Raw genomic sequence first — 144,179 nt, forward strand, 5'->3', positions numbered from 1 at the left:
AACGTGCATATATTTGATAACATGAATATTAAAGCTGTTGTCAACAGATTCCAGCTTGATTGATACTTTTATAAAAAAAAAAAAAAAAAAAAAACCACGCAAGGCATATTGGTTGCTCTGCCATGGCGTTTTATTTTAAACAACATTCACAGATAACATGTCACTCGCATACTCATAACTGCGCTGATTTCCTTTTGGCAGCACAGCGTGTACAAATATTCAACAAACCATGTCCGAGCTGGGGGACCTGGAGACAACAGTATCCTTCAGCAAATGATTATCTGTCAAAATGCGCGAATTGGATTTCGCACATGAAACCGCCAACCAACAACTGAAAAATAAACATATCAAATCCTTCGTAGGTCACGTGATTCCATTAACCAATTAGATTTCACTAAATGCATCTTGAGAGTCTTAAGAAATACTTTACCCATGGGTGGTTAGTCCTCAAGTGGTGGGCATCTGATCCCTCGATCATAACTAAATTGATTTGATAGAATTGCAATTAAACTTCATCTAACAATAACGTGGCGACCATTGAGTCGGAAATGAGCCAATTTGACCACTCATAGGGAAGCCCACAAAAGCTGGCCAAGGACAGGCAGAAATGGCGAACCTTTGTTGTGGCCCCACTTGCCATTTGGTGTAATGGACAGTAAGTAAGTTCATCTAACAAGTTGTATCCGTTTAATTAAAGAATTCGATCAAATGAAACGTACTGAGGAATCATAGCATTTGCCTATGAAGCTATGATTTCATTAAAATACCAACTACAGAAAACCATGTATCTAAATCGCCATATCAAGTTAATATACACTACAGTTGTATTTAAAATTCTATGACTAAATATCAAAACGTATGAAAAGTATTATCATTGTTCCATCCAACTTTTTGCATAATTATGTCTATATAGTGCCAGTCACCTGCTCGGTTTGACGCACTAGAAGCCGCAGCCCTGGTTAAATGTGGAGAAAATTTTGCCACATCAATTCCCGAAAGCATCATTGTCGCTTTTATTCATCGACTGATAGTGTCTCTTCAAACACCTGTATGCGGTTTTATGATGCTTACAGAACATGTCATCCAGTTCTTAGGTACTGCTGACATGCTTTCCTGGTTCTGATGCCTTCAATAATGAACTATTTTTTAATTTCTACTACATCTAAATATATACAACATTACATACAGTTAACATAATTATGCACTGTTTGATCCCACTGCCCAGTCTTGTCAATAAAGCAAGAAACACCAATGATTTAAGTCGAGTCTGTCAAAGCCAAAAAAAAAAAAAAAAAAAAAAAAAATACCTACAATTTTCTTACGCCTGAAATTATGAGTATCGAGTAGTTTTCTGTAAAAAGAAAACATCAATCAATCAAGCAAAAATGCGTTCTGACCTTACCGGTATTCTTAACAACTAACATTTTCAAATGAATCAAAGTATGGGTAGATAACTTTCTTCAATCTAATTTTGACAAGTGTTGTGTTGTTTGTTTGTTGTTTTTTTCCATTTAAGTGCATTTTCACCGAGTTTCAGACCCAGGTTCACAACCTTGTTAATATCGTATGGATAACTTACATGTATATACACTTTATTAAGCCTTTCATGCAATTATATGTACTTTAGTTCTAAATAATTATTTAATAAAAATCAATATTGGTCAAAATAGACTTATCTTATAGCTAGTTCTTTTGTTAACGAAATTGTGTCATTAACCCCACCTCACCTAACCCCCGGCAGTGAACCATCAATGACAGTTCAAATCCATTAGGTTTGAAGTTGTGTTTAGTGATTTCTAAAAAATGCAAAATATGTATTATTTTTGTGTAAAATCAACTCTGACGCAATTAATTCCAAATTGTTTCCTTTTAGTGTATGTAGATGGGACTATCAAAAGTGCCTGTGGGTATTATCACATAAACCCCTCCCCCTTGTTTACAAAAAACTTAATCATAGAATATATATAACCTTTTCATTTACTTATTCGTTTTACTATACGCTTGCATCAATAAACGTAAAAAAAATGTCATTATTTTGTACCTTTGCAGGGGAGGATACAGGAATTGCGGTTACGGGGGGGGGGGGGGGGGCGCCACATTATGAGGCAGGGGGTCAATGGGTTCAGGGCGAAGCCCGGGGGGGGGGGGGGCAGGGGGCGAAGCCCCTGGAAGCTCCTGGATTTTACAGATTTTTTAGGGCTTGAAATGTCTCCTATTTATGTAATTTATACTATTTTCTATCATTTTTAATAAGGTGAAATTAGTAAATTTTAAGGGTTTTTGGAAAATTTAAGTGATCCCAATGAAGTAATTCCGAGAAATCAAAAGATTTTGACATTTATTTCTCCGGGAGTGGAAGAAATTATTGCTTAATTTATTGTTTAGTACATTTATCTAAACAAGATACCAAAATTTACCTAAATTTGAAAATTTTAGGGGAGGGGGGGGGGGGGGGGGGGGGGGCGCCGGCTGCGCCCCCTCCCTTAAATCCGCCACTGCTTTTATATATCCCCCAAATCGATATAGTACAAAAATATAGGCCTATATAATATTTATATATCAAAGGTGCACCATTGTGCCGTATAGTAAAACGAGTAATCAATATTTAATGGTCATATTTATTCTATAAATAAGTTTTTAAGAAGAAAAGGGGCCTATATATGATCATGTCCACGGACACCTGTGAGAGCGACAATACTTCCGTTAACTCAAGTGTTTAGCCGACATTGAATACTGTAGTAATCTGCACGTGTGTTCTGTTATGTCACACGTGTAATTTGCTGTTCTGAAGGACAGGAGGTTTTTTTTATGACTTGAGCTAAGGCGGGAGCTGATAGGGGGGTAGAGAACGAAGAGATGTGTAAGTATACGGAAATCGTCCATTACTTAAGGCGTGGCATTGGTTTTGTGGAAATTTGGAGTGAAAATGATGTAAACGGTAATAATTTTAGATACACCCTGTATGATATGTAATGTTGCTTTGCCACATTTTCACAGTCGGTTTTATTTATATACACCATTTCATGCAATGTTCATTGTACATGGTATTTGAAAAGAAAATATTTCGAAAGAATTTCAACCAATATTCGTTTTGTAATAACTTCTAAATTGCACCAAGGAAATAAAATATCATTATGGGTCAAACATACCGATATAGACACTGATAAAAAACACAGAAAGAAGAAATGAGAATAATAATAAATAAAAACCAACATCAGGCACGTAGGCTGACATGTTTTACACCGACATGTACCTTATTACCTCAATTCTAGTACATTTGTAATTGTTGAAACATCTGGTATAATCTCTGAAACCGGATTTAGTACAAGTACTCAAGTTTTTGCATGGGTGACATAGCATTAAAAGAACAACACTTGTAATAAGGGGGGGGGGGGGGGTGCGCCGCTGACCCTCCAATTTTTTGACAACGTAAAAATTACTATTTCATTCATTATATTACATTTTTAACATTCATTACTACCACCAAAAGAGTGGGATGGGGGCCAATCTGTCAATTAATCTTATTTCACATGTGGAAATAACTTAGTTTGCATATGAAAATAACAGAAAATGAAAGCTGTAAAAAAAGTGGAGGGTCAGCCCCATGGTTCTACGTGCCTGATACGTTTGTATATTAAGTACACATAAAGATTTGCTCGTGCGCGAATCTTTCGACATTTGATATCCTGAATATTTATATAACTCTGTAAATTAACAGCACAATCGAAAAACAACAATGTTCTTAGTTGTATATCACATACAAATTACTAAGTATACAGGGATTTCACCCCTTTCATTTTGAAAAAGAGAGAAAGAGAGGAGTTGGATAACTGGCGTCCGCCATATAAATTAAGTGGCGACCGCCAGTTCATGTAGGTGGCGGCCGCAACTTATTTTATATGGCGGCCGCCACATAAATTAACTAAATTAACTGGTGACCGCCAGATAATAAGTGGCGACCGCCAGATGCAGCCACATTAATTAAATTAACTGGCGACCGCCAGATAATAAGTGGCGATCGCCAGTTGAATTAAGTTGCAGCCGCCACATAGATTAAGTGGCGACCGCCAGTTAAATGAATATTAAATCTATACTCTGGCACTTATCGGCTTCCGTATTAATGTAACTGATACATAAATGTACATATATAGCTTTAGTAGAATTAAACGTTTTATTTGAGTAATACCTGCTTCAGTTGTAGAAGTGGTATCAATGTAAACAAAGATTACGACTCTCGAAAACTGTTTAGATTTTGCTACTGGAGAAAAATATGCACGTAAATATTTTAGAAGCGATCGTTAAATGAATATGAAAACATAAGGTGTCCATGTTCTTGGTTTGTTTTTTTTCAGCAGCAGCTTTGATTCCGGTAACTCCATGTATGGTTTCTTTGCGGTCGACTATGATATGTGAACTGCGGGCAACGCCATTTTTCTCGACTTGACGGAAAACGCTGCATCATTTGTATGATGACCCCTTTTGGTCAATGATGAAATACTAAATATATCATTGCAATTTAATGTAAGCAAAATGGTATTTTACTATGCTTAGCGCTCTTTTGCAATCATAACTAACCAGCTATTTCCGGTTGCGGAAATAGCCGTGTAGTTACGATAGCTCTGTTTTTGGTAAACTGTTGGATTTCTTTTTAGTATTTAAGGATAACCGCCACCGATGAGCTGACTACTTGAAAATAAGTCTGCTGATAAAATATCAGGTAAGAGACGAGTGTAACTAGCTACAGAACTGTAGCTCTCTGAAAAAATATTGTGACGGAACAGAGAGCTACAGATCCACTCCTTATAAAAACCTTCGATTTACGGTGCACAAAAAGCTGCGAACGGTTGAGGCCTGATATCGTTGTATTCTTGTGTTGCTGTCTCATAAATTCAATATCAACAAATTCTTAACATATGTTCCTACTATGCTTGTGTCCAAACATACCTTCAAATATTCATTAAAGCCCCATACGACCCGAAAACTCACTGCTTGTTGACGTAGCCATGTTAGGTAGCCGGTCAATTCGAACCCTGTTGCTATTGGTATCTATTCATAAAATTGGTTGTAAGTTATGTATTCGCTCTTCATTTATTATCAACACGAATAATTAACAGAAATTAAAAAAGATAGTTTTTCTAAGGGTAAAATAAGCTCTTGATTAATGAAAATGTTACAAAGGCCCATTATGGTCCTTAATACCTCAGTGGCAGGGATGGAGACCGAATCAGATTAATGAAAGCCGCATTGCCGTGAGTTTACCTATTTGAATAATTATCATTTAACGGAACTGGGATTATATATTACTCAAAATTTGAAAAGGATCATAGATATTTTTCTGTTTAAAAAATTAATAACTGCATAACTGGCAATATTGTGTCCAAGTGAAATCAAAAACGTCTTCAACAAACTTGCAAGTGCATTTCATGCCATGGGAAATGCGTTTCTCATCACAGTTTATGCTTTTGCTACCATTGCACGATTTTCACTCAGGCATCGGTGTCTGATTATTTCTAAAATTTCAAACTCACTTGAGTGTTTACACTACGTTTATCAACACAAAGCCCCTTTAGGGGCCAGGGTGGTGGGGCAGTACCTTCAGCAGGACACAATTGTCCGTATGGACTTGGCCAGCGCGCTCGCCGGACTTGAACCCGATTGAACATGTATGGAACATGCTGCAGGTTGCCCTTTCACGCCGTAGAGCACAACCCACGACTTTGGCAGAGCTCGGAAACGCCCTCGTGGAAGAGTGGAACAACCTTCCCATTGGAAACATCCGGGTGCTTATTGACAGCATGGCTCGACGTTGTCAAGCCGTCATTGATGCAAGGGGAGGCCATACCCGGTATTGACACTTCATCGACAAAGTGTAATGATGGACTATCCCCAAACACTGTGTAATTCTTTCTCTGGTTTGCTGTTAACTTTTTGTAATGAAATGCCTTTTGGTGTTGTTATCAGATTTCAAGCATTTCGTATTGATAAAAGTTCATGCCGTTCATGAATTTTCATTCATAACCTGAGTAAACACGTTTCTGAGTCAAATTTATGTCTTTTGTTATGTTAGTGGTAAATTACACACATATAACCTAGTGATCCTTATCAAATTTTGAGTAGTATATATTATTTTAAACGTTAAGCTAAAATATTTGTGGGGATATTAGTTCACATCTAGACGTTATTATGCAAGTATGGAAATGAACCGGGATTCGAATTGACTGGCTACCTAACATGGCTACGTCAACAAACGAAATCATTTGAAGCTGAGAGTTTTCGGGTCGTATGGGGCTTTAATGAATATTTGAAGGTATGTTTGGACACAAGTATAGTAGGAAAATATGTTAAGAATTTGTTGATATTGAATTTATGAGACAACAACACAAGAATATAGCGATATCAGGCCTCAAACCGTGCGCATCTTTTTGTGCGCCATAAGTCGAAGGTTTTTATAAGGGGTGGATCTGTAGCTCACTGTCCGTCACAATATTTTTTCAGAGAGCTACAGTTCTGCAGCTAGAGTGTAACCGTTGACCGTCTAGGTGGCTTTACATAGAACCGACCGGACCCAAAGTTAGAGAAGGCAGAATCAAAGAAAATCCCATGTTCGCATAACCGTGCATGATCTACTATTTTCCCTTCTGCACTTTCAAAAATCTATACTTATTAATCAATAAATCTTGCCAATAAACTCCGAAATGCATGTTCCCGAGTTAGTGTCAGCACCTTTAATATTGTTTCATTTGTGAGGTGAAGTCATAATAGAATCTTACTTGATCAGTAAATATCGTGACATTATTTAAAAACCTACTTTCGTTTTCGATAAACTACCCTGAAATAGCAAAATGCGAGTAAATTGATGGACACACTTTTAAAGGATATAATATGTTATGACACAAGTCCGTTATTTATCGAAGAAATAAGTTTTGATAATTGTTAAATAAATACAATATGTCTGTTCGTTTCTTCAATCGGTGATTTTAGTCTTGAAGCAATTCATGAATTACTGGTATGCCGGCGTAAAGCGTTCGCAGTTCATACCCCATGTACTAGTATGTTCAAAAATGAAATTTATTTCTTATATTTATATTTTTACTTGCATTTCTATCGAAATTCCCATCCATTAAGATAGATGTGTGTTCTGTATTCATACGCGCCTTGTTTACAACTGCAGCGCGTTCATGAGGAAATACCAATGCAAAGATATCAAACACAAAATCATTGAAATTGTAGATATTGAGGATAAACATTTAGATTAGTTTACTGTACATGCATGATGGTGATATGTCTAAATTGCTTTCTTCTTCTAGAAGCTCTGCTGTTGGTTTGATTACTCCCAAAATAGAGACTGAAATCTCACGATGCTGAAGACGGTTGTTCTTCTAGCCGCCTTTATGGTCAATTTTCTTGGAGGAAGTTTGGGGTATTCTGCTGGAATTATACATCTTGGATTATTGAAGAAATTTCCCGAGTTTTCTTCTGAAGTGGCGTGGGCAGGATCCCTTTTCACTAGTGTTTTTTGTTTGGCTGGTAAGTACACTAAAGACTTCAACAAAACAAAATACTCTCTTATGAGGGGATGTTGATTTACTTAAACAAAATACGTTAACCTCTTATGAGGGGGTGTTCCAAAGTAATCAAATGGCATCGTCAGTGTCTCGACATTCACTTTAGAACCCACCGAGAAGGAATTGATAACGCAGAAAACCAAAATTAGGTTGTATTTAATGCATTAATACCTAGTCACAATGATATTGATGCCCTTTTGAAAGTAGACATACAGTGTCAAATTTTTCATTTGCCAGGTTCCTTCAGAATCATTTGGAATAAATAACCATATATATCAGGTAATTTTTGTCGTCGAAAATATTTGTCAGACTTTCTCAAACAAATAGTAAGAAATCTTGTGTTTGAAATCTTTTTGTTTTGGCTAAATTTCATTAACACATGTATTACTTATATTAATGATTTTTTTCCGCTTTCATTTTCGTTGAATTTTCCTATTCCGCTCAAAACCCAATTTTCACTAAAATTTCGCGATATACGATATTCTTTAGAAATGAAATAATCTTCATCTGTATTTTGGATATTGAGCAATATCTATGAATTATTATATACTTTCAATTTCATCTCTTCTTTTTTCTTTCAGAGTTTTTCGTACATATATCACATGATACATGCCCGGAAACATTCCGACCCGCAAACATATTACATCACAATCAATCCAGAAGCCGGAACTAGCCGTTAATTTTCAAAGTTTTCGTGTTTTTCATCTTTTACACAGTTAAACCAATAAAGAAATTGTTAAAAATAAAATTATTGTTAGTTTCTAAATGAAATTGAAAGTACATGTATATAATGAAAAGGTTATTGACTTTGTATGGGAAAATATGACGACATCTACGCGCCAAAAAACTCTTTCGTCATATTTTCCCATACAAAGTCTATAACCTATAACTATTGTATGTTTGTAATATATATTTTATGTGTTTCAGGGCCCATCTCCAGTGCGGTGATAAATACCTTGTCCTGCAGATCTGCTCTCTTTATTGGGTCATTGCTTAGCTTTGCTGGGTTCCTGATATCAAGTTTCGCACCCAGAATTGAAATCATTCTGCTTTGTTATGGAATTGTTGCAGGTATTTGATATAGATGTTTTCTTACAGAAACTGATCAAACTGGTAGATATGAACAGTTTTTGAAATATACATATATAGTATTTAATTTCATGATCAACATTGGTAGACACACACTTCGATTGATCATCCTTTGTATTGTTATAGTCCACAATACCTACCGTTCGCGGTAGCCCAGGGGTTAAGGTGCTCGCTTCCCAACTGGGAGGTCGTGGGTGCGATTCTTGATCCCGCGTTAAACCTGAAATGTTTAACACATGTATAGGTTACAGCGACAAACTTTCAAAAACTTATGTAGCTGTAAGGAGAATTGTTATAAACAATCCCAGATTGATATATGTACAAGTGAATGTGACAATGGAAACATGTGGCATAGGATAAAGAAACTGACCAGAGCGTTATCGCGCTGTGGCACAATACACATTACATAATATGGAACAGCCCTCGTATATGAAATATATATAAATATACGAGGGATGTTCGAAATGTAATGTGTATTGTATCACTTTTGTATGTAATTGACCCCATCCCTAGTGTATAACATATTTTAGTGTATACATTGCTGAAAAAGGGTGTCAGCTCAAAGATTTTACTGATTTTAAAATCTATGGAATCACAACTGACTTCATGTGTTAAAAACACAAATCGGATCTCTGACTTTCTTCAATGTTCCGGTAATTTAGGTATGAGACAGGGCCGTATGCTAATTCCTCTTATTCATCATGAAAGGTGAAAATAACGAACAGTCATGTTTATTTGCGAACTTACAGAACTACTAGAGTCAATGTAATGTTGATGAAGCTCTCCCAAACTTTAAGAAGCTACTATTTGCAGATGATGTGGTGAAATTTGCAGACATTATTATAAACCTACGAAACCAAATTAAAGTGGTAGAAAAATTTTGAAGCAAGTATGGCATGAAAATAAATCTACAAAAATTAAAAAAAAAACTCATGGAATTTAGACAAGGCGGGGCTAACACAAAATATGGAGAAATGGGTTTTCGATGGTAGAGAAATAGACAGTGTGCCATTCTATAAATATTTAGGACTATATTTTACAAGTACAATGTCATGGAAATCTCTCTCTCTCTCTCTCTCTCTCTCTCTCTCTCTCTCTCTCTCTGCCAAAAACCCCCCCACACTGTTTATCGTATATAGATTTATGAAGTTTTATAATGTGTCATTTAAACAAATATTTTGTATTTTTATTGGAACGATTGCAACCATAATGACTTCTATGGCAGAGATATATGGGGGTTGAAAATATCTAAAAGTATTGAATCTTTGCATATTAAACTTTGTAGAAGGGTATTAAAACTTAGAAATAATACCCCTGAACCTGATCAAGACATAGGGCTCACGGCGGGTGTGACCGGTCGACAGACGGTGCTTACTCCTAGGAACCTGATCCCACTTCTGGTATATCCAGAGGTCCATGTTTGCCCAACTCTTTATTTTGTATTCCTTATAGGAGTTGTGAGATTGATCACCGTTCGTTTTCTTCACCTTTCATGCACGTGTCACAATTTGCAACCTGTCATCTACAGCTGATGATGTTCCTATATGAGTGAAAATTCCCCACTGGGACTTAAAACAAAGAAACAACCCTTTAAATGTGTATATATATTTGTTTCAGGTATTGGTCAGTCCATGGTATACTCAGCCAGTGTTGTTGTCGTAGGCTACTACTTTCACGAGAATCCCAGTGTAGCGACAGGGGTGGTGGTATCAGGAACTGGTGTCGGAGTGACTGTGTTTCCAATATTTACAGAATTCCTCTTGACAACGTACGGAATCGATGGCGCTTTTCTTCTTCTGTCCGCAGTGAGTCTACAGTCTTGTGTATTCATTATGTGCATCAGGACTCATCATTTAGAGAGAAGAGGAGGAGAAAGATCACATACTTTATCATGGCGGATAAAGATGATAGCGGAGGATGTTTATGGAATTTTCTTAAATCGGGCGTTTTGTTTTCTCTGTATCAGTATTTTATGTTGGAGTACAAGTCTTAATACGTCAGTACTGTTTCTGCCCCAATATTATATCAGTACAGGTTCTTCTCAGTGGCAGGCAGCTTTTCTCATGTCCTTGTATGGAATAATGAACTGTTTGTCCAGAACTATAACTGGTCTAGCCGCGTCTGATCCGAATGTAGATGGGAAAATCCTATATATGGGGTCCTACTTTATCCTTGGTCTGTGTACATCATTTCTTCCACTGACTGGGGCTTCATTTGCTGGAAAGATTTTCTATTCCATAATTCTTGGATTGTATTCTAGCGGAGTTTGGTCGCTTTTAACCACTATTAGTGTTGAAATCGTTGGCCTCAAGCATATGTCCACAGCTTTTGGTATTGAAATGCTCACCAGTGGTGTAGGATTTCTATTTGGGCCAATTATCGGAGGTAAGAGTATTTCTAATCGGATTTCAATGAGTTTGTCGTATTATATTTGTAGTTTGTTATTCATAGTATCAACACATACCTCATTGTTGCAGATAGCGTTAAAACACAAAGTCGAGGTTATACACACGTTTTCGTGATCTCTGGTAAGTTAGACATTCTTTGTTTTAAGTATATGTAAGTTAACAGTAGGCGGATCCAGGATACAGGCGGGGTCCATTATAAATTTTGTAGAGTCATATGATTATGCCCCTTTAAAATATTAGTTTGTACCTGTCGGTCGGTAGAGCAAGTGTTGACCACTCGGAATCTTCAGAATAGACATCAAGCTTGTTATGCTGGGTTTCCCTAACATTAGAATACTTCTATTGATTTTGAGGTCACAGGGTTAAAGGTGAAGGGTCAATTTACTCTAGATCTGGACATTTGAAGATATTGTCCGCTCAATATCTTGAGACACTCTGCTTAAAAGTCATGGGATTCGGTACACTGGTTCTACCTAACGAATATATGTCCCGTGTTGATTTTGATTGTTTGATTGTATATTGTTTTTATTGTTTAACGGTCCCTCTCGAGAATATTTCACTGATATGGAAACATCACCATTGCCGGTGAAGGGCTGCAAAATTTAGGCCTATGCTCGGTGCTTACAGCCTATGGGCAGAGAGGGATCTTTACTGTGCCACACCTGCTGTGACATGGGACCACGGTTTATGCGGTCTTACCCGAAGGACCGTCCCATTTAGTCGCCTCTTACATGTACGACAAACAAGGTGTATTGAGGACCTATCTTACCCAGATCCACACGGGCTGTTAAAGGTCAAAGGTCAAACTGGACATAGTGAGGTATTGTCCACTGAATATCTTGAGAACTAAGCTACACTAGTACATGTTTATCATAAGTAGGATATGACCCTTTTTGACTTTAAGGTCACAATGTCAATCTGCTCTAAACGTATGAAGATATTTCTCAATATCTTAAAAACTCTTTGTTTGACAGACATCATATTTTACGTTTTAAGGGATAGATAACCTCCATTGATTTTGAAGTGACACACTCAAAAGTTACAAGTCGAACTACTCTGGACCTAGAATATTCTTTGCTCAATATGCAATACATGTATCTTGTAAACCCTTTGCACGACAATCATTAAACTCAGTACACTGGTAGTAGGAGTAGATGACCCCATTGGTTTTCTTGTCACAAGATGAAAGGTCATGACTCAAATGGCTGGTTGGTTTTGAAATGTTTGCTCAATATTTTGAGAACTCTTATCTTGTAATTTTGGCAACACGGGGGCATATATGTTTGTAAAACGTATTATGGTATAGATGTCTAAGTGTTTTGGTATTTTTACGATAGTCTGGATCCCCTGCTTATTCCTTTCACTCACTGTGAAAATCATGTAATTGTTTTGTTCTTCCCCCGAATTTCAACTTTCTAGAATATTACGTGTATTTTATTTACAAAGATATACTGACATAAAAAGGAAACGCAACCTCAATTAAACGTAATTGTTTTTCATCAATAATTGTTAGCAATTTTGAACTGCATGGTGCCATATAGGGCTCACGGCGGGTGTGACCGGTCGACAGGGGATGCTTACTCCTAGGCACCTGATCCCACCTCTGGTGTGTCCAGGGGTCCGTGTTTGCCCAACTATGTATTTTTGTATTGGTTATAGGAGTTGTGAGATTGGTCGCTGTTCGTTATCTTCACCTTTCATCAAGCAATTTATCGTTGATTGAACCCCATCATGTGTACACTACGCGTTCTCGTGCCTGCGGGACACCAATACATGTACCTACATTAGCACGTGCATGGATACACGCGACAACATTTCATGCATCTCAGACCTGTTGTCGTCCTTCTAGTATTTGGTAAGTATAGTGCAATATTGAAATTCGTTTCTCATATTGCGTATATATAAATGTATGTACTCCAGGTATCTGGTAAGAATACTTGTAGTCCGATATTGAAATTGGGTTCTCATGTTGCGTAAAGGTTGTCAAGGCAACCTAACGATGCATGAAATAGGTCTGTGCAGTTACTCCACAAAAGCACAAGCACCTTAGTCTCTACAACTATCTTAGACTGACTGAAAATAACCTGTAGACTGGCTGGAAATATCCTGGCCGATCGAACATTACAACGCTTCGTCAGGAACGTTTCATGGGGTAGCTTATTAAACTGGTTTAGAACTTAAAAAACTTGCAAATGAGATACAAAGTGGGACACAAAATCCAGGAATAAGTCGAAATACTGTGCTGAGACGTCTCCGCTACAATGTTAATCATTAAGCCGCGTCACATGCAGTGGGGATGCCCCTTCATCGTCATCGACTCAGGCTCCAATGGTTGCGACGACACCGCTTTACCGCTCTTTTGCTAATACAGCGTGTGTGGGCATGTTAGATTGGCATATTCGTGCGCGTCCGAGTCCACCAGGAACTCTACATGCTTTGACTTAGAAGTTATAGAACATCACTATGACGTAAATAAACCGTGTAATGAACTCTATACATCGCAGAATTTGAGCAGCAACAAATGCTAATGGGAGCATATTCGTTTTTGCAGTAGGAAAATTTCATTGGCAACCACCTCATCAGCCCTGACAACTTTCACTGTGTTATCCAATATAATAGATGCGTATCTTCTCTTGTAAAAATTAAAAGATATGATATTTCAGTGAAGTAAACCAAACTATTACTGAAGATGGAAGGTTGCGTTTCTTTTGCGTGTCAGTATATGATTACCTGAATCATGTAGATTTCTTTTCATAGGTGTCTTTTATGCGATGGCGGCAGTGTTTGAGGGTTTGATGATACTGACAATGAGCAAGGCTGATGTTCATCACAGCCAACAAATGGCGATGAGGAGCATTGAAACCGATGTCATGATAGGCAATTCTGAAAGAGAAGCGATAAACAATGATAATGAGTTGGATGACGACCATAGAAAAAATATAGAAATAGATCGTGAAAGATGAAAACGAAATAGAAGATAATGAAATCAATGCGTGAAAGAGAAACTTAAACCTTGTTGTCAATTGCATGAACTTAATGCCAAAAAATATTCAATAATAAAAGTTTCATTGTGGAGTCAGTGCCCTTTCTTTGGGTCCGTGTTTGTCCTACTCTTAATGTTGTACTCTTTATAGGATTTGTGAGATTGATCACTGTTCGTTATCATCACCGATTTATTCTTCGACAAATGACTGTTTCTAAAAAGTAATGTATAAAAATCAATTAGATATTTTTGTGGCTGTATCCAATAACTAAGTTTTAAGACCACTTCTGTTTTGAGATAATTCATAAACGATGTTACTGTAAATATGCAATCAATCTTTATACAACATCTGAGATATTGAATACAAGTTAAATCATGATTTATGTATGTTATAATTATGGTTCTGAATTCAATCCATCTGAAAGAGAAAGGTTATTTATCGTGTACAGAAATACTTTTCTGTACCACCTAAATTGTTTTCATGGGCGACAGATTGGACTGTTCCAGTTCATCGACACCGGGATTTGTTATTGTACCATAACATCAACTAGTCTGGATACATGTATATAGACGGAATTGTAAACAGTGGCTCTAGAAATCAGATTTTGATAAACCTTAAGTTTAAAATTGATAGGAAAACTCATTCAAAACTCTACACAGAACACTACATTTATTAGACCTCCGCTTAAATATCGAATATTCTTGGATTGTTTGTGATGGCTGCTCTACTGACGATGCTGATTAACATGTATCTGCAGCTAGATTTGTTACTGTTGTTTCTATTTTTGTGTCGAAACTGAGTTGGTTTTACATCCCGTCGAGAATTTTTAATTCATATTGAGACGTCACCAGATGTAGATGAAGTACCACAAATTTAGACCTATGCTTAGCGTTCAGGGCCGTAACAGTGAGGGTTATTTAACGTGCCAACGCCTGCCGCAATATGGGACCTCCATTTTTAAGATCATAATCGAAAGACCCGTGATTCTCACTTCCAAATACGTTTAGCGAAGAAGCAATCGCTACCTATGTTTTCGTCTAAAACGACCAGGACCACTAGAGGCTCGAGCTCACGAGCCCCTGGTTACGAAGCGAGCGCTCTACCATTGAGCTACAAAGAAACTGGGTGAGAAACTTTGAGAATATGACGTTACACTGCAAAGATGACGACACTGGCGCGTTCCAAAATATTGAAATGTTATAATGCAAGGTGAAGATAACGAACAGTGATCAATCTCATAACTCCTACAAGCAATACAAAATAGATAGTTGGGCAAACACGGACCCCTGGACACACCAGAGGTGGGATCAGGTGCCTAGGAGGAGTAAGCATCCCCTGTTGACCGGTCACACCCGCTGTGAGCCCCATATCCTGATCAGGTAAACGGAGTTATCCGCAGTCAAAATCAGTGTGCCAAGAACGGCCTAACAATCGGTATGAAACACGTCAGACAGCATTTGACTCAATGCGAGGTTGTATTGACGAACTAGATCGTTATAACGACCATAGAATTTGCGAAATGCTGACTTCAATCGAGATATTAAATAAGCATGAAAATGTTTCTAAATACAATGCCCGAAATAAAGACCAGTTTATTGTTTAAAGATAGAGATTAAAATTATTTTTGAAAACCATTCGTACAGAATGCTGTAAAACATTGAAATTTATTAATTGTAGAAGCGAGAAAAGCCATGTCAGTCAATTCATTCCGCAAAAGCATAATTACAAAAGTTTTAAATCCGCCACCATACTTTTCATTTGGTAGCTATACCAACGTATAACATAATTAATACTAAGCCGAGACACCCCTGATAACTTTGACCTACATAAACGTAATACAGTAATACACGGCAACAGCTAACGCGCGTAATGAAAGCACGCTTACAGCGAAGTTATTTTCATTTCCTGTAGTCATAAAACATATAACATATTATAACATGCATATAAAATATTGAACAATTTTTATTCATTATTATATCATACGAAATCACAATTGTTCGTCCCCAGCACTTCTCCATATGAGCGTGTTTTTCTGTAGTCCTTGTTTTGTTCATGTGGAAAATACGAAGATATGTATAATCTTTTAAATTGCTTGTACAAATTACACCAGCGCTAGAAAATATCTACATGTATTCACCGGTCTTTATCATATCGGACAGATACAAAACCGTTATCATGGGGCGATGTTGCATTACCTTTACAGACTGATGTAAGTAATTGTGCTGCTGTCCACAAAATAGAATGAATTTAGGTAGTTATTGTGCACCAATTGATTTTCTTCACTTTCATTACTTGTAAGACCCAAATTTGTATGACTTGCATGTACTATTTAAGAAGGGATTAGAAAGTTGTTAGAACTTTTTTTTTTATCCTTTTTATTCGCTTCACATTCGCAGGACATGTCATTACTGGTGATGTTGATGTAATTGGAAATGAGGACCTGAAATCGCTTTTTTTAAAAGGTCCTAAATTTAAAGAGCCTCGGTCTTCCAATCGGCAACAGAACTTCGTTTCTATTATGAATTCTGTCGAGGATTATGGCAGACGATGGGCTAAATATGAAGAAAAAAAACCCACCTTGATAACTTGTCAGAATAGATTAAAAGTATAAGAGGAATATTGAAATCCCGTATTAGACGCATAAAAACGAAAGTACGTACCATCTATCCTTCTGTGTTTAGTAAACCCGAAGTGATCAAATAATTAGATAGGCTACATGAGGAATATGTTTTGGTTCCAGCTGACAAAACTTGATCTTTGTAAGGCTTATTACAGTATTACAGCTATATTTTAAGCGAACTTGGCATTGATTCCACATTTGGTAATCGTACTTATACTCCACGTTCTCTTTCAAACGATGAAATTCTTCAAAATCATGATTCAGGTTTTGACGCTTTAATATTCCAGTCAATGGGATGGATGAATGTGAGTTACCGTACCTATGCTAGATTCTTAAACTTGACAACAATTCTTTCAAAGATACAATGCTGGATCCCAGTAAAAGTTCTACCAAGCCCCTATCTTTGCTCCTCACGAATATATTAGCAGCTGTGAAGAAGAAACTCCAAACATACTGTACCACAACAGAAGTGGTGTAAATCAAATGTGGATACTAAACAATTCTAAAGTACTTAAAATTAACAAAACGTTTCTCAAATCAATATCAAAGCTGACTTCAACACTATACACGACCATTCCTCGCGATAAATTAAAGACTAGACTTGTTGACATCATAGAAAGTTGTTTCTTCAACAGCAATGGAAAACGGAAATATCCATATCTAGTGTTCGGTCAATCAAAATATTACTTTGTTAAACACCACTGTGTGTTCCACGCACAAGTACTCTGAAGTGGAAGTAAAAAAATATGCTGGTGTTCCTCTTGACAATATATTCGTGGTCTTTGTTTATCAGGCCTTCCTGATCTGTCTGTTGGAAATCTCATGGATATTTGCTAGCTGATCTTTTTTATGTTCTTATGAGGCAGAGTTTATTTAAAAGCTTCTATATGAGAAGAAAAAAATATCTTGTGGTGGCCTTCAAGTCGACATTTAGGTATATCGATGACGTGTTTGCCCAACTCTCTATTTTGTATTGCATATAGGAGTTCTGAGATTGATCACTGTTCGTTATCTTTACCTTTCTATTAACAAAAATCATTTTCATTTATATGTCGATTCGATATATCCCATTAACTCGAAATAAAAGACACCACAGAGTCCTCCACACCAGCTTCGTACTCAAATGTTTTATTGAAAATGAATATTAGCGGCAAACTAACAATTCAACATTATGACAAACGGGATGATTTCAGCTTCTCCATCGTCAACTGCCCATATTTATGTAGCAATATTTCAATATCACCTGCATATGGTGTGTGTATATCTCAACTGATTCGACACGCAAGAGCTTGTACTGCGTATGATTAGCTTTTAAATCGAGAAAAGCTACTGACAAACAAGTTGATGCCACAGGGGTTTCAACAGTCTCTTTTAAAGCCAGTATTTCGCAAATAATATGGTCGTTATAATGATCTAGTTTGCTATAACAAATTTTCATTCGGTCAAATGCTGTCTGACGTGTTTCATACTTATTGTTTTGCCGTTCTTGGCACACTGATTTTGACCACGGATAACTCCGTTTACATGATCCAGATATAGGGCTCGCGGCGGGTATGACTGGTCGACAGGGGATACTTACTCCTTCTAGGCACCTGATCCCACCTCTGTTATATCCAGGGGTCCGTGTTTGTCCAACTCTATTTTGTATTGCTTATAGGAGTTATGAGATTGTTCACTGTTCGTTATCTTCACCTTTCATATAAAGAACGATCTAATAGCATTCGACATAATGACAGGTTGTATTTTCAAACGAGTATAATTGTGGGGTTTTTTTCTCTTCAAAATGCTGACTTTGAGCAAGATTTTTGAAATCCTGAAATATCAACTTATTTGTCAGAAGCCTGCCTTGTTTCAGACATTGATTCTCTCGTTTATGGAATGGGATATATAAACAACATATGCAGATGATAATGGAATAGTGACTATGAACAAGTGGACGTCATCCCGTTTGTTAGTTTTCAGTTAACGTCTATGTTAAATAAAAACAATGATACATATTTTAAAGTTTGTCATATTTACAATGTAATCATATTTTTTTGTTTGTAGAATAGCAATTTCTCTAAACATTTATGAAAAAAATATTTAGCAAGTAACCATGTTTGCACATGTTCGTACACGTGTATTCTACGTTTCACTGTGATATTAGCAATAACGAACAGTGATCAATCTCATAACTCCTGTAAGCAATACAAAAAACGAGAGTTGGGCAAACACGGACCCCTGGATATACCAGAGATGGGATCAGGTGCCTAGGAGGAGTAAACATCCCCTGTCGACTGGTCACACCCGCTGTGAGCTCTATATCTTGATCAGGTAAACAGAGTTATCCGTAGTCAAAATCAGTGTACCAAGAACGGTCTAACAATTGGTATAAAACTCGTCAGAAAGCATTTGACCCATTGATAGATTGTATTGGCAAATTAAATCATTATAACGACCATAGAATTAGAAATATCAAGTAAGAATCATAAAGCTTCCGGTTATAAGAACAATACAAGTATTCGCTATCTTTGTTTAAGATTAAATTGCAAGTAGTGTTATAGCTGTTCCTCAAAACTTTCCTGTCACATGACAGGGATCACGAACTCAATCCGAATGAGAAAGATTTCGTTGATACAATTTTTCAGCGTTTTGAAATTCGAACTCGGAAGAAACAAAAATGTCTACAACGTCATCTCCACCATACGTCACGTTTTCTTCTGTAATATAGTATAATTGAAACTGCCTACTTTGTAAATAAATCCCGATGGAACGTATCTTGCGAGTTTAGTTGTGTTGGATCTGCTTGCGTCATGTTGACATGCATACACAACAAAACTAACCCTTGTTGCTTCTACACATCTGAGAGAGCATGTCCGTTCTCTGTGATCCGTGTTCTTAGCAATATGGTTTATCACTTTTAAAGGCATTTGCTTTCGTGAAACCATGCAAGCAGTAAAAGCAATAAAAATATTGATAGCGATCATTCTAGTCTACTGAAGCCTTTAGTTCATCAGAAATGTGATCGCTGACCGTTTGAAAACACTAGGTTTACCATTTGACACAGATTATTTGATTAATTGTATCTTGCCTAAAGGGACATGGACACGGTTTGAAATGAAAATTTTCAAATTTTATTTTTCCATTTTAAATGTTTAGAATTTTTCAATAGGGTATTACTAGTGGACTTTTGCGAGAAGGGCTTACTTTTACAGTCAACGGCTGATTTTGACACAAGCATAATATACGGAAACCTTTTCGTGACATATCTGTACATACAAGAATAAGTGATGAATCGATGCATTGTACAGAAATGTTAGTTGTCCAAAGAGTACCGAGTTGTCCCGGTTCATTTCCATACTCGTACTGTTTCTGGAACAGTAAAGTCTATGTGACCTAATATCGCCATATATTCCTCCTGCACCCCCGCTACCATGGGGATCCGGATTATAATAGGTCCTCAGTACCCCTTGCTTGTCGTAGAAGGCGACTAAATAGGACGGTCCTTCGGATGATACCGAAAAAACAGCAGGTGTGGCACGATAAAGATCCCTCCTGCTGAAAGCCCATAGGCGCCGAGCATAGGCCAAAATTTTGCAGCCCTTCACCTGCAGTGGTGACGTCTCCATATGAGTGAAACATTCTCGAGAGGGACGTTCAACAATATTCAATCAATCCTGCACCCCCGGAGCCTTAAGGATGGAGCAAAAATTGATCAAAGTTAAACTATCTTCCCTATAACCTCACAGGGCTCACGGCGGGTGTGACCGGTCGACAGGGGATACTTACTCCTCCTTGACACCTGATCCCACCTCTAGTGTGTCAAAGGGTCCGTGTTTGCCCAACTATCTATTTTGTATTGCTTATAGGAGTTATGAGATTGATTGCTGTTCGTTATCTTCACCTTTCATCTGTAAGAAAAAACTAAATACATAGATCTAGGCCTCTACCGAAATTATAAATTTTATGATCTCCGGGGTAGACGTACTGACTCCAAGGCGGGGACAAACTTGGTATATGTATTGTAATTTTTTAATTATTGTTGATAGCATATATCTTCTTTAATACTTTGCCGTGGGCCTCTTGTTAGTTAGATATTTTAGATGAAATAATTCCAGTTCCATCCCAGGTAAGTTCTGTTTTTATATGTCAGTATTGAAAAGATTAATCGGGGACGTGGACCAGAGTGATGACTTTCATAACGCACTAGGATTACTTTTCAATATTTACGTCCAATATTTGTGTTTATTATAAATGAAGACCGAATACGTACTTTATATTGGATAGAATAAATAGATATAAAAATCAACGGGGTTCGAATTGACTGCTACGTAACATGGCTATCTTTAAAAACGAAATCTTTACAGTTGTGAGTTTTCGGTTCACATGGGGATTTGATAAATGTTTGAACAAAAATATACTGGGGAAATATGCTAGGATGTTTTTGATATGATGCAAGAATACAGCGACCTGCGCCGTAAATCGAAGATTCTTATAAGGGGTGGATCTGTAGCTCTCTGGTAGGACGAAATATTTTCCAAGAGAGCTACAGATCTGCATTAGTGCAGATACACATGTAATTCCGAATTGTCGGTAAGCTTAGCATGCACTGTGTTGTGATTAAATAAACCTGTATAACGACTTCATACATTTTTATGATAAAAGAAAACGCAAAGCTCTTGCATAATAAACTTACATGTAGATTCGATTTAACATGTTGCGATGACTTTTTGTAAAGTTTGAACATGAATCAATTTATCTGTGCGAGTTAGGATTTTATACTTGCAATGTATGTATGTATGCAAAATTGAAATGAACTGTTTTTATTTTTTGATAATTGTCAGATAAATGAAAGACGTTCAGGCGCTTTAAAACCTAACAGGCGTACTATAATAATATTGTAACGTACAGTTATCTGAACACGCTCACCGTTGGTTAAAGAAATACTACCATATCACTAGAAACGCTACATGTGGCTTTCTAGCGAAGTAGTAGAAATTCATTACAAACTGTTCGCTACACTTCCTACTCTAAGGAAAGCCTCGTTCCGAAGCTTAGCATGAATCTTCTCCGATTGTTTGGCACCTGTTCGGCAAAGGCATCCGCCCTTCACGACGACAACCACCGTTATCCCCGGACGAAACCCCGTCCGTACATGGACACAAAGTCCCAGAAATACTCTGAAGCAGGTCTCCCACCAAACATCAGTCACTACCCTGCCATGATTTTGTAACGTGCAGTGGTTTGAACACGCTCGCCTTTGCTTTTGCGTGATCAAGAGAAATCACCAAAAAAAAAAAAAAAAAAAGCTAGCTGAAGAGCGAGGCAGTAGAAGTTCCCTAAATAAATGCCAACAAGTCGATATTACATATATTTAACGATATTGTGCTTCCACACCATACGCAGGTTTAAATGTCCAAGTCAGTCGTTGATTGTGGAAGTCAGCCCTTCTCGCAAAAGTCCAATGGTCAGCAAAAATGTGAATGTCAGTTGTCGAGGTACATTGGAGATACAGAGCTCACAATTCTTTGTTATGTAAACAAGGCTCGTGACATGTGTTTGTTTACATAGGTTAGATAGTTTTAGCAACACCCGTTAATGACATTTCTGCCTGCAGAACGCCGTATGCTGTGTTAAAAATTGAACACATTAGGGATTTCTTTTTTCACCGAGTTTTTGTTGTACAACATCCATGGGACCTGCACATTCATTTGCAGTGCGTCGTTATACTGCTTGATATGCACCTTGATTGTAAATGATTTGGTGAAGAAAAATGCACACGGATGCTATCAAGACGGTATGTTGTATTACCTGTAAAAAACGAGGAATTCCCGGCAATACCGCGAAATTTCTGACACACCAATTGTTAGGCCGTTCTTGGCACACTGATTTTGACTACGGATAACGCCGTTTACCTGATCAGGAAATAGGGTTCACGGCAGGTGTGACCGGTCGACAGGGGATGCTTACTCCTCCTAGGCACCTGATCCAACCTCTGGTATGTCCAGGGGTCCGTGTTTGCCCAACTCTCTATTTTGTATTGCTTGTAGGAGTTATGAGATTGATCACTGTTCGTTATCTTCACCTTTCATATACTAGAAAAAGTTTCGTTTAAAGCAGATTTTTCAAATTACAAGTTAATTCTGAACACAATTAAACAGTTTCTAATGTTTGATACATCTTATTTTATTTTAAACATATTTTCTATTGAGCAATCTAAATGTAGCACGAGCCTTGTTTACATAACTAGGAATTATGAGTGTCGTATCTCACTTGTAACTCGACAACTGATATTCATATTTTGGTTAATGATTAGAATACTTTAGTTAATCATTGTAAATGATAAAAATGGAAAAATAAAATTTTAACATTTTTAGCTCAAATCGTGTCCATGCCCCTTTAACGTCTTTCTCGAGAGAATTTTTCACTCACATGGAGACGTCACCAAGACCGGTGAAGGGCTTCAAATTTAGGCCTTTTCACGGCGCTTACGGCCATTGAGAAGTGAGGTTTCTGTAGCGTACCACACCTACTGTGACACGGGACATCCATTTTTAAAGTAATTCCACCCTCCTGTGATGTCATAAGATTTTGCAAAATCAATTATTTATTAAGATTTAATCATCTCCGAAGACCGATGACGTTCACACCTGATGCCGAGCGTTTGGCGATGGAACTGTCACTACCTCTTTTCACGACTTAGGTTTGTCACGACCGGGATTCGAACCCCGGCCTTCCGCATGCGGGGCGAACGCTCTAGATAACCTCTCGGACACTGCGGCGGTAATTGACATAGAAGACGATACTTTGTCAGGTGAATTGGAGAAACATTGCCTTTTCCATGGCTAATCACATTGACTGATACGTAATTCTGACTTTCAAACTTCTAAATATTCCTAAAATGCACCGGAATTCAATACCACTGATTGTATATTGTAAATGTCCCACTTGAGAATTTTTCACTCATATGGAGATGTCACCATTGCCGGTGAAGGGCTACAAAATTTAGGTCTTTGCTCGGCGCTTACGGCCTTTGAGTAGGGAGTGATCTTTATCGTTCCACACCTGCTGTGACACGGGGCCTCAATTTTGCGGTCTCCTCCGAAGGACCGCTCCATTTAGTCGCCTCTTACGACAAGCAAACAGGTACTGAGGACCTATTCTAACCCGGATCTCCGCAGGACTATACCACTGAAATTCATTTTTCAACATATGAAGTATACTTCGAAACTCAATGGATCTTTCATGGTTTGGTGTTGTGCTGACAAATAACCCCAGTGAAAGCATTTGTATGCCTGTTATGGACGTGGACAACAGTTTTTTGGCTCTCAATTAAAAAAGAATGAAGATTGATCCCTTTAAAGGCTTGTACATACCGATCGCATGTCCAGGTGCTTCATTCTCTCTGATATTCTAAGAATGAAGTCATAATTTTGTTATTGTTTTCTTGCAACTTTCTTTTTAAACGAACTTTCATCTTTAAGTACCATTTGATTCTTCGTCTATATAGTAACGCTAACTTCAAAGTTTTTTAAACAACATAATGTTTAGATCTAAGAAATTGAAATGTATCAAATATTGTCTAATCTTGCGCCGGAAAGTGGTACACGTTAAGCCCTGTTAACTGGTTCTTCTGTTTTGCATTTGTCAGTTTCGTTGTTCTCAATTTCACATCCATTTAACTTATTTTCTATGTTTCTTTCTCGGATGTCATTTGTAGAATTGAATTTATCTCATTTGTAGAATTGAATTTATCATCTTCATATGTAGAATTTGGAAGTTGTTTTCTTTCAGATGTTGGAAGTAATTATTCTTTCAGTTAAAAAGCATATTGCTGGTATTGCAATGTTGTTTTGAAACGTTGTATGCAGTCCTTAAGTGGTGGATGATGTGGTCCGTATCCATTGCAGATAACTGCATTATGTCACTTGTTGAGATGTGTGGTTAAGTATCCTAACTGAACTTGCATTGACCAAAGAAAACACAAGAAGATTAACATTTAAGGATGTTCTCTCCTGTTTTGATTTTTTTTCAGAAGTATCAAACTTTTTGGATAAACCATTTTAACTGATGAAAGGTACAGATAATGAAATGATGTATCTTTATCAGAAAGACATTTGAAACATACAAAGAGTATGTTAGTGCGGACATGTAAGAATTACAGCCCCTCAAAGTTGCCCTTTGCAGGATTTATTTCATGAAAATCACCAATTTTCACCAAAAAAAACAACAAAAAACACACTGTAAAACAAATATTAAGGACAGAATAATCTTGACTTTCTTTTATCTTATGATATTTAATCATAATTGATGATTTCCATAACTTTGACATAAGATATATCACGAATTCTACAATAATAAAAAATTATTCAAAATAATTGGATAAAATATGACACAATTTGTAAGACCTTTTTCGTCAAAAAAAAATTCAAATTAGGGAAAATATCTGTATCAAACATTTTCTGAAATTACTAATGTAGATTTGAATCATATTTTTGCTTAATTTCAATGAAAAGAATATGTGGGGTTGTGTACATTGGAACAAAGATTTAAACCATTTCGTGTCCTCACCCCTTTTTACATTGATACATATTCTAAACAATAACAATATATATACAGATATATAACTGCCCTATTACTACCCGACTGATTGTAGACATTTCTTTAATTTGATTGGATAATATATGATAATTATAATATTGTATTAACCGAATATCTGCGATAGATTTGACAAACCATGCTTGAGATAACACGGCTTTTAAACCTGGGTTTCGCTTCGATACCCCGAGATCACATAACGTATGGTGTATTATATACAAATCAATGCTTTCGGTGTGGTAACGTAAAAGTATTTTTTATTCGACATTGATCAAATCATGCGAAATTGATCACTGTTGGTTATCTTCATTCGGGAATGTAGTAATTAAATGCAGGATAAGGAATTTCATTATAATGGGTATGTAGATTTGTTTTCAAAAAGATTAAATTCTGTGTATGCTGAACTATGCATTTTCTTGTTTATTTTCTAGCTACCGAACGTGTAGCGGTATTATGTGTTTCTCCTTTATGGTTTAATACGAAAATGATAGATATTTTTTTCTTTATTTTTTATATTATGTTTGGAGTTTGAATGAGTATAAATGGTGGTGCGTAACTGATGTTTTTTCACCGATGTTTGTGATCCTGGCCTTCTTTTTCTTTAGTATAGTTTCAACTCAATGTTCAGTAATCTGTCGAGACACGATTCAACATTCATCTGTAATTCGCTTTGCAAGATGAACTAGAGCTCAAGGTCTATATACCATATTGCATTAGGGTAAACTAAATTAACAAAGATAAAAATAGATAATTATAAGCATGCATTTATGAAAATAATTTACGAAGATAGCTAATCATTTATTGATATGACTAATGAAAAAAATTCTATGGTCGTTATAATGATCTAGTTTGCCCAGAGAACATATCGTGTGGTCAAATGCTGTTTGGCGTGTTAGATAGTTAAACCATTCTTGGCACACTGATTTTGACTACGGATTACTCCGTTTACTTGATCAAGAGATAGGGCTCACGGCGGGTGTCTCCTGTCGACAGTGGATGCATACTCCTAGGCACCTGACCCCACCTCTGGTGTGTCCAGGGGTCCGTGTTTGCCCAACTCTTTATTTTGTATTCCATGTGGGAGTTATAAGATTGATCACTGTTCGTTATCTTTACCTCTCATTTAACATTACGCCTTGGGAGGCTACTGAACGACTGTCCTATATAAACTCTATAGAAGGCTACTGCTACAGAACACTAGTTTTCCTGATTGGCTGATCAGACAGATGCGCTAAATCACGACTCCGATACATTCATGTATTTTACCTTAACATCATACACACACATCAAATATATACGGTATAATGTATACGTAATTTATAGATAAAAAAATACAATCAACCATAACACCGAAATATTTAATTAAGAAACAAATAACACGTGCAAGAATGTTAAGCAAGTCAGCAAGAAAAAATAACCCTGCAATGAAATAAAAACATTAAAATTCCTTTTCAGGTAAGTGATGATATGGTTGAATAAATGTTACGACTAGAGGCAAAGTGGTGAGCCAGAGAGGTATAGTTCATGTACTACGGAATAATCCATTTGAGTTAGATTATGGTACATGCATGATGGTAATATGTCTAAGTTGTTTTGTTCTTTTAGAATATCTGCTGTTGGCTTGATTACTCTCTAAATAGAGACTGAAATCGCACGATGCAGAAGACTATTCTTCTAGCCGCCTTTATGGTCAATTTTCTTGGATCAAGTTTAGGGTATTCTGCTGGAATTATACATCTTGGATTATTGAAGAAATTTCCTGAGTTTTCTTCTGAAGTCACCTGGGCAGGATCCCTTTTCACTAGTGTTTTTTGTTTGGCTGGTAAGTACACTACAGACTTACTTTAACAAAATACATTGATCTCTTACGAGGGGGTGTTGCAATGCAATCTAGATAATGACAATGTAATTTCAATTTAGATCCCATAAGGTACCAGGTAAAGTTCCACAAAGGAAAATCATGGTTGTATTTATTAATACCAAGTCACAATGATACTGATATACACGTAACAGTGTCTAATTTTTTATTTATTAGACTCTCTCTCTCTCTCTCTCTCTCTCTCTCTCTCTCTCTCTATAGGTTGAATGGAATCTTGAAGCTTGAAATTATGTGTTTCCAATCTTTGTGTTGCCCGAATTTCATTTTACATGTGTACTTTGGCGTTGTTGTATTCGTCGAATTTTCCTCATCCTCCAAAATTCTTATTTTACCCGCAATTCAAGCTTTCCCGATAGATAAAATGTATAGTATCCTTTAGAAATAATAAAAGAAACTTAAAACTTAATTTTATGTATCGAGCAATATTTATGAATTTCAGTGCATCGTATGGTTAAAACAATGTTTGATGTGTTTCAGGACCAATCTCAGCTATGGTGATAAATACCTCGTCCTGTAGATCTGCCATGTTTATTGGGTCGGTCCTTAACGTCGTTGGATTTATGATATCAAGTTTTTCGCCCAGAATTGAAATCATTCTGTTTTTTTATGGAATTGTTGCAGGTACATGTATTTTAATGTAGATGTTTACATAGAAAAACTGATCGAAATGGTAGATATGCACAGGTTTTAGAACATACAGTGTATGATTTCATGATCAATATTCGCAGACACACACACTTTGAATTACTACCCTTTGTATGATCTTTTAAATAGTTTTTCACTCATGCCTACCGTTCGTGGTAGCCCAGTGGTTAGGGTGCTGGTTTTACAACAGGGAGGGCCTGGGTTTGATTCACGTAGATATTGTTTGGCACGCTGTTTTTGGCTATATTTAGATCTAAAACTTCATAGTTATTTCGGATTTCAAACATTTCGGTTGAGCATCACTGAAGAGACATTATTTGTCGAAATGCGCATCTAGTGCATCAAAATTGGTACCGTATAAGTTTTACATAGTGACTGTTCCTACGACATTAGAAGGAAAATGTGAACAGGCGAAGAACTCCTTCAAGGAATACAAAATAAAGAGTTGGGAAAACACGGACTCCTGGATATACCAGAGGTGGAATCAGGTGACTAGGAGGAGTAAACATAACTTGTCGACCGGTCACACCCGCCATGAGCCCTATATCTTGATCAGGTAAACGGAGTAATCCGTAGTCAACATCAGTGGGTGAAGAACGGTCTAACAATTTAGATGAAAAACATCAGGCACCGTTTGACCAAAAGAATGTATTTTCCCCCAACAAACTAGATCGTTATAATGACCATAGAATTTGCGAAATGGCAGCTTTAAATGAAACCATTGAAACTCCTGTAGCATCTTCTTGATTATCAATAGCCTGTCTCGATTTTAAAAGACAACTCTTGTGTATAGATTCAGTTGAGAGATGTAAACACCATATGCAGGTGATAATGAATATTGCTACATGAAAGGTGAAGATAACAAACAGTGATCAATGTCATAACTCCTATAAGCAATACAAAATAGATAGTTGGGGAAACAAGGACCCCTGAACACACCAGAGGTGGGATCAGGTGTCTAGGAAGAGTAAACATCCCCTGTCGACCGGTCACATCCGCCGTGAGCTCTATATCCTGATCAGGTACACGGAGTTATCCGTAGTCAAAATCAGTGTGCCAAGAATGGCCTAACAATCGGTATGAAGCACGTCAGACAGCATTTGGCCCAATGATAGGTTGTATTACCAAACTAGATCGTTATAACAACCATAGAATTTGCGAAATGCTGACTTTAATCAAGACTGTTGAAACTCCTGTACAATCAACTGGTTTGTCACTAGCTTGCCTCGATTTAAAAACTGACCATACCCAGAACATGCTCTTGCGTATCGAATCAGTTGAGAGATACGATCTCGTACAAACACCATATGCATGTGATAATGGAGTTGAGGATGGAGAAGCTGAAATGACCCCATTTCTCATAAAGTTGAGTTGTTAGTTTGCCGTCAACATCTAATATTATGTTCAAAAAGATGTCTACGGACGAAGCAGATGTGGACGAATTTGTGGTGTCTTTCATTGTAAGCTCATTTGGATATATCGATTTGACATATGAATGAAAATTGTTATTGTTAATAGAAAGAACGTCGTCGACATATCTAAATGTCGAGTTGAAAGTCACATGAAGAGGTTTTTTCTTCTCATGTAAAGGCTTTGGAATAAACTCTGCTTCATAGGAGTATAAAAACAGGTCAGTTATAAAGGAGCACAACTCATGTCCTTGGGAATTCCAACAGACTTTCAAAGGTTTTAAGGATAGGAATTGATCATATAGAACATATAGGTGTTCGCACGTTATAGAACCCTCAATAATACAGCCTTAAAGATGCATGTGTCACAATGATTTGCACTTCCTTTACAGCTTAGTTTCCTATTTCCTTAAACAATTGAAATGCTTTAACAATTCTTTCCATGCTTATGTATACATGTATTTGTTTCAGGTATTGGTCAGTCCATGGTATACTCAGCCAGTGTTGTTGTCGTAGGCTACTACTTTCACGAGAATCCTAGTGTAGCGACAGGGGTGGTGGTATCAGGAACTGGTGTCGGAGTGACTGTGTTTCCAATATTTACGGAATTCCTCTTGACAACGTACGGAATCGATGGCGCTTTTCTTCTTCTGTCCGCAGTGAGTCTACAGACTTGTGTATTCATTATGTGCATCAGGATTCATCATCTAGAGAGAAGAGGAGGAAAAAGATCACAAACTTTATCATGGCGGATGAAGAAGATAGTGAATGGCATTCGTGGAATTTTCTTAAATCGGGCGTTTTGTTTTCTTTGTATCAGTATTTTATGTTGGAGTACAAGTCTTAACACGTCAGTACTGTTTCTGCCCCAATATTATATCAGTACAGGTTCTTCTCAGTGGCAGGCAGCTTTTCTCATGTCCTTGTTTGGAATAATTAACTGTTTGTCCAGAACTATAACTGGTCTAGCCGCGTCTGATCCGAATGTAGATGGAAAAATCCTATACATGGGATCCTACGTCATTCTTGGTCTGTGTACATCATTTCTTCCATTGACTGGGGCTTCTTTTGCTGGAAAAATTTTCTATTCCATAATTCTTGGATTGTATTCTAGCGGCGTTTGGTCGCTTTTAACCACTATTAGTGTTGAAATCGTTGGCCTCAAGCAAATGTCAACAGCTTTTGGTATTGAAATGCTCACCAGTGGTGTAGGATTTCTAGTTGGGCCAATTATTGGAGGTAAAATATTTCTAAGAATATATTGCTGATCAAATTGTAATGCGTTTGTTGTAATATATACTAACGGAAAAAAGAAACTGTGCATTATAAAATTATGATTTTTCTATATTTATTGTTTATATTATTTTATAAAATCTAAACAATCGATAAAGGTGATGGTTTTTTTTAACAATATCGGATAGTACCCGACTCAGATGCACGGACTTTTCCATGGTTAGTAGACACATGTTTTTTATTGAAGTGTTCGTACGCACGAGTTTTACTGGCCAATACATTTTGGAGTAAGAAGTGTAAAAAGTTTGTTTGGACACTATTCGTTAAGGAAAGCACTTTAGTTTTGACAAAATTTACCCCTTCTGTCATGCCACGACTCGGCAAAAAATAACGTAATCGTGCTGTTGGGATGCTTCAAGCTGGAATGGCACAAAATATCGTAGTAAGAGACTTTGGAGTTCATCAGAACACCATCCAGTCATTATGTAGACGTTTCCAACAATCTGGTAACACTCGGGATCGACCACGTTCTGGGCGTCCTCGTGTGACGTTGCATCGACAGGACAACCACATTAGACTTGTGCACCTGAGAAATCGTTTCCAGAGAGCAAGTTTGACTGCTGGTAGCATTCCTGGACTTCGACCAATCAGTCCAAGAACTGTGCGTAATCATCTACGCGAGCAAAACATCAGACTAAGACGTCCATCGGTGCGCCCAATACTGCTTCAACGTCATCGTATCGCTAGACTAGCATGGTTCAGACGACATCTGCGATTCAGAATACAGGACGGGGCCAATATTCTGTTCACTGATGAATCCAGATTTCATTTGGATTGCAGTGACGGCCGTTGTAGAGTGTATCGTCGCGTTGGGGAGCGGTACTAGGACGCTTGTGTTGTGCAAGGTCGACAATTCGGTGGAGGCATCGTTATGGTGTGGGGTGGAATAACAGCACGTGGAAGGACCCCTCTACAAATTGTCAATGGAAATCTCACTGGTGTACGCTATAGAGACGAAATTATTCAGCGCCACGTGATACCCTTCATACAGAGACAGCAAAATCACATCACTCTGCAGCAAGACAACGCAAGGCCACATGTTGCACGTGTAGTCAGGGACTTTTTTGTTCAACAGAATGTCGATGTCTTGCCTTGGCCAGCTGTTTTCCCCGATTTATCGCCGATCGAGCACTTTTGGGATGAAATGGAACGACGTCTATGCCGTTTACCAAATCAGTCAATGACATTGGCTGATTTAGGCCAGGCTTTAACCAACATCTGGAACAACATCTCTCAAGCATTTCTGAACACTTTAGTGGAATCAATGAGGCGCCGTTGTCAATCATGCGTGAATGGAAATGGTGGTCACACGTGTTATTAACTTTGTTAATTCAAGTTCGAATACCAGTGTCTTTCGAGTGTGCTGAAATTGACATTATTCGACGTTAACATTAATTGATTATGAAATGTTGTAACGAATACATTTGTTAACAGTAATACAAAAAATAGAATTTGTTCATTGTTATTTTTTATTATTTTTTCATATATTAGATAATGCACAGTTTCTTTTTTCCGCTAGTATATATGGAAAAGTGATTCTCGATAACTGAGAGGGTCTTGATAAAATATCAAGGGTTTGAGAGATAGAGGGTTGAATTAAATCCGTAAATCAAATGTCCGACCGTCATGATTTAGATTTTATAGTATCCGGAAGTGTAAATTCAAAACATCCTGGGATTTTGACCAGTTTTCCTACGTATTTTTTTCATGTACATGACTCTAAATTATCCTTTTTATATTACTGCCTTATTGTCAAGTGAAAACGAACTTTTCAAAATTAAAGCTATCCGTTTGTTGTAAAAATTGTATAATTGAACAATTAATTATTTACCTCCAAAACGAAACACACATGTAAGGTTAAATCTGTCGTATCAAATAATTAATTATCTATCCCCAAAAATGAGCACGGGTGTTTGTAAATATCTCATTAATGCGGCCACGATAGGCCCAGACATTCACTGTTATCCAGGTAAGGTCCAGTTGGAAATGATTACACGCTTGAGTGATAGTGGGTATACCCTACCAACACTCTGAGATACCAAGAGTGAAAAACCATGTTTTACTAGACCCAAATTTCACTTTGAGAGATCAAGAACCTCCATAGATCAAGAAGGAGTAAATTTACTTAGTTATACATGTATAAAGAAAAAATGGGACTGTGATTGAGAGATCAAGAACTTCAAGATATGGAAGTTCGGTTATCGAGAGTCACCTGCAGGATGTTCTTATTCATAAACATAACATATTTCTCATTATTGCAGATATTGCTAAAACACAAACTGGAGGCTACACTACCGTTTTCGTGATCTCTGGTGAGTAAGATTGTTTTATTTGTTTTAAATGTATGTTTGCCCAACTATCTATTTTGTATTGCTTGTAGTAGTTATGAGATTGATCACTGTTCGTTATCTTCACCTTGCATGTAAGTTAACAGTAGGCTGATCCAGGATGATTTGGGATGAGCAGGGTCCATTACTGATTTTGTATGATTCTTGTTTCCATGATGGAATTTTCACGGATTCTGGACACCCCCTCACTGCGTACAAAAAGACGTAAACCTTCACATTTCCATCAATGTGAAAATCATGTATATTATTTTCTTCTTTACAGACACGCAAAATAAACACAACCCTAATTAAACGTCGATATTTTAAAAATATTAATGATTTATTGTGAGCAGTTTTGAATCGCAATATATATATATACATATACATTCCCAAGCAATTCACGGTTGATTGAACTCAACCACACTTCCCGTGTCCACGAAACGTCATGCCTTGGTTAGGATGTGCACGAATACACGCGACAAAATTTCTCGGACATGTTTGATATCCTTTAGATATTTGTAAGAATACTTGTAGTCCAATATTGAAATTGGTTTCTCATATGGCGTATAGGATGCGTAGGCTACCCAACGATGTACGCAACAAGACGATGGGTTGGAACGCCCCAAACCCTGTAGCTAGACCTAAATATCCATAAAGTACAATGTGTCGTCCCTACGAACATCTTACACTGATTTGTACAACTGCTGGCCGCCCTTTGACTGGTCGACCGAAGGTTTAGACGCGGCGTCAAAATGGTTTCATGAGGTTGCACTTACTCAACCGATTTAGAACTGCACCAAAAACTGGAAATGACACACTATAGGCACATAATCCAAGAATATGCCGAGATGCTGTAGTGAGGTGTTTCCACTGCTATGGAATCAAACTCTCTTTTAAAATCACCATTGACATGATGCTGATTCCTATGTGTGCACAGATACCATCCATATGAAAGGTGAAGATAACGAACAGTGATCAATCTCATAACTCCTATAAGCAATACAAAATAGACAGTCGGGCAAACACGGACCCTGGACACAGCAGAGGTGGGATCAGGTGCCTAGGAGGAGTAAGCATCCCCTGTCGACTGTGTTACCTATTCAATGACGCCGTGTACTCTTCTCTGATGAATCAAATCCACACGTTGCCACTCTCTCGCCGAAAGAGTAATGTGTGAGATGGACGTATTTGTACGAGCACTAATCTACCCGAGACTCCTTCTGCTTTGTATTAGACGCGTCTGAATGAAATGCAGATGACCCCTATGGCACAAGTCAACCGTGAAACGAACTCTATACACTCTACATATCGTTCGAGCAGCAAGAAATGCTAACAGGGGCATATTTTTTGTTGCACTATGAAACCGCCTCTTCAGTCTCGGCATTGTTCGCGAAAGTAATGATGGCTAACTTTAAATTCGATGTACCACCCAATAAAATGGATGTGCATATTCTAGTAGATGTGAAAATGAAACGATTTTTTAATATTTAAATGAAATAAAGGAAATATTACCACAATTGGAGGTTGGATGTCTTTTGCATGTCAGTTTAACACTGTGATTCATATAGTCTTGTTTTCATAGGTATTTTTTATGCGATGGCGGCAGTGTTTGGGGTTATGATGATACTGACAATGAGCAAGACTGATTTCCATCGAAGCAAACAAAGGATGATGAGAAATAATGAAACCGAAGTCATGATAAACAATTCTGAAAAGGAGGAGGTAAACAATGATAATGAAAAAGATGACGACCATATCAAAAATATAGAAATAGAAGATCGTGAAAAATGAGAAAGAAGTAGAAGATCGTGAAAAATGAAAGTCACATCTGAAATATATCCATTACTACTCTGCCAATATTACTTTTGATTATTCATCAATATATTTAACCATATGATTCCCACTCCAAGAGTGAAAGACTAATTTTAAAGACGATTGTTGTAAGTGATGATTTTAATGCCAAAGGCGCAACAATAAAATTTTATTGTGCAGTATGTGTCTTTTGTTTTATTCCTCGACAATTACGGTTTCCAGAAGTGATTTATAAGGATATTTTTATCATCAAAACGATTTATTTTTACAGGTGCACCCTAGGTTTCTGATTTAGGACCACTTCCCTTCTTGATATGTATAAACGATCTTGCACTAGAGATGTTATCAACATGTAGACTATTTGCTGGTGACAATTTAGTTCAACAATCATTATACAATATTTTAGATATTGAATGGAAGTTAAATCATGATTTACAAATATTGGAATTGTTGTGAAATAAGTGGCTTCTTAAGTTTATCCCATCCAAAACAAATAATGTTTATTTTGCAAAGAAAAACATCTCTATAGCACCCAAATTGTTTTTCAAAGATGACAGACTGGCATGGAGTATGTTCCAGTTCTTGGTAACCCGAGTCTGTTCTTGTCACATCACCTCAGCTAGTACGAATATAGAGATGATCTTAAAACCATAGTTGTTATTAAAAAAAATGAAATTTTGAAGAAACTTTGAAATTGGTAGGAAAACTCTTTCAAAACTGTACTCTTTAAATTACATTTAGTAAGCATGCGTTTGTATAATAAATAGTTTTTAATTCCTATAGTTACATTTACGATGCTGATAAACTCAAAACGTAGAGCCATCCACAGGTAGAATTGGTACTGATCTATCTCTTTCTGTTCCAAGAGAATCACTTTACTTCGAAATTGGCTGGGGAACTTTGAAAACCAAGTCTTATATAGCGAAAATGACTCGTACATGTTCATATTCACACTGGGAGCGTTCCAGAATGTTTATATCATTATACTCACATTACTTAATCAATCACAAAAGTTACAAATCCGCCACCAACCTTTTTATTTGGCAAACTCTATTAATTACCAACAGAAGTCATATTAAGCTGAAATCAGGTAAACGGAGTAATCTGTAGTCAAAATCAGTGTGCCAAGAACAGCCTATCAATCGGTATAAAACACGTCATACAGCATTTGACCCAATCATAGGTTATACAGGTATTGGCAAACTAGATCGTTATAACGACCAAAGAATTTGCGAAATTCTGACTTTAAACGAGACTGCTGGAACCCCTACAACATACTGGTCGTCCAATGAAAACTCGTGTTTCCAGTTATACTTTCGACTAAGTATTGGACCATAGTTGTAAACAAAGATGGCCGACAAAGTTTGTGGATTCTAGCAGGGACTCAAATATACAGACCTTGAAACGTACTACTACACCAGTGGTACGGTGAACGAATGCTTAACGTTTGGAACGAACACTGAACGGTTTGAACGGAATGGTTCTCAGCGAGAATGTAACGGTTCTTATCGGGAATGGAACGCTTTGAGATAGGGAACGTTCCGTTCTCATTGTTTTGGACCAAATGGGAACGAACGGTCAAATTCTGCATTTCGGACACCCTCAGTACTTTTTATTCATCCACATACGTAGACATTGAGGGAAAGAGAGAAATCCCTTGCCTAAATAAAGTTTAATTTAATCAGAATTATGAATATTCAAGTTTAAAATGGAAGAATGGGGATGAGAGTAAAAATAAAATCCCATTAGGTCAGTTCAGGTCCGATTTTATATAACATTGTCACCCTTAAGTAAAAAATGTTATGAAAATTTTCGATTATTTAATACAGATGTTTTTGTTTAGAGGAATTCAGTTTGCGCATGCATGTATTTTTTGTAAACTTAAATCAATGGTTCATAAATATACATATGTACATTAATGTGGTGTAGCCTATATATACCGCGTCAGATGCAGACTGTATTTAGATCATTTTAAATGTGTTAATATATGTACATGCGATTTAACAATAATTAAGAATTTTAATTTGAAAATCGTTAATAATAATTATTTTCATATAAAATGGTTTATTTTGCGTTTAAATTCGAATTATAAAGGAATGCCCGCATTTTCCAAATGGTCATGGCGACTTACCATGCTGATTGATGGTACACATTCGGTATACGTGAATTAAAAGACTTTGAAGACACCTGCCAAAATGTATGTAGAGATGGATATCAAGGAAGAGAGGGATGTCAAGGAAGCCAATTATCACTTAAGGCGGGGACCGGTAGGGTGGACACCACAGCAGTTGAAATACCAACACGGAAGTAATTAAATTCGATCATTTTAATTTTCCAACACTTTCATCAAAATATGTCAAATTCATATTAGTCAAGTCTAATAGGTACATTTTTTTTGTACATGTACACTACTTAAAATAGATCTTATAATTGACATTTTGTTTGTTTCAAAATTTCATATCAACAAATAAGAAAAAGAAGAGTGGGGGGGGGGGGGGGGGGGGGACACTAAACAAACTTCTTTTCGGGGGGGGGGGGGGGGGGGCACTAAACAAACTTCTTTTCATTAACATTATCGTTATTTTTTTTTTTCATTTCAAAGTTGAAAAATCAATTTTCTCATATTTTTTTAAGCTGATTTCACTTAACAATCTTCTTTGGTGATATTAAACTCCAAAATAAAAATATGCCCCGTGTCGCAGGGAATTGGGAATTTGTCTGGAAACGTTTACGAATTTGTACTATGTAAAGCCCAGTATTGTGCAACTTGAAAATATTGTGTCGAATCAAAAGCATTTATTAATTTATCATAGTCTTCTTCTTCCACTTCGACCAACGCCATGTTGACCTACAATAGTTGACTGGTCAACGCACGAATCCAAATGACCGTCACGGTTAATATTAAGCAGATAAATTGTCAAGTGTTTCTGTGACACAAGAAGCATTGAGAAACACGGATATTGTTCAGCTGTACTACATGTTTATAGGTAGATATGCATTGTAATGGGAAATAAAAACTACAATAAGTTGCTTGCCCTACAATATCCCGATATTTCGTAATCTAGTTCTTATTTTTATTTTCATTTGGATTTACACTGGTGCATGTAATAATGAGATGTTTACAGAGGTATCTGTGACAGAGGAACAACTCTGTGTAGAGAATGTAATGTAGGGTGCAACACACCTTTCAAAGATGCATTAACTGACGGATTTTGATGATTCTAGGCCAAATAATTATCCAGTTATGAGCCCAACAAGAGTTTTGCCACATCATCGTAAAAGTCACAGTGATTGAAGTTTTAAGTGCGACACATTGTCTACCCAAGTTGTGTCAGCTGACAAAAGTTTGATGATTCTGGACCTCAATAGTATGAGCAGGACATGAAAAAGCTAAAAGACAGACATAAATGCCATACCATAATACATCTCATTGTGGATGGGCATTTATATATAAGAACTGGTAATCAGGAAACAACTTTATAAGGATTCCAATCAGGAAATTGAGAAGGATCGACAAAATTCCATCGGAATTGGGAAAGTTGGCATGTACATATATCATGCATGATTTATTGCACACGACATCAGTAAAGCGTTCACATGCTAAATATATTAAAATTTAACACGGATTTCACAATTCTTTATTACACATCAAATGAAGTTTGACAAATAAGCAAAATTTTGACAATGCTATTTAAAAAAAATCTTGGTACATGAAATGTCCACATGCATGGTAACAAAGAACCTGCTCTGTTTGCATACAAATGGGCTACTATTTATCAAGGTGTATGCAAGATGCATTTTTGTTCATTGTACTAGAATGGTCCCTGTGTAAGGTTAAGATAGGACCAAAATACTATGTAAAGTTTCACATACAAATAAGTCTCCAAGGGCAAGGCTACAATTTGACGAATTCAATATTTGATGTGTTAAAATGTATTTTTTAAAAATTTGCTTGGTAGGTATACATATATTCACAAAGAACCCGCTTTGTAATGTTTACCTACCTTTGATGAAAACTGGTATGTATCAAGAAAAATATATAAAAGAATGAACATTTCAATGAACTTTGTTTACAAGGTTCTGTTAAGGATTAGGCCAAGTAAAATTAATTAGTAGATTATCATTCCCACCCGCCCCTCGAAAATCACCCCGCCCCGATTTTTTTTATTTTTCAAAATTACGATTTCCGGATATTTTTATGTCCGGTCCGGTATCGTAAACGTACTTTGTTTCACTTTGCCTTTTAGAAACCCAAATACACATGTAATTATGATTTATAAAGCCTTTTCTCAATGAGAGAAGACATTTTCGAGGTCAAGAATACCATGGCGAAAAATCAAAAATAAAATCCTCCCACCCGCACCATTTTTTTGTGAAGTTTGAATGATAATCTACTAATTAATTTTACTTGGCCTTACATAGAAGCAGTCGTGTAGAATCATGGTGTATTTAATTAAACGATGCACCTTTCTAATTACAATGCACACCAATAACACTTCTTTTGAAAAATGACATTTTAAAATATTCCTCAGATCTGATGCCTCATAGCAGCAAGCAAACTGGATATTGCAGTACATGTGTATATACCAAAATTTACGAGAACACAAAGGCAGTTCTTACTTGAGCAAAAACTAAAAATTTCACATGAACAATGAAATCATAACGCATTTGTAACTCACTATAAACACTCAACATTCATACAGGACTTTACAAACCGTCTAAAACTAATGTATAAAAAGTATATGTACACGTAAACTCCTGTTTATGAATATGTGTATGATATGCACAATTAACACATCTCGTAATCTACATGTTCACTTTAATAATCATGAGCATGCTTCATTTCTTAGTTACCCTGCATACACTTGGTAAATACTGTAAATGAAAGAAAAAATAGATTTCTGAACAGATATTACAATCACAAGATGAGAAATCATGAAATATTTCATGTCTAGTTCTTAGTTTGTTTCACACAGCAGTTTTAAAACACATCACAAACACAAGAAAAATTATACTAACAAATATAATCTTTGATTCCCCAGCAAACTTTCTAAAATATTCTATATAAAACTGGGTTGTTTTTTTTTTTTACAACAGACATATAGCAAGTCTATTAATGCCATGATGAAGTAAATTTCAATACCTGGCCAATGAAAATTAATGTAAATCTCAACAATTTCAATAAGTTTTCTTGTGAAAAAAAAAATCCATATCATAATGATCGTGTAAAGTTTACAACAAAGTATTAATGGTCACAAAAAAACTCCAGAAAACAACATTCTGATCCCAAGATAAATTTATTTTCACCAGAGCAACATTTCTAGCAAACCAAAATTGAATTTCTTTAAAATAGTATATTAGTATCTCTATGAGTTACAAATTTGCTGAAAATGTATAGCAAATTATATGTACAGCAATTGTTGTATGGCAACAAGATAGATGCTTTAATGCTGTTTTACTGTAGATGCATGACATAATTGCAAGTCAAATAACACATTTTTTTTCATCAGAGGTTTTATTTCATGGACTCATACATGTATACGATTTTCAACAAAAATTGACTTTGAAGTACTTTGGATCAATTACAATTAAAACTATCCCACACCGAGATAACCTTTCAGAAACTTTTTTTTTATATAAAAGACCAACTTGATCTGACACTAGACAATAATAAATAATAAATACATGTTATCACAATACAGCTAAGTGTACATTTACCACAAACATTCTAAGTAGATCTTAATTATTGATTAATCATTTTTTTACAACACAAATATTTTCATTTTGGGAAACCTTTGCATCCAATGAAGATGAGGAATCTGAAATATTATTGTTGTTTGATAAGATTTCAGAATTAGATGCAGTTGCTTTTCTTGGATTCCTGCACCCTCGACACTTGCAGTTGATGCATGGTAGTTTCTTTATATAACATGGACATCTTTGGCCTAGACAAGTCAATCGACTGTTTGTTCCACCTCTGCCACATTTGCAAATTTTAATGTCACTGGGATTACTAGAATGTTTTGATTTTTTAACAGACATTTCAACAATGGGAGTTGAAGAGATTCTTAAGTTACCCCCCTTTGGTCCAATGCAGTTAACTGCAAGTAGTCTGTGTTCTAACAGCTTTGTATTTTGAAAAGCCTCAAAAGACAAAACTGGCTCCCTCTTCCTTTTTAAAAGATTGTCTTGTTCATTCGGGCTCGGCAACTTACATACATCAATAAGTTCTTCTGATGTTGTTGGGGACAATTCATGTGTTTCAACATCAACATTAACTTCAAGTTCTTTGTCGAATTCTCGAGATTTCTCTAATACGGGTGGTGAAAGATTGTCTTCCTGTTCACTTTTTGTTTCTGAAGTTGAAGCTAAAGGCTCAACAAGTTCTACCTTTGGTACCTCTAATGACTTCTTCACTTCGGGTGGTTGACTAGGAAACAATACTGGCGGTAATGGAATCGGTGAGCACATTTTGAAATTGTCTTGAAATTCTAAGCCCTCTTCAATTATTTGAATAAGATTATCGTTTTCCCCATTTGAATTATTTTCCCTTAAGGCTGTCATGATTGGGGAACTATGAATAACATGGCATATTCTTTTGAACCCAACAATTACAATGCGCAGCTGGGTATTTTCTACGAATCCTTCGTATTTTTTGCACCAACTGCATTGTGGCTTCAGTTTCATCCTACCACCAATACAGTGTTTGCACACAAAGTGTTGACAGTTCTTATGAGATGGTGAATGGGGATTAACAGCCAAGTTTCTGCATACATAACATCCAAGTGACCGTCGAAGATACGGGAGGTATCGGTAAAGATCCACCCAAGTGTCGCGATCGGCAAAACGTGCGGACATGACATACCGACATGTTGCTACATAAATATTTAAAGGGTTCATTCCTTCCTAAATTCAGCTAGTACTTGAATTATGGTAAGTATTTCACGTAAATTTTGTAAAAAGGTTGACAAAATTTCACTTCCAAGTGCGCCATATTTTTCAGTGACGTCATCAAAATATGCGTTCACAAGGGAAACAACTCTTTCAAAGACAATATTATTATATTTTTCTATGTTAATAATATACTTGAAATATTGGAACTGAAATTCAGAATATAAGGAAAAAAAGGAAAACAAAAATATTCTTTTTAATTTATTATTAGTAGATGCTAATTTTTATTTTGGTAGTATGAAATAATTTGGAATGAACTATCTGAAGTTATCGCAAAAGTGAAAGTAGAAATTACTTTCGAACTGTAATCAGAAAACAGTTCGACAGTGAAACAGTCATAATTCATAGTCCTCTAACTCTAAGGAATAGGTAATTTTAGTTATGTTTTTTCTGTTTGTATGTATTTGTTAATATATACAAATGTTCAGTGTTTAAACAGTGTTGCATACAAGAGACTGGTAATAGTAAAAAAACAAAAACCCACCCAATCCGAGATTCCTCTGACTCTTAATTTTTACCTCGTTTTTATATATTTTAACATGGGAAGAATCAGTCTGTAGCTATATTGCAGCGACACCAGCTGGTGTAGCTACTTTGCCTACTTTCTACAACTTTATTTTGATTATCTAGCTTCCAAGATGTGACAATTCAGTAATTGGATGATTGTTCTTCAAGTTAATCACAGGGGCTTCTTATCCATTTTGTTCTCAATCTATATATAGATATCTAACAAGGGATGACACGAAAATAGGATACCGCTTGTAAACAAAGCTCAAAATCACCTTAGTTCCAAGAAACAGATCGAATGTTCATGTTCTTATACAAAGGGTGTTAAACAGGTTGGGAACACTTCCCCTATAGCGAGATATTCTCGCTAAAACGCGATTATCCCTCTTTTTTGGCTATACGTTGGATCACATATTGAGCATTGTGAGGCCTAGGACCATCAAACTTAGTCAGTTGATTCATCTTTGAGGAAGGTGTGTCTCATGACCCAAAAGTAGGTTACTGTGACCTTATTTTGAAATGTTATGGCTATACATTACGTCTAAATCATATTTTGCACAGACAGGCATATCATGTATCCAAGTGATGGCCTTTATTTTGAATAATCATGATAATTATCCAAGTTCTCTTGATAAACGTTTTTACGTTCATTCCATGTTACATTCTTTTACAGAGCACAATGGACCTCAGATGTGAAAGAGAATGACCTTAAGTAGGAAGGGATGAATGTGATGCACAATGTGTCTCGTGTGGTTCATGACAAAGGTAAATGTTCCAATGTTATTTAAGGAGGCTGGAATTGCAGTTCCATGTAAAGATAAGGCAGGAAGAGCAGGGTTGGGCGGTTAAAACCGCCCCCGGTTTTAACCAGTGGTTTTAACCGTCCCGGTCAATACTCCCTAAGTGGTCAATACTGGTCAATATTGGTCAATTGAGATTTAAACTGTCCATTTTCCTATTTTTGTATATTTTTTGCAAAGATAAATTAAGCCTTTTCATTATGATATATGGATCAATTGGTTATCAATAATTTTCATTATATAATTAGATGTAATTTCATAAGTTTAATATATTTGGTTTGCTGAAACTGTGACCATAATATCTTCAGAACTATAAAAGAGGGTCACATATAGCATAACTAGACAATAGGATCTTCTTATACATGTACCTGGACAGATTAAGAATAACAGGACATTAAATAAACACAGTGATTTAATATGAATTGGGTGACTGATGCTGTAGATAAACAATGTGTTGCAATGTACAGAGCAGGAGATGTACCTGAGCACAGGAAACAGAGTTGACAGTTGTTAATTAGCATACTCTGGGACCAGAGAGGACCAGTGTACATGTTATTGTTATGAAAACATCACCAGCACACCCCCTAAAATGTTTATTTAACAGTTAAATGAAGATTTGAAACAATAGGTAGTTCTTGATAAACTAAAGAATTTGAACAGAAATAGAAAACACTTCCCCCATCATACTATCTATGGCTTCAACAAAACATTTTGGAATTTCTATGATATTGTTGAGGACAACAACAAGACCACAGCAAGATGTAAAGACTGCAATGCTGTTGTCAGTGCCAAAGTAATACGGCCACGAAACAGTTTTTAATTTTTACAATAAACTTTTATATCTTCCCCTATTTAATTGAGTCATATACATTATTTATTTAATATTATGACTTGCAAGTATATTATAAACTGATAGTGCATGTTATGAATTACAGTATTTACCATAATGGCCACTGAAACATTTAAAATAACCAACAACACAGACTATAATGACCAAACAATTTTCAATCAACCAGTATTGACCACTATTGACCAGTATTGACCACCGGCCCAGTCAATACTCATATTGACCACTTTTTTGCCAACCCTGACTGGAAGAGACACACAGAAAAGATTTAGCAGAACTTTTCATTGCCAATTTTTTTTTTATTGATATGGAATTGTACTTGACAATATCTGATGATGTACCAGTCTTTAGGATTTGTGAATGCATATCTCATTTTATAGAAGATTATATTATATTACCCCCCCCTCCCCCTAGATTGTCTTGCCTCTTTCTGTCCACCATTTTGTTATTTCATCTTAGTAATAGTTTTCCAAACTTTATTTTGCTATTCTTGCAGATATTGAGCTTTTAAAATTTGATGAGTTACAAATTGAATTTAAAGTTTCTCTCTGATCAAGGTACTGGACATTTTTCACTATGGTTGCATATATCAGCGATTTTTTCCCTTATATAACTGGTACCGATAAACGGTACCATTCCCAATGCCAAAAACCATTGATTTTTCCCAATTTTGAGACTAAAAATTCTCAATTTATTTGCCGAAAAATAGACTACTGACATCGTAATTTCCTTAGTCTGAAATGTTGTACAATTAATTAAAATGTTCACTTCCAGTATTAAATCGAAAGGACAGATCATGGCAGTGGGCGTGTTTTGTAGAGTTACGATGATTCTAAACAAGCCTACGACGATCCCTTGTGGCTCACAACAGCAAATATTACCGTAAAAAACTTTGTAAAGAGATGACTACTTCTTGTTTTGTTCTCTTTATTCTTTTCTTTTAGTTGAAATCATTTGCTGATACATTGGTAGAAAATTCCCAATTTGTTAGATTTTGACGCTATTTTTCCCAATTGAATGGGTACTGGTACCAGTACCAGTGGGTAGAAAAAAATCGCTGTATATTAACCTGAGAATTTTGATGAGATCAGACTTAAGCTTAATTTCAGTTGACCTCAAGTACTTTGAGCAGATTCATGGTTCATGGAGTTTGAAATTTTACCAATTAACTGGTTATAGCTTTAGGTTTTCTGGGTGTTTCTCAGCTATGACTGCAGAGTTTTAGCCTCTGTTTGGTATGGAGTTGTATATTGAAGAGCTACAGATCAAGTGTAAAGTTTTGTTCCAATTAAGTTACTCTCATAAATGGATTTTAAAATTTTCTGAACCTTATCTCTTCTGTACCTTTTCTCTTATGCTGTGTATATACATGTATATATAGTTTGTTATGAGAAAGGGACAAAAATTCCGAAAAATTTGACAATCAATTGTTCTGATTTTTTTGGTCATTTTAGTGCTTTTTATACTTTATATTCACATACCTAACTAATGGTAGGAGCGTTCATGTTGTATCAACACATCTAGTTTCATTTGTTTTACATGTGCAGTGAAAATATTCATATATATGCATGTGAGAGAAACTCTTTTCATTTTCCAGTATAGAATCCTATAGATGAGGATAATTAAGATGGTACATTTGTATGAAGAGGATGTGTACCGCGTAATATCTTTAATTTCTGGATAAAATGAGCCTGTGTAGGTATACACGTTCTAAAATAAATTCATTTTTTGTTTTTCTTGAGGACACTTACTACAAAAGATATGAATTATGTATGGCAGTTAATATTCCATATTGATAGTAAATATTACCTTGATTATTTTAAAATTTCATTTTATTAAAAAATACAATTGATAATTAGATGAGAGGAGAGTTGAAATAGATTAAATAACACAGCTGTGATTAAATATGCTGTTTCAATTCAAAAGGAACCACAACATATCCATAGTTCAGTCATTTTTCTTCATAGTAAGTGGCCTTTATTGAGCATTTTACACTTTACCTTTGTATGTGCAGGATTTTGCAGCTTGATTTTGTTGTTGGATAAGTGGAAAAGAAGTGCTAATAAGATATATGCATAATTCTGTATTTAAGTATATAGAGCAGCAGATCATAATATTATAAATAAAATGGTGTCATCATATCATTAGCAACATATGGATCTGGTTTGAAAACAGCAATTTTATGAATATGGATGGATTGAAATAAATGAAAGTTACCTAGAACACGGATTATTCAGAAAATCTATTCCAACAGCAGATTCCAATGTGCTGGATTTAACACCTGATCATTCCTAGTAGTATTTATCATGTTTATCAGGATTCAAAATTAACTTTTTCAAGCACTAGTCTGTACGGACTAGTCACTATTGATGTTTACTAGTCCGCAAAGCATTTCACTAGTCCGTCCAATATATCATATAAAATGAGCCTATAAATTAATTTTATTCGATGGTATTTTATCAAACCTAATAATTTCAGAGACTCGGACAAATTGCTAAAATCTTAACCAATTCAAGATTGATATCCTGATTTTCACAAGTCCATACGGACTGGTGCCATAGAGAGTTTATTAGTCTGACATGATATTTACTAATCTCGGACATGAGGTAATTTCGAACCCTGTTTATATTAGTTGATTTTTGTGTGTCAGTGCTGTTGATTTCAGAGACTGTTGTCCGACTTTCCGGATACTGTGGTTTTCAGAATCCATATCGCCATTGTCTGAAATTGACAATCTTGCAATATATCAGTGCATGTTCCTGTGCAAATTAACAATTGATCATGTCTGAGACAAGATTGCATACACAGAACTAATTTCATTTTATTGTTTACTAATCAATAATTTTAAAAATTTGTTAACATTTAATCTTGTATTTAGATATATATGATGAATTTATCTTTCCTACAGTAACTGGATTTGAAGAGTTGATGTCTCGTTCACAGGTGCAGAATGTCTGACCAGACTTGTTTGATCTGATGATCTGTTCCTGTCATATTGACGTGACCCAATGCTTTAAATCATGCTTCTGTAGTACCGTAATTGAATTTAAACAATAACTTATTAATGTATCAAAGATAAATGTACTGAACAGCAGGTGTTGCCTATGTTGCTGTAGTAAAGATATTTATATTTGCAGTTTCTCCAAACCCATTGCAAACAATTCGTGTGAACTGTGAGGGAGCCATTAATGCTCTTGACACAAGCAAGGATAACTCTCAAGTTGTGGTAGCTGGTAGAAATGGTAAGTTTTAATGTTTCCCAGATACAGTTGAACTTTGGGTAACTTTGGTAACTTGAATACAGATATATCGAATACCATGGATATATCGAAGTGATTCAGAAGTTCTAACCACTTATTCTTTGAATTATTTTACCCTCAATATTTTGAATCCTCAGATATTTTAAAGTTTGTTCTCAGTCCCTTCGAGTTCGAGATAGCGAGGTTAGGCTGTATATTGAAGGATATCTCTGACGTTGTGGTGGCTGGTAGAAATGGAAAGTTTACAGTTTCTCTGATATATTCATAAAAAATAAATAAATCGTGCATTAAACTTGATGTATTATTTCTGTAATGTATATTTTCTTCCTTTATTGTTTAAGTGTCGGAGTAGATAGTCATAATATGCCAGTTTTGAGATAAGAGCTCTTCTGTGTAGGAGGTGCATTTAGTGGAACTTTGAATGCCTAAGTCCTACAGTCAGTGAGGAAGATGATAAAATGTATTAAAATCGGCTTCTCTTTGAATATGTAAATGTACGAAATATAGCATAATTCAAAAGAAATGTTTTGCTAAAGTGGAAACATAAAAGCAATGTCATATTTGCAAGTAATATCCTGGATATAATAAATATGTACGAGCAACGAAATGTGATATAGTAAGAATTTCATGTATCTAATTATACCCAAATACATATCACTTAGTTTGTGTTTTAGTCGAATTTGGATGATAAAACAGTGTATGAGAAACTTACTTAGCACATTCACTTATGCAGTGACGAATATTTGTCCCACTCCCGCATGTAAACATATTGTTTCGCGCCTTACAATGTACTGGAGTTCTACAAAAGATGTATCTTGAAACCTGTGTATTGTACTGCTGAAAAATTACGTGTCCATTTATTGGTACTTTAGTTCAAAATTCAAAATTCTGTAAATCCACCAATAAGTATTCATTGAAAATCTTCCTGGAATACGAATAATTTATAATCACTTCATTTTCAGTATTCAAGATCTATAACATTGAAGAAGAAAAGTTTGAAGAAAAGTTGAACCTCAGAGTGGGAAAAAATCTCAATTTGAATTACAGCTCTACAGATGTAGCATGGAATCACATAGAAGGTACAGACGATTCACTGCTGTGTGTTCTTGTGTGACAGTAAACAGATGAATTTTCTGTAGAAAAATGTTCAAGAAACAATTTATGAATGCGAAAGTAAGGATTGATGCACATTTTTTTTTCAGATCACTACCTAGCATCTGCAGCCACCAATGGATCTGTGGTACTTTGGGATTTAAATCGGCACTCCCACTCAAAACAAGGTACATGTGCACTTATAATTCTAGCTGCATACATGTACATAGTTACATGAGGCAGGGGGGTTGGAGTAAAACCTAAGGTTTTAGTTGAAGCAAGAATTTTTCATTTCATTCTTTTCTCATTTTGTAGAGTTTGTCTTTTCTGGTCAGCACACTAGAACAGTCAATCGCGTGCGTTTCCATGAGAATGATGCTCATCTGTTGCTCAGTGGATCTCAAGATGGAAGCATGCATATATTTGTAAGTTTTATTATGGATTGTGCACAAAATGCATTTCTTTCTTTTTTTAAAAACACATATATAATGCTCAATGCTATGTAGTTATTCCAAAATTTCTTGGGTTATACTAATTTTATCTTTGGAACAGGATCTTCGCAAACATGCCTCTAGCACAGTATTTAAATCAGGGAACAGTATCAGGGATGTGCAGTGGTGTCCTCCACGTTTCAATGACTTCTTCTTTGCAGCGGCTGATGAGAGTGGCAATGTGCACGTAAGTTTTAAAAGCAATGCTAAGATCTGTATTCTTAGATCTGTATGTTAAGATCTGTATTCTTAGATCTGTATGCTAAGATCTGTATTCTTAGATCTGTATGCTAACATCTGTATGCTAACATCTGTATGCTAAGATCTGTATTCTTAGATCTGTATGCTAAGATATATATGCTAAGATCTATATGCTAAGATCTGGCTTTGAGGTCTTAAAACTGTGATAAGTTCACTTTTGATTTAGTTTAGAATAACACCAAGGTTCATCAGGAATATTTAAAACTCCAATTAAACTCTCTAGAAGTCTTTTTTTAAACAAAATTATTGTTGACTAGGGTTGAGGACAGCGTTAATCATGTGAGCCCTCTTGGGAATCCCCCTGGGGCTCACATAATTACTATCACCCAACAATTGTAGCATGCATTGCTATTTCATATGCTGGTACAATTAATGTTTTTAAAACACAAGCATAATATTCTGTAAAAGCTGGGGGGGAAAAGGGATATATCTTCTACACTGTTACAAAAAATTTTGTTCACATTTGAAGATCAATGTTATTGAGGTGTTTTGATATTGTATGTGTAGCTCTTCTATTGGTTTCAGATGTGGGATATGCGGCGTCCGGATCGCCCAGAGAAACAAATTACTGCAGCCCACAATGGCCCCGTCTTCACTGTAGACTGGCACCCAGAAGAGAGGCACCTGTTTGCCACTGGTGGCCGAGATAAAACAATTAAAGTAAAAACTGATTTACTGCTAGAGTTTAGAAAATATTGAGTCAAAAGTAAACTACAGTAAATTATGGTATATTTTTGAAAATTTTTAGGTTACGCAAAAAGAAGGTTCCTGTGAATAGCTCTGTATGCACAAATCAAATGTTGACAAAGTCAATATTTTACTGATCAATTCGACCAGGCAGTATTGTGGAGATAAAGTTTCAGAATTATAAGTGATTTACATTAAGATGTACATTTTTTGTTGATAAATATGTATGATTCTACCATGGTTCTTGCAAAGATCAAAGGAATGTTGCAGTCATTATTCTGCGATATACCTTCATACGTAATAAATGATTATGAGAAAATTAATTTACGTCTCACTTACACATTAAGAATAAATCTATGGGTTTGAAATGTAAAAAATTGCCTTGCACATGTTGATTTTATGTCATCAATCTGACTAGATGTTGAGTATTGCTTTGAACAAATGTTAGAAATCTATTCCGAGATCGATACACATGTAAACAAACATGGCGATGCACAGACAGTTAACCCTCTTCCACGTTTGTGTAGTTCTGTTGGACTCTGTATTGAAGGCAGTTGATTTAATCGGTCAACATCAAGCTGAATACGATGTACTTGAAATATTTTTCAAAAGAGATCTAATATACCCTACCATTTCACCTTTTTGGTCAGCAAAAAACATGTAGGCCTTGTCCATTTTGGAAACTGCCATGACATCACAAAGTGACCTAATTTCTAACTGTTTAGGTAGATAATCAGCTCTATATTTCTGAGCCGTAGTAAAATAGATTGCAATAACATTCTTAATTTCATGGATGATGCAGGATAACCTCCTTGATCTCGAAATGTTGTTTTAGATATACAACTGTAAAATCTTCAGCTTTTATATTTCAAATTATTTCGAGATCGAGGAGATTATCCTGCAATATCCATGAAAACTTGTACTTTATTTCGTAAATATTCATTCTGCTGTTAAATCAGAAAGGTATTATACTGCAGCAAAATGTGAAAATGAAATACTTACTTTTAAATTGATTGTTTCTAATGTACTTCACAGATCTGGGACTTTCCTAAAAACCAGGTTGTGCATCAGATCCACACTTTGGCATCTGTTGCTAGGATACGGTGGCGCCCCCAGCGACGCCACTTTATTGCCAGTTGTTCATTTGTGGTGGATTTTTCCGTCAGCGTGTGGGACATCAACAGACCCTATGTACCATTTGCTTCTTTTGACAGACACACAGATGTAGCTACTGGTTGGTCTTTTTCTGTGTTTGATTTTAAAATGCATCTCGCATGACATTTTGTTTTCATTTTCATTAAACAGAGATTTTAAGAATTTGATCAAACCAGGGTAAATTATGAGTAGTGTGGTAATTAGGGCTATACGGACCGTGGATATTGGCCTGGATAGCTCAGTGGTTAGAGCACCTGACTAGTAATGCAGGGGTCCCGGGTTCGATTCCCGGTCCAGCCAAAGATTTTCTCCTCTCTCCTATACTACATTTGGTGCTGTTGACCACCACTGGATTTGCAGGTTGGCCTGCCAGGGGCTAAATGAACCTGGGTTGATATTGAAGGACAATTATAAAATTATAATTGATCTTAAGGAGGGAGGAATGTAGTAATTAGGGCTATACAGACCGTGGATATCGGCCTGGATAGCTCAGTGGTTAGAGCACCTGACTACCCTTAGAAAAAAGAATGGCATTAAATTTCCATTACTTTTGTAGTTTTATTCTGACCATTGAAAGAACAGTGTTATACCAGTATCACAAATTCAAATAAAACTAGCAATACAATTCTAACCTAGAAAAAGCATTGATTTTCCAGTTTTCATTGAAAATGCAGTGAAACTCCATTGAGACTCAATTGAAACCTCATTGAAATACGCGAATTATGTAAATGAGCTTGAGCCAGTGATTTTCCAGTTTTCATTGAAAATGCAGTGAAACTCCATTGAGACTCAATTGAAACCTCATTGAAATAAGCGAAATATGTAAATGAGCTTGAGCCAGTTAAATGACATCAAAATTAACTGTAAAATCAATGGAAAAATAAATAATAGCTCATAAATATACATTAAAAATCTATTGAAAAATCTTTTTCTTTTTTTTAATTATTTACTATTAACAGGAAAACTGCTTAATGAAATTTTGTTGACAATGTAATGAAATATGATCAGGTAAATGCACATTCTTTTTGCTGCTTTATATTCTACAACATTGTTTAAGAAAATATAAAACTGGACTTGAACATTCAACAGTTGATCACTGCCATCAACAAAATGATGAAAGCATACATCAAAATGTATTATGTCATAAATACAATTTTCTTTCAAATTTTTACGGTGTATTCCTCTAAAGCCTGTTTTTTCAAGTTTATGTCCGTTTCCCGTTGCCCGACCGACCTGGACTCAAAACCGACTGCTTTTAAATTCCGGAACAAAAATTGTTTCTGGTCCAATCTGGATCTTACTATGCCCGAAATGGCTGCTTCCATTGGAGCAACAAGCACGAGTGTGCTACAGTTAACATTTAAGAAATGTCTGCACAACAAGGAAAAGTCCATTGTGCAGATTTCATGTCTAGTACACGTCCTATAAATTCAATGTAACACTGAATCAATCAATTTCCGGCTTCTGGCAATGTCCAGGCATTTTCTTTTTATGAGGGGTGTGGCATTATCACATTTGAACTGCTTTTGTAAGTATTCTGTAAAATAAAAAGGTTTCGTTTAAGTTTAATGAATTAGAGATAACGAGATCTTTGAGCTGTAGTGAACTGCAGTAATTACTCCACACACACAGATATATATATATATATATATATATATATATATATATATATATACTAGTTATCAAGACAACTGACAGTGCCTCTAGGGGCCATATATATATATATATATATATATATATATATATATATATATAATTTATTATTTTATTCATTTATAAAGCACAAAATTACATATAGTTTCTATGCACTGTGCAATGCTTGTGCTAATAATCATTGATAATATACTAATAAAAGACCTGCAAGAGCTATAAAGGAAATGATAAAACAATAGAAAGAATTTAAATAAAACATGGTAGTAAAATGACAAAGTGGTTGACTTTGACTTGACAAGATACAATATAGTAATTCCATGAACAGGTCAGATATTTCATGTGTATTATTGTTATATTAATAGCTTAAGGGGAAAAGCTTATCAATTGACTTAAGGGCAAAATTTGTAAAATACTATAGAACTTATCAGTGAAGAAACTTTTTAAAAATGCAGCCTGTCCGAAGACAACAACTGTATCTCAAATTGTGTCAATATCTCAAATTTAATATTGAATATGATTTAGGATTCATAGTCTACTATACCTTGAATTAGCTGTATAGTATTGACGATCTCAATCCTATTGCTGTCAAGTGTGCTGCCAGATATGTTGGAGTAAAATAATGCAGCAACAAGTCCAAGTCCGGCGCCGCCTGGTAATCTTGCTCGCATCTATTAACAGGTTGTAGGATTCATCAAGCTTAATCTACAAAAATAAAAAAATAAAATAAAATAAAAGAAGAATCATAAGACGAGTATTTTCCCCCACATTTATGTAACATGTAGAAATAAAATTGTAGTCAGGACAGTCTACAGAAATATGTATTTTCAAAAATATATTATGTACATTACACATTGTGATGTTTCATAAATCTAAATTGTCAACGTTATTTACCGTGGTCGTTCCAGAAATCAGGTGGGACATTTCCACTGTCATATTTAGTTAAATCATACCGGGCCGCGTGTTGTGTTTTGCCAAAATTGGGTTGCATTCCTGTCGCTTCCTTCGCGAAGAGCTTAGTGTTTGTTATTTATATTGTATAGTGTATACCCTTACAGATAAAACTGCCGACTCCTAAGATCTAATTAAGAAACACACCTTTAATCTCGATATTTTCGTCTAACTACATCCATGTAAATCATCGCAGTGAATTGAAATCTGCGCTATGTTTTACCATATGGAGACGTCACCATTGCCGGTGAAGGGCTGCAAAATTTAGGCCCCCGCACTATAATTTATTGTATAGTCTATATAGAAAAGGATCAAATTCGTGACAGGCCCATTTGATTGCACTTGAAATTTATACGAAAGAAATGCTTACCTTTGTTCACATCGTAGTCGACATCGCGTCTCTGAATCCAACTCTCCCGCCCCGCGCATCATCAAGTAGCTACAATTTGTCACAGTCTCTATACAACAAGTTGAAAGTTGTGAATGTTTGTTTGCATTTTCCAACCGATTCACTTCTTAGAATGGACCACTTCTATTTTCCTGTCATCAGTATAATATATCGCTGCAAACATGTTGATCAAATATATTCACTCGTCCAACACTCCACGTTGAAAGAAATTCAAATGCCTTAAATGACGTCATGTGGAGTCTGCGCAAGCATCCTGAAGAAGCGAGAGGATCAAGGGCAGATCCAGGAATCGTGTCGAAAGAAACAGCCGATTTACCGATATCTATTTAATCTACTGTTTTTTCAGAGGGGGGACCTACCAGATTTTAATATTCTCGATATCGACTTCTTTGAAAATCATATAGCTGTGTTAGAGAGAGAGAGAGAGAGAGAGAGAGTCATTCAATACATGGAGCCAATACTCATAACCTCTACCTAATCTTCCCACTCACTACTACAAAAATAAAAAAGAGTGGCCGGGGGAGGGGGGAGCCACCCATTATAAAGTACGTTGCATTTTGGGGGGTTGGGGTTACTACGTTGATACGTAGCATCATTTTAAATGAAGGATGAAGGGGGGGGGGGGGGGTGGGGGGTGGTTGCCGTGTTTTTGAGAATTATTAACTAGGATTTTTAAAACTTTTTTTTACCGGGGGGGGGGGGTGGGGGGGGGGGGGGGGGGGGTAGTTATTTTGGTGTCAATATTCATAACTTCAAAAACTTTTACTTACATAAGGTATATGTTCCGAGTGACCTTGACCTTTACAAAATGACCTTGGTCCAAAAGTCCCTGTCTCAGGGAAAATTTGTGATCAATTATATCAATATCAATTTCTGATGAAAGGTTTAGAGGATGGAAACTTTTATATAACTTTTAGATTGACTAGACTAAGATATGCTTCACCATTGAAAACAGAAAAACTGTAATAGAAATTAACTGGTGTAACAATGTATATTTATAGCATTGATTATCAAGTTTTAAGAAAAACTTGTGTTTCACTGGTAAATTTAAGGTATTGAAAGTACATTTATCCAAAAACAGGTATTTCAATGGTCATGAAATAACTGTTCTAATGAACCCCAAAAGCAAATCACTGATAAAATACTGGTATTTCAATGATAACTGCTATTTCAATTGATTTTCAATTTTATTTCAATGGAAAATTTCCAGTTATTTTGGCTAAGGGTAGTAATGCAGGGGTTCTGGGTTCGATTCCCGGTCCAGCCAAAGATTTTCTCCTCTCTCCTATACTACAAGTAGTATTCATCAAATTTGCTTTAAAATGATATGATTTAGAAATCAGTCATTCATTCATAAATTCATTCATTTTCAACAAGGGTAGAGTTGAGGAGAATGTGATAATTTCTTGTTTTATACATTACTTCAAAATAAATGTTCATGCAAAAAAAAAAACAAACCACAACAATAACCGGAGTCTCTGTAGATTCAGTAGACTACTTTACAAGGTGATGTTTGCATTACTCTGTAGATTCAGTAGACTACTTTACAAGGTGATGTTTGCATTACTCTTACATTCATCAAGGTATTATATGGAGAAGAGATGACCCCCATGTTATCTACAGCAGTAGCAGGGATTTTTACTTGTATCAGCATGTGTTTAAGGATGCCAAAAGACCAGCTGATGAACTGGTCCCCGCAGGCTTAGACATGAGTATCCATGGAGATATATCTTATGCTACTCTAGAAAAACCAGATCTAACTGGTAAGTATAACAATCAATGTATATTTTGGGGTTCAAATGATAAATTTATGCATAAACATTCAATGAATGGTTTAAAATAAAGTTGGTTCTTTTGATGTCATTCTTCACACTTGAAAATCAAAAACTTTACAAAAAAGTTACAACGTGGTTTAGATTTAGGTACAATTGTTAAGCAAAAGTTAAAACCTCTTAATTTCTACTGACAGTTAAAACCTCTGAATTTCAACTGACTATGAAATATGACTTCACAAAATTGTGGATTCTCATATTTTTTGCAAAATGCATAGAAAATAGGAGAGTTTTGTCAATGGAATTTTGAATATCTGATGTTGTGCATGGGTTTACCATCAAAGTTTGAAGAAAAATGTAAAACAGCAGTGTAGGTTTGATGTTGACCTATGTTATCAAAGCTATATTATTAATAAACTAGAATATTGTGAAGAAATTTGGAGAATCTGGGAAATTAAGCATGCTTATAATGTTACAATTAGAATAACTATGACTATAAAGTGTAAATAAAGCATGATTATAACATCACATTTAGAATACTATGAGTGTAATGTTGTAAAGTGTAAGTTTAATGTTATAAACATGATTATGATGTCACAAAGTTTGGCCAGAAAATCTAAATATTAACAATAAAAGTGGATAAATGAGTTTATTCAGAAGTTTTATTTCCTTACAGGATTATTTCACACCATATCTTTTCAGAGTAGTTTGCTATAAGAGATGTTACATGTATATTAGGAAAATGCAGTGCGAAGGAAATGGACCTCTTTAACTTTCCAAGATCTCAGGGCGCCATTTTACCAAATGTCTTAAGACTTAAGATCAAAAGTACATTTTACAATGCATTTAAATGTTGCACTTTTTAAAAATGTAAATTCCTGGTATATCTAAAGAAAAGCATACGAAAAATACATACAACCTTATTTTCACATTCTTTTAACGAAAATGGAAATATATTGAACATTTTAGAATACTGGTCTTAGTCGTAAGACCTTTTGTAAAATGGACTCCTGGTTGATTGTTGCTAAGGAGATGGAGATCTTTAACTTTCCGAGATTTATGGGCTGCGTTCAGGATTGAAGAGGCTAGTCTAGATGTTCGTTCAATTACATACCACTATCTAGCATTACGTAGCTACTACGATCTTGAATGCAGCCTGGGTAGATTGTTGCCATGGAGATGGAGAATTTTAACTTGCCATGATCTCTGGTTGATTGTTACTTTGGAGATAGAGATCTTGAGCTTTCTGAGTTATCTGGGCTGCAGATCGTAGCGGCTAACCTAGGGGCTAGGTAAGATGGCTGATTTGTGCTGTTTTACAATTTGTTGTCTTTTCATTATCTTGAGGTAAAAAGTAGCTAATGTTATCCTTTTGTCAACTTTTGGTTATTTCGGGACGAAAAGTCGCTAAATATTGTTTTGTTGTCTTTTTGCCTCGAAATAACAAAAATACGATAAAGTATAAAATGGCACAAATCAGCCACCATACTTGGGCTAGCTGTTATGATCTTTTGAGGCAAAAAGACAACAAAGCGATATTTAGCTACTTTTTGTCCCGAAATAACATAAGGTCGACAAAATGACCTTAAGATAATGAAAAGATGACCCGACAAATTTTAAAATGGTACAAATCAGCCACCTTACCTTGCCCCTAGGCTAGCGGCTACAATCTTAAACGCAGCCTTGGTATATTGCTGCTATGGAGATGGAACTCTTTAACTTTTCAATGTCTCAGGTTGATGGGGCCTACAGAGATGGAGCTCTTTAACTTGCCGAGATCTCAGGTGGATTTGTGACTATGCAAGACACCTTTTTGCTACTGTACATTTTGTATGTAGAGTACTTATTCAGCATTTCACTGTGTGTTTTCAGTGAAGTCAGGAAGATTTTTCACCACCACCAGGAAAGATGTGTCAAAAACAGAGGAGTTTCTTGCCTACAAAAATAGTTTAATGTTCACGATAGCCAACGCTGATAAAGTAAGACTTTGCTTTCATTGTATATTGATTAATACATTCAGGCCGGGATTGTGATGTGTCTGGTAGTTTCGTAGGAAGCTTCTAGGGATGACTTGTATATGTTTATACGGGGACTGTACTTTGTTATGTAATTGGCTGTTTTGACAACCATGAGTTTACTTGGTGATAGCCACTGGTAGAGGGTAGAGTGTTAGAAAAATAAATGACTAAACAGGAATCAAGTTTTTCTGTATATTGCATGTATCTCAGTCAGAATGGGATCTTTTAAGGTTACAGTGTGTACTTCCAAACCATGTCATTGTAGATGTAGATGAAAATAGATTAAAACAGTTCTTTTACAGAAAATAACTCATAAATTTTACATATGAATAACAGAAAAAAAGAAACAATGTAGAGATTTTGAATTTTTGTTTGTTTTATTGTTATAACAGATCTTGTTTTAGTGTTTATCAGTGGACTATTTTGTCTGTTATATTGGATCTTGTTTTAGTGTTTAATATCAGCAGACTATTTTGTCTGTTATATTGGATCTTGTTTTAGTGTTTTAGTGTTTATCAGTGGACTATTTTGTCTGTTATATTGGATCTTGTTTTAGTGTTTAATATCAGTGGACTATTTTGTCTGTTATATTGGATCTTGTTTTTGTCTGTTATATTGGATCTTGTTTTAGTGTTTAATATCAGTGGACTATTTTGTCTGTTATATTGGATCTTGTTTTAGTGTTTAATATCAGTGGACTATTTTGTCTGTTATATTGGATCTTGTTTTAGTGTTTAATACCAGCAGACTATTTTGTCTGTTATATTGGATCTTGTTTTAGTGTTTATCAGTGGACTATTTTGTCTGTTATATTGGATCTTGTTTTAGTGTTTATCGATGGACTACTTTGTGGACTGTGCCAGGAACTACCAGCTGTGTGGGGCCCCCCTGCAGGAGATGTGTAAACATAATTCGGAACTGGCAGAAAGATACAACAATATACAGGTACATATATGAAGAAAAAATCAACTCTTAGAATAAACCGCATCTGTTCCAATCTCAGCATAATCATGTAAAACTCTAAGGGAATATTTCCTGCAGTAGCATATACAGTTATACAACATATAGAATATAGGAGTGACTAGATAAATATTTTCAAGAATAGAATCCAGAAACGAATAAACCATTCCATGGTCGACTAGAATCTGCTATTCCCACGCCTATTTATTTTCTTCCAAATCATTCAGCATTCCATTCCCAGGCCAAAGTGCTCCATTCCCTGACCAAAACATTCCATTCTCATCTAAAACTATCTGTTCTCAAGAAATTGTTCACTCCCTCAAATTTTCGCCTCAGGGTCATTCGGAATTGTATTGTTTGACAAATCCATCTTTTATGAAGCCTTAGTAACCCATTGTACTTTCACAGAGTACCTTGTTTTATACATTCTTACTGATATAACTGGTTTATTCATTCATTTCAATATGTGTACTTAACAACCACAGAGGAAAGGCGAGTGATACAATTTTTGGAAATCCCATTTTCTTTTCTGTCATAGGTAGCTCAGAGTTGGAGTATGTTAAAAGTCATGTTTGCGTCATCTTCAGAACCGAAACAGCTAGGTAAGTTTGTTAAAAATCTGGACTCAGCAGCTTCCTCCATCAGATGTGAAAGTGACGATAGGAGAGCGTTATCGTGATTGTTTTTCTATTTCTGTAGTTGGAGCGTCCACCACTGCCAGAAGGGAGGCCCCACAAGAAACATCAGGTAGGAACCGAACAGTAGATGCAATATTGATAATCTAATGATTATTATTCTGATTGAAATTTAGCACTTTAATTTATGATTATGTCCCCTGTTATTCATTTGGGGGGGGGGGGGGGGTTATCTAGGAATCATGTTAACATCTGCCTGTCTGTCTGTCCCACTCCATGTCCAGGATTTCACCTTACAATGAGAGACATTGGAAAATAAAGGTTACTTGTGACCAGACAGTGTATCTTCACCCTCACCATTTTGCTAAGGTCAAGGTTACTGGTTATAAAAGATTTGAATATGATCAGGAAAGAGGATGTGTACATGTATGTGTTATTCTCTTCCATTAGTACGGTGGTCTCTAGTGTTCTTTTTTCTCAATTTTAGAACATGTAAGAGTGTTGTCCCAAAATTCCGTGTATAAGTGGCGTTTTTCAATTATCTCTAATGTCATTAAGAAATTAAACTTTTACAGCATGAAGAGCAAACAGTTTTAAATAAAAAGATGTAAAAAGTTTTAATATTACTTGACATTGAATAGGAAAAATTCAGGTTTTTCATTATAGAGAAGTATAAAGCAGTGCAGTGTAAAAAATAGTGATTTAAGATAATTGAAACAAAATTACAATTGCTGAAATAAAACATTGTTCATTTTATTTCTGATAGTATATTTTTATGGAGGAATTTTGTAAAGATATTCATTTATATACCTGGAAAATTTTATCATTATGGCGGAATATTTAAATGAATTATGATATATCATGCGACAGTTAGGAGGAGCAAATATCCAGCAAAATGGTGATGTTAGTGTCAAATGCAGCGCAGCAAGAAGTCGTAAATTTTGCACGGAACTCGGCTTGACTCCAACGGAGACTCACAAGAAGTTGAAATAAACAGAATCACACAGGGATGTTTCTCATTTTCTGGTGTTCAAATGACACAGATTATTGTCTGAAGGATATGAGGACAGTACGACGGGAAAGAGAGATCAGCCAAAGGAAATAGACTGAAAAAACAGTAAAATTACTGGATGACGCTATTCGGGAAGACACGAGAGATTGAAGAAATTTTGGAAATCAGCAAATCGTCTCTTCACCACATTCTATCGGTTAAGTTAGGAATGCATAGGGTATGTGCACATTGGGTACCATGGCTTTTAAAAAGTGAAGAAAATCAAGGATTTCATGTTCGAAGGATTCTCTCAGATGCGCGAACATCGCAAAAAAATCTGGACATCGCAGGTTGCACCGCTGAACACAACCTTATTGTAAAATAATTAATTTTCACTAAAAGCTAAATGAAGTACGAAGTTGAAATTTTGGGTATTGGTCAACAATGGTATAATTGGTAGGCTAGCTAATATATAACAGTTTTTATGACATTAAATCAATACTGTAAAAGTTTTAAGTCCAGTCCACAGAATTTTGGGACAACACTTGTATTAGATGGCTGTAAATGCTTGATCAGTTATTAATCCTATATAACTTGTGTTTGATACAATGTTCTACTTTAGTTAGAATATTTTTCAGTGACAGCTATTCCCACGAATGAAATCAGTAATGAGGATACAGACGAGTCGTCACACACATCAGGTACACAGGAAAACTAGAAAAGTATCAAAAACTCTCCGAGATATTCCTATAGAAGGCTAAAAATTCATTTGAAGCTCATGAAAGTTAGATGAAGACGTTGCAAAATTATGGGTACCTGTTAACTGTGAAACGAAATCAAAATGAAACCAAACCAAATAAAATAAAACCAGGCCAAAATTGAAACCAAATGACAGCAAAGGAGACAAAGTGGGCTTGAAGTTTTAGGTTATAATTCTATCTTTCTGTAAAAAAGAGAATGCTTAGGGTGATGAAGGAGAGTGTCTGCTACAATTACTAGCATCTGCAGTTTAACAAATCATACTTTATCCATGCCTACCCAACCCACACTAACTCAATGTGTCTGTACAGGAAGCAGAATTCGGGGGAACCTGGTAGTGGATGATGTCTATTGTACATTTACATAACATAGAGACATAGTATTCTCCACACCTCATAAATAAGGGCAAATGTTATTGATGGTTTTAAATTTCTCTCTCTCTCTCTCTCTCTCTGGAGGTGCAATTGCAGTGTGGCTTGCACCTTTATGAATGACCTATGAAAATCTCTTTAAAAATCTCTCTATATTTGATATACAAACAAATTAGATGATGGGTCCAACTGTTTTGATGAATTTTATAGGGTTCTTGAACTTATATTGGTGAATATTGGCACAAGTTGGCTGTCAAAATGCACGAGCTTGCGAGTGCATTTTGACAGCCAACGAGTGCCAATATTCACCAATATAAGTTCAATAACCCGTTTATCATATAGCTAAAGTATTTAGTTGTTAAATTATATCCCTTTTCACTCAAAATACTCCAAAATAGACGAGAATTCATCAATATTGGCATCTAAGGTGAAGGTGTGCAATATCATCCTGCATTTCTTAACAGTTCAATATTAAACCCGTCATTAATGCATGAAGCAAACTGATTTTGTGAATGGGGACATCATAATTTATGTACAGTAAAACATTTTGTATAAATAAATGAATATGATATCAAATACCGGCTCTGTCAGATTCGGAGGACCGTCGTCTGCCATTTTGGCTTGTTTACGTCATTACGGTAACGTTAATATTGAACGCTCATACTCGGAATGTTTCGGGCGCACACAATTTACGCAATGCAAAGTTAGCGTTCAATAAATTCTCAGGATATTGAACGCTAACATTCTCTAGATTTTACGCAGATTTTATAACAGACTATTTATTAGCTATATAATAATTTATAATATTGATATTCAAGAAAAGGTTTTCAGATTATTTGATGTGTCATGAACTGACAAATAATCTTGATCCACCTCAATACTGAGAAAGAGACTTACCCTTTGTGATTAAGTCAGACACAGTGATGATTTCACTCTCCTTTTCCACAAAGATTCATTTTTAAAAATAAAATAAAATGATGGCCTAAAACTTAAAACCTAAAGCTGACTTTTTTGTAATTGATTTGAATTTTGGATTTGATTTTGTTTGATGCCATTTTCTTTCATTTGGTTTGGATTCACAAGTTACAGGTACCCCAAAATTATTGCTAATTTTTTAAATTAAAATTTTACTTAAATTGACTACAAAGAATTGTTAAATTCATTCAGAATCAAAGTACTGTATAGCGGGTTTTTTTCCGCGGGATGCTAAATTTGGCTTATTTTAGTGGTTAGATAACTTTCTGCCCAAATTTTTCATTCGCCAAATATGCACCCAATGGCGACTTCAGTACTTGCAAGAGAGATAACTCTTCCTTCTCTGCCAAAATTTATTTCTGTAAAATTATTAGCATACCTTTGAGCCAGCAAATCGCCAAATTTTAGATGTGCGGAAAAAACCCGCCATATGGTATTAGATCTTGTAGGTTTTCATTTTACAGATGCACAGTTAGCTACCGTAAGCAATACTCAAATTATTACTGAGTTATACAAGTGTTTTGAATTTTTTGATTTTTGTGCAGATGAAGAGGATTATAAGAAAGAAAATTTGACAAATATTGCCCGAGGACAGATAATTCCCGAGGGCTGGGACATTCTGTTTGCTGAGGGGGATCAAGACATACCGTACAATAACATAGATGGACTACAGGTCAGATGTAGAGCATGACACCTATACAAATACAACCACCCATTGGTGGAGCACTGCACAGTTAAAGAAGGATAACTCTGTTGTTACCAAAATGTGTGATCATATTATATCAAAATTATTTCTCGGTGGTTCAACTTATGTAGATTTTTAATAGATGGTGTTCCATTTCGAATTTTAGTGATGTTGAAATTTGTTTGTGGTATGAAAACACTTTTTCATAAAACAAATGTTGTTTACCTAAGATTTTCGATTATCTATTCCTACAAATTTATAGCTCAAAGTGGTTACATCTGGTTTTTACCTCTAACTCAGTATGCTGCACACCTAATGTACATTTAAACTCCATGTTTAAGACTAATGGTAAATATCAAGATAAATTGACAGAAATACCTGAATTTTGTCATCTGATGTAGGAGTGGACCTTGCAACATGAAGCATTCCAACCTCGACACGAAATTAAGGATCACGGTAATCCACTGGATTCCATACAGAATGGCCACGACTCACCTACAATCAGTGCCAATGAGAGCGAGAACAACACTTTAAGTATCCCACACCCAAACAACAGCTCCAAGGAGGAGGAGGTTTTGGGGCTGTTCAGAAATACCCTGGAACTGCCCGAGTTCAGGTTTGCCGATTATGTGTCCAGGATGTTGTCTCATTATGCAGAACAGGTACGTGTTGATGTGAAAACAAGAACACTTTCAGTTTCATTGTGGAATAGAACACAAAACTTGCACAAAGTTTGATAGGGAAAATACAATGGTATTATTTGAATCATAAATTTTATATATGGTCTGATCAAATGATGATGAAATTATTTCCCTTTGATTTTTGTATTTTAGGGTGATGTGCAGACATCAGTTTGTATATTGATTGTGCTTGGACCAAAATACAGACCTCAGATAGAACCAGAAATTCAGGAAAATTGGTTTTTATCTTATTTAGGTACACAATAATTGTACATGTGATACTTAAGTATACAATAACTTACACTTGTGATATCTCATGCTTTGCACATCTTACTTGGGTATAGTGTTGAAAAATCAGAAAAATTTCATAATCGATAATCGGTCATAATCGGAAGAACTGTAATGATCAATAATCGATATAATTGGTATGTACATGTAGTTGATCAATGTTTATTATTTTTGGGGTTATTTCTATTTAGTTTTATGGATATGTGCAGTATACACACTAGCTGGTGTCACTGAATTCCCATTTTTTAATGTGGAGTCCATTCTGGCTCTCCCCCGCACATGTCTCGATACAAAAGCGGGATTAACTGTCAGATGAATCTCGGATTAGATATTAATTAGTGTAGAGGCAACAATCGATTACCAGTATGAAAAATTGAATAGATAATCGGAATCGAAGAGCTAAAAACGATTGACAATCGATTGTCGGCGACAATCGTTTCATCACTACTTAGCTACACAATAACTTGTACATATGATACTTAGGTACACAATAACTTATACATGTGATACTTAGCTGCACAATAACTTATACATGTGATACTTAGCTACACAATAACTTATACATGTGATACTTAGCTACATAATAACTTATACATGTGATACTTAGCTGCACAATAACTTATACATGTGATACTTAGCTACACAATAACTTATACATGTGATACTTAGCTACACAATAACTTATACATGTGATACTTAGGTACATAATAACTTGTACATGTGATACTTAGCTGCACAATAACTTATACATGTGATACTTAGCTACACAATAACTTATACATGTGATACTTAGCTACACAATAACTTATACATGTGATACTTAGCTACACAATAACTTATACATGTGATACTTAGCTACACAATAACTTATACATGTGATACTTAGCTACATAATAACTTATACATGTGATACTTAGCTACACAATAACTTATACATGTGATACTTAGCTACACAATAACTTATACATGTGATACTTAGCTTCATAATAACTTATACATGTGATACTTAGGTACACAATAACTTATACATGTGATACTTAGCTACATAATAACTTATACATGTGATACTTAGCCACACAATAACTTATACATGTGATACTTAGCTACACAATAACTTATACATGTGATACTTAGCTACATAATAACTTATACATGTGATACTTAGGTACACAATAACTTATACATGTGATACTTAGCTACATAATAACTTGTACATGTGATACTTAGCTACACAATATTTTGTACATGTGATACTTAGCTATACAATAACTTATACATGTGATACTTAGCTACACAATAACTTGTACATATGATACTTAGCTATACAATAACTTATACATGTGATACTTAGCTACACAATAACTTGTACATGTGATACTTAGCTACACAGTAACTTATACATGTGATACTTAGCTACACAATAACTTATACATGTGATACTTAGCTATACAATAAACTTATACATGTGATACTTAGGTACACAATAACTTGTACATGTGATACTTAGCTATACAATAACTTATACATGTGATACTTAGCTACACAGTAACTTATACATGTGATACTTAGCTACATAATAACTTATACATGTGATACTTAGCTACACAATAACTTGTACATGTGATACTTAGCTACACAATAACTTATACATGTGATGCTTAGGTACATAATAACTTGTACATGTGATACTTAGCTGCACAATAACTTATACATGTGATACTTAGCCACACAATAACTTATACATGTGATACTTAGCCACACAATAACTTATACATGTGATACTTAGCTACACAATAACTTATACATGTGATACTTAGGTACACAATAACTTATACATGTGATACTTAGCTACACAATAACTTATACATGTGATACTTAGCTACACAATAACTTATACATGTGATGCTTAGCCACACAATAACATATACATGTGATACTTAGCTACACAATAACTTATACATGTGATACTTAGCTACATAATAACTTATACATGTGATACTTAGCTACATAATAACTTATACATGTGATACTTAGCTACATAATAACTTATACATGTGATACTTAGCTACACAATAACTTATACATGTGATACTTAGCTACACAATAACTTATACATGTGATACTTAGCTATACAATAACTTATACATGTGATACTTAGCTACATAATAACATATACATGTGATACTTAGCTACATAATAACTTATACATGTGATACTTAGGTACACAATAACGTGTACATGTGATACTTAGCTACATAATAACTTATACATGTGATACTTAGCTACATAATAACATATACATGTGATACTTAGCTACACAATAACTTATACATGTGATACTTAGCTACACAATAACTTATACATGTGATACTTAGCTTCATAATAACTTATACATGTGATACTTAGCTACACAATAACTTATACATGTGATACTTAGCTACACAATAACGTGTACATGTGATACTTAGCTATACAATAACTTATACATGTGATACTTAGCTACACAATAACTTGTACATGTGATACTTAGCTACACAGTAACTTATACATGTGATACTTAGCTACACAATAACTTATACATGTGATACTTAGCTATACAATAAACTTATACATGTGATACTTAGGTACACAATAACTTGTACATGTGATACTTAGCTATACAATAACTTATACATGTGATACTTAGCTACACAGTAACTTATACATGTGATACTTAGCTACATAATAACTTATACATGTGATACTTAGCTACACAATAACTTGTACATGTGATACTTAGCTACACAATAACTTATACATGTGATGCTTAGGTACATAATAACTTGTACATGTGATACTTAGCTGCACAATAACTTATACATGTGATACTTAGCCACACAATAACTTATACATGTGATACTTAGCTACATAATAACTTATACATGTGATACTTAGCTACATAATAACTTATACATGTGATACTTAGCTACACAATAACTTGTACATGTGATACTTAGCTACACAATAACTTATACATGTGATGCTTAGGTACATAATAACTTGTACATGTGATACTTAGCTGCACAATAACTTATACATGTGATACTTAGCCACACAATAACTTATACATGTGATGCTTAGGTACATAATAACTTGTACATGTGATACTTAGCTGCACAATAACTTATACATGTGATACTTAGCCACACAATAACTTATACATGTGATACTTAGCTACATAATAACTTGTACATGTGATACTTAGCTGCACAATAACTTATACATGTGATACTTAGCCACACAATAACTTATACATGTGATACTTAGCTACACAATAACGTGTACATGTGATACTTAGCTATACAATAACTTATACATGTGATACTTAGCTACACAATAACTTGTACATGTGATACTTAGCTACATAATAACTTATACATGTGATACTTAGGTACACAATAACTTATACATGTGATACTTAGCTACACAATAACTTGTACATGTGATACTTAGCTATACAATAACTTATACATGTGATACTTAGCTACACAATAACTTATACATGTGATACTTAGGTACACAATAACTTATACATGTGATACTTAGCTATACAATAACTTATACATGTGATACTTAGCTACATAATAACTTATACATGTGATACTTAGGTACACAATAACTTATACATGTGATACTTAGCTACACAATAACTTGTACATGTGATACTTAGCTATACAATAACTTATACATGTGATACTTAGCTACACAATAACTTATACATGTGATACTTAGGTACACAATAACTTATACATGTGATACTTAGCTACACAATAACTTATACATGTGATACTTAGCTACACAGTAACTTGTACATGTGATACTTAGCTACACAATAACTTATACATGTGATACTTAGCTACACAATAACTTATACATGTGATACTTAGCTACACAGTAACTTGTACATGTGATACTTAGCTACACAATAACTTATACATGTGATACTTAGCTACACAGTAACTTATACATGTGATACTTAGCTACACAATAACTTGTACATGTGATACTTAGGTACACAATAACTTGTACATGTGATACCTAGCTACATAATAACTTATACATGTGATACTTAGCTACACAATAACTTATACATGTGATACTTAGCTACATAATAACTTGTACATGTGATACTTAGCTACACAATAACTTGTACATGTGATATCTCATGCTTTGCACATGAATCTTAAGCTTTCCGAGCCCATCTCAATTCACAGGTAACAAATTCTCACACTTCCCAATTTTCAATGAAAAAGAAAATGATTGTCACTGTGTTTTTTTATTGTCTCGTCTCAGATGAACTAAACCAAATAGAAAGCAGCCATGATCTTCTTTATACATAAATATTGCAGCCATTATCATCAATTAATGAAATTACAAGTATACATTGAATGACTCGTGGCATATTTGATAAATACTTGTCTCTTTATTCCACGCAACAACACACATCAGTGTTTTTCACCATGCGGCACAGAGATCTAATCTGAAGCCCGGTATCTTTAAATGGTTTGCAAATTGAGGAAATGTAGAAGAATGCGTCCTTATACCATACTTCTGTTTGCGAAATCGAATCATATATGATAACTTGCACAATCACAATTTATTTTAGGTACAGTAGCATGAAAAATTAATTTGTTTGGTAATTTATATTTTTCCAAAAGATGAAGGGAATTTGTGATTAAGTATGTAAAGCATGTGCATTGAAATTGGGGGAAAAAATAATGATTTTTCAAGTAACTTGTACCTCAAGTTCACTATGATGAATATTTGGAATTTGATTAAAACAGGATAATGTGGGAACATTTCAGATCTGCTGGCCAGATTTCAGCTGTGGACAACTGCTAATAAGATCATCAAGCTTAGTCATCTTCCCCAAGTCAACATGCTGAACCAACAATCCACTCGCATCCATGTGAACTGCCATCGTTGTAACCGTCCCCTACAAAGGGTGGGCTGGTTGTGCGATCGCTGTAAACTAGTTGTCAACAACTGCTCCCTCTGGTAGGTTTTAGAATTTCTAGCCGTAAATAATTTTTCATATAACTTTAATTCAGCTCTCTGAACTAAAGAACAAGGTACGGTTGTATACATAAAAAGGCCCAAAAAATTTCTCTCTATAAAATGTGTCTGGAATTAACCTTAATCAGTGTTTTAAGAAAGTAAAATAAATGCCAGGTATACTATGCCAACAAAATCAGAATGATAGTCCTAAATGGATAGCATTATGACATCATGAATAAGACATTTCCCGCCTTTTTCTCAAAATAAGCCTGAAAACTGTCAAATGTCATACAAATTATTGCTCAGGAAAAGATGTGCGCATTTGTCGAGCAAAATGAAAATGATATATATTGTGTATTATTTTGAGATGAAAAACATGCTTCAATATGAATTTGCTCGACGCATGCGCTGTATGTTTTCTAAAAGGAAAACCACCTGAATTTGTGGATATTTTCATTGAAAATGGCATTTTTGCAATTTTATGCCAACTTCAAGCTCTCGTCATATGACACAAATCATTTTGCTGATCAAACTGAGTGAATTTTGGGTTTGCTAAACTATTCCTTAATTGAATGCCAGGATTTGAGCTCCAAGTGGAATCATCAATATTTTGGGCCAGATGACTGTAGAAACTGTACCTACTTCTTTGAAATTGAGCCTCATATATTTTCTATTAATTTTAAGATGTACATGTATGTTTAAGATTGATAGCTGTAGTAAAAGCATAGATTCTGAAGTGAATACATTAGCGTGTTAAGTGACAAATGGAAATTTTGAATCACACATTGTGATTTTAATTTTTATATCAAAGTTTATTGAAGGAACTGCAATTTAAGAAAAGAAAATGAGTCTCTCATCTTACAAATATGATTATGAGGTATTTTTAGATGATTAGTTTTAATGCTGCCATGTATATTTTTTTCTTTCTCACAGCCATCTACCTGTGAAAGGACTGTTCATCTGGTGTCAAGGTTGTTCACACGGAGGTCATCTAAGTCATATGAAAGAATGGTTCAATCTCAATAAACAGTGCCCCACTGGATGTGGCCACTTGTGCGAGTTTACGTGATTTGCATAAAAATGGGTCACTTTTACCTTGTGTGTTAGTTGATTTGATGTTGAGTGTATTTGAGTATAAATGAGTTTTATATATGCAAGAGCAATTGTACCATATATTTTCATTTTTTAAAGACTTGAGATTTGTCCACATGAAATCAACACTTTTGCATGACATTTACAGAAAAAACAACTGCAAATCATTCTGTGCATGTTAAAATACCCAAGTAAAGATTCTATTGTGCTATTGTGTGTGAGTAAAATCTTTAGGGCATACTTTGCTAAAATGCCCAAGTAAAGATTCTGTTGTGCTATTGTGTGTGAGTAAAATCTTTAGGGCTTAATTTGTTAAAATGCCCAAGTAAATATTCTATTGTGCTTTTGTGTGTGAGTAAAATCTTTAGGGCATAATTTGTTAGGTTAAATTGTAAGTGTACTGTGGGATCATCGGGGTGGGGGTGTTTGTGGATAACCACAACCCTAAACCTATTTCACTCGTCAATTAGCACTCGCAGGAAAAATTGTTAAAGAAAGCTAACACAAGGAAAGTGCTTTACATGGTGTTTGAATGTTTGATTATAATTGTGACTGTGCAATCATTATGTCTCACATGTATTTACCTGGTATACACATTATAATGCTAATTGCATTAATTATTTTTCTAAAATAAAGAAGACCATTATTGTACAAAATCAATAATGTCTCTAGATACCGTAGTGGGATTCGGATCAAATTTTTTTAGCATAACTCAGAATTGTGTACCATATCAATGTCTTGTGATGATGTCAATTTATGGGTAAAGGTGACCACAAAATCCACAAACTTTCATCCCCCATGATGATTCTGCAGTATGCCAGTGTTCATTTGTAATTCATTTGTTTTGGACAAAGTCATTGCAACTTAACTGACCTGTGAAGGGTGTAATATTTATACTCATTGTGTACTGATTAAGGTACAATAATTCATAACTACAATATGTATTTCCACGATTAAAAAGTGTTAACAATTGATTTTTTTTATCATAATTCAGTTGTATTCTTTGTCTATGCAACTTTTGCTCAAGGGTGAGGAAATGTCATAAATCCACTCAGTTGACCTTTACTGTCTCGGAATGAAAGAGCCCTCTATTGAATTAGTCGGTTGTGATGAAGGCTTCAGTGAAAGCTGAAATGACATTAACAATTTCCAGTACAAGTGGCAATGTGTTTTTATTAGTTAATAGAATATTGTTTATTACAAATCCATATACTCCGAGTGTCAGGTTGGGGTTTATCATCCACGAGTTTTCTAAAGCCGACAAATATTTTCTGTTTTTATGATCCTCAAGCTGAAATCTTTGACATGTAATTTTTGGGCTATATGTTCATTCACAACTTTAATTTTGGGTATATTCCTTGAACTTTGCAAGATAGCTAGAGGCTTTATCTTTGGTGAACTGAAAGGTCAAGGCCTTCCATGTTCAAGGTCAAAGGTCAGTATGTCACTGATTTTACAAGAACTTCTGATGTAATGAAAGAATAAATGTGTAGCTAGGTTTTATACGCCCCCGTCTTTAGACGCGACATATTATGGTACAGCAATGTTTGTACATCCGTCTCTCCATCTGTTCGAGGTTTTCTGTTTCTAATTTCATTTCTCTGTCACATATGTAGCTTCTTTGTCATTCTAGATCATATTGCAATTTTGACCTGTGTTGTTGTGCCCCTTTATTTGAAAATTATTGTTATATGGAGGGTACATAATTTGTCCGGGGCACTCCTCCCATAATTTTCAAGTTAGGACCATCTTGTTTTACAGAGTGTTTGCATGGATATTGAAGATGTGCATTTGGCAAGGATTTTGATTTTCTTCAATTTTTGAGAAAATTGCAGGTTATTGAACTTGTTTTGTTTTGAGAAAATATTGTTCAGTGAACTCCTTCCACAGTTTTCAAATGATACCTTCTTATTTTACAGAGTGTTTATATAGGTATTGAAGATGTGAATGTGGCAAGGACTTCGATTTTCTTAAATTTTTGAATTCATTACATGTTGTTGAACTTAGTTCATTTTGAGGAATTATTATATTAAATAAAGGACATAGTTTGTCTATATAATTCCTCTGACTATTTAGAAGCTATGGTATTTGTAAATAACTTGAACATATGCATAGTGCAAGGATTTTGATTCTCAACAATTTTTTAATTTTCTTTGACGTTTTGAATATTGAAAGGTTGTAGAACTTGCGTCAAATTTGGGGAAATAATTTATACACAGAACTCTTGGTTTGCCTACCTGCCGGTACCTCCTGTCACAGATGCTACCTGAAGCAAATTTCTACAAATTATGGCTTAAGAAAAAAAACCCTACGTAAGCATTTTCATGGGCGTATTATGTTCCGTTTGCGGTACTCTTGTAGTCTAGAGGTGTTGGACACATGAATGGAATCTTGGAGTAATTATATAAATGACAAAGCCAATTATACGGAAATTCTCCAAGGCTTACAATATGTATCTATCTCCCTTAACACAAACAACTTGGACATTTTTTCTTGTATTTTGCGTGAAAAAGAAAGATTTTCAGGCTCCAAATAACTTTCTATACAAAGCAAGCTTCTTTGTGATGAAACATGAGATAATAAATCAATGAATTAAGGAATAAAAGTAATTTTTAATTTTTAAAGTAATCTTTAACCGACTACGTATATAAACTTTACTATAAAAAAAGGAAGTTTTGTTTTGCATGTGCAATCTATGATAAGTAAGTTGAGGCAGTTTACGCATTATAAACGGCGAGACATTTATAAAAGAGTAAACTTTCCCAACATCTACAAGATCAGTAGAAATTACTTTCATTGTGTATAATTTGATGAATAATTCAATTGAAAATATAAATTTTATATGTCACACGCAATATGCCATAGTAATAAAATGGGGGTGGGGGGTTTGAAACATTTTGTGATGTCATCCCTAGGATGGCATTGGAACCACAACCTAGTGTATACATAAACAATCTGAATGTTGGTAAAGTCAAATAAACGTATTGCACGTAGAATTAAATTGTCAGTATAAATTACAAAACATTATACATAGAGATCTGATCTTGTACCAATGTTTATTCAGTTAATACATGTACAACTTTGGGCAGTACAGCCCATCACCATCTTCAGAACAATTGTAATTTATGTAGCCTTTCTTTATTCATATTAATTTCGGCTAGACATGTCATTATTTGTGGTGTCAATATGTTAGCTGTTAAAAATGAGGATTATTTTGAAAGGTTCTAAATTCAGACAACCACACTCTTTCAATTGGCGACAAAACTTTATCTCTATATGAATTATATCAAAGATTATGCCAGACGATGGGCTTCAGAATGTAAGATTTCAGAATGGATAAAAAAGCATTAGAGAAATATTTGACATATCGAAACGAAAGTGCGTACCATCTATCCTTCTGTATTCACTAAACGAGAAGTGATGAGAGAATTAGATCGGTTGAATGAGGAATATGTTTTGGTTCCAGCTGACGAAGCTTGTAACAACATTGTCTTTGTTGGTAAGGCTCATTACTACAACTGTATTTCAAACGATATGACATTAATTTCACATTTAGTAATCATATTTATACTCTTAATTTCCCTCTTAAAAAGATGAAATTCTTCAAAATCATGCTTCAGTTTTGAAAGCATTTGAATATTGCAGTCAATGGGACGAATGAATACGAGTTGCAGTACTTATACTGGATTCCTAAACTTCACAAAAACCCTTACTAACAGATACATTGCTGGATCCAGTAAATATTTAATACTGTGAAGGAGAAACTTCAAACGTATAGTGCCAAAACATGTGCCAGAAGTGGTGTAAATCAAATGAGGATTCTTTAGTAAATTTGAAATATCAAACCTTTTCAAATCAACATCAAAATGCATGACTTAATAACACTTTACACGACCATTCCTCACGATGAATAAAAGACTAGACCTTTTGCCATCACAGACAGTTGCTTTTGCAATAAAAATGGAAAAAGGACATACATGTATTTCTATCTTGTGATCAGTCATTCAAACAATTATTTCGATAAACGCCACTCTGATTCCACGCTCAAGTACTCTAAAGTTGAAATTAAGAATATGCTGGAGTTCCTCATTCACAATATTTTCGTAGTCTTTGGTGATCAGGTCTTCCAAGAATCTGTTGGAATTCTCATGGGCACGAATTGTGTTCCTCTATTAGCTGACTTGTTTTTATTTTCTTACCAAGCAGATCTTATTCAAAAGCTTCTACTTAAAAAGAAAAAGCTCGTGCTGTGGCCTTCAGCTGGGCATTAAGATATACCGACGATTTTTTATCTATTAACAATACTCATTTTCATTCATATGTTGATTCGATTCAATCACAGTGAACTCGAAATAAAAGACACCCGAAAGTCTTCCAATTCTGCTTCATACTTAGATATTTTATTGAAAGTAGACATTAACGGCAAACTAATAACTCAACTGTATGACTTCAGCTTCTCCATCGTCAATTTCCCATATCTATTTAGCAATATCCCATTATCACCTGCATATGGTGTTTATGTCTTTCAAATGATTCGATACACAAGAGCTTGTTGTACATATGATCAGTTATTAAATCGCGGCAGACTTCTGAGAAATAAGTTTATGTTACAAGGGTTTCAACATTCTCCTTTAAACTCAGAATTTCGCAAGGTTTGTGGTCGTACATTTAACGATGTAATTTACCAACACAACCTGTTATTTTGTAACGTGTTGTCTGACGTTTGTTCGGCCGCTCTTTACACTGATTTTGTCTACGGATTATCCCATTTACCTGATCAAGATACAGGACTCACGGCGGGTGCGATCTGTCGACAAAGTATGCTTACTCTTCCTGGGCGCCTGATCCCACCTCTGTTTACCTTACCCCTAGTTTTTGTGTTCTTTATAGGAGTTAGGCGATTTGTCAATGTTCGTTATCGTCAACTTTTCATACTGGATTAACAAGAGATAGACCAGTAAATTGGTTCACACCATGTGTTGATGCATAGACGTTTAAATTGTAACGCGCGCGTCATTTTCATTACTGAGAATGTATGCAGCCAAGACTAATAATGACTAATTTTCTGGTAATTGTGAAGAAGCATTAATATTAATCAAAATGTAGAAGTAATATTCCTTAAAGGCCACAATTGCTATAGATTTTTCGTCTCGATATTGTGGAAAGTTTAGATCCCACTCATAACTAATTCTCTAACAAAAACTGGATTCAGTGAAAATTATTTCCCAACAATTTCTTTCAAAGCAGGAATTTATTTTTTCTTGATAATACATTACTAGCTTGAAAAAACGGATGTATATTTAATTGCTGTTATAAAATTTAGAAATTCATTTCAAAATTAAGGATTATCTCCCTCATGCATAGCTCTGATCCGAAGACGAATTTGACTCCAGTGTTTGGCACTCTGTTTTTCTTTTTATTTCTTACAAGTTTAATGTTATTTTGGATTTCCAATATTTCGGCTTGAGCATCACTGAAGAGACATTATTTGTCGAAATGCGTACCTGGTGCATCAAAATTGGTACCGTATAAGTTTTACATATGCATGGAGTTAGAATACAGCTGTTATATTAAATATCAAAATGTCAGTGTTGTTTTAAAATAAAATTTTAGTCACGAAAGAGAATTGATGGCAATACGTCAAGAAGCTGGTATTCACACAGATTTACTCATGGAAGAAAGGACACGTCGGTCAAAAGCAGAGATCAACGAGAGAAGTAATTAATATCGGACGTATTATGCTTTGAGAATGTCCTTTAGCTCTGCGAAATGTTTTCACATGCATTACATTTTGGGCAAAACAGGCCTTTATCGAATTTTTGTTGGAAAGTTCAGCTCGGGGCGTCATCTGCGCTAGAGATGCTAGTTCGTCTGCTGTATGGCCTTAACAAGCACAGACTCTCCTATAATTGTTCTTATATATCTGCTCAATTACGACAAAGATCGATCAAAGGAAAGAGATGTCTTTTGATTAGATGTTTTAATATGGAGTGTGCTTATCTGCCATTTTTTCTAATAGAACGAAGAACTGAATCGATCCGGTAAGGAATTTAATAATGAAAAGAAAAACCCGTTTCAAGCCTGCTGATCCAGATCATTGATGTGCATCAGCGTTTTCAGCCACGAATACATTTCTGTGTATACATCGATAAAAACAACCTGATGTTGAATTACATCGTAAATATATACTGTCAAGTCTAGAATTACTCTCATGGGACGCTCAGGAAGGTATTATGACATTATGTGTGTTAAAATGGCTTAGCGGGATTCGAAATCAATGACACGAAGGGTCTAGATTTACAATTAATTGTAGATGTTGCATGAATATCGGACTTGAATGAGATGGCATTGAATCTGTGGGAGCGGGTGTGGAAATTTACTGCCTGCACATGTGGTCAAATTGATGTTAACACACCAGCCTTAGAATTGAATTAGATTTCCTTTTTTCCAGCGTACAGCCTCATTCCTCTGGTTTCAGACTCTGGTAGAATTAGATGATATTATATCTGTGGTATTCATTGGTCATTATGGTGTGTTCTGCGTATTGATTTGCTTGTTAATTTATCTCTATCCTAGCAGGCATTCAACTTACGAGTCAATAACCAAAGTTTTTCTTTCTTTGGATTTATGTCGACAATTTTTCATCTTTGTAATGTGGACTTGGTTTCAATACCAGAGACGAAAGACAATTTAGACAACAAATACTCTCAATGCAAGGTGAAGATAACGAACAGTGATCAATCTCATAACTCCTACAAGCAATACAAAATAGATAGTTGGGCAAACATGGACCCCTGGACACACCAGAGGTGGGATCAGGTGCCTAGGAGGAGTAAGCATCCCCTGTTGACCGGTCACACCTGCCGTGAGCCCCATATCCTGATCAGGTAAACGGAGTTATCCGCAGTCAAAATCAGTGTACCAAGAACGGCTTAACAATCGGTATGAAACACGTCAGACAGCATTTGACCCAATGCGAGGTTGTATTGTAGGGTAGGATTGATAACTTTGAATTCAATGGTTTTCGTATGATGTAACAGTCGACCACAGGAGGATTATCATCAAAATTAAGGTTTGAAGGAACTCGATTTAGAACAGTTTGTATTTATTCATTACGTGGGTCAAATTGAGTGGGACTTCATAATATTTACGATCAGAGGAGATGCAGAACTGTAGCTATATTTTGAAATGACATATACCTGTATAATCTTGCCAGTATTTTCATCAATACATAATCAATCTTACAAGTATCTTCACTCCCGTGGGGATCCGGGGTAGAATAGGTCCTCAGTACCCCTTGCTTGTCGTAGAAGGCGACTAAATGGGGCGGTCCTTCGAATGAGACCGCAAAAACCGGCCCCGTGTCACAACAGGTGAGGCACGATAAAGATCCCTCCTTGCTCAAAGGCCATAAGCGCCGAGAATAGGCCTAAATTTTGCAGCCCTTCACCGGCAGTGGTGATGTCTCCATATACGTGAAATATTATCGAGAGGGACGTTAAACAATATACAATCAATCAATCTTACAAGTATCTTCACCAATACATTTGTATTAACACAATCTTCAACAATACGTCTGCATCCATCCTTGCCAGGGTTTTCAACAATACATTTGTGTCAATTTTTCTAATATCTTCACCAATACGTTTGTATTAATCTTATCACTTTCTTCACCAATATATATGTATTGATCTTACCACTATCATCACCAATACGTATTTATCAATCTTACAAATATGTTCTCCAATATATTTGAATAAATTCTTATCATTATCTTCATCAATACATTTGTATTAATCTTACTACTATCTTCACCAATGGAATTGTCTTAATTCTTGCCAGGAATTTCACCAATACAATTAATCTTAGCATTATTTTTATAAATACACTTGTATGAAGTCTTATCACTATCTTCAACATCACGTTTGTATCACTTTTATCATTTTTTTTCACCAACACATTTGCATCTTCACCAATAAATTTGTATTCCCCTTACTATCTTCACCAATGCATTTGTATTCCTCGTATCACTATCTTCATGTTATGTGCTTAAAACACGTAAGTGTTGGAGTGGTGTGGGGTAGTTTTTGATGAAAAATAAAGGATATACAAGGGAACCATGTGGAAAATATGAATTTTCGTATTCGGTAGACATAACACATTTGACAAGTAGTAGTATTATTGAAACCGTTCCACTGTTCCAAGCAAAGTCCTAATGTTTTTAACTTATGAAATATGTGTTCTGCAGATCCGGATCCTGTCTTCAAATTTCCCCAACCATTCTTAAAGTAATAACATTCACTTATTGATTTGTTGGATGAGAGATAATCATAATTATTTACAAAATCCTTCCTAAAGTTTACAAATAAGTTAATAAATGATACAGTGCAAATAAGACTGACTAAACGTTCACCCGATTTCATGTAATATGGACACAATCGCCGCTTTCATCCAATATTTAACAAATAGACTTGTTGGAAGAGAATCAATGGAATATAATTTGAAATATCATCGTTCGTTATCTTCACTTTTCATATGATTAAACTTCGTCCCCGTCATCTAAAGAGAGATTGCAAAATTTTCCTATTTCGACTTTTACAAGTTTAAGAGTAATACAAGGTTTCTCAACCAATAAGGACCTATACAATAGAAGAAACAGTGGAAGGAAAAGACATACAACGCCCTCTAGGTTAGGACTATGTCTGAAATTGTTACGTCATCACGTTTGGTGCACGTCATCTACCAGAAAGGTACCCTTTGATTGGCGTATTTCAAAAGAAATATTGAAAATAACAGTTCCTACCTCGTGATGACAGCATATATCACTTATTTTAAAAGCCCCTAAATTCAGAGAACGCTTATCTTTTAATAATCGACAGATCTTCAGCTTTATTATGAATTCTGTCGACGATTATGCCAGACGATGGGCTACATATGAAAAAGAACTTGACACCTTGTCAACGTGGATCAAAAGTATAAGAGATGTATTAGATGTCTATATCAGACACATCAAAACGAAAGTGCATACCTCATTATGTGTTTAGTAAACCAGGCCCCCGGATCTTGTACAGTGTAACAAACAAAATCCCCTGCAAGATAGTCATTACTTTTGAACTGAAACTCTTAATTTGTACAGACTAGAAATTTGATGAAGCATCGAGAAACAATTCTATTTTGGAATGATTGACTTCTGAATCGTTTCATCGCAATATTCATGTTTTGACTTAAGCCTAAGATGTTTCATGAACCTGGGGCCCAGAAGTGATAGAAAAATTAGATAGGTGACATGAGGAATATGTTTTGGTTCCAGCTGACAAAGCTTGTAACAACACTTTGTTTGTGAGACTCATGATTACAACTAAAATATAAATGAACATGACATTAATTCCACATTTAGTAATCCTTCTTATGCCCCAAGTTCCCTTTCAAACGATGGAAATCATCCTAATCACGTTTCAGATTTACACACATTTAGTATACCAGTCACGAATGAACATGAGTTACCGTACGTTTACTGGATTCCCAAAAACCACAAATAACTTAACAAACAGAAATGAATTGCTGAATCTAGTATATGTTCTATCAAACTCTTATATCTGCTCCTCACGAAAATAAAATCTGCTGTGATGGAGAAACTTCAAACGTGTTGTGCCCCCAACATATGCGAAAAGTGTTGTAAATCAAATCAAATATGGATTTTAAAAACACTCTAAAGAACTTTTATCAAATTTCAAATAACAAAACTTTCCCCAAATCAACAATATTAAAACGTATGATGACTCGAAACCTTACACGACCATTCCTCCCGATGAATTAAAGGCTAGACTTTTAAATATCATACACAAAGTTGTTTCCTTGATTACAACGGGAAAAGAAAATATTCATCACTTGTGATCATTCATCCCAAAATACTGTGTTAATCACCAGTCTTATTCTACGCTCTACATACTCTGAAGTTGATATCAAACAGATTCTAAAGTTCCTCATTGACAATATCTACGTATTCTTCGTTGATCAGGTACTGTAAGTGGTTTTAATTTCGTGATGCTAAAAGTTTGCGGTTTTTCATATTGGTCTAATTGCGATGGTTTTATTTTCGCGGAATTCAAATTTTATAATTGTTCAAAACGTATTGTGTCACACTTGCAAAATTATTGCGGTTGCTTTAATTTCGCGGAAAAATCCCGACCGCGAACATAGCGAAATTAAAACCACCGCAATCATTTCCCCATTTACAGTATTCCAGGTATTCTGTTGGAATTCCTATGTGGACGAATTATACTTATTTATCAGGTAACCTATTTTTAGTTTCTGACTAGGCAGAATTTATTTAAAACTTCCTCGTGAGAAGAACACAGTCCACACTTCACTATTATACACCTGATAATAAAATCAAAAGACAAATAACTTACTAAACTGCATTGTAGCGCACCGTGCGAGATGACGCCTTTATTTTATTTTTGAGTACACATAGGCCTATACCACAAACACGTAATATAAAGCAATCATACACACTCGTGATACTTATATTATTTCCAAATTACTATAAATGTGCTTCCCTCGCCGCCCAGGAAAAACCATAGATAAAAACCACAACATTTGTGAAAAACTATGGAAACCTGTGTGTCCGCGGCAATATAGTGCGAGGTAAACAAAATAAACGGTGGACCCTCATTTTTACAACAACAAAAATTGCTGTTTTAATTCAAATATAACTAACATAATAAAAAACTTGACTTGCTCAAGAGGAGCGTGCGCTAGAAAGTGACAATACAGTCCCGAGATTCTAAATCGAATTCGTAATAACAATATACTTAAATCTCATTGGTTATTGCTATGTACACTTTTCAAAATAACCCCACGACACTTCCGCTTTTGAAATTCTAAACATGTCGTTAGGACAAATATTTCTCGCTATACTATCGTAACGCGAGAAATTACAATTTCTCGCTGTGGCCTTCAGCTCGACATTTAAATATATCGACAACGTTTATCTATTAACAATACTTCTTTTCATTCATGTGTCGATTCTATGTATCTCGGTGAACTTACAGTGACCCAAAGAAGACACCGCAGAGACTTTCAGATCTGCTGCATACTTGGATATTTTATTGAATTTGGATGTTAACGGCGAACTAACAACTCAACTTTATGTCAAATGGGAGGACTTGAGCTTCTTCATCGTCAACCCCAATATCTATATACAATACTCTAACTACATGTATGTCCTGCATATGTCTTTCAACTGGTTCGATACATAAGAGCATGATTTGCATATGATCAGTTTTAAATCGAGACCGGCTACTGAAGTTGATCTCGTTTAAAGTCAATATTTCGTATATTCTACGGTCATATTAACTATCCAATTTACCAAAACTACGTATCATTAGGTTGAATGCTGTCTGACGTGTTTAATACCACTTTACAGACGGATTTTGACTACGGATTACTCCGTTTACCTGATTAAGATATAGGGCTCACAACGAATGTGACTGGTCGCTAAGGGATGCTTACTCCTCCTGAGCACCTGATCCCACTTCTCGTGTCTAGTGGTTCGTGTTTTCCCTACTCTTAGTTTCATATTCTTTATAGGAATTTATCATTAGATTGTTCGTTATTTTCGCTTTTTCATACTAACAAAAAAGGGTATTACGATATCCTATTCACAAGAAGTAACGAACATCTGATATTTTCGCGTGTTTTATTTTCACTCTATATGTTTATAATTCCAATGTTATTTATTACAATTGTTTTGATTGGACACAAATAAAGCTGCACAAGAGTTTACACATCAATAAATCCGAAAACGCGATGTATTCATACACACCTGAAAAGAAATAACATAGTGCGGGGAAACTATTCAAATTTTTGCAATTGTTAATAAAGTGAATGAATTGGAATTATAAGAATCAAACATTCTTTTTGAAGAATTTATTGATGTGTAAACTCTGGAGATTTTACTCACAAACTTAAACATAAAAGTGCTTCGCACTTTTGTTCAGTTTGTGAGTAAAATGTCCGGAGTTTACACATCGATAAATTCTTCAAAAAGAATGTTTAATCCTATAATATCTCTCAACTGATTCGATATGCAAGAGCTTCTACGTATAGCCAGTTTTTAATTCGAGACAAGCTACTGACAAACAAGTTTATGGTGTATGGGTTTCAACAGTCTCGATTGAAGTCAGCATTTCGCAAATTCTATGGTCGTTATAACGATCTAGTTCGTCCATACAACCTATCATTGGGTCAAATGCTGTCTGACGTGTTTCATACCGATTGTTAGGCCGTTCTTGGCACACTGATTTTGACTGCGGATAACTCCGTTAACCTGATCAGGATATAGGGCTCACGGCGGATGTGACCGGTCGACGGGGGATGCTTACTCCTCCTAGGCACCTGATCCCACCTCTGGTGTATCCAGGGGTCCATGTTTGCCCAACTATCTATTTTGTATTGCTTATAGGAGTTATGAGATTGATCACTGATCGTTATCTTCACCTTTCATGCTACAGTAATAGAGCGTTTTGTCCTACATCCTTTTTATCATTTGTGACTAAATAGCGATTGAATAATGAAATTCGAAAATCAAATTAGATTAGTGTCAATATTGTATCTTATCTAATAAATCTCGTTTCCTTAATGCAATATGTGTAATTTAAAACAGGCAAGAAAAACTAGGTTTCATTTGTTATATTCATCACCACAGTTTTGAATTAGCAAATATACGATTCAAGAATGATAATCCTCAAGTCGTGAGTCCCACATATTCAACAAGTGAAAATCGATGAATTAAAAGCTGATTAAATTTTGGTATAAACATTAATGTTGAAATATCACCACTGAGTCTAGTTTTTTGTATCTTAAAAAGCTTAATTGTAAGGCACGAATTCACTGAAGAATTAAAACATCCAATATCTCGCGACTGATGCCTCTGTGTTTTTCCACTGGATAAAATCGATAGAATCTTTTACTTCGTGCGACTTGAAACGATTTTACTTTGTTTTTCACGAAACCAGTCCAGACTATAAAAACTCTTTCAGTTGTGCAAAGCATGTAAAACCCCTGTCCTGTGATACCGAAACGAGTAATTGACTTATTCAGTCCTGCTTTCATAGTCGGAGTGGATGCCTGCCGATAACTTATCACAACCATTAGTCTGCTCCGATATACATACAGTAGCATCTGAATTATGATATCCCATAAATTGAATTCCATATCCTTTATTTATAAATTTCTCTCCGGTCTCTGCTTCTTAATAGAAATATGAACCGGGGTGATAGGATTTGCATGTTCTCCAATGATGCTGCATGCGATTGTCCAGCGCACTACTGATGTATGCTCAAGTGTAACGCAATCATGGTAATTAAAGTTCCGATATTGCAAAAAAGTTTCTTGATCAAACTTTTCAAATGGTAAACTAAAAACAATTTTCCGGAGGATCATAGTGCGCATGTCAGAGAACAACGTGTCTCTGAACCTGGGGTGTAGCACAAATATGGGAAATTCAATGAAAACATTTTAGATGCATGAAGAAAAATCACTTGTCAAAAATTATTAAAACATTTTGTTCTCCATACTGAAATTCAAAAGCATAGTTTTGCCAGACTACTACTGATCGATAATGATGGTCTTGGGTGTAAAATTGCATTTGTTTCTTCTAAAATTTGTAATAATGCGTTTTACGCTTACCACGTTCCTCGATCAATGATTAGATATAATGTTAATTCTAATAGCCCTACTTTGGGTTCAAATGAAGAAAATGGATCGCTGAATAATCGATAGACCTAAATTATAGATTTCTTAAATAGATAGCCTAGTACCAGGTCGGCTCTGCTGATACTAAGTATTTTACCTGACCTATAATGTTAGTACTATCTTGTGTGTCTGGTTGACCACTTCGGATAGCTTAAGACAATACAATTGGCACAACCCTGTGTCTGAAACTATTGTATCATCTCTTTATCCTGTGTCCTCTTCGCTCCGATCTTTCAGAATCTTTGAAATACCTCAGAGCTCTCTCGTGGTTATATATTCTTGGATGTGTCTACATCTGAGAAGTGTCAGGGTATCGCACTATCCTTCGTCAGGAATGCGTGCAGTTAAAGAAAAAACAACAACACCATATTACATTAACCATTACCCACGGCTCTTTATACATTCGTTTTGAATTACAACATCCACATATATCATATACTGTAAAGGTCCGCATAGAATAAGATTTCACACCGGCGGACTTTAGAAAGTTTCATACATTCATAAGCCATAAGCAACTTGGCGGAATTGTCGTACTCGCTCATAACCCGCGAAATTATGACTCCGTGGAATTAGACACGGCACTAAAATTCAACAACACTCAACATCCAAAGTGTCGGATCTAATGACCAACGACACGAACAACAGTGAATTGTCAAATTCGGGACGACCTGTCTCTTACTCAGGACGATAGAATATTTACATAGAAAATAATTGCAGATATGATTTCTACATTTAAGAATATGATGGATATATTTTCATACAAAGTGCAAATTTCTTCCACCAAACAACTACCTGATATTTAAAATCCACAACATGTGTTACTCGTGCTAATTGTTGACATGGTGTGAGTAGCATTGCAAGATTTTACCAGACGCTATTCAGAAGCAATAAAAAAAGAGAAAAATCCAGCACTCAGTATGGTGCAACCAGGGGTCAGTCAGTGGGAAGTAACCTAATCTGGGTATAGGGCTCACGGCGGGTGTGACCGGTCGACAGGGGATGCTTACTCTTCCTAGGCACCTAATCCCACCTCTGGTGTATATAGGGGTCCGTGTTTACCCAACTATCTATTTTGTATTGTTTGTAGGAGTTATGAGATTGATCACTGTTCGTTATCTTCACCTTTCACCTAGACGTTTTAACGTTTACCTATGCACTACAAGCCGAACGATTTCACGTCATCGCCAAATAGGATCCAAAAATGACAGCCCAAAACCTGGTCGACCATATATAACAAAACAGCTTCCGAGGTTCTCACCTACAGTTAACAGGCGACTTACGGCATATGTTGATGGCTGCTGCGACGATGGCGAGGCAAACAGTTGGACGCCATGGTAGGACAATTCATCGTAGAACAGTTTCTCGAATATTGAAACGTCATGGGATTCTCTGCTGGAGACCTTGCAAAGTGTTACAATTTAAATTTATCGACGTTACAGAGTGCAGAAGGTCACCGAAATTCAAAACAGGTCTTGTTTTCTGACGAATCAAGACTCAATGTCAGTAATGCAGATGGCAGAATACAAATTTCCGACATGTGCATGAACACTACCTAGAAAATGGCGTGCTTGAACGAGACGGATTTGGCGGGGGTAGCGGCATGGTTTGGGGCGCGATTAACACAAATGTTCGCTTCCAATTTATGATTTTGTAAGGAAACGTAACTTTCCAGTGGTATATAGACCACGTTCTGCAGCCTATGCTGGCATCATTGACACAGCAGCAGAGACAAGGCAACACATTAGTTTTTCATAAGGACAATGCGCGCGCACACACTGCAAGATTGACACGGCAGTTTTTAAAGAAACGACATAAATGTCCTTGACTGGTCCGCCATGTCCCCAAACTTTAATCGGATTGTACATGCTAAGAACGAGCTTGGTAAACGTCTGTGCAGCCGCCAGTCTCATCCACAGAATCCACCAGAATTGGGGAGAGCGTTGTTGGAAGAGTAGTAGAATGTTTTCTATAGTTCTACGCGTAGTCATACTCGCTAATGGTGGACATACCCGGTGTTAGTAAACAAAACCCAGAAGTTTTACCCAGCTTTACCGCCTTTGACCTCATTTACAAAGAGAGAGGGGAGGGAGAAGTAAAATGGCCAATGATAAGAACAATTAGATTGTCAAATTCTAAGGTTGACCTGAAAAATTTGACAATATAATTTGCATTCGATGTTGTAACCACTTGGTGGATCCGACACTTTTAGGAGGCATATATATAGGGAGAAAGTGAGGGAGAGATCTGCATTCTAATGTTAAGAGAAATACCATAAGCACTCAACACTAGCTGTGATTGATTACAACATTAATCATGTATTGAGATAAGAAACATTACTCGGTTATCATCTCCTTAATGTCCATCTTCCCATCTTTGAATTTTCTAATGATTTTCATGGAAAGCTCGTTAGCAAATTTTGTCAGCTTACACACGTCAAACTTTGTGCTGTATATGGGTTACTTGCCTCTTTTGATGAGATCTTTTACTCTTCAGTATGGGAAATATAACACAAGCGATCAAAACCCTGAGATGAAGAGCATTTACCTTCTTCTTACGAAAAACATGTCCTACCAGAAACTTGTCTTATCTAGAAACAACAGCTACATTTTTGTCTTCCTTCTCTCTATCACAAATGTTTTATGTGTCTTTTACAAATTTAGTATGAAATGCGTCAATATTCTGATCAGGCCTGGATTTCTCGAAAGAAACGTAGGTCGAAACTTGTACTTAAGTATGAGATTTTACTCAAATTTTGACTGCTCAAATAAAAGAAATGCCAAACTTGAGTTTGAGATTTTTTTCGAGAAATTCATACCCGGTGTACCTAATCGATGCGGATTTTCTAGCAAACTTGTATGTGCTCTTTTCAAGTTTTTGATATTACACCCCTTCGGTGGTGTAAAACTCGGAGAAATCACAAAAAAAATTCTGCATAGTAAACAGCATAATGGGGTTGGAAAACTGTATATCACAATGACATAAGGCAGTACACATCGGACATTTCCTTGTATCTACACGCTTATTGTTTTTTTTTTTATCTTCATCATAATCTAATCTACAGCGATATGATTTCAGTAAACATATATCGTAGAATTTTTTTTTACAACCATCCATCGAGACAGGAAGTCTTCTACTGTTAAACTGTCTTATAGGCAAATCTGTTTTTTAATAAGTATTGACCTCCATCACTGACAACATTTGCTTCCTCACAGTGGGACTGTTTAAGCTAGAATTACTTTTCCTTTGATCTAGATGAAAGGTGAAGATAACGAACAGTGATTAATCTCATAACTCATATGCAAACACGGACCTCTGGATATACCAGACTTGGGATCAGGTGCCTAAGAGTAAGCACCCCCTGTTAACCCACCGTGAGCCCTGTGTCTTGATCAGGTAAACGGATTTATCTGTAGTCAAAATCTATGTGCCAAGAACGGCCTAACAATCGGTATGAAACACGTCAAATAGCAATTGACCCAATGATAGGTTATGCGGGCAAACTAGATCATTATAACGACCATAGAATTTGCAAAATGCTGACTTTAAACAAAACTGTAATATCAACGTGGTTGTCAGTAGCCTGTCTCGATTTAAAAACTTATCATATGCAGAACAAGCTCTTGCGTATCGAATCAGTTGAGAGTTGAGAGACACAAACTGATTTTGTATGCAGCTAACAATGTTTGTCTCATAAAGACACAAGGCTCGCGGTGGGTGTGACCGGTCGACAGGGGATGCTTACTCCTAGGCATCTGATCCCACCTCTGGTATATCTAGGGTACGTGTTTGTCCAACGCTCTATTTTTATGGCTCATAGGAGTTATGAGATTGATCACTGTTCGTTTTCTTCGCCTTTCATGTGACAGGTTTTCTTACATATTCAATTGTCTGATCAAATACTACGCTATGATTATAAAACATGTGACTTATTTCGAATTGTAAACCCTGCAATATGGTTTCCATGAGACTTTCAAATGTGGATGGCGCGTCACACAGACCGAAGGGCATTACTGACGTACATATAAATCGTTCCTGGTAGTAAATGACGTATTCTATTTGTCCGGTGGATCGAGCAAAACCTGTCAATAACCTGAACACAGGTTATAGAAAATAGCTCTGTACCTCGGGGATGGTAAAGTACATTCATCGATCATTGGTAAATGACATGCGTCATGATGTGTAATTAATTCAACACCGTGTATTATCATCCACTTTCTTCACAAGGACAATGGTTGATACTCATGGACTATTGGGTCTACATTGCGCTGTAGCATATCATTGATATTAGTCTTTAGACAGGCATGCGTCTTTTAGTCTGCTTGATGGGAGCATTGTCTTGTATGTTAATCTTGTGTTTGATGATGTCCGTTCTCCTTAGATCTTTATCAGACTTGGCAAACGATGTATGACAGCGTAGAAGTAACTTGCGAACAGCCTACTTTTTCTCCCGTGAAAGACCTACGATAGACCTTTTAAAAAAATTATATAAATGGTCTGGCAATTCGAAAGCAAATGGTCTTTGATCATTCTTGTTTTTATACACAGGAATAACCTATGAACGAGATTCAACTCTGCAATAAACGTGTCTTTATATAATTGTTTTCCTCATTTTGTACATTCATTAAACGTACATCAATTTTATTCTCTTTGTTTCTCTTAATGTAAAACTTATAGGGTACCAATTATGATGCACCAGATGCGCATTTCGACAAATAATGTCTCTTCAGTGATGCTCAAGCCGAAATTTTGGAAATTCGAAATGATAAAAAAACTTGTAACAGCTAAAAGGAAAACTAGAGTGCCAAAAAAAAAAAAAAAAACTGGAGCCAAATTCGTCCAAGGGTCAGAGCTATGCATGAGGGAGATATCATCCTTAATTTTGAAATGGATTTCTAAATTTTATCCCAGGTAATGCTGTTGCAATCAATGCCACGTTAGAATTCTTAAACTGCCTATGGAGGTATTGGACATCATCGCCGGAGCCAGATATTTACATGTAGCAATATGTTAAGATATGAAAATGAGGACCTCAACTCATTTATTCTAAAAGGTCTTAAATACAGAGAACCTCGGTCTTTCAATTGACAACAGAACTTCATTTCTATTATGAATTCTGTCAATGATTATTCCAGACGATGGACTAAAATGAAAAAGAAGAACTTGATACATTGTCAGAATAGATTAAAAGTATAAGAGGAATATTAAAATCCCGCATTAGACATGGGATGCTTACTCCTCTTAGGCACCTGATCTCACCTCTGGTATGTCCAAGGGTCCGTGTTTACCAAACTCTCTGTTTTGTATTGTTATAGGAGTTATGAGATTGATCACTGTTCGTTATCTTCGCCTTTCATTTAAACAAATGTATGTACCATCTACCCTTTTGTGTTTAGTAAACCAGAAGTGATAAAAGAATTAGATAGGTTACACGAGGAATATGTTTTGATTCCAGCAGACAAATCTTACAATAACATTGTCTTTGTTTGTAAGGCTCATTATTACAATTGTATTTTAAACGAACTTGGCATTAATTCCATTTTTGGTGATCGTACTTATACTCCAACTGCCCTTTCAAAAGACGAAATTCTTCAAAACCATGCTTCAGTTTTAGATGTATATGATATCCTAGTTAATGGGTCGCATGAATATGAATATACCGTACCTATACATTGCTGGATCCTGTAAATGTTCTACCAAGCCCCTATCTTTGTTGATGACGAAAATATTAACACCTGTGAAGGAGAAATTTCAAACGTACTGTGTGACTACATATACCAGAAGTGGTGTAAATTAAATGTGGATTTTAAAAGAAATTCTAAAGAACTTTTAGTAAACTTGAAATCCTAAACTTTTCCCAAATCAACAACATCAAGACGTATGACTTTTCAACACTTTACACGACCATTCCTCACGATAAATTAAAGACTAAACTTTTTGACATCATTGATAGTGCTCTTCAACAAAACTGGAAGACGTAAATATTCCTATTTAGTGATCAGTCATCCACAAATTACTTTCCATGAACAAGTACTCTGAAGTTGAAATAAAAAATATGCTGGAGTTCCTCATTGACAATATCTTCGTGGTCTTTGGTGATAAGGTCTTCCAACATTCTGTTGGAATCTCCATTGGCACAAAATGTGCTCCTTTATTAGCTGACCTGTTTTTATATTTCGATGAAGCAGAATTTATTCAAAAACTTCTACGTGAGAAGAAAAAATCTCTTGCTGTGGCGATCAATTCGACATTTAGATATATCGACGACGTATTATCTATTAACAATAATAATTTTCATTCGTATGTTGATTCGATATATCCCAGTGAACTCAAAATGTAATAAACCATAGAGTCGTCCACTTCTGCTTCATACTTAGATATTTCATTGAAAGTAGATATTAACGGCAAACTAGGAACTCAACTTTATGACAAACAGGGTGAGTTCAGCTTCCCCATTGTCAACTTTCCATATTTATGTAGCAATATTCCATTATCACCTGCATATGGTGTTTATATCTCTCAACTGATTCGATACATAAGAGTTTGTTGTGCATATGCTCAGCTTTAAATCGAATCAGGCTGTTGCCAAACAGGTTGATGGTGCAGGGGTTTCAACAGTCTCGTTTAAAGTCAGCATTTCGCAAATTCTATGGTCATTATAACGACCTGGATTGTCAATACAACCTACATGTATCACTGGGTCAAATGCTGTCTGACGTGTTTCATCACGATTGTTAGGCCGTTCTTGTCACACTGATTTTGACTACGGATAACTCGGTTTACCTTATCAGGATATAGGGCTCACGGCGGGTGTGACCAGTCGACAGGGGATGCTTACTCCTCCTAGGCACCTGATCTCATCTCTGGTATATCCAGGGGTCCGTGTTTGCCCATTTCCCTATTTTGTATTTGTATATCTTATAGGAGTTATGAGATTGATCACCGTTCGTTATCTTCATCTTTCACCTCGCTCTTTTTTTTGGTGTCGCTGTTTTCAATAGTGTAAATCTACTAGCAATGTAATACTTGACCATATTGGTTTCTATTTTTCACATTCCCCTATGACCAGCACTTATCTTGTCTTTTTTTAACGTCTTTACTTCTTTCTGAAATAATGCCAAGCTGTCTGTAATCTCTTTTAATAACATCGGTTTTTGAATCATTTGTCTTTCTCTTACATGAATTATGATCTACAGTTCTGACATACCCCTGACTTTCCCACATTTACTTAACAGTACTTTGAAATGATGGCAACTTCACAGCATGACGTATTGCATCATCCAAGTCCTCAGAAGGATTTTTTTCTATTTTTAGTCTGATTCTCTCAAGGCGTCAATAAATTGTTGCTTTGCTAGTATATCATAAAGGTCTATGTTGTTGATTAAGTCAAATTTGTTATGTCCCCCCATGCTTTTTCCACGGTCGGGTAATGGTTCTAATGCTTTCTAATTTCGTTTACATACTCGTAACTGTGTCCAATAAGATTTATATTGATTTATCAATACAAAGCACTGTTCACGTGTTTTATATAGTCTAACATAGTCGCGATGATCATCTGCTTGCAGGTTATTCAATTCACTTTGTGTATTACTACATATAGACACTGTCAAGTTCATCCCCTTCTTAGATTGGCAACAAAGTGCATCGTAAACAGCATTCCAAGATGAACCACCAACAAATGTTGCAGGTTTGATAAAATGACACTTTCGGACGTCAAGTCTAGAATTCGCTGCACCACTCTAGCTGTAAGAGCTGGAATAAATATTCGACCTAGCATCGATGCAAAAGTTAAATATGGGGCATTTCTATCATGATTAGAGAGTCCTGTTTGGCTTTTCATGGACCCCGCCTCCCTCACATCGGAGCCAAATGATGAACCCTATCTACTTGGCCTGAAATATTGTTATTGTAGTAGTACGGTCTTTCTACGTTAGATCTATTACCATGTCACCTAACCCTTGGCTAGGAATTTCAAATTCTAATCTTTCAAGTTTTGTGGTATTTCGTAATTTACATTGTCAATATTGATACCCAGAAAAGCGCACACCACTGCCACCAAATTATGTAATGTCCGCGGTCTATGCATATAATATCAATGATAAGATGCATTTGTTAATTCTAAGAACTCTACTTCAAATCAAGTAAATGAAACGGTAAAGATGGCGAACGGTGATCAATCTCATATATTACTATAAGGAGAACAAAATCAAGAGTTAAGCAAACACGGGCCCCTGGATATAATAGAATTGGAAACATGTGTCAAGGAGGAGTTATCATCTCCTGTCGACTGGTCACACCCGCTGTGGGTCCTATATCTTGATCAGGTAAACGAAGTAATCCTCAGTCAAAATTAGTGTGTGAAGAACGGCCTAACAATTGGTATGAAACACACCAGACAACACTTTTCCCAATGACAGGTTGTATTGTCAAACAAAATCGTTATAACGACAATAAAATTTTCGAAGTGCTGACTTTAAACGAAACTGTTGTAACCATTGTAACACCAACTTTTTTGTCAGTAGCCTGCTTTGATTTTAAAACTGATTATACGCAGTCTAGAGAAATAAACGCCATATGCAGGTGGTAATGAAATGTTGCTATCTGAATATGGGAAGTTGACAACGCAAAAGCTGAAGTCATCTTATTCGTCATAAAGTTGAGGTGTTAGTTTGCCGTTAAAGGCCGGTATTGGAGTATAAATAGCAGCCAATGAGGAATGTGGTGGTAGATTTGATTGTTTGGGCCACAGTCAGATTGTAGAGAGTTATTTACCAATATTGAAATACTGATTCAAGTTTATAACCAGAATTTTGCCAGGCATTCTCTCTTTGTCAGTGTAGATGTTTGAACACAAATTAAATTTATTGTAAAACTTTTGCTAAGCTGTATTTTTTAGTGGAACATGTGAAGCAGGGCATCTATTTTCATTTGAAATCCAAGATTTTGTTTTCAATTTGTATTGATTATGAAATCCTGACGTTGTACATTATATGAAGCTCAATGTTCAAACTCCTTACACACACACACAAATAACCCAAGAAGAGTCAATAACTGTTAACTATGAAAAGATTATTCCTAAATAAATATTCCCACAAATGACCCATGTATTGTACATCTTTCGGATTTGGTAACCATGTTCTCACAAAATGTCAGTCTACACAAGTGCATAGGTAAAATGTCATGTCTGTGCCATTCCTGTCCTGATTGAAAATGTTCCAAAGCTTGTAGTTTTTTCTCGGCATAGTGTTGGTTACTTTGTCTCCATGAAATAAAAGCATTGTCCAAAGCCTCTCATATATCTCTCTTCTCTAGGTTTTGAGTCCTGCAATGAGGTGGTGTGAATGGCTCCATTTCCCACCATAAATTGCCTGTCCTTGTTATCTGTGATGCATGCATAGTTTGCAGAGGCTGAATGGGCATTCTTCTTTGTTACTCAGTGTCTTGAGGGATGATAAATCTTTCTTCATCACCATTATTGACACTGCCTTCAATTTCCTAATATGAGGTAAATTCTATATTTGTTTGCACCTCTTTGTCCACGCAATCTGATGGTACATATGTTTTCATGGTTTTACCGCCACATTCCTCTTCCTGTGAGTGCGATGAGTCAACTTGAGGGTGAAAACTTTAATCACTATATAAGAACTAATGTTTTATTACATCTATTTGCATTTCACTACCATCCAAACATTATTTCTGCTTTCCCCAATTTTACTTACAAAAGACAGTAACACATGTTATCTAAATGATTACTGAGTAGGTAGTACTATAAATTATAATTGATGCTGAGGTGTGAAGTCTAATTAACCTCTCACATGATAACATGGGTGATAAGAGAATGGTCTATTACTTTATATGATTTTACTCTAAGGCCGAAATAAGGATAATTTTATTTGTATTACTTTTTATTAATGTTATTTCATTGACGAGTCACTCGTTTAGCTGAGTATATAGTTCATCTGTTATCAGCATGCTGGAATTTATCTTGAACTTGGCTGCAGCAATAAGCATCACCCAATGCCATATCTGCTTAATTGCACTACCACCGGATTTTCAAGTAGGCCAAGATCGGCCTTTAACATGTTCGATAAATTATATAAATACGAAGCAGATGTGGAAGACTCTGTGTTGTCTTTTTTGTTTCAAGTTTACTAGGATATACCGAATTGACATATAAATGAAATTGTCGAAATGAAGGCCACAGCAGTAACGTTTTCTTTGAATAAACTCAAGCTTCATAAAAACAGGTCTGACATCTAACAAAGGAAAATTCTATGAAGAATCTTATTCGGATCATAAGTAGGATGACCAAATGTGGATTCTATGCCAGGTTCGTTTAAAATACAGTATATGCTAGGTGAAGATAACGAACAGTGATCAATCTCATAACTCCTATAAACAATACAAAATAGATAGTTGGGCAAACACGGACCCCTGGACACACCAGAGGTGGGATCAGGTGCCTAGGAGGAGTAAGCATCCCCTGTCGACCGGTCACACCCGCCGTGAGCCCTATATCCTGATCAGGTAAACGGAGTTATCCGCAGTCAAAATCAGTGTGCCAAGAATGGCTTAACAATCGGTATGAAACACGTCAGACAGCATTTGACCCAATGATAGGTTGTATGGACGAACTAGATCGTTATAACGACTATAGAATTTGCGAAATGCTGACTTCAATCGAGACTATTGAAACCCCTGTACCATCAACTTGTTTGTCAGTAGCTTGCCTCGATTTAAAAACTGACTATACGCAGAACAAGCTCTTGCATATCGAATCAGTTGAGATATATAAACACCATATGCAGGTGATAATGGAATATTGCTACATAAATATGGGAAGTTGACGATGGATAAGCTGAAATCATCCCGTTTGTCATAAAGTTGAGTTGTCAGTTTGCCATTAATGTCTACTTTCAATAAAATACCTAAGTACGAACCAGAAGTGGACGACTCTGTGGTGTCTTTTATTTCGAGCTCACAGGGATATATCGAATCGACATATGAATGAAAGTTATTATTGTTAATAGACAAAACATCGTCGATATATCTAAATGTCGAATTGAAGACCACAGCAAGATATTTTTTCTTCTCACGTAGAAGTTTTTGAATAAATTCTGCTTCATATGAATATAAAAACATGTCAGCTAACGAAGGAGCACAATTCGTGCCCATGGAAATTCCAACAGACTGTTGGAAGATCTGATCACCAAAGACCACGAAGATATTGTCAATGAGGAACTCTAGCATATTTTTTATTTCAACTTCAGAGTACTTGTGCGTGGAATCAGAGTGGAGGAGAAAGCATACCCTGTCGACTGGTTTCACACGCCGTTTGTCCTATATCTTGATCAGGTAAACGGAGTTATCACTAGTCAGAATCAGTGTGCCACGAACGGCTTAACAATCGGTTTGAAACACGTCATACAGCATTTGATCTGGAAATGATAGGTTGTATTGGCAAACTAGGTTTTTATAACGATCGTTATAAAATTTGAATTTTTTTTTACCGATCTGATTTCGTAGTCTATATTCAAAAACTTGTGATGTGTATTCTAAATCTTGTGATCTACGTATAAACAAAATTTTGTGATGTGTATGATAGGTTGTGAAGTATACTGAAAGTCATGTGATGTATATATCTACATGTACTATAGGACATCATAAAAGTGACATTGCTTTACAAAAATACCTAGTACGTTAACCTAGCAATGATATTACTTAAGAAATGAACATCACTTTTGAGCTGTTCATGGTCAGTATCAACGGATTTGGATTCAAATTCTGTGAATCAGCTCAAAAGTGATGTTCATTTCTTATATTCATTTACTGAAACACCGTTTGTTTACATTGCTTCTATTTTGTTGCATAAAACGAACTTCTATCCTGTCACAGTAGTTATTGTGACGTACGCCAACACATAGACATGACATCACATTTCGTCTCACCCTGCCTTTTATCAACATTACAAGGTGCACTGTATTTTGGAGGTAGGAGACCGCAAGATTGGGATGATAATCCACGTAAGTTTACAATCTTAATCCAAAGATGTGACTTGCGAGATCTTTGTAACACATGTTGTATTTTTTTCAAATCATAGTACGCTCTCTCGGTCGCATGTTTTAAGCTAGTTCATAATCCGTTCAGTCAATGTGAACGGATTGTGTCGAGCGCTGAAATTGGTTGGTCAAATAGAGGAATATGTGATTTGTAATATAAATATAATGCCATGCTAGACAAGAACCGCAGTGGACGTCACATTGCCTATAAAACCTAGGCTAGTACGTCGATTAAAAACGCATTGCTTCTCCATGAGTATTACAATGTGTTGACAGAGTCAGGGAATGGGTTGTTACGATTAGGCTTTCAAACATCACATGTTTTGTTTTATGTGTTGTTTTACGTCCCGTTTGAGTTTTTCACTCATAAAGAAACGTCAAAAACTTTAGGTAAACTATTACAGATTTTGACCGTTGCATTGCACTTACGACCGTAATAGTCAGGGTTCTTCTTCGTGCTAACTGTGACACAGGATCTCAATCTTAAGGAGGAATAACACACCAAATAGATATAAAGTGGATGGAAGCTGGGGATATGTTCAATATTTTGGAAATTGAAAAATTTCAAATTTAACTTGTTTAGTTGAAAAATGCAGATTTGGTTGAAAGTAATCTGATATTATTGAGACCAATCTTAGACTCGAACCGATGATCTACTGATCAGTAGTCGAAACATTAACCTACTGAGCTATTCAGCTAGGCAGTTAGATTTAAAAGTCACTCGGGTGACCTTTTGCTATTGGTCTGCGTCCGCCGTGCTTCGTCCATCATTCATCGTTAACCATTTTAAACTTTTTAATAATCCTTCCAATTCTTTTCACATTATTGAGCATATTTGGGACAAGGCGGATATACATTATCAATGTCAGGACTCATGCAACCCTGGGGCCTTAGGGGGTGGGGCAAAACTGCCAAACATTGACCAATTTTCAACGCTCTTCTTCTTTACAACCTCTGAGATTATGAAATTTACCAATTTGGTAAATGGCTACTAGCTTCTTCTAAATATATATCTGCATGTAGATTCAATTTAGTCCCAATAATATTACTTGAAGAAGATGTTTTTTAAATGTTTTACTCATAAGCCCGATCAATATTCCCAGTTCGGCCTTTCCCCGGAGTTAGAACCTCTACCCCAGGGATCAATAAATTTTCAATTTTGGTAGAGAACTGCCTGTTCTACATGACTGCAATTAATTTTTCTTATACATATGCGGGTGTAAAGAAGTTTATTTTAAACTGGTCAATTTTTGGAAGTCTTTGTCCCGCCTCTAAGGCCCCGGGAGTACAGGAGTTTTGAAATTTACAATTTATATCCTCTTTGTCCCAAAAATCTTCTTGATAACCGCCATTCTTCTTGGAATGGTGGCTATCAAGAAGAAGTTTAAAATGCTCAAGTGTTAACGCACGACAATGGATACAGATCAATTGCAGTAGGCCAGCTGAGTGACTCTGGTGACCTAAGATATATTATGTAAAAGTTTTCATCAGTATGGATACTTTCAGGGGCAGATCTTGTTATACCCTCCTGCTGAATATTTGAATTCACTTTAGATACGCAGAGCCGAAAAAAATTATTACAGGTATAGATGTCGCAGCCCTTGGGGCTAGAGACAATTTTAACTAATACTCGTAAGGCCCTGGGGTCACTTGTTTTATTGTATAATAGATTAAGAATGAGTGTATATTTTTAAATTAGGTTCATAGGACGTCGAAGTGGTATGCCTCCCCTCCATTTTTGTCTGGTGGCATATAATCAAAACGATTTTGTTTACTTTTTAGGAATTTCTTAGTCCATACCCTTTCCCTTACACTTTTAGAATTGGTGCTACAATTTACGTGCATGTAACTTCCACTAAAAATTTTGGTTGTCATGAAAACACTGGGTATATTGCATACGTTATATTCATTATTTCTGCTACAATTCTTAATCACGTTCAGTATATTTTGTTTATTGGTAGCAACATGTTAGATTTACAAGTGACAGAAGATCATTCTCCGCACCACAAAACAGTCTTATTGAGATTTCAATTATGCAAAACTATCTCGATGGCATCAAATTTTTCAAAATTATATTTTCTTATTAGATTTACCTTCATTACTTGTTGAAAACAACGTGGTGTCTGATATTATTAGGACCCTAGTGGTGACGTCTCACGTCATAGCATTGCTTGCTTAATTGAAAGTGCACTATTGTGCCAAGTTGGAACGCGGTTATTTATATTTTAACTCTTGCTCTCTCTTTTTATGTGTTCAAACTAGACAGTTACAAGGGTTGAGTAAGATGACAGAGTGAAAATAACAAACAGTTATCAATCTCATAAATACTATAAAGAATGCAAAATTAAGAGTTAGAAAAACACGGTCCCTGGAAACAGCAGAGGTTCGACTAGGTGCCTAGGAGAAGTAAGCATCTCCTGTTGACCGATCACATTCGCATTGAGCGTTATATTTTGACCGGGTTAACGAAGTAAACCGTAGTGAAAATCAGTATGTAAATGAGAATGCTGAAACCCCTGTAACATCAACTTAGTGAAAATCAGTATGTAAATGAGAATGCTGAAACCCCTGTAACATCAACTTAGTGAAAATCAGTATGTAAATGAGAATGCTGAAACCCCTGTAACATCAACTTAGTGAAAATCAGTATCTAAATGAGAATGCTGAAACCCCTGTAACATCAACTTAATTTTCGGTAGCCGGCCTCGATTAAGTATTAGTTGAGAGACATGAACATCAGATACAGATGATAATGGAATTTTGCTACATGATAAGGGGAGTTGACAATGGAGAAGCTGACGTCATTCCGTTTGTCATAAAATTGAGTTGTTAGTTTGGTATTAATGTTCAATAAGATACCCAAACTTGAATCAGATGTGGAAGACTCTGCGATGTCTTTTATTTTGAGTTCACTAGAGTATAGCCAATCGTTATATGAATGAAAATGAGCATTGTATAGATGCAAGGTGAAGATAACGAACAGTGATCAATCTCATAACTCCTATAAGTAATACAAAATAGATAGTTGGACAAACACGGACCCCTGGACACACCAGAGGTGGGATCAGGTGCCTATAAGGAGTAAGCATCCCCTGTCGACCGGTCACACCCGCCGTGAGCCCTATATCTTGATCAGGTAAACGGAGTTATCCGCAGTCAAAATCAGTGTGCCAAGAACGACTTAACAACCGGTATGAAACACGTCAGACAGCATTTGACCCAATGATAGGTTGTATTGACGAACTAGATCGTTATAACGACCATAGAATTTGCGAAATGCTGACTTCAATCGAGACTGTTGAAACCCCTGTAAAAAAGTCGTCGGTGTTTGTAAATATCAAGTTGAAGATCAGCAACAGATTTTTTTTTCATTTAGAAGCTTATGAAAAGTTTGCCTCGTAAGAATATTAAATAGGCCAGCTTACGAAGTATTACAATTACCAGAGTCTACGTAGATACTGCCGAATGACGGACACCAGATTCTTTTTTATATCTAATTTAGAGTACTTGTGGGTAGAACGAGAGTAGTGTTTAACAAAGTAATTCTATTGGATGACCAAGATATGTATTTTCAAGTTACATGATCTTAACTAAAGAAGTTGCACACACACATACACTCACATGCACACACACACATACGCGCGCACGCACACAAGATTGATGGAATATTAAAACGTATTATATATAGGGCTCACGGCGGGTGTGACCGGTCGACAGGGGATGCTTACTCCTAAGTACCTGATCCCACCTCTGGTGTGTCCAGGGGTCCGTGTTTGCCCAACTCTCTATTTTGCATTGCATACAGGAGTTATGAGATTGATCACTGTTCGTAATCTTCACTTTCATTCAAATTAGATGCTCCTGTTCACCACTTTGTGAAAGCTCTGGTTGATTCAATTAAATTTTATTGACTGTATTTTTTTTTTTTTTACCACCATCAAATGTCCTCACTAGATGCATGAAGCTGTCTTGCAATCATTTTGTAATGTTCCAACATGATTCACTTTGCTAACCAGTTAAGCGAAGGGTTTCTTCCTTCAGAAAATCGTTGTTTTAAGGATATTTTCCTCTGGTATTTCCAAACCCTGCAATTCTCATGAGAAAATTTACCCTGATGGTCAACCTATTATTCCCTTTTTGAGAAATGGACAGGCGTAGCATACATCTATGGATGTAGGTTATGCTCGTCAATTTCTCTGAAGTGAATTATAGACAATCATCTTTTTCCACTTTCCTATTGTACAAGTTTATGATCTTGATATCTAAAGGATCCAGCAGTAGAAAGCATTTCCTTGAATATATGTCTTTGTTAAACATTTCAAATATAATTCAAATATTTCGATTCATTAATTGTAAGTGACTTTCAACCAAATTTTGTATACTAGTATGTTAAAATTTGATACAATAATTTCTAGATTCAAATTCTATTTTGTGTATAATCAAAATGTAAATTTCAATAACTTCAGTTTTATTTATAGATGATCAACCATGCTTGATTTCTGACATTGACGTTAGCATTGTATATGTGAGATATGCATACCACCATACAGTTAAACATGCATTTATAATGTCTATGTGTAAATTTGTAATAACTGTTGAACTTTACGATACAAATATTTCATATTTGGTAAACTGAAAGGTCAAATTTGTAGGCATGCGACAGATGGAAATCAATCATAATTGATACAATTGAACTTAGCAACACGAAGAGACATGCAATGTTTACATATGTATCTGCAGAACTCTGACTTCAGGTACAGTATCTAATAAGAGGATAAGTTTCATTTTATTATTATCTATACAAATTGTACTTATTATTTTACAATTATACACCAAAACTGCAAGTATATTACACTTCACACAGTTTTTGGAAAGGGCCTTTTTTGGACGATAATCAAGCAGATGAAAAATCTTCAATCTTGCACAAACTTGTTTTTTTTTTTTTTTTTTTAAATCGTATTGGTTTTTATTTGTCAGTTCCTTTAGCATCATAAAAACAGGATAAATAAACTGCTAAAATTGCCCAAAACTTTCATTTACCGTTCTTTATTACAATATTATCAAAATAGATTCCCACAATGTTTTGCGATTTATGAATTTTAGGGTGTGAAAAAAGAAATGACACAAATTGATTGTACAAAATTGACCAAGGAACGCAAAATTTCTTAACAATTTAAATGAAAAAAAGGTCATTAAGGAATTTGTTAATTTAGTCTTATCATGCAATAAACATTTGGGGAATTTCGAAATTTATGCTAATTTTATGCCTGTTGCACTCCATCTGTTCATTAAAATTCAAATGTTTTGGTGGTTTTTCAGAACCCTAGGAACTTTAATCACTTTACGGTCAATAGCCAAATCCCATTCATGAAAATACAACTATCTCCATTACACGTATTACTTTTGACAGCCTTCCAATATGACAACGCGCCATCGGATTTGAAGTTTTGGCGCATGTGTAATCAAAATGGTTGTGTGGTTATAGAAATTGAAGAATCAGTTTAATCGTTACCTCATCATCAGAGTAACTTACATAGCAGGTAAATCAAAGGTACACGGGATTTATCGAAAAATAATTTATTCTGTCAGTTTATCCAAACTATAAACCAAACAAAATTTTCACACAATTTGTGTTTTGACAATGTACACGTACAAACATGATTTTGGGGTAATGAGAGGGTGGATTCTGTAAACCGTGGTATGGAAGATTTTGATGATATATCTACACCTTGTTTTCCAAATGTATTCAATATTTTTTTATACAATTTCATATACGACGTGTTTATCACTTACAGTATCAACCTCTTCATAAAAACAATACACACGATTTCCTTTCCAGTAACAATTTCTAAGAATTAAGAGAATTTTGTGGTTTACAATAAATTTTCTCTTATACTTTTATGTACGTTTGTGCTAAAAGAGAGATAGTTAAAGAAATTCACAATATTTACAAACACCGCGAATTGAAAAGAAGTCTTGAGCGTTTCCACAAAATACACTACAAGAGTTCCTCTACAATTTCGTAAAACTAAATCATGAATCCACAAATTTCCTCAATTCATCTCTGTAGTTGAACAAAATTGACTAATTTACACGTCGAGCACCACTACTCAATGAAATTCTTCCGTTGCTTGTCAAATTCTTCATTTGTATCTATAACGACCATGATGGAGGCTACACACAGCTAAACCGATCGAGGGGGAAATTCGTACTTCATGGTGTTTATTCGAATTGCATATTTTCCACGACTTTGATGAATGGAGACGATGTATATCATCTGTTCTGCGATAATCAATTGAGCATATGCATGTAATTAAAATAGCTTAATTGTTGTTTTTGGTTCACTGCTTTATCGTGGTACCAGTATTACGTTCTGTTCTCAATGAAGAACATGTATTATCGTGTTGAAGTTTTTCACCTTTTAGTAGAAGTATAATTACAGCGTCTTACAGGGGCATGAAGTAGCAGGTGCGGAACAGTAATAGGGGAAAACGCGGAAACGTACTTAAGTTAAATATATCGAAAAATAAACGTAAAATATAGCGATATGTAAGTGAGGTACTTTAAAGTAAAATTGTATTGAATTACCTTGAATGGGTTGAATGGGTTAGAATTATATTGAAGACGTAACAATTGTATGTACTTTATTCAATAATGACAAATAGATAAAAACAGTGTGGATGGGCTTGTGAAATGGTAAACCTATCATACAAACAAACTACAAATAATGTATATACACAATATACCTAACAACAACTCACAACAGAGTTATGTGCCTTGGGTCAATTTTGTAGCTCAATATTCAACACTTCTTCAAGCATATAATCAACATTTTCCCCACTACGAGACATATGTAACTTTCCAGACATCGCATTTTGTCTTAGCTAGATACATAAAACGCAATAAATGACATTTATACACATGATCGATAATCAAGTCCCAACCATACTTGGCAGCATACTATGCAATGCCGCAACACAAATGAGAGATCTTCATAGAACATTTAGTAGTGGGCTCTTTGTCACCTAAGTTTCTTGTTTCAGTAGTCAAGTCCTAGATACTGTAAATATTCAATGAAATATTTTTTTAAAAATCAAACAAAAACACTAAAACTGGAAACCTTTAATAGGCCACCTTTTCCATTTGCAGACTGAGAGATAAAGAAATAATGTTGCCGCCATGTCAGTAAAGAGTGTTACAGTTGCATAAACTAACGGTAAATGTGGGATTCGTGACGTATTACTGTTTGTGTTTAATAATGGAACCTCTTGAAATTATACCGGCTACAATTAATTTCCTGGAAAATCGACCATAATCATCACGTTGACATTTTCTATGAAAAAATGATAGAATTTTGTGTCTTTGATTATTCCTATTCAAAGTGTATCGATTCACAGACCTCCATTTAATAATTCGAATTTTGTGTCTTAGATCATTCTACTCAGTCTGCAATCTAATATTCATAGCGTTTTAATTCACATATCTCTATTTTGTGGAGAATCCCTTTTATTTCTCTTGTTGAAATGTATGATTCTTAATATCTCAAATTTCGTGTCTTTAAACAATTCTATCCACACCATGTTGATTGCATTTGATACCTGGAAAATCTCTGCGTGGTACGGTACATACATGTGTCATTTATGCCCTAGTGTGATGCAAAGTTATCAAATACTTTCTAACTAGTGTTTGTGATTGCGAGTTTTAAATTCCTGACACATACTTACTCTAATGGATCTGATAAGTGGTATAGCGTTTCACAAAATTACTCCCCTGGGGCATCAGATGTAAAATTATTGTTTTAATTTGATTTAGGATCGTAATAGCAAACAGTGTAGGGACTATCAATATCTCTTCAACGCATCTAAAGAGCACCAGGAAGATTAGAACATTTCAACATTGCAACCTCACTTCCATTACAGTTTAACTTAATTAATAAATATATTGAATGGGCATAAGCAGAAACAGAGACTGTGTTTAAGGTCTTTATCAGCGTTAATATATCATTAGCCAAGTTTTTACAAAAGCTTCAGTGCTACTAGCAAATTATCCTCGCTACATTTACTCATTTGTAACATTAATTAGGCCAATTTTGGAACGTTTCATTTCAGATATCTTGTTAGTTACATTTATTTTTCAGGTGTATAGATATGAAATTAAAAAAAATGAACCAAGCATTTTTATTTCAGAGATGATCTAGAGCGAGTTGCATACTTATCATAGAAAACATATTTAAATTAAAGTTTAGTAGGAAATGTTTCAAGATGAATATAGTTTCAATACTTTTTAACAAACTTGCTGCATGGGGTCTATATCTGCAGTAAAACTAGTATCTAAAAACCATATTCGTGATGTATTTCAGAGAATGAAAACTTGTGTGATATATTGTAAAAATTGTATTGATCTTTACTCAGTAAATTGAATTTTTGCAATATGACTTGTGGATAATTCTCTACAGTAAGGTAAGAGTATATAGTGATAAACAGAGGATTATATACTGTAGCACAGAGCTGCCAGCACATCCACATTAACAGCAAATCTTCACACACTCGTGACTTTGGAGAACTTTTGAGAATCGGATGAATCTGGGGTACCTACTTCTGATTTGTCCTTGTCTTCCAAACTGGTCTCCCGAATGACTTTGAGTGGGGGATCAGACACACACTTGTACGGAGGTGGGGGTCGTTGACATTCAGGATCGGACATTCTTCTTTCCTTCTCTTGCAATCTGATTGTCGGAAATACAGATCTCACTTGAGATTGCTCCTCTAATTTGGTTTCCTTGACCAGCAAGTCTTCTGGATTTTCAGTGACTATCTTGGGAATAATGCTAAATCTCATATCTTTAGTTTCCACCTTGAATCCTTGAAAATCGTGTTTCTTTTCATTAGGAGTGGTGGCAGTGGTTGCTGTTGATATTGTATTTTGTTCTTTATCAAAAGAGGTCTTCGTTGCTTGTTTGATTACCCTGCTGTATACATCGCTGGAACATATTGCAGAGTCGTAAAGCGAATCACTAAATGTAGAGGGGTCTATTGGTTTAGATTCTATACAGACCCTTTGATCGCTCCATCTTACACTATCTAATGTACCAGTCGTAATAAATTCAACTACTGTTTCTGTATTGGAACCGATTTTCTCCTTGGAAACAGTTATATTTGGATGATTTAAGTCCGCGAATACATCACGCAGATCTGACAGCAACATAACTGCATGAATGTGATTGTCTCGTTTTCTTTTAAGAATGATTGGTGCTTCCCCAGTCGGCATTCGTAGACGAGATCGAACTTCAAAGTCCGCCATGAATTCATCTTCGGTAACCATTAGCGTTACTTTGGTGATATGGTAGGGGTCAACTGTAATATCGCTATCACACTGCCATGTAAACAATTCTTGGAGATTTTCTTCGCGTTTTGTAACTCTCAAATGTCCGTCTGCCGTTGCAGTTACACCACAGTGCCCGTAATGATCAGGAATTTTTAGCTTAAAATTAGCATTATTCTTAATTACAAATCCCCTTTGGAAAGAAATATGAGTTCTCGCTTGCGTTTGCCGTTGTGTTTTTAAGTTATATATTTGTTCTTTAGCAGTATTATTCTTGTAGTCAGTCGTAAATAATTCAACTTGCTTCTTTTCCCTGAAATCCTGTCTTAGCGTGCTTCCTTGAAAGTCTCGCGTACTAAACCTTGTGGTTTTATGCTCGAACTCATAAAAGTTCCATGGGATTTCAATGTCATAGTAAGATCGACGTAACAATGGTCCTTGATACCAGCGTGCATCTCGCTTGAGTTCTCTCCATGCATAATCTTGAATAACTGTGTCAAGGTCGATGATGGGACCATATTCACCTGATTCCTCGCTACACGATGAACACAGCATCACTTTGGTGATGACGTGGTACCATTTCAGAACATGGCTGGACACGATTTGGTCCACTCGACACAACTTTGATTTCTCTATGACTGGAAATTAGTAGCAACCTGTAGTTCAGAAATTGACAGAACACATAAAATACATGGTGATAAATAAAAGTAGAACATGTGGAAATATCAGCAAATGCTATTTAAGAGCTTACACAATATTGTCACACCATCAGTGATCACAGTTTCTTTAGAGACATTAATGTTTTTTGAACTGCATTCAGTGAAAGCTGTGCACAATTTAAACGTAAGACTGATTATCTCGCAGTTGACCCCCCGGGAGTACTCGGCTAAATGAAAACTAATCGATTGTTTTCTCTCGATGTCCGCAACTGGTGTCAGGCTTTTAGTAGTGTTATTTTAGTTGTCTTGAATGTCGTCTCGAATGCAAGCAAATCAACGGAATTTAATTTCTCTTTGATCTAATTGCATGATTCCTCTTAAGCTAATTTTGCATGAAATTATTTCCCATTTTCAGTATCTTAGAAATGTGTTTTCATCATGTTTCCCTGGCAGTGGGACTTTAATTTATTTGTACTTTTTATTGTTTTTCTTATATCACAATTACACGCAATGACAAAAATGTTTTAATATATTCTAAATTCAAACATCTATATTGGTGCAATGTCAACATGGCAGAAATACATTGAAGAAAACCTTCGAAATTTACTTCTGTACAGTTATTCAAAGAACCAAACCACCGTTATGTCTGTTTCCTCGATAGCCAAACAATGATAAAGTACTACGATCTTTGAATAATTATTTTGAACCTTATTAAGAATGTTTCAAATAGGTCTAGAGATGGTACTCGACATGTTACAATTTTTAATCCTACATCATGTTTATAAAAGAAAGCAGGATTTCCATCGTGAAGTATTTACACATATCTGGAGAATTTTCAAGCTTTTGTGTTTCCGTATTGGGGTTGTAATCGGTAGAAAAACTTTAGTATAGTGCGGATGGAATGTTAGAGAGATACATGTGTTTTAGATTGAAGTAAGTTTGGACTTCAGCGAGAAGAAATGAAGAAACGTTTCAGTGGTGATCAATGACAGAAGAAGGACTAGATGACGCTAACAAATAGACTGTGTATAGAGCATGTTTTTATTTCTACATCTCACAGGATGGGATCGTCATTGTTAGTAAAAACGTTCAACTATATTTCTTCAAAATCGATTTTTTTTTAAATGAGAGAATTTTGTTTTTATCACAATTCAGATAGCTATACAAAAGATTAAATCTCATGAAATCCTCAGACGTGTCTCTGAACAGAGTAATATGTTTGGATAATGAGAAAAATTCTTTTATTAATAGAATAATATATAGTGACACGACATGTTTGTATAATTGCACAAACGATTCATAGAAGACCTCTGTAATCTTCATTCGTGGACAGTAAATTCATAAACAATGAAAAGTTGATATTGATGAATCATCATTTACACGGTACCATAGCTTTTTCAGGTGCTCAGTCTTGAAACTTTTCAATTTGTATTCTATTTCAAAAAGCAACAAACTGAACTGCACAATCAAAAAGACCTGATATACTTCAAAATCATGTAACAGTTTACACCTTTCCCGAATTCTAAACTTTCAATAAGACAGGTGACATGTGCTGTATGTGATTTTATGTGAAAAAAAAGTTCATAAATGATAGTTTGGTTATTTTCTGAAGGCACCTGGACAATAATAATTCGATAATTTCACCTCACCTAAAATAGAGGTATATCATATCCTGTGGGTTTAAGCTTCCGTGATTACAGAAAGGCGAATATAACGATATAAATCTCATAACTCCTATAAGCAATACAAAATAGAGAGTTGGGCAAACACGGACCCCTGGATATACCAGAGGTGGGATCAGGTGCCTAGGACGAGTAAACATCCCCTGTCGATCGGTCACACCCGCCGTGTTCAATTCCTGGTTTTTATAAAAGGGTTTAACATACATGTACCTTTTCTAAAGGAATACCCTTGAGTCATTCTTTCGAACAAAGTACTTATGAATATGCAAGACACCATAGTAAATTCGGCGAAATAGTATCTATTGCTAATCATTTTTCAAAGTAAAAGGGGATATTGTTTAATTTAAAAAGAACACGTGAATGAGGCACCAGAGTGAACTTAGAATACCAATAACATAAGGAGTTTTTCTATTTACCTGTCTCTCGGGAACGGCTATGCAGAATAGACGAAACTCATTTTAACGTCGTGATCCGGATTCAGGAAAACGTCTATTGCAAAGAACTATCAGTAGAACTATTATTTCAGTTTACCCCTGAGCCATGTTAGAGCTTCATTTCTAAGAATCCAAGAGTTGGAAATCGATCATTTTTCCGAGGAAGTCTTTGGAATATATTACCGGAACTCATGTCACATTGTGGGAATATGCTCCTGTTGGCCACGAGATATGTCACGATTCCGTCTGAAAATTAGTTCTCAGTCACAATATCACAACAAAATATCTTCGCCACAAGATTTGGAAGCCATAACGACGAGGAAATAGGACAGGTTTAAATTAATCCAAATCAGCAGCAAAAAGATTCCGAAAGAATAAGAACAGAGCAGAAGAAAGTGGGTCTAATTATTAGAACGAATGAAATATTAAACGTTTATTGGAGGAGCCGCGATATTCCACTGAAGGGCTTGGGAAGACACTGCCGAGATGCAATGCGTTCTTTTAGGTCCAGATCGATCAGAGCTATCAGAAAAGATAGTAATGAACAAATTTTAGCTGAAAAGCTTACTTCATGTCTTTATGTCTGTGTCTGCAAGTCCATCCACGAGAAATCAAATATTTCTTTATTTTCTGAACAGTATGATTTGGGTAAGCCATATATTGCTTTGAGGCATGTAACAGGTTACATGATAAAACCTTCTTGAAACGGTACTCCTAGAGAAAACGATCAACTAGTACACGGTTGACATGGTATGTTTCCTCAAAACACGTATTGTTGGAATGATTCTTCAACAGAGAACATCAGACACACATCAAATTGATGACCTAGAATTTTCTTAAGCGTAATGTCATGTTGAGATGAATGTTCAAGGCCCCTCGAGTTTGAAATGCTTTGGAGATTATCTTAGTAAACCACAATACCATGGGAATCCGTGGGTGTAATAATAATTCAAAAAGAAAACAACAAAGCAAAGCACATTTTTATTTGATTATGAGACGAGAGAGAAACAGATATTTCAACAGCAACGTTACGGGAGAAATTATCTAAACCATGTGAGGACTAAGCTGTGAAACCGTCTCAAACATATGCCTTATATGCTTATTGCCAAAAACTGCTATTATACTATAAACTTTACCATAAACTTGTTTTCCATTGAGGATATAATGACAAAGTCTGAGGATACATGTAAGTGTGTCTATGTTTGTACACGCATGTGCATTCTAATGCTGTTATTTATGAATAAGAACTGTAACTTGGATATGTGTTTATATATATATATATATATATATATATATATATATATATATATATATAATATAATATAATATATAAAAATACTCCAAATAGAAAGAGTTGATATCACAGTCAAAATAATTCAATAAAAAAGCAGGAAAATATGCAGTTCCAAAATATATTTAAATCACTAGCGCTTTCTAAGACAAACAACTTTGTATTCAATTTTTGTATTCACCTGAGGATGGATGTTAAAATCCAGAAAGCGCTAGTGATTTAAATATATTTTGGAACTGCATATTTTCCTGCTTTTTTATTGAATTATATATATATATATATATGTGTGTGTGTGTGTGTGTGTGTGTGTGTGTGTGTGTTATCCACCATAATTGTCATTTACAGACACAAGTATATATATAATATTACTATTGTCATAAGTATGAAACACTATCGCTATGCCATGCCATTACTATCATTATTGTTAATTGTTTTACACATGGCAAAAACCAATAGTTGTTGTTGATGTGTTGCGCCAGTAAAGAATTTGAATTTGAATTTTGCATTACAATTCGCTCGAAGCATGAATATTACGGATGAAGATTTTTTTTCGGTTAATTTCGAGTTAATGAATTAGGGTATCTATTGCACTAGTTTTATGTGGGGGTTTCCAGCATTTTATGTCGGCGTTTTTCAGCATTCCATTCTGATTGCAAATCCAACTAAAAGTAAAAAAGGACTTCGGTAAACGTTTTGTCATTAGCCCAAAAGATGCCAAAGTTCGATATCTGTCCAATTCTTGTCTGCAAGCGCAATTTTGAAAGTCTCACAGGAACGCATGACATAAAACACCAGGAAAATGTCAATACTTTTATCTACAATGCATCCATCTGATTTAATTCGCCCTGAATAAAACAGGCATAGTCTAAATGTGTGAAAAAATCTCCAGCTATGTCTGCAAAGTGATAAAAGTACATGATTTAGTGGCGTTAGTCACTGTCGCACGCCACGGAATTCCGGACGTGGGTACGCGGGGTTGATAAAAGAATCGAAACTGCGTGGGACATAGAAAAATGTTGCTAAACGACATTGATTTCATATGGACAATGACATCAGCTCTGATCAATCGGTGAAAGATTATCAAGCTAATCGTTAAGTGTTTAATCAAACTGATGGATTGTCAATGGTTTATTTTTGCAGAACCAGCCGACCTTTGATGACTTCCTCAATGAATAACAGTTTTCTTAAGCAAACTGTAACACGACACATCTGAATCTGTCAATAAATGTTCACATAAATCTTCTGTAAAAGTAGTCTGCGATTTTTGTTATGAAAAGGGTCTTGAAACAGAAAAAAAAAACAACAACAAATGTTCAAAAATAGAACATTAAATAAATTCACAGTGCAATTACGAGGGTCTATACTGGGTATTGAGCAATCCCAAATTATGAGCAAAATCAATTATATTCTAATGTTATATTTCGTCCTACGTACCATATGTGGTTATTCCAAATGAATTTAATTTATGGCACGATACAATCTTCTTAAGTGCACGAAAGTGTAGGTCTTACCATTTGTAGTCTTCTATTTTGTATCAAAAGTATATTTAATCCAACGGATAAAAAAAATCATAAATAGCAACCAAAAAAAAAATAAAAAATAAAAATTTTATCATTCGTAAAATTAAAAAAAAAGTTGATATTGTCTATCGCGTCCAAAATGTTATTTTCTAAACATATGTGTTTTACATTATCTTGTCAGAAATGTGAATTGTTTAAATTCCTATATAAGGTGCCTTATTCGTATCAGATACATACATACACACATAAAATATACTTTCTACCAGTCTCTAATCATTATTTTACACCCACAGTGTATATAGTTAAAATGAGTAGTGGAAACTCTCCGGTGCCAGAGCGGAGCTTTTTTAGATCATAAATACAATACTGAAAAATGAATTGACCGATGGGCCTCAACTGTACAAGACCACTCGTTAAATAAGGAACGTTAAAACCACCATTTAAAAAATATTTCTTTTCCGTTTCCTTTTATCAATAATTCAAGATTTCCCCTGGTGATAATGCCTTACTACTTCCTCTAGGGTAATTATCTTAATAACACCCTTTTAAAGACCTTTCTTACTTTCCAAGTCTTTTTTGCACTTAGTTACCCTATACGAAGCTCTCCATATAGTGTCTGTTTCTGAAATTCTGTATTTCAATTCCTTTTCAATGATATGTCATAACTTTCTAATACATTGTACACTTTGTGAAGATTTTTAAAGATTAAAGGAATATATTTTCAGTACTTTATCTATGTGACTCCACCCTCCGGCCTGACCCTCTTGCGCATATTTCACCCAATTTGATAGAGGCCTCCGTGTCGATCATAACTACACATTCACTCTTTAGCGGAATGTGTTAAAATAATCATGCACCTATTTTGCACAAATGTACGTATTACATATCTTCAGGAGAAAAGAAGATGTATCATAATTTTATGCACATTGACTATATATGATTACGCTATTCTCACTCACATTCACTATATGAAAGGTGAAGATAACGAACAGTGATCAATCTCATACCTCCTACAAGCAATACAAAATAGATAGTTGGGCAAACACGGACCCCTGAACACACCAGAGGTGGGATCAGGTGCCTAGGAGGAGTAAGCATCCCCTGTCGACCGGTCACACCCGCCGTGAGCCCTATATCCTGTTCAGGTAAACGGAGTTATCAGCAGTCAAAATCAGTGTGCCAAGAACGACTTAACAATCGGTATGAAACACGTCAGACAGCATTTGACCCAATGATAGGTTGTATTGACGAACTAGATCGTTATAACGACCATGATTAAGCTATTCTCACTTACATTCACTATATATATGATTATGCTATTCTCACTTATCCTGTGGGGATCCTGGTTAGAATAGGTAATCAGTACCCCTTGCTTATCGTAAGAGGCGACTAAATGGGGTGGTCCTTCGGATGAGATCGCAAACCGAGGTCCCGCGTCACGGCAGGTGTGGCATGATAAAGATCCCTCCCTGCTCAATGGCTGTAAGCGCCGATCACAGGTCAAAATTTTGCAGCCCTTCACCGGCAGTGGTGACGTCTCCATATGAGTGAAACGTTCTCGAGTGGGACGTTAAACAATATAAAATCAACCAATCACATCTATTCTAATTTCTTTTTTTTAACAGACCGCCGCGGTGGTCTAGAATTAGGGTGTTCGCCCCGCATGTGGAAGGCCGGGGTTCGAATCCCAGCCGTCACAGACCTAAGTCGTTAAAACAGGTAGTGAAAGTTTCATCGCCAAATGCTCGGCATCAGTGGTGAATGTCACAGGTCCTCGGAGATGACCTTAAAAACGGATGTCCCATGTCGCAGTAGGTGTGGCACGCTAAAGAACCCTCACTACTCAATGGTCGTAATCGCCGAGCATAGGCCTAAATTTGAAGCCTTTCACCGATCTTGGTGAGGTCTCCATATGAGTGAAAAATTCTTGAGAGGGGCGTTAAGCAAGATACAATCAATCAATCAACCTTTTCTTCACAACTTGGAATTCGTGGGATGGGGGATGGGAGTAGTAGAGTACCATATATAATATTGCCTCAAAGAATTGTCCCCCAAACTCTGCTTTCTTAAATCTTAGTAGTCATTCCAGTGGCAATATTCGTAAAAATAAATCATGACGTCATAAGTTTTGATAGTTTTCCTTTACCGATCGGCAATTGATATCAAAATTTTTGTATATTTCTAAAAAAAAAAAAAAAAAAAAAAAAAGGTATCCAAATTCATACCAATCACAAGCTTACATAGCTTTTGTAGGTTATTTTTACGGTAAAAGAAACAAGAAACCCTCCTTTGTTGCAAAATTGCCTCACTTCAGTATTGCATAGAATCAAAGTCCATTTCAATAGGCGATACACTTTTATTCACATTAACTACGATAAACCGGAAATGACTGTGCTTAAGAAAATTTACACAATAAGTGACTAAAATGCAGAAATGGAAGAACTAGAAAATCCCCTGTTAAATATAGCAAGATCAAACCCAATCTATAGTTAATCGATCGTGTATCGTTTGGTCTAGTTGTCGGTTTGAATGTTTTAAATCATTAAGTCATATAACTAAGAAAAACTCGCGTCTTTAATCATTTCCGATTAAATATTGCGCAGTCTCCTAAGATGGCTGACCAGGTACCGTTTGCACTACAGTTAGTTAACTTTAACAGATAGTTAACTTTCAATTAACTCTTACATTTATACAGCATTGGCTAGACATTAATTAACATCTTCGTGCAACAGGGTCCTGGGGCTTACAAAACGATACCTGGTCGACCATCTTTGTAGTCAGCAACTTTAAAGATGGTTGTTCCTAATTGCATTATGATGAAAGGTGAAGATAACAAACATTGATCAATCTCATAAATTCTATAAGCAATACAAAATAGAGAGTTGGGCAAAAACAGTATCATGTACCTAGGGGGAGTAAGCATCCCCTGTTGACCTACCATATCCGCCGTGAACCTTATATCTTGATCAGGTAAACGAAGTTATCCGTAGTCAAAATCAGTGTGCCAAGAACGGCCTTACAATCGGTATGAAACACGTCAGACAGCATTTGACCCAATGGTAGGTTGTATTGGCAAACTAGATCGTTATAACGACCATATGATTTACGAAATGCTGACTTTAAACGAAACTTTTGAAACCCCTGCACCATCAACTTGTTTTGTCAGAAGCCTGTCTCGATTTAAAAACTGATCATACGCAGAACAAGTTCTTGCGTATGGAATCAGTTAAGATATATACACACCGTATGCAGGTGATAATGTAGTATTAATACATAAGTATGGGAAGTTGACGATTGAGAAGCTGAACTCATCCCGTTTGTCATTAAGTTGAGTTGTTAGTTTGCTGTCATATCAGAATAACATTTCCGAATACTTTATAGTGTAACTAACTTGATAGAAAGTGAAACATATTCTGAACATTCAAATCAAAATATTTGTGTAAAGAGTATTGTGAATATCGTTTTTAAAAATACCTGCGAAATATAAGAAAAGATTAATCACGTGATTGGAATATATTATGCATGTATCAATGACTCCATATCACGATATCGACTGTCTTCGCTTTACTTTCGATGACATTATATTCTAGTAAACTACAATACGTCACAGCTATTGAGTACATTGTGATATCACACATAATGCTTTCAAACTCGGCCGAATTAAAAAAAAAATACTGGGATTTGATTTTAGGTCAAGTGACCTGTTGCTAATGGTCTGCTTCCGGTGGTGTCTGCCGTACATGACATACGTCGTGTGTTAACAATTGAAAATTTTTACTTCGTGATAACTACCATTCCAATTTTTTTCAAATTTGGTATGAAACATCTTTGGGATAAGGGAGACCTAAATTGTAAATTTCAGGACCTCTGCACGCCTGGGCTTTAAGAACAGAGCAAAAACTGTCAAAAATTGACCAATTTCAAAACAAATCTTCTCAACACTTGGGAAGGATCAAACTTGGTAGATGATGATGTGTATGTGTGAAATATTTTTTAAAATATTAAACATCCTCTTTTATGGTACTGATAGTAAATTAAAACTAAATAGGTATATAGAAGGAGCAGGTAGCCGTTTACAAAAGTTCGTAGACGTGTAACGGATAGTATAGGGAGAACTTATACTGCCTCGCTAGAGAGCTAGCTTTTCTAGTGATGTGGTAGAGCCTCTCTCTTGATCACCCAAGTTAAGCAACGGTGAGCGTGATCAGCCCTTGTATGAGTGACCGTTACACGTTACAAAATAGTGGCAGCGTAGTGATTCTGGTATTTGGTGGATCTTCTTCGGGTGGAGTCTCATCGGAGCTTTGGGACTTTGTGTCCATGCACGGACGTGGTTTCGTCCGGGGACGATGGTAGTTCTCGTCAGGAACTGCGGATGCCGTTGCTTAAGATGTGTCAAACATTCAGAGAGAATTCGTGCTAAGCTTTGGGACGAAGCTTCCCGGAGCAGAAGGAAGTGTAGCGGACAGTATAGAGGGAACTTGTACTGCCTTGCTAGTGAGCTAGCTTTTCTAGTGATGTGGTGGAGTCTCTCTCTCTCTCTTGATCACGCAAGTTAAGCATCGGCGAGCGTGATCAACCCTTGGATGGGTGACCGCTACACGTTGCAAATGTCATGATTTCAAGGCTAGAGGTTTTAATATCATAGTGGGGCGAAAATGGTCATAGTGATTAAGTGTAATGTATCAACAACTACCCTTCCAATTATTTCCAATTTGGTATAAAGCAACATTGAGACGAGGGGATATAAAGTGTAAATTTCAGGACTCCTACACTCCCAGGACCTGAGGGGCGAAGCAAAAACTACCAAACCTATACTTTGCAAAAATTCTCTGTACACCCACACATCTATAAGAAAACTTCAATGTTTATATCATGTAGAACAGAAAGGCCTCTACCAAAATTGTAAACATGATCCCCGGGTATAGGTTGGGCATGCGCAGTGCCAAACTTGAAATATAGTGTTTATGAATAGCATCTTCTTTAATGCTATCAGATATTTGGAAGGACAAGATAGCCCTTTGCCAAATCTGTAAATTTCATGACCCCAGGATCAGGGAGTTTTAATCCCAGGGCGTGGTCAAAATTATCATAGTGATTATTGTCTTTATTATTTTAAAAGACTTCTTTAATTTTTGCTAATACCGTATAAAGACTAAACGCATATTTAGGAAAAACAGAAAGGGATGTACCAAAATTGTGAATTTCTTGACCCCCGAGTTCTGAATCTAGGGCGGGTTCGAAATAGTCATATAGTGTTATATAACATATTGTGTAAAATGTTTATCAGTGTAGGCACTTTCGGGGACATTTGTGTTTAAGAACACATCTTATTTCATACTTTTGCTGAATATAAAAATTTAGCTTAGATATGCAGAAAAGGAAAATTATAATTATATATTTCATAGCCCTCGACTGATTGATTGTATATTGTTTAACGTTCCTCTCGAGAATATTTCACTCATATTGAGACGTGACCATTGCCGGTGAAGGGCTGCAAAATTTAGACCTAAGCTCGGCGCTTACATAGCCTTTGAGGCTAATCATAGTTTTACTTAATACCCAGGTAACCGATAAGGTCTCTTGACCTCACCTTTGAATTATTTTAAAGATTTTTTTCCAAAATTTCCTCGAATATTTTAGCCAATTCTTATCTGACATTGAGAAAATATTTAGAATATCTTTGTATATAAAAGCAGACAAATGTGTATTGTGACAAAAGGAAGACGGGATTTTCATGTCTCATTCACTCTATTTTTGTTTAAACCACAAAAACCGAATACGTTCTAAAAAGGTATTGAGACTACAGTCTACACAATTTAAAGACGGAAGTTATTTTCAAGGAATGTTTAATGGAGCCATGATGTAATATTAATCAGTTTTCAATGATTTTCAGGAGCGGTAACTTTGTAATATACATGTATATAATTATAATAGAGAGAAAGAGAGAGTGAGAGACCACGAAGACAAACCTTGTCTTTGTCATGAGGTAGGGACGAGGTGTCGCGAAATGACAGATTTCATTGTTCGTATCGTTTGGTGCGATCGAATCGATATCCAGATGAAGATAGATAGAAAACATCTACCATAGAAAACATCTACCATGAAGAGTTAAGAAGGTACATTATTCTACGCTTTGAACATCGGTCAACACTATTTTACAGTCACCCCTGTCGGAATATCCCCTGCATTTCCCAGTTTCTTATAGGGAGATTCTAATGCAGGTGCACGAGGAGAGAAGTATACTAGGTTTAAAAATTTTCTTTAATAATACAAATATACACACATTGATTATTTTCTATTTTTGAATATAAATAATCAATTATATATATTACATCAATTCATTTTTAATCAACAACCCTTACCGATGAAATTAAACACATTTCTCAACCGTTAATGTACATTTAATGTGGAAAACGGCCAAAATAATAGATTACTTTTCGCGCTCAATTTTATATCCCAAAGTCTCCGAAGACCAAGAGGTGCTAGTACGTTGTGTCAGAATTTATAGGTATTGTGTTTCCAGACAGAGAGACATACGACATAGCAATTAAGCTATCAGCCAGCGCTTCACGCTTCTCAGTGCGCAGGCGTAGCTACGGGAGTTCGGCTGTGTTTGCCCACCGGTGCCATTACGTGTGATAGAATTGTCACAAATTCCAATACTTCGCGAAGCCACAGTGATTATGGTAATTTAATTAAATAGTGAACGAATTGATATATACTATATATATGGATTAGGGCGCGGGTGTTTGTTCTTTGATTTCCTTGCAAACACGTGTATTTCGTGACAACACGAATTACATTGTTTTGAAATATGACCCAACAAGTATTATTTCTTATAAATCTTTTGAAATTTGATTTAGTAGTTAGAAAATTGAAATGGTGTTTTACGACAGTAAAAATGTACCGAAGTTGTGAAGAATAAAATCAGCTTTTGCGTTATTTGTAATTTGATATGACTTAGATTAATTATACTATATAATATATCATATAGAACAATAATGATACGACAATCACTGCGCATATCCAACATATTCTAAGGGCTTATTTGTTTGTTATATCTCTTAGGATTTGACGAAATTCTCCATCGGATTTTCCCCATCAGAGATGACCTCTGGATTGCTAAAACTGAACTCTGTATAAGTTGGAAACACTTTTATTAAGTCTTTTTATTGTTCAGTACAAACATAAAGATTCATTGTAAATAATTAACTTGAAACGTTATACAACGAAAACACCATTCTTCTTAATTGTTTTGTTCTCTGGTTGTTTTTTTTTTTTTTTTTTTTTTTTTTTTTTTTTTTTTTTTTTAGCTGTTTATAATCCCACTTGCAATCTTTTGTACACGTATTTCTTCAAACGTCTTTTCGTAATTGTAAGAAAATCAATACTCAAGACAAAAATTTATCTACGTGGCTTCAACGGTCTTAACAAGCATTAATTTCTCCCGCGGGGTCTAGTCTTATACATTATTTTCAAACCTACAAAATCCAATAGTCTTTATTGTTTTGCCTCCTTTTTAGGAAACTTGGAAGTTTTCTTTTCAAGTGAGTAGATGGACAATACGCCTGTTTCTACTAATCCTAGAGTGTTAAAAAACAACACTTGTCCTCGTACAGCTGCGTTTTGATTTGCTATGTTTGTTGAATTGAAGTTTTTGTTCGTTTGGTTTGCTTTCTCAATAAATAAAAAATTAATATGCAATATACGTGAAGTGTTGGTTATTAAAACATCAACATGGAGCAATTTGTTCTGTTTGTCTTCAGTTTGCGTTAAAACTCTTGCATGGCAAAGAAACATAAAAAATAGCTTCTGCTCGGAGGCCATTAAACTGAGACAAACTCACTTTTGAACTTAGTCCCACTTTTTCATTCTTTCTTTTATGAAAGCGATATTGAAACGCAAGGTCCCGGAGCCTGGGGTATGTCTGTTGTAATTCTTCCTTCCACACGATTAAATAGACTTTGACATCATATTTTACAGATGTAAATATGAATGACAAGAACCGTATTAGAAATATGTAACGCTGGTTTTCATAATCGCCTCCATCAAATACAATGATTATTAGTCTACGTAAGTGGTATGACTTTTCAATGAGTATAATCGTTAATTCGCCACTAACAAATGAAGAAGAAAAACCCAACGGCTAGAATCTCCGTTGATGATCCCCTCAATATGAAATACGCCTCAGCGTATTAATACATAATTTTTATGTGTAATCGATGGATTATACTACATGTTTGCCAAGTAGCAATTTAAGTACGGAACTGAAGCTCCGATGTCGGTTTTAGACAATAATGGACCACAACTGTCCTCTAAATTTGGTGTTGGAATGGCATACCGAACACGAGACATCAGTACAACCAAAAGGGAAATCAACAGCAGTCACATGTAATGGAAAGAGCACCACGGGAAGTCCGGGTTAATGAAATAATTTGGTGGTTCATTCATGTCATAAATGACCAAATTGATACGATCCTTTTTGATTGGATTAATGACAAACATTTCATAGACAATGCTATTATGACTGTCAATATTTTGCTAATCGACGATTCGAAGGCAATGTATAATGGAATTTTATTTTGGTTTAGGAATAAGTTATTGAATGAGGAAAGAATGGGCTGGTTTCTGTTAATATGAATCAATATGAAGCCCTGCACGATTACGAATCTGACATTTTTTATTAACTAAAAAAGCTATTTAGATATGATGGTGTTTTACAGTCCTCTATCGGAGATCCTAGAAAAATTACAATATTCAAAATGTTTTTATGGACAGTTTATACAACTCATTTATCATTGAATATATGTATATATTTCCTATCCATCTGCCCGGAGTAACAACATTTTTATTAGACCATCTTCATGACAGATATTTGACAAGATAAATCATGCAATTAATCATTTCTTGCTCTTTAATTTTGGCGCAAGATCATTGCTCACCAGAAAGCGTCGCCATCAAATGAAACAAGTTGCATGTATTACTGAAAACTGCTGTAACATGATCACAACTTCTTTCCATATGTAAGAGCTTATCAGAACATCTTCACAAACCGTTGTCTATGTCTTTATAGATATATTTCCAATGTTTTTGCCTTTGATATCTTTACCACTTGAAATGATAGCCATTTCCTCATCAATGTGAACGATGTGCGTATTGATAAATATAGTACGACTATTTCAACGGCTAGGAATATTCCAAAAGCAACGAAAGTGAAATGTTAATATAAAAACTAGATTTTAATTCTGAAAATACATGAGAGTACGAACAGCAACGGTTTACGCCGGCCTACTTTTCATGAAGAGCGTAATGCTGGCGTAAAGCGCCGCAGTTCATTCCCTCACGCATTTCAAAAATTATTTTTATCTCTGAAATGCCATCCATCTCAAACAGACTATACAATATATCATACATCTTTATTGTATTACTTCAGTCTATAGGTCTGCAATTATAATTATGTATTCTAGTACATGTATATGTATGATTTCAAAAATGCATCATCAAAGTAAGAGGAAAACAACGCACTTTTATTTTGTGTTATCCGAGATTATGCATGTCTAAGAAATGTTTTCGTCATATGATATCATACTTGTGATATCGAGGCAAAGCCTTTGTGATAGACATTTCACCGTAAAGAATAGTAATTAGTACAACATTATTAGAAAATAAACTTTATGATACTCTTTTGCACAGCGGAATGATTAAGAAGTGAGAAATTACACTATGTTTTGCAAATGGGTTGTAGGTGTCCCGTGTATGACATTACAACATGCTTTTAAAAACAGATATGTCCGATATTTCAATTATTTTTGTCCCAGATGAAGAATACAAAGTTCTTCATACGTCCGTTGATTTGTATCACGTTGATATTCATTATTGCATTAACACCATTGAAAGTGCCTAGGAAAATTGAAATATCGGTCAGAAGATACTGTTAAAATATTTGATATTGTGTTGCCAAAAGAAGATCACATTTGAAATCAGTTTTATGAATTTTATTACCATGCCTGTATGGAGAGCCAAAATTAAAGTAAACTCAGATAATAGAAGATTTCTTTAATTATTTGAAAATATCATGAATTCAGTCCTTGAGTGCAATACGTGAATTGATGCGCGCATAAAATCAATTATTGCTCTTATCATGAATACAATGAATGCGCGCATTACTTTAATGGATGAGAAAAATAATTGATTGTATGTGCGCTTTTATTCAATTGATTAGCGCTATAATTGATTTGATGAGCTCATCAATTCAATTAATACGCGCATCAGTGTAATGGAATTATTGCTCGCAAAATTGATCTGGAGCTCGTAATAAATGATTTGATGGTCTCTTTATTTCAATTTAAGATATCTTTGATTATTTACAACACTTTTATATAAGGAACAATTCAATTAAAGAGATCATTAATTCAGTTTTGAATATGTAGAATTGAAGATATATCTCATTAAATAGACCCCCCCCCCCCTCTCTAAAAGAATAACCGCGCGCATCAATTTAATTAATGCTATCATTAATTCAATTGAAGAGAACAATAATTGAATCATTGCGAGCATTAATCAAATTAGTGCACACATTAAATGAATCATTGCTCTTTTCGAAGCCCATCAATTCAATTGTTAATAGCTTCCAATATGGTCCATTCATTTGAAGAGAGCAACAATTCGATTATAGCGCGCATCAATTCAGCAGAATAATTTGATAAATGCTATCAACAGTTCAATTAATGCGCGCAACAATTCAGAATTGAAGATATCATTATTTATTTGAAGAAATCTTTAATTGAATTATTATGCGCTAAAAATGAATTGATGATCATCTTCAAATAATCAAGATTATTTGATGCATATCAAATAGTCCAAAATTAATTAAGATTGGCTAGCACAGTTCGTACTGTTTACGAAATAAACCTGGTTCGAACTATCTCGCAATATGACAAATGTGAAAAAATGAAGCCAATTCTTTTATTAATTAAAGATGTCTTCAATTATTTGAGTTTATATTAATTTGGCGCACCATCTACACGTTCATCACGTACATGTAAGCCATGATAATCAAAATTATTCTTTGAATTTGAGAGTTAATTGATAACAATGAGCGACAGTTCAGTAATACATATAAACTTATGAATTAACAATTCTTTACACTCTGCTTTTCATTACAAGTGTTTGGGTACAGTAGATTCTTCAATATACGCGAGTAATCTATTATCGCGTAATTTCGCGAGAGGCGTCACTCGCGAAATAAACTTACTCGCTTTTAATTTCCTGTTGCTAGAATACAAATAAGAGCTCTTGATTAACAGACAACTCGCAAATGCATGTTAACGCGATTTGACTTACACGCATCATTTCGCCATATTAAGTTCTCGTGTAAAATAAGCGCTATTGTACCTTGCAAGAATTGTACAAAAACTGCAAACTTGTTTTTCACGATGATATTATTTCCGAAATTTTAGTGCTAGTCTGTGGATACTTATATCAAACAATTACTAGAGGTATATAAGCCTACCCGAAATCTTAGGTCCATAAAACAATCAGTCACTCTAGTTGTTCCAAAAAATCGAACCGTAACGTACGGGGATCGGTGTTTCAGAACAATAGCTCCAAAAACTGTGGAATGCCCTTCCAGAACATTAAGGGACTGTAGAATACTGTGTGCGTTCAAGACTTCACTGAAAACACATTTTTTCCATCAATATTTCCAGGACTAGTTTCTATCATTTCAGTCATTCGTGTTTGCTGTTTCATCGCATTATCTGTTTTGACTGTGTGTCTTAGTTTTCGAGTACCATTTTGTGAGAAGAAGAAAAGAATTCTATGTTTTAATTATTATACCTGAGATATTATATGCTGTGTGTGCGTGTATTTCATTATTATTATTATTTTAATACGCTCTGAAACTGATGTTTATTCTTATCTAGCATATTTATGGTATATTGTGTTTTCATGTTTTATATGTACAATCAGGATAGGTACAGCTACGGCCTGTTTACATGTGATAAAACGCCTTTTATATCATTGCTTTTCAATGTTTTATTTATTTTCTATGTATTATGTGTATAACATTCTGTTGTAAGGTATATATGCATTGTAAAGCACCTTTGAGTGTACATAGTGTGTGAAAAGGGTGCTATATAAATATGGTATCATTATTATTAAGGTCTTCCGTAACAACGGAAGACCTTCTACTGATTGTGCTGGTTAAGATTATTCTTATTATGTAAAACTTATACGGTACCAATTTTGATGTACCAGATGCACATTTCGACAAATAATGTCTCTTCAGTGATGCTCAACCGAAATGTTTGAAATCCGAAATAACTATGAAGTTTTAGAGCTAAATATAGCCAAAAACAGCGTGCCAAAAAAAGTGGAGTCAAATTCGTCCAAGGATAAGTACTATGCATGAGGTAGATAATCCTTAATTTTGAAATGAATTTCTAAATTTTATAACAGCAATTAAATATACATCCGTATTTTCAAGCTAGTAACGAAGTACTTAGCTACTGGGCTGTAGAGACCCTCGGGGACTAACAGTCCACCAGCAGAGGCGTCGACCCAGGGGTCATAATGTAAAACTTATACGGTACCAATTTTGATGCACCAGATGCGCATTTCGACAAATAATGTCTCTTCAGTGATGCTATTTCTTTTTTCTTTTCTTTTTCCTAGACGCTAACTTTGAAGCTTCATATCTCGTTCATTTCTGCATGGATTTTGCTCACATTTTCAGGGTTTATAAACTTTACAGAACAATTTTAAAATCATGTACTACATTTCAGAAATTCCCTTCTGTTCACTAGTTATTCCCCTTTGAATTAAATTTTAGGGGCTTTGGTTTTCAGACAAAGGCTCCGAGACTGTATAAGCTTGAGCAGAAAATGCATTGAAAATGAAAAGTAGGAGCATTGTAGTTGTGCACATCGTTTTTGGTTTTTTGATTACAGCGTTCGAAATGGTGGTTGACAGGGTTAAAAAATTAGGACGCCTAAAGGAGCAAAAAATTACACATATTTTCCTTTGTATGTTTTAAACTAAAAATATTTTGTTAAGACGTGTAGAGCAAAAGTTGTGCAAAATGTTAAGAGCTTTCTTTTGATATTCCTAAAAAGGGGATGGCCCCTTAAATTAGGGATCTGGGGATCTTCAAAGTTTTCGCTTTATAACTCAAAAACGGTAAATATTTCGATATGGCTTTCGCTGAAAAAGTTGTTCTTTAACATCTTATTGATCTCATAAACATAACATTTTGCTCGAGTATTGTGTTATATATGAGTAAAAAGCTTGACCCGCAAACAGGTAACCGTATCATTAGGTAGGTGAAGGGGGGAAATATGCGTATAACTTAAATAAACTTGCTTTAATTGATAAATCTGACTTCATGAAATGCTAATATTCTTTTAAAATAAGTTTTTAACGTGATCTATTGTTCCTTTAATAATCATCTATCGACAACTTTTTTTTTTTTATTATTCAGTAGCTTTAATATAAACAATCGTTCCAAAGAAAAAAAGAGGAAAAGGTTATCTCTTCTACGTTTGTTATTAAAACAACGATATATTTGAAGAAACAAACCTTCAAGCATAGAATAACTCAGTCATTAACTACACGCATCTTACATACACCGCGGGTTTTGTTTTTGTTTACAATTACGTAACCGCCTCGAGGAACCATCGCGTGTGAACCAGGGTAAAAGTAAACATTGTCGTCCTAAATATAACACAGAATGTTATGTTTTTGATCATATTGTATTTTTCGAATAATTCAGTCTTTCCAGGGATGTATATACTTGTTTATACGTCCCTGGTCTTACGTTTGGTTTGTTTTAAATTCAAAACTCTAGAGCATTGAGTCAGGCATCAATTTTAAAATCTGCAATTTAATATACAGTTCGTTTCTCAATCATGTCTAATTGAATGTGTGTTTAATATCGGAGATTCATCGCTGCTGGACTAGCGATCTGTGATTTCACACTACTTTAACTGAACATACAAGCTTTACTCAAATTCTTCGTTGTGAAAAAGAAAATGGATACATTTTACAAACATAACGAATTATTTCTGAACATGTTTTGAAATCAATAGTTTATAATCATAATTAAACCAAATCTAAACATGCGTATAGAATATTCAGAAACCCATGGCCGACCAGTCTCATTTCAAATGATTTGTTGTTTTATTGTTTAAAAACAATGACTTTGATTAAACATTGACTCAGAACTCCTGGTCCAAATTATGTAACTTCGGCACGTGCCCCTGGCGTGAAATTCATACGCGACTTCTGTGTGCACTGTGTACATAATATACCTACATGTATTTACGCAGATAGATATTAAAGTTTAATAAAATATTCAAGATTTGAGAGCAATTTGTTTGATTTATATGTATAAATAATTCAAACTCGATGAATTATTCTCTTCAGTCTGAATATTATGCTATCATAATCTTGTTGTATGATAAAATATTGGTAACAGCAATAAACCTTTATTGTATGTCCTGAGCCATAAATTTCATAAATTTAAATAGTAATTTTTTCTTCATTATTGGGACTGAAAAGTTAAATGCTGAAAGAATTTAATCTCACATACACGCGCGCCTCAAAAGACTGATTCGTGGAATGAGATCATACACGCATGTACTTGAGTAGTATAAATTTATTGAACACCTTACGATAAAAATTTATAGTACACCTTTATTCAAAGTTCAAGGTTTTTATGTCACATAGCTCCGACGGAAGACCTCTCGTTGCTTTGCAACGAGCTTTGCTCTAGTTTATTATTAGTATTATACAGCTTGGATTTGAGTTAATTAAGATATTAACTCACTAACTTAATTAATTTATTCATATTATATATGTCCTTGGGGATGTGCATCAAATACAAGAGCATGTCATTTTGAGATTGCTGCATCTTACTTACATGTCAACGCAATCAAAATCTAGCACTGTTCCATCATCGTACAATATACTTTATTGCAAAAACTTTTAAAATCTATATACAATAATGAGCATTCCTGTCAGCAATATAATTGATAGTTTACTGTGTATACATACATTTTCAGGCTGAAGTACGAATGAAAAGAGAAATTATTTCTAACGGGATCTTGTTTATCATATTAACAAATACATGTATATTGCTTTTTAATGAAAGTGCCTTAACATACAACGACACTACTGGAAGTTTAACAGACTTTGCACGATTTCCGACAAAACCGCAACATATAAGCAGCATTTAAGATGCAATGGTTTTTCTTGGCCCAGAGCTTGCATAATGTATGTTTGTCTGTGCACACTGAAAAAAATAATAATTTCCGGTTAAAATCACTGCACTATTTCTCTGAAAATTTTAAAATGACCCTAGATATATGCTATGGAAGATAAAATATTTTTTCCATGACGTATATATACCTTTTTTGCAATTTCTGCAGGACTTTTTGCATTCCAGTAGTGCGTACGCTGGGTTGGTATGGCACAATCCCGATTTTGCCCAGGAAGGGCAGCTTTTATCGTTATCCTCGCAAGCTAGTCAATGAAATTTTTCAAAAAAGTATGAAATATCAATGGTACTTCTTACTTTCATTTTTATTGATAACTCTCCTACCCTAAAAACTTTGACAAAATTGAGTTAGATGACGTCGAAAACGTTCCATGCGACTTTAATTGTACTTATATATAGCCCCCCCCCCCCCCCCACCCACCCCCCCCACCCCAGCCGAGTATAGTGATCAATGTCTACTGTAGTTTATTTCGTGTGATAATTTGTGTCAAACGCATTTATTCAATCTAATTCTTTATTCACTTAAAAGCATACTACAGATATATGAGGTACAAATATCTATAAATATGAACAGAGGGCGCAGAAAAGGCAAAGGGTCACACACTAGACTAGTGTTTAATACAAACTGAGTCAGCATGCAGTGTAGTGTAGGAACATGTTGGTGTGGAAAACAGGAGGGTTTTTTTTTATTCTTACATTTTGACGATGATTGTGATGCTACATGTACCACTTATATGATACGATTTACTATTGGAATCAGTAAGATCTGTGTATGATTTGAACCTAAAACTTCGTTATCTAATACGAATTGCTGATATCAAGTCATGCCTGTAGGAACTACATTTCTTTATGGCATCCTTGTTAGTAACTATTCATAGGCATTCATACAGAGTACATTTAGCCCACATGCACAAGATATTGTATAAACTATAATTGAGATATTTCAAATTTCTTATCTAGATATAATAATGTGTACTTAGTGATATTCTTATCTAGATATAATAATGTGTACTTAGTGAATTTCTTATCTAGATATAATAATGTGTACTTAGTGATATTCTTATCTAGATATGATAAAGTGTACTTAGTGATATTCTTATCTAGATATAATAATGTGTACTTAGTGATATTCTTATCTAGATATAATAATGTGTACTTAGTGATATTCTTATCTAGATATAATAATGTGTACTTAGTGATATTCTTATCTAGATATGATAATGTGTACTTAGTGATATTCTTATCTAGATATGATAATGTGTACTTAGTGATATTCTTATCTAGATATAATAATGTGTACTTAGTGATATTCTTATCTAGATATAATAATGTGTACTTAGTGATATTCTTTTCGTTATTACATGTGTGATTCAGGATAGAAAGTTTTGTGTTTGAACTTTGTATGTTGTTTCATGTCCCATTAGAGCATTTTTACATGAAAGGTGAAGATAACGAACAGTGGTTAATCTCATAACTCCCATAAAGAATACAAATTAAAAGAGTTGGGCAAACACGGACCCGGGACACACCAGAGGTAAGATCAGGTGCCTAGGAGGAGTAACCATCCCCTGTCGATCGGTCGCACTCGCCGTGAGCCTTATGTCATCTATAGAAATGCCACCATCTGTAGGTGAAATATCATAACTTTTCACGTAGGCATGACCTTTCTAGCATGAGGAGTCTTTATCGTGCCAACTCCTACCTTGACACGGTCATATCCGAAAGACAAGTGACTCTCATTTCCCATGCCAGGCGTTGGGCGAAGAAACAATTACTGAATATGATTGATCCTCATATATGATATCTATTTTTCCATTTTTGTTGAAGAAGTAACTGTCTATGATATCAAAAAGTCTAGTCTTTAATTTATTGTGAGGAATGGTCATGTAAAGTATTGTAAAGTCATATAGGTTTTGATGTCGGTGATTTGAGAAAAGTTTTGTGTTTTCAAACTTAGTTCTTTAGAAGTTTTAGAATCTACATTTGATTTACACCACTTATGGCATATGTTGTGGCACACTTCGTTTGAAATTTCTCCTTGGCAACTGTTAAAATTTCGTGAGAAGCAAAATTAGAGGTTTCGTAGAACATTTACCCGATCCAGCAATGTGCATGTATCTATGTTTGTGAGGGTTTTTACAATATGCAATGTAAAGAATGTTGATAAAGTCAAATAGGCCAATAAGACTATTTAATAAGATTGCGTTATGGTGTCGGGGTAGAGTAGTACTTGACACACTCGCCTCTCGTCCGATCCTCAGGATCACCAACGGCACTGGTTGTATGCGAGAAGACATTGTGGTCTCCCACTCGTATACGTGGGTTTTCTTTAAGTACTCCGGTTTCCCCGAACTTCAATGAACTTTCGCACCCATACTCATGCCGACGATATCAAGCATCATGCAAAAGCTGTATAACTTATTTGTTAATCATTGTAAAGACATTTTAAAAAAAAAAATTATGTTTTATAAATGAAATCAATATTTTATGCGATATAAATAAATATCTACCTTGTTTGGGTGGGGTTACTGTTGTTGTCAATGTCTTAAAAGATTCGTCTCCTTGTTTGTCAACTATAACAGGATCTCGCGGTTCTTCTCCTGAGTCTTCTCGTTTTGCTTGCTCGCATTTATTGCAAGCTTTTTTGCACATTTTTGACATATAGGAAGGGTTGATTTCACAATGACCGTAATTGGCCCATATTTTGCAATCTTTGTCATTGTGGTCATTTTTGCAACTAGGATCTGAACCTAAATACAAAATGAAAACAAAGCGCTTGATTTCCTATTGCTGATCAAATATAAACTACTGCTAGATATTTTTTCATATCGAATCGTATGCTCCTTTGCTTTTATGATTTTTTCATCTGCGTACTCAGTATATATTATAATATGTTACTCAAAATAGTATTTCTTTATAGATTACCGTCCATGTCCACTTCTTCATCTTCATACTTTTGCCGTGGTCTTCTCGTGGTTACCTCCCCATCGTTCACATGGATTTCTACGTCGTCATTATTTGTCTTATCAACGTCATTATTTCTTGTGTTATCATCATCATTATCATTGTTATTAGTGTCGTCAGATCCGCCCACCTCTTCACAGCTATTGCAAGATTCCGCACAATTCTTTCTCATCCAGATTGGATTTTTGGAGCATTCTCTTTCCTTCGCCCAATATTTACATTTCTTGTCGTCATACAAATTTTTACAGGAACCTATTTAAGCATAATATTGCAAAGTATGCTTTTGATAAGAAATCAATACTTTCAGAAAATATTAGATACGACAACAAAATAGAAGAAATTTATTTGATATTCAGAAATAATAATTTCCTGTATTATGTAAAGAATGCAGTTTAATGCAAAAAAATTAAGTTAGATAGGTATTAAATTAATCATCTACCATCGTTGCATCTACCACAAGATGCTCTGCAATTGGGAACCATCCAATTGGGATTCCTTCTGCATTCACCCCGTTTAGCCCAGCCTTTACACTCTCGTGAATTGTGTTTGTCACGGCATCCAACGACAGCTTGAAAGATAAATTTCTATAGAACTAAAGCATTTAAGAAGAAAATGAAACTTAAATTTAATATAGCATCTTTCTTTACTTTTTTAGACTCCGAGTGAAGGCCAGCAAGTTCTCTTTGATATGTGTTCAAAGTACATGTGTAAACAATATTTTGAATAATATAAGCAGTTCGGGGGAAAAGTTTATATTTCAAAGCTTTCTCATACAAAAGTAGATTTTTAAAAAAGGAAACCATCAATTATGCCTTTGATCATGCCGCAGCCTTATTGTAACAGGTTTGAAACATTTTAACCATAACCATTCAGTTGATCAAATGTACAGTATATATTTCACGTAGTTAAAAACGTAAGAACAATGATATTGCTACAGACAGACCAAAATCAATATAAACCTGATATTTGATCTAGCTTGATTTCCACCGTCGATACAAAAATAATCACTCACATCGTACATCTATTTACAGAACAACCTCTAATAAGGTTGGATTTAATGCTGTTAATGAAAGGTGAAGATAACGAACAGTGCTCAATCTCATAAATCCCATAAACAATACAAAATAGACAGTTGGGCAAACACGAACACCTGGACACACCAGAGGTGGGATCAGGTGCCTAGGAGGAGTAAGCATCCCCTGTCGACCAGTCACACACCCCTTGAGCCCTATATCTTGATCAGGTAAACGGAGTTATCCGTAGTCAAAATCAGTGTGCCACGAACGGTCTAACAATCGGTATGAAACACGTCAGAGAGCATTTGACCCAAAGATAGGTTGTATTGACGAACTAGACCGTTATAACGACCAAAGAATTTGCGAAATGCTGACTTTAAACGAGACTGTTGAAACTCCTGCACCATCAACTTGTTTGTCAGTAGTTTGCCGCGATTTAAAAACTGACCATACACAGAACAAGCTCTTGCGTATCGAATCAGTTGAGATGTAAACACCACATGCAGGTGATAATGGAATATCGCTACATAAATATGGGAAGTTGACAATGGAGAAGCTGAACTCATCCCGTTTGTCATAAAGATGACTCAGAGTTGTTAGTTTGCCGTTAATATCTATTTTCAATAAGATATCTAAGTATGAAGCAGAAGTGGACAACTCTGTGGTGTCTTTTATTTCGAGCTCGCAGGGATATATCGAACCGACATCTGAATGAAAGTTATTATTGTTAATAGATAAAAGTCGTCGTTAATCGAAATGTCGAATTGAAGGCCACAGCAAGATATTTTTTCTTCTCACGTAGAAGTTTTTAAATAAATTCTGCTTCATATGAATATAAAAACAGGTCAGCTAACAAAGGAACACAATTCGTGTCCATGGGAATTCCAACAGACTGTTAGAAGACCTGATCACCAAAGACCACGAAGATATTGTCAATGAGGAACTGTAGCATATTTTTTATTTCAACTTCAGAATAATTGTGCATGGAATCAGAGTGGTGTTTAACAAAGTAATTAATATTAAGTTGGGTGAATTGCCTTAGGATCAGAACACTTGATCATATTATATACTAAACAGTATACATATTTGTGTAAAAATGACATTCCAACCTTGTATGGTCTACTTTCTCATTTAAGAATAAAATACTGTATTGAAAGTCACACATAAAAGCTCTAAAACTTCATTGTTATTTCGGATTTCAAATATTTTGGTTGAGCATCATTGAAGAGACATTATTTGTTGAAATGCGCATCTGGTGCATCAAAATTGGCACCGTATAAGTTTTACATTATGACCCCTGGGTTAAGGCCTCTGCTGGTGGACTGTTAGTCCCCGAGGGTCTCTAGAGCCCAGTAGCTAAGTACTTCGTTACTAGCTTTAAAATACGGATGTATATTTAATTGCTATTATAAAATTTAGAAATTCATTTCAAAATTAAGGATTATCTCCCTCACGCATAACTCTTATCCTTAAACGAATTTGACTCCACTTTTTTGGCACACTGTTTTCCCTATAAAAGTTCTAAAACTTCATTGTTATTTCGGATTTCAAATATTTCGGTTGAGCATCACTGAACAGACATTATTTGTCGAAATGCGCATCTGCTGCATCAAAATAGGTACCGTATAAGTTTTACATCAATACAAAATTCGAAACTGTCTGACTTTGAAAATCTTTGGACAAACTGGAAAACATTTAATTGTGTATATTAGTAAATATATACATCTCTTTTGTTCACTGTTTTATTACATGTTTTATTACATGTTTTTCTTTTAATTTTGCCTTTAAATATGAAAGCATTATTCGATACACCAGCACATAAAACCTAATGTTACCTGTACTGAACTTTTATGCATGTAGAACTGTTTGTGTGTGAATATGTTTGTATGGGTGGTGAAGGTGAAATGTAAAAGTCATATGGTATCACACTAAATTATTTGATAATATATGCATATATATTTCAATGGAAAACTGCAAATTGAAAAATTAGAAATAATTACTCATGTTGTAAATCTATTTACATGTTTGGAAAGAGTGATCAATCTCATAACTCCTATAAGCGATACAAAATAGAGAGTTGGGCAAACACGGATCCCTGGATATGCCAGAGGTGGCATCAGGAGCCTAGGAGGAGTAAGCATCCTGTGTCGACCGGTCACACCCGTCGTGAGCCCTATCTGTTTATTAAGGTTCCGTCTAATTCACACTGGTTTACCTTCTTTGTGTTATAGCTCAGTTTCCAATTCTCCACGACATGTCGTCATCAAATATTATACATACAAATGTTAATCTTTTTTCTTGAACAGAAATTATGATGTTTTTCTCTCTCTCAGTCGGCTCGACTCTAAAGCTGTATCTTTTGATTAATCTACTCTGATAAAAAAAAAAATCAGACCCCATACTCATTATCCTAAAACAATGCTCAAATTTCCAGACACAAACAAACAATTGAAAATGCCAGACATAATTCAAGAGATATAGATGTTAACTGTTACATGTACTGAGTAATTGAACTAGAACAAAAGCTTTTCAATTACATCACTAAACTCAAATTTAGCTTCACGTTAAAAACCATGTCTGGCATTTCCTCTAATGCTGTGCAGTGAAGGAATCCATGTAAAGCATTATCTTGGATACATGTACTTAGCTATTGTTTTCATTAATTCTAAATGCACCAACATAATATATAACGCCTTGTATGGTTTGCATTGTAATACAGAATACCGAGCACATATAACATGCCAGTTTGACTCTTCACTGAACCTCTAATATTTTAAAATCATGTTCGCTTTTCTTGGGAGTTCTGTTAACTACTAATTCTTACCGTCATCGTCGTCATCCCTGTTTCTGGGTCTCTTTTCAGTTTCATTATCATCATCTTTGTCTTCCGGCTCGTCTCCTGCCTCACACAGTTGACACGATTTTCTACAGTTCTTGCGCATCCATGTCTTCTTAGTAATGCATTCGCCTTTCATAGACCACTTCTTACAGTCTTTATCTCCTTCTATGTTAGTGCAGTCGCCAGCTGTAAATCAAACGTTATATAAATTATCATTTAACTTTATACTTGTAAGAAAGCCGATTAGTATCAAGGAAAAAAATGCTAACTATCTCGAAATTACGAGTTAATTTTCTCGTAATTATGAGAAAAGAACTCAAAATTTAAAAGAAAAAAATATTGATGTTACGAGAATAGATCTCACAATTACGTCTTAGTTTTCTCGTAGTGTTTCATAAGAATATTTGCTTTTATATTTGCCTTGAGTTGTTCACCATGGTTACTGTTGGTTTGTTTTCTAAGACAGATCATTTGTAGAGTGTACATTGTTTTCATGCAAAGGTGAGTCACTACACCCTGAAATAGTTTCTCAAATCACTTCGAATTGATTTAATTATAGAAGATATGATGATATACAATAATTGTATATGCAAAAAAGGCAAAGAAATTATAAATTTTGATAAAAACATGATTTTCAACAAAATTATTTCTACACATATGAACAAAAGACTCCCGTAGATTTGAACTTGGGATCTGCGGTTCACTAGTCCAACGTTTTGTTTTTTTCTCTTTTATTTCTAACCCAATGCTTTAACCACTGAGCTACGATGATAGACAAACAAATCGATCGATACAAATAATTTCACAAAACATTTAAATCGCCATCTTGTGACGTACTGTCATAAAGATTATAAGCTTTAGTGTAGTGAACTATCTTAAGCGTACATGTGATGAGTATCACCTCCCCTTCCCGACAGAGTCATATCAACTTATCTTTTTCTCCCCAGTCACACGAAAAAGGTATTCCATGTGGGGAAAAGGGAAGTAACACACCCCTTAATTCCCAAATCTAGCACTTTTAAAAATGCTGACCTATAAATTTTAATCAGATTTGCCTCCCTTCCCAATTTTGAAATGCACTTCAAGGAAATTGTGGTATCTTCATTAATTCCAGTTGTATATAACGAAAGGTGAAGATAACAGCAGTGATCAATCTCATAACTCCTATAAGCAATACAAAATAGATAGTTGGGCAAACAGCTTTTTGTAATCTATCCCCTTAGTCAACAGGTATGATTTATAATGCATGCATGTGCGAATGGTTGTATCGGCTGATGTACACAACTTGATTTCTACACCCTCTCCGAATATCACTGCAATACCTGCACTCCAATCAGTTATATATCATTATCAGTAGCAACATAATTCTGATCTGAGAGATATTTTTCAATGCATTTGCTACATAATGGGTAATCTTATATTAACATTGCAAAATGATTTTTATCATTTTGAACAGTATCTGACGTTAAGATATGCATTTCTATAAGCAGGTCATAGAATAGACAAGAAAGAACTGAACAGCATACTGTATGTATGTACACCTCTCTCTCTCTCTCTCTCTCTCTCTCTCTCTCTCTCTCTCTCTCTCTCAGTTTATGGATTATATTCATATAATATTTATATCATCAACCCATTATCATTTATTTCAAAGCAACAGATTCCGCTAAACAACTCATCTTTAGCGGTATATTCATGACGTCATAATGAAATATCATGTCATTTTCATGCAAGTGGGATAAGAAGAACATCCCAGTTGTGTAAATAAGAAGAGTAATTAAGCATGGTATATATGAAAGTTGAAAAATGGGGGTAGGGAGGAATCTCGGCGGTATATAGCCAATAACGTCCCTTGTTCTTTCAAGATCTTGAAATTTCGAGACCATTTCTCATGATTTGGAGATCTTTTCCTTCATTACAAGAAAATTAGATATTTTCGTTGACACTAATCAGCTTTCGTACTTACATGAATATGATATATATTGGATATTCATTTGTTTTAATAATGCCTTAGTCTTACTTTAGTCTTACTTCCATACAATAAACAAGAGGCCCATGGGCCATATCGCTCATATTTAAAGATTTTGCCTACATATTCGCATTTAAAACTTTGATCCCTGTTGTGGCCCCAACTTATCCCCGGGGGCCATGACTTTACAAACTTGAATTTGCACCATGTCATGAAGTTGTCATGTAAATGTAAACTTTCATGTCCCATTGGTTCTTCAGAAGAAGGTTTTTAAAATTTTCCCTATATATTTGTATGGAAAACTTTGATCCCCTATTGTAGCCCCATCCTACCCCCAGGGGCCATGATTTTGACAAACTTGAATTTGCATTATGTCAGAAAGCTTTCATGTATATTTCAGCTCTTCTGGCCCAGTGGTTCTTGAGAAGATTTTTAATGATCCCACCAATGTTTGCATTTTTGTGATTATCTCCCCTTTGAAGAGAGCATGACCCTTCATTGAACAAACTTGAAAGCCCTTCACCCAGGGATGCTTTGTGCCAAGTTTGGCTATAATTAGCCCAGTGGTTCTGGAGAAGAAGTCGAAAATGTAAAAAGTTTACAGACAGACGGACAGATGGACAGACGGACGGACAAACGACGGACAACAGGCAATCAGAACAGCTCACTTGAGATGTCATCTCAGGTGAACTAAAATGAGACTCGACAACAGTGGTCTTAATTCATCGTACTTGCTGTTTTTTTCGTCCCCGTGTTACATTTGCCACAAGACTTTCTACAAAACCTCGCCATCCAGTCGGCATTGGTTATACAGTCACCATTTGTGGCCCATTCTTGGCATTTGTCATTCTTGAATTGATCCACACAGTCACCTATTCAAGAAATTATTTGAAAAATTTATTTAAAAAAAAACTGGCAAATCTGCATTTCAAAAATCGTGCCTGTACATTTACATGTATCTGTTTGGTTATAACATCAGTTTTTACTGCTCAGTAGAGAATTCATGAAGTTCCTAACATAATTACGCATTAAAGCATACGAGTCGTGGGAGTCTATTAAGGGCGCTCGCTTCCGAGGAGGCCACAAGGTTCAATTGTACAAAATTAACGTAAGTCAATTATGCTTGAATATTAGAGAATATAGCAGGTCGGTGACTCCTTAATCTTTCGGAATATCAAGTTGGTGACGCCTTAATCTTATGATATATAAGAAGTCGGTAATGCCTTAATCTTATAAAATATAAGAAGTCGTTTACGCCTTAATCTTAAGTCTATAACGCCTTAATTGTACGTATATAACTATTGTGTGACGCCTTACCCATGACCCAGTCCTCTGGGAACAAATTAGCGAACAATCCAAACCACTGCCACGACCACGCTGCCACATGGTTCTCTGAAAAAATATTTCAGAAGTACTCCAACATTAATCACTAACACCTTCTGATCAATTTCCCATTTGTCACTGGACTCTATCTTTTCCTGTTCATCCATTCGCACATATCAACATTAGAATTGAAACTGTACCGTGTAAGGATGATGTTAATTCAACAAGTTTGAGTTTAAATTTTCTACAATATCTTAGTGACCCATGGGGAAAAAGGGGGAAGAAACCTCCTCAGTGTACCTGTAGCCCCAACAAGGATCTGCAAAAGGCTGTAATTTGAAAATCCCACTACATTCAAAATAGTTCCTTATCGTTCCGCCCTCTAATCCCTTATAGACCTCATTCCTTCGTTTTGAATACGTTTTACCAAATGTTTAACATTATAATTCATTAATACAATAATGGTAAAACTAAGTGGTCTAACAATAAACATAGAAATTGGAATTTCAATCCAAAGTTTTCAAGGAAGTCCACGCTAAAAAAAAATGTCCCCCACCCGTGCGCGGCAACAAGCTTAGAGCTTTTCAATCCGCGCTGAGTTAGCATCCATCCATTGCATGGTGACGTCAAATGTTTTAACTGTGACAGATGAACATGACGAATGCTGTATATTTCATTTCTTGCCACTTAATGTGCCCCCGTCTAGTTGTAGCATTTATTTGCTAACCTATTTGTTATCTGTTTAAAGCTATTTTGCGCCAGGTTGATTGAAATTGTTGCAATTGCTTAACGGAAGTAAGGAAAGTTACAAGTCTACAGAACGAACAGATGAACAAACGTACATAAAAAGTAACTCCATCTCAAAGTTTGGTTCTGTTCAGAGTGTTTTGACTATTTATAATGAACTCGCTATAGAATAGCTTAAGACTGGTGGTTTTCAAATATCAAAGGCTGATAAAAAACAAATGTATATTCGTCAATCAAAATCACATCGATCAACATGATAGTACTCAACGTGCTCTACATCCGTTATCCCATCACGTTCACATTTCCAATGTTTTGGCCTCTAAAATCTTTTACGAATTGTAATGATAGTCATTTCCTCATGAATGTGCTGCAGTTGTGAACAATGCATGGATAAATCTTTATAAATATAGTACGACTATTTCAACGGCTGGGAATTCCGATAAAAATTAGGATAGAATGGTAGATGTTAAAATGAAGTTCATTTTTGAAAATACATTAGGGTATGAACGGCAACCTTCACGCCGACATACATTTCATGAAACTCTTTGATGATATACATGGAGTATATATGCCGGAGTGAAGCATTGCAGTTCATACCCTCATGAAATGTGAAGACAACGAACGGTGATCAATCTCATAACTCCTAAAAGCAATACAAAATAAATAGTTGGGCAAACACGGACCCCTGGACACACCAGAGGTGGGATCAGGCGCCTAGGAGGAGCAAGCATCCCCTGTATTTTCAAAAATAAAATTTAATTCTTAAATACCTCCCGATTCCTCTGTTTCATGTCCACATACACGACACGCCCTCTTACAGGAAACCTTCATGAAATCTGGGTTGATATTGCATTCTCCCTGAGTCGCCCAAACATTACATTGCCAGTCATTATATGTGTTGATGCAATCTAACAAATATGGATAAATGGTGAAATACATAAAAGTACAATGATAAAGACTAAAATAAAATCGAAACTTAGACCTTCTTCGTGTAAAAGTAATTTTTGCTATAAGATTGGTCGTTCAGTGAGGAAGTTGAACCGTGTCACAAGGGAAATGTCACACACAACGTAAGTTCACTTTTCATTCTTTTAAAGGTAGATGAGTACTAATAATCAAGAATCTTCATTCAAACTAACATGGCGAATATTTCTATAATGGCGATATATGATAGATCATGCAACATAAACTATTTGATTTCACACAAGATGAAAAGAATATGACAATATTTTAAGTCCATTCATAACTAAAACTTTCGGACATCTTTGGATAGTGTATGCATCGCGCGCACCTTCTTTACAAGTGGTCAGAAAGAAAACAGATTACAGAGTGTAAAATACATTTCGCCAGATCATGTGTAAAATACCAAAGAGTAGTTAGATATACACAGATCCAATAATTGCTGGAAAAATAGCACGTGATATGCTAATTAGACAGTCACGTGGTCAGCAATATGCACCATTTGGAGAGAGTGTTTAAAAAGACAGACTATTTTTGTATGCCTATTAAATAATTATTTTCGTTTCATTATATTCATAGAATACCGTAGTATCGATATCTTAACTAGAATCTAACATAAGAATTGGAGCATAATGGTGATAAATAGCATAGGGTAGGCGCGTTACTCTTACCACTAGGCCTGTTTTTCTTCAGTTTTTCTCCAGGATTGGGTGCTTTGCAATCATCTGACCCGTCAGGACATATGCACTTACAGTTCTGGTCCACAAATCCCCCTCTGATACATTTGATGGTTTTTGGACAGTGTGCTGCAATATATTTGAAAGTTTAATCATTAAGAGAGATATGAAGAACCCTTAAGGAAAAGCGATATACATGTATAGCAAAAACTTACCGGCACATTCATACATTCTGTTAACTGCTTTGACGTCACTGAAAGCGAGTTCTTTTCTCCACACTTTGCCTATAATGTCTGCCGATGTTTTATTCTTGGGCCGAATAGTAGTAGATCTTCCATCCGAAGAAAAGGCCTTTTGAAAAAGTTTACAGGCAGGTATATTTGATTTATCAAATGAAATACCTTCTCATTACTTCTCATACAATTGAAACTGATATATCATATACGTCATTCTTACCGTCATTCCATAGTGCATGACAGACGTCAATTCATAATTGACGTCATACTGATTCACTTCTCTAGTCCTGTATTTTTGGAACCATACGCGCATGCTTGGGGCAACATTTGCATAGATGATGTCAATGTACTCGTCTCTGTTTGGGAGCTGGTGTTCGTGAACTAGACCCATGGCATGTCCAATTTCGTGTAAATATAATCCTTTCTTTATATGGTAGATATATAAAATTGCTATTAGCATAAAGTTTTCCGCCTGTTGATATGTAATACTGTTACATATAAGCACATTTCAAGAGAGAAAACCAACTCTTCACATAAAAGTAGTTTGATCAAAGAGGCTCGTCTTCCTGATTGTGGAAAAATGAAAATAAATGAATAAATAAAAATATGAATCTTCTATAAAATCACGTTCAAAGTCGTTATGTTAAAGATTTCGACACGTTTTGGTAACTGATAAATCGTTCGAATAACACGCCTTGCACAATACAATGCAACAATGATATGATAATATTTGCAGGGTGTGTTACAAACCAAAACGTGTCGACATCTTTATGAAAACGACTTTAAAAGTATTTCTATTTGTTTATGTTATTCTCCACAATCTGGAAGACGAGCCCCTTGTGAGTTTGATATCAAATATATGCATTTGTAACTGCATGTATCTACAAGAAATGATGTGGAAATATTTGAAGAGATCGATCGGTCGATCGATAAATACATGAAGATAGATAGATAGATAGATAATTGAGAAAACATAAAATTGTGTGTTGTTGTCAAAATAAAAATATTGGACAGTGAAATTTTAAACAGGTTTCATGGAGAAAATTTTCGTTCATTTATATTTAAAAGGTTGGACTATGACACAGCGTGTTCTTCGGTAAAAATTGGGCTCCTTTGTTGTGATGATAATACTTTTAACTTTTCCTTTATGTGTTCTGTGTGTTCATGAAAGGCGAAGATAACGAACAGTGATTCTCATAACTCCTATAAGAAATACAAAACTGAGAGTTGAGCAAACATGGACCCCTGGATATACCAGAGGTGGGATCAAGTGGCTAGGAGGAGTAAGCATTTCCTGTCATAATAATGTATAAAACTTTACACGCAAAAATCCCAACTAATCGACAACATAAAAAATACATGTAGATTAGAACCTCCACCATATCGTGTTTCACATCCCCGGCGTAGATCTCCATAACTAGACATCGATGTACTTAATTCCACTTCGCAACCGGGAACCACTGACTGGATCACGGTGCCGCGTCAATGACCCTGCTTCAGAAGTGAAAGGAACAGATCCTTCGGATAGGACCTTAAAAACGGAGGACACAGTAGACGTTTGCACGATAAAGAACCCTCACTACTTCCGTCCTGAGCGACAGGCATATATCAACAATTGTGGCACCTCACCTTCAGATGATGACGTCTCTACATGGATGAAAAAATGAGAGGTAAAACAACAAGCACTTTAATGCTGTATACCGGGACATTTTCGCCCCATCATATTTTCGCAGAGTTGGGTTAAACTAAAGCAGCGATACATGTGAATGGTTTTGAATGCAAGGTGAATATAACGAACAATGATCAATCTCCAGTTTGATTAGAATCAGACCCCATACTCACTATATACGTTGGGATGTGATAATGAATATTGGGGCTGATTTTAATCAGATTGGATCAATTTCATAACTCCTATAAGAAATTAAAAAATAAAGAGTTTGGTAAAAATCAACCCGTTTGTCATAAAATTGAGTAGTTCGTTTGCCGTTAATATTAATTTTCAGTGAAATATCGAAGTACAATGTAGATGTTGATCAATAACTCTGAGGTGTCTTTTATATTGAGTTCACATGGGTATAGCGAATTGACATATGAATGAAAATGTGTATTTTTAATGCAAGGTGAAAGATAACGAACAGTGATCAATCTCATAACTCCTACAAGCAATACAAAATAGATAGTTGGGCAAACACGGACCCCTGGACACACCAGAGGTGGGATCAGGTGCCTAGGAGGAGTAAGCATCCCCTGTTGACCGGTCACACCCGCCGTGAGCCCCATATCCTGACCAGGTAAACGGAGTTATCCGCAGTCAAAATCAGTGTGCCAAGAACGGCTTATCAATCGGTATGAAACACGTCAGACAGCATTTGACCCAATGCGAGGTTGTATTGACGAACTAGATCGTTATAACGACCATAGAATTTGCGAAATGCTGACTTCAATCGAAACTGTTGAAATCCTTGTACCATCAACTTGTTTGACATATATTTAAATGTCGAGTTGAGGGCCATAATATTTATTTTCTTCTCATACAGAAACTTTTGAATAAATTCTGCCTCATAAGAATGTGAAAAGAGGACAGGTAACAAAGGAGCACAATTCGTGTCCATGGGAAATCCAACCACTGTTGGAAGAACTGATCACCAAAGACTACGACGATATCGTCAATGAGGAACTCCGGCATATATTTTTTATTTGAACTTCAGTGTAATTGTGCGTGGAATCAAATTGGTGTTTAACAAAGTAATTTTTGGATGACTGATTACTAGATAGGAATATGTCTTTTTCCCATTTGTGTTGAAGAAGCAACTGTCTGTGATGTCAAAATGTCTAGTGTTTAAATTATGGTGGGAAATGGTTGTGTAAAGTGTTGAGAAGTCATATGTTTTGATGTTGATTTGAGAAAAGTTTTGCTATTTCAAATTTACTAAAAGTTCTTTAGAATGTTTTAGAATCCATATTTGATTTACACTACTTCTGGCATATGTTGTGGAACAATACGTTTGAAGTTTTCCCTTCACGGCAATTGTTATTTTCGTTAGGAGCAAAGACTATTTACTGGATCCAGCAATGTATCTATGTTTGCAAGTGTTTTTGTCAAGTTTAGGAATCCAGTATAGGTATTCATTCGTCCCATTGACTGGGATATCAAGTGTGTTAAAAGCTGAAGCATGATGTTTAAGAATTTCACCTTTCGAAAGGACAGTCGGTGTATAAGTAGGATTACTAAATCAGAAATAAATTTTAAAGTGCGTTTAAAATACAGTTGTAGTAATGAGCATAACAAACAAAGACAATGTTGTAAACAAGCTTTGTCAGTTGAACCAAAACATATTCCTCATGTAACCTATCTAATTCTTTGATCACTTCTGGTTTACTAAACACAAAAAGATATATGGTACTTACGTTTGTGTTGATGTGTCTAATACGGGATTTTTAAATTCCTCTTATACTTTTAATCCAGTATCAAGTTTTTCTTTTTCATATTTAGCCCATCGTCTTGCATAATCGTCGACAGAAGATTTAAAATGGACCAAAAGAGTTTTTCAATGGATCTGGGCAAAAATGATTTAGCGATATAAAAAAAAGTACCTACATGTACCATATAATGATTTAAAAGATTTTGATACTATAGACTTATTCCCTATCAATTGCGTATGAAGATGTATGTGACGAGGACCATAAAAAATAATATATTGTGCCAAAACAACTACTCACTGCCGTGCAATTAGAAACAAATCTTTGCGATTGATGATGTTGTAGCGCCCCTTTTCATTTTCGAATTATCTATGAAATGATTTGTGAATTATCACTCATAAAAAATAAAAAGTTCGTACCCATCTGCATCCATTGATGTCCAAATTCAAGATTTGTTCCCCTCCAACCATTCCAAGCTGTGAATTGCACCTACACAGAAGAAACATTTCCTAATACATCTATGACACGTCTTGTATAATAAAAACTCTTCATAAATCAATGTATAAAGGGCTGGTTTTTTTCATGCAATTAAAAATAAACTAACCCATGGCCATTCTGAAATCGGACAAAATTGACGTCGCTGCTTGTTTTTTCCCGAAATTTGATACAGGTATATTTCTCCCATTCCCTCATTGCAGTCTTCATGATGTACTTGTCCTTTGTTGCTATTTTTAAAAACTTTAAAATTTTAGACAGGATCAAAATCCTAAAAAACAAAGAAGATTACTTCATGGTCTCGATGGAAATGTATCAATTTCGTCACCTACTCATCAAAGACATTTTCAGTTGAGAAAGTGCACAGCAAAGATTGAAGGGGAAATGAGGACAGGGGAGTCATAACTATAAAATACGGTGCTGTATCATCAGTACACCTCTTCCGACTGATTTGGGTTTTATCGACTTCATTTGGCAATTTATAACATTCAAACTTTTACATTTCTTCAAAATTCGTTTAGAAATTAATTGACTCCACATTTGAGCAAAGATGCCTGATGTCATTCTATAACAGTCTAATAGGTGGGGGTATTTATTACATACTAAAATCTCCATTAGCAAAAACATATGGCATGATTCCGTTCGGCCAACGTAGGTCTGTTCTTCTAACCGCTTTCCTCTTCTTCCTCTTTTGCTCGAAATAAGGCATCATCTCTATGGATCCACTGAAGAGAGAAATAGAGAGTCGTATTCATAGAGACACTCCAATGAACACCATTAAGCATGACCATAGTCATGAAAGATAAAATCAATGCCGATATAACCGCTACAATGAGGAAAAGGAACATCATTTCAATAGAACCACTAAGTGAGAAATATGCATCATTTCAATTAATACAACCACAAAAGTGATTAAATTAAGGCACCATTTCAAACAGATCCACTGAAGTGATAAAGATAAGGCATCATTTCAATAGCACCACTAAAGTTATAGAAATAAGGCATCATTTCAATAACACCACTAAAGTTATAGAAATAAGGCATCATTTCAATAGCACCACTACAATGGGGAAAAAGAACGTTATTTCAATAGAACTACTAAAGTGAAAAATAGGACATCATTTCAAAAGAACCACGGCAGAGAGAAATAGGACATCATTTCAATAGAACCACTAAAGTGAGAAATAGGGCACGAGTTCAATAGAACTTAAAGTGAGAATATTTTAACTTTGCATCATATCAATAAAACTACTACGGTCCAATACTGCGAGAAATAGGGCATTTGTTCATTAGAACCACTAAAGTGAGAAATATTGCAACATTTCAATAGAATCACTAGAGTGAGAAATATTGCAACATTTCAATAGAATCACTAGAGTGAGAAATATTGCAACATTTCAATAGAACCACTAAAGTAAGAAATATTGCAACATTTCAATAGAACCACTTGAGTGAGAAACATTGCAACATTTCAATAGAACCACTAAATTGAGAAATAGGGCATAACGTCGATAGAGCCACTAAAGTTACAAATAGGGCATGGTTTCAATAGAACCACTGAAGTGAGAAAAATAGAACCACTGAAGTGAGGAAAATAGAACCA

The 144,179-nt window shown here is 35.4% G+C and overlaps 4 protein-coding genes, 1 non-coding gene and 1 pseudogene across 21 annotated transcripts; 3 read left to right on the forward strand and 3 right to left on the reverse strand.

The window, feature by feature from the left end:
* The first annotated feature begins 2,656 nt into the window (after positions 1-2,656).
* On the forward strand, positions 2,657-34,788 carry LOC125658603 (monocarboxylate transporter 12-like). 15 transcript variants are annotated; one of them, XR_008798507.1, is made up of 9 exons: positions 2,728-2,860; positions 4,353-4,521; positions 4,653-4,717; positions 7,308-7,527; positions 8,493-8,636; positions 10,272-11,039; positions 11,132-11,182; positions 26,699-26,758; positions 26,849-26,936. XR_008798507.1 is itself a non-coding variant. In XM_056148955.1 (9 exons), exons 4-9 carry the CDS (start codon positions 7,359-7,361, stop codon positions 13,848-13,850), a joined length of 1,359 nt encoding a protein of 452 aa, XP_056004930.1. In that variant the 5' UTR covers positions 2,728-2,860; positions 4,353-4,521; positions 4,653-4,717; positions 7,308-7,358; the 3' UTR covers positions 13,851-14,137. The 15 variants fall into 15 exon arrangements, 13 of the variants coding, with proteins under 13 accessions (XP_056004937.1, XP_056004938.1, XP_048745855.2 ...); XM_056148955.1 differs by lacking the exons at positions 26,699-26,758; positions 26,849-26,936 and adding exons at positions 12,722-12,917; positions 13,820-14,137; XM_056148957.1 differs by lacking the exons at positions 26,699-26,758; positions 26,849-26,936 and adding exons at positions 12,722-12,917; positions 13,820-14,137 and having other exon boundaries at positions 2,756-2,860; positions 4,353-4,369.
* A 4,746-nt stretch (positions 34,789-39,534) lies between these two features.
* Positions 39,535-41,640, reverse strand: LOC125658462 (E3 ubiquitin-protein ligase MSL2-like). The gene has a single exon (XM_048889726.2). The coding sequence runs from the start codon at positions 41,506-41,508 to the stop codon at positions 40,363-40,365; it is 1,146 nt and encodes a 381-aa protein (XP_048745683.2). The 5' UTR covers positions 41,509-41,640; the 3' UTR covers positions 39,535-40,362.
* A 167-nt stretch (positions 41,641-41,807) lies between these two features.
* Positions 41,808-70,904, forward strand: LOC125658461 (GATOR complex protein WDR24-like). 2 transcript variants are annotated; one of them, XM_056148964.1, is made up of 21 exons: positions 41,828-41,928; positions 42,740-42,831; positions 45,311-45,408; positions 46,851-46,955; positions 47,936-48,052; positions 48,176-48,253; positions 48,381-48,490; positions 48,618-48,743; positions 49,343-49,477; positions 50,540-50,738; positions 55,253-55,432; positions 57,314-57,420; positions 58,288-58,404; positions 58,958-59,021; positions 59,119-59,166; positions 60,684-60,746; positions 62,696-62,823; positions 63,237-63,497; positions 63,669-63,771; positions 68,648-68,840; positions 69,774-70,904. In XM_056148964.1, the coding sequence occupies exons 3-21, from the start codon at positions 45,399-45,401 to the stop codon at positions 69,907-69,909; spliced, it is 2,280 nt and encodes a 759-aa protein (XP_056004939.1). In that variant the 5' UTR covers positions 41,828-41,928; positions 42,740-42,831; positions 45,311-45,398; the 3' UTR covers positions 69,910-70,904. The 2 variants fall into 2 exon arrangements, with proteins under 2 accessions (XP_048745682.2, XP_056004939.1); XM_048889725.2 differs by lacking the exon at positions 45,311-45,408 and having other exon boundaries at positions 41,808-41,928.
* Trnat-agu (transfer RNA threonine (anticodon AGU)) lies at positions 50,886-50,959 on the forward strand. The gene has a single exon. It is a non-coding gene; the product is annotated as a tRNA-Thr (tRNA).
* A 31,472-nt stretch (positions 70,905-102,376) lies between the features above and the next one.
* Positions 102,377-108,300, reverse strand: LOC125657969 (uncharacterized). Of its 2 annotated transcripts, XM_048888951.2 has the most exons (3): positions 107,825-108,300; positions 104,342-105,723; positions 102,377-102,806 (listed from the first exon to the last, which is right to left on the reverse strand). In XM_048888951.2, exons 2-3 carry the CDS (start codon positions 105,620-105,622, stop codon positions 102,786-102,788), a joined length of 1,302 nt encoding a protein of 433 aa, XP_048744908.1. In that variant the 5' UTR covers positions 105,623-105,723; positions 107,825-108,300; the 3' UTR covers positions 102,377-102,785. The 2 variants fall into 2 exon arrangements, with proteins under 2 accessions (XP_048744908.1, XP_048744907.1); XM_048888950.2 differs by having other exon boundaries at positions 102,377-105,723.
* Positions 108,301-125,609: 17,309 nt separating this feature from the next.
* The window catches only part of LOC125657968 (uncharacterized), a 23,323-nt pseudogene continuing 4,753 nt past the window's right edge, over positions 125,610-144,179 (reverse strand).

The sequence above is a fragment of the Ostrea edulis genome, chromosome 9, assembly GCF_947568905.1.
Source record: "Ostrea edulis chromosome 9, xbOstEdul1.1, whole genome shotgun sequence".
Taxonomy (NCBI): Eukaryota; Metazoa; Mollusca; class Bivalvia; order Ostreida; family Ostreidae; genus Ostrea; species Ostrea edulis.

Bases quoted from the DNA above. Each gene is read 5' to 3' on its own strand.
- LOC125658603 (XM_048889898.2), top strand. From the start codon at position 7,359: ATGCTGAAGACGGTTGTTCTTCTAGCCGCCTTTATGGTCAATTTTCTT. The intron at 8,637-10,271 runs GTATTTGATATA...TATTTGTTTCAG, and splicing joins TTGTTATGGAATTGTTGCAG to GTATTGGTCAGTCCATGGTA. The intron at 11,040-11,131 runs GTAAGAGTATTT...TCATTGTTGCAG, and splicing joins ATTTGGGCCAATTATCGGAG to ATAGCGTTAAAACACAAAGT.
- LOC125658462 (XM_048889726.2), bottom strand. From the start codon at position 41,508: ATGAACCCTTTAAATATTTATGTAGCAACATGTCGGTATGTCATGTCC.
- LOC125658461 (XM_048889725.2), top strand. From the start codon at position 42,789: ATGAATGTGATGCACAATGTGTCTCGTGTGGTTCATGACAAAG. The intron at 48,491-48,617 runs GTAAGTTTTATT...TCTTTGGAACAG, and splicing joins ATGGAAGCATGCATATATTT to GATCTTCGCAAACATGCCTC. The intron at 59,167-60,683 runs GTAGGAACCGAA...AATATTTTTCAG, and splicing joins GGCCCCACAAGAAACATCAG to TGACAGCTATTCCCACGAAT.
- LOC125657969 (XM_048888950.2), bottom strand. From the start codon at position 105,622: ATGCTGTGTTCATCGTGTAGCGAGGAATCAGGTGAATATGGTCCCATC.